The 144179-nt window shown below is 39.6% G+C and overlaps 7 protein-coding genes across 10 annotated transcripts; 5 read left to right on the forward strand and 2 right to left on the reverse strand.

Annotated features, from left to right (window-relative positions):
- The first annotated feature begins 27982 nt into the window (after positions 1-27982).
- Positions 27983-32952, forward strand: LOC121960985 (beta-1,4-galactosyltransferase 1-like). Its single transcript, XM_042510888.1, has 2 exons — positions 27983-28375; positions 32284-32952. Exons 1-2 carry the CDS (start codon positions 27983-27985, stop codon positions 32950-32952), a joined length of 1062 nt encoding a protein of 353 aa, XP_042366822.1.
- Positions 32953-33885: 933 nt separating this feature from the next.
- On the forward strand, positions 33886-37604 carry LOC121960986 (beta-1,4-galactosyltransferase 2-like). Its single transcript, XM_042510889.1, has 5 exons — positions 33886-33949; positions 34480-34564; positions 34763-34820; positions 36254-36526; positions 36936-37604. Exons 1-5 carry the CDS (start codon positions 33886-33888, stop codon positions 37602-37604), a joined length of 1149 nt encoding a protein of 382 aa, XP_042366823.1.
- A 7562-nt stretch (positions 37605-45166) lies between these two features.
- On the reverse strand, positions 45167-48098 carry amer2 (APC membrane recruitment protein 2). Its single transcript, XM_042510021.1, has one exon. It carries the CDS (start codon positions 47987-47989, stop codon positions 45911-45913), a length of 2079 nt encoding a protein of 692 aa, XP_042365955.1. The 5' UTR covers positions 47990-48098; the 3' UTR covers positions 45167-45910.
- Positions 48099-57675: 9577 nt separating this feature from the next.
- Positions 57676-72310, reverse strand: mtmr6 (myotubularin related protein 6). Its single transcript, XM_042510596.1, has 15 exons — positions 72108-72310; positions 69138-69269; positions 66638-66800; positions 66370-66527; positions 65018-65146; positions 63526-63660; positions 63268-63400; positions 63011-63120; positions 62229-62354; positions 62024-62073; positions 61797-61890; positions 61576-61682; positions 60486-60620; positions 59399-59525; positions 57676-58331 (listed from the first exon to the last, which is right to left on the reverse strand). Exons 1-15 carry the CDS (start codon positions 72129-72131, stop codon positions 57978-57980), a joined length of 1977 nt encoding a protein of 658 aa, XP_042366530.1. The 5' UTR covers positions 72132-72310; the 3' UTR covers positions 57676-57977.
- Positions 72311-73191: 881 nt separating this feature from the next.
- On the forward strand, positions 73192-87777 carry nup58 (nucleoporin 58). Of its 3 annotated transcripts, XM_042510220.1 has the most exons (14): positions 73192-73586; positions 74288-74457; positions 74558-74590; positions 74686-74964; positions 75307-75475; positions 75693-75758; positions 76165-76339; positions 77433-77512; positions 77726-77844; positions 78111-78193; positions 78379-78580; positions 84106-84189; positions 85630-85728; positions 86132-87777. In XM_042510220.1, exons 1-14 carry the CDS (start codon positions 73507-73509, stop codon positions 86296-86298), a joined length of 1806 nt encoding a protein of 601 aa, XP_042366154.1. In that variant the 5' UTR covers positions 73192-73506; the 3' UTR covers positions 86299-87777. The 3 variants fall into 3 exon arrangements, with proteins under 3 accessions (XP_042366154.1, XP_042366155.1, XP_042366156.1); XM_042510221.1 differs by lacking the exon at positions 84106-84189; XM_042510222.1 differs by lacking the exons at positions 84106-84189; positions 85630-85728.
- A 624-nt stretch (positions 87778-88401) lies between these two features.
- Positions 88402-117076, forward strand: ropn1l (rhophilin associated tail protein 1-like). Of its 2 annotated transcripts, XM_042510823.1 has the most exons (6): positions 88402-88716; positions 89752-89884; positions 90743-90866; positions 91729-91890; positions 92560-92735; positions 116805-117076. In XM_042510823.1, exons 2-6 carry the CDS (start codon positions 89754-89756, stop codon positions 116914-116916), a joined length of 705 nt encoding a protein of 234 aa, XP_042366757.1. In that variant the 5' UTR covers positions 88402-88716; positions 89752-89753; the 3' UTR covers positions 116917-117076. The 2 variants fall into 2 exon arrangements, with proteins under 2 accessions (XP_042366757.1, XP_042366755.1); XM_042510821.1 differs by lacking the exon at positions 88402-88716 and having other exon boundaries at positions 89709-89884.
- Positions 117077-122224: 5148 nt separating this feature from the next.
- Positions 122225-138480, forward strand: ankrd33ba (ankyrin repeat domain 33ba). Its single transcript, XM_042510763.1, has 6 exons — positions 122225-122950; positions 134807-134936; positions 135320-135460; positions 136098-136239; positions 136463-136661; positions 137465-138480. The coding sequence occupies exons 1-6, from the start codon at positions 122513-122515 to the stop codon at positions 138008-138010; spliced, it is 1596 nt and encodes a 531-aa protein (XP_042366697.1). The 5' UTR covers positions 122225-122512; the 3' UTR covers positions 138011-138480.
- Positions 138481-144179: the final 5699 nt, after the last annotated feature.

Genomic DNA, 144179 nt, shown 5'->3' on the forward strand with positions numbered 1-144179 from the left:
AAAACACACATACATATGCAGAGAGTTGGCATGCACTCCTGCCAACAACGGGAGTGTCTGTGTGGCCTTAACGCACACAAACACACACACGGTACTGTATGGTCCGAAATATACATGAGTGCTCTCATTTGGTTCCATCTCTCTTATTCCAACTCAGATTTTTGCGGTTTATTTTACTGTATTGCAGCAAGATGTCCCCAAACACAGTACCAATTATGTCTTTCCCCCTCACCTCATCTATTCTAGCCTGCTCTCCACCACTCGTTCCTTTTTTTAACACTCTCTTGCTTTTCCCTCCCCCAATCTCATCCCATGATTTATTACTTCTTTCTTCTGATTTTAATTCTCCCTCTCTCTGCTACGATTGTATGCTTTGTGGTAGGGCCTATTTCTATTTTCTCCTGCTGGACAGATTAAAAAGACACACCACCGCAAATCGGCCAAAGACAACACACACACAGCCGATGCCACACACATGAGCACACATGCACGTCTGCAGCTGCTCTGATTGCGCTGGAAGTGTTGTGTTTATTCCCCTCAAAGTTAACTTCATCAAAACAAGGAACAAAGAGACGGAGCCAATCAATGAAATTCATTAATGAAAACTGAAATGCATTTTATTCTTTTCTAATTACACGCATTGTAGCTCATAATTGAGCGGGGTGTATCAGACTTGAGATTACTTCACACTCGTGCGTGTGCAGCTTTCTGTGTGTGTGTATGTATACGTGTATATGTGTGTGTGTGTGTGTATGATTGTAGTGTATGTATGCGTGTACAGTATGTGTGCAGGCAAAAGGAGTCAGAGAAAGACAGGCATACAAAGAGAAAGAGATGGAGCTGTAGAAAAAAGTGATATGGAGAGAGGACTGAGGGAGAGGGTAAATGAGAGACAGAGAAATATGAAGCAACGAATTGTATCAAATCTAGTTTTCCCTGGTATTATACTGCCCCCCTCTGTTCATGAACAGAAGAACGTTTGCTGTCAGTCAGCTTTACCAGTGTCTGTGATGAGACCTTCTGTCCCACATCTTCTCAACAAACAACATTCGCACAAACTAAACCGACACACTGCATCAAGACGGCATGTATAACTTTGATTTGAGTTCATATTTTGACAGTATAAACTACATTTGGTTGAGTTTATTGACTTCCCAAGGGAGAGATCTTGGCAGAGAGCTCAACTGCGAAGACAGAGTCATCACTAAGGAAAAATGTGTGAAGCCAAAGCAAAATTGATTAGATTTTATTTTTCTCTATACTTATTTCCTTTTTATCTGTCTAGAAATGTGGTGTTTTGTCATGAATCCGTGTCAGCACAACAACCCTGCTGTTACATCTCATTGCTAAATTGTGATTGTTGTTCTTGAGATTAAAGTGGACCGTTATAAAGAGAGCATGTACTTACAGGTGTCATAGTGTTTTAATGTGTTATGACAACTGCAAGGCACTGTCATCAACACTGTGCATACGGAAAGTACAGACGCCTCGTATTCTTTTAGGCATCGTTCACCCCCAATCAAACAGACAATGATTAAAGAAAGGTTGATGCAGTGTGCCTGAGTGTGTGCGTGTGCATGTGTATGTGTGTTTGTACTGTTTGCCATCTGGCCCTAACTGCCCCACAATAACAAATGTTCCAGCTCTCTGATTGGGCAATTAAAAGCAGCAGGGGCACTGTGTTGACGGGTGAGAGTGTGACATCCATCATCTGAAACAATCGGCCCCTACCAAGTAGAGGTGTGTGTGTGTGTGTGTGTGTGTGTGTGTGTGTGTGTGTGTGTGTGTGTGTGTGTGTGTGTGTGTGTGTTTGTTTGTTTGTGTGTTCGTGTGCACACATGCTATAGGCTCCTTAAACTACCCCATGCCCCCTGTGTCTCTATAATAACTTCATGAAATCAAACACACAACTCCTTATTCCCAGGTGATGCACAGTTGCCAGTGGCATCAAAAACAAAACAAAACAAAAAAAAAAATCAATAATGGCCATGTGACCAAACCAGGAAATGCTTGGACAAAGGGGCACGAGGGGCGGAAAAGACATAGGGAAAAGTAATAGCAAAAACTGTCAAGTCTGCTGATCACTGAACATGACCCATAACTATTCTGTTTGCAAACGGGACGACATTTGGTCACCAAATATTGTTTATCAATTAGGATTTTGTACTGCAATTGGGGCTGAGAAAGAAAGAAATACTGAACTTTTTCAAGCATTTTTTTCTGAGGATCTGAGCACAAGCTGAGCATCTAGTGGCCATTAAAGGAAACACAACTTAGGACTCGCCTTTTTGAGCCTTGGAGGTTGCTGCTTCCTATAAAGCTACAACTAAAACTACTAATATGAATTATACGACTAATGTACATAAAGTGTGAATTAATGTGTCGCTTACTTGTCAAAGCAAATGAGCAGCTCGTCTCTTTTTCTCTTTTCAGAATAAGAATAAACACACACGCTTGTTTCAGTATATCCTAATTTTGTTAATCACTGTTTATCAGAGTGAATTTTAAGTCATTGAAATGTAAACTCAAAAATGCTGGGGTTATGGCTAAGAACTGCTGTTGCAAGTTTGAGTTAAACTTGGCTACAAGTTGAAACAAACACTGTATGGCAGTTTCTCCTGTAAGTGATTCTATATGTAAGGTATTAATGTGGACTACTTGGTGATGGTGTTTACTTGTTCATTTAGAGATCTGTCCCTCCACACCTGAATATTCAAGCATGCTGTCAGACTCTGTCAATAATTAAATCTGATTTCTATCAGTTGTAGTCTGAAGAGAGCGACCATCATGTGTCTCATTAAATCCCATGGGGACTCAGTGATTACCACAACCCAGCAATCTGACAAAAAGGAACTGAGTGATGTCTAACCAGTGACTGACAATCCACAGACACATACCAAACTGGCTCACTAGCATTAGGTGAAATTCACATACCGATCAAGTTAAGAAGTAGCCAACTCTTGAGTCTGGGTTTAAACTTAAAGTAACTCAACACATGGCAGTGTCTCACTGCTCTCTATTTAAAAGTTTCAAGTCTGTTTTACCTCTGACCACACCCAGCAGGAGGTGTTTTGTGGCATCTGTAATCACTGAGTAAGGACTATTTTCAGCAGTATTAAGGTACTCTTTATGTCTTGCAACTTGCCGCCCATTAAGGCCCTGATCTGACACAGGGCCTTTTGCAAGTTGCAAAATGCAAGGTGCACCACACTGCCTTTTAATGTTTAAGCCTTTTTGCAACTTGCTGCACCTTTTCTTAAAAATTGTTCTCAGGCATACACCAATTCACCTGTCCTTAGCTTAACTGCTATTTTTCTGTGAACTTTACTCATCCGTAAATTAATGTCTAGCAAGAAGGCACTTGCTCTGGCTCTGATTGAGGATGAGAAGCTGTTCCCAAATAGTGTACTGTCATAGGGAAACAGAGATCAGTGTGGGTACATGACACATCACAGGAAGTACCACTAGCTGGTGCAGGAGCCTCACCTGGATGACGGTCGGTTCGAGGCTTATCATAGGATGAGTCAGGGGCACTCTGACAATCTGCTGTCAATCATCAGGCCTAATTATGGCTGGTAGAACTCTAGAAAGTAGTTAATGCTACAATATGTTTAGATATGTCATGTAGCCTACCTTAGGCAACCATGAAAGTGAGCCTAACAAAAACCATGAACTGTTTGCTGTACTTGTTGTCATCGTCTGTCTCCCAATTCATCTGATTGGACAATGAGAAAAAAAATGCCAGTGACACCAGAGGCTTTTTCTGCTATGATTTTCAGTTTTGCCAACTTGAGGCTTTCAGGGTGCTCCCCAAAAATGTGAGGTGCACAGTGTGGAAAAATGAGAAGCATTCAGCAACACAAAAGCAGCAAGCGAAATGCTTCACTCTCATTGAAGACAATTACAAAAATTGCCCCAGGCTGCTAAAACACGCTCTGTCTGATTTGGGCCTAAATGTTGCTAAACATGCTATTTTTTACTGGCATATACGTGTTTTTGTAAACGCAATACCTTAAATCAATATTTTTATGCAAAACTTGTGGATTCTAACATTATTAACTGCAAATCTTACAAATAGGTAATCATATATATCTGATAGTTTGAGGATTTATCCTCCAAAGCTTGAGTGATCAGGAGTCACAAATTAAGTCTACTTGATTACCTTACCCACTGTGACATAAAAAAACAAACCATCACTGTCACTGAAAGCTGATGTGTACTTATTATAGAAAATTTCTGAGGGAAAGTTCTCCCAGAAAAATGAACAGAAATAAGTCATACAAGCCAATATTACTAATTTGACAAGTTTCACGTGTCTCTTTGGTATGCAAAAGATGTACTATATTTAAAAAAGAAAAAAATAAATAACACTCATGTTTCTGGTTCAGCGCATATTCAAGCAGGACTTATACTTTCTGCAGTGCAGAAATGAAGCTCAGTATCAAAGTGGAGCCTTAGTCTTAGCTGTTGATTGTCTAAGAGCATAATTAATACAGCAACTAATCCAACATGCCATCGAGCCAACCCAGAAATGTCCAATCACATTTAGTGCTTCAGCTAGGGTTTGAAGCTGCTCAAAGCCTGAGTCCACAGCTGAGGAGCTTTGAGACCACTGAGTGAGGCACTAATCATGACACCATTAACTAGGAAAACACTGGGAATTAGTCAGATGAGGGAAAGTTGTGCTTTTCTGCAGAGCTTTTGTTTAGTTAATTCCCTGTTGACAGCCAAGTGCTCCACTTGCCTGGAGAAAACTTCCTTGAGAGGGAAAGATTACTTTTTATCCCTAATTAAGGCAGCATATTTGCATAGCTCACCAAGTCATAATATATGTTAATGTGCATTTACATTGGAGAGCGCTGCGTAGGCAGTTAATGTGGCCTAAATATGTCCATAAATATTATTTTCTAATGTTATTTTAAGTCTTATCATGCATCTTTTCTATATATTTTATGTTGGTTGGTGGTTCTTCCCATGGTGTTCTTAGTGTCTTAGGTCTTGCTCAATTACACTGAAGTATAAATGGCTTACAACAAGTCACAAGGCATCTGCAATCAGAACATAACTCAAAACATGGAAGAAATCATTGATGGTTTAGGTTTGTGGTGGATGTGGTTGGGGCAAAATGTAAATGTTGAGTGTTTGGGATGAGGACAAGACAGTCAGGCCAATGTGGTGTGTGTGTGTGTGTGTGTGTGTGTGTGTGTGCGCGCGCGTGCATGTGTTTACTTTACCAGTAGACCATCCTGCAGACCAATCAACCACTGAAGAAGAAAGTCTCAAATGATACCATAAAATGAGAGGAAGAATATCAAAACTGTGTTTTCAGTGCATCTTACATAGACTGCCAGAGGGAATGAACAAATCCTAATGTTTAACAAGTGTAGCGGTAGAATAAGAGTCAGCAGCACAACTATGTGGTTTTAAAAAAAGAAAAAAACAAAAAAACGCTCAATCTCTACCAACTTAAAAGAAGAAAATAAAGCTTTATATTAATGTAAATAACTTTCTGTTATTAAAGTGAAAGAATAATGCTAGGTTTTTGATAAAGTTAGGTCCTTCCCTCTACTTACAGTACATTCAAAATGGAATGGTGAAAAACATTCCTGAACCTGATATTGAATAAATTAATTAATTAAAAGGAGACATGGTCCAAAGCAGGCCCGAGGTCAATCAGACAGGATCTGAACAGACGCAAGGAGGGTCAGACCACAGACAGTAAAAGATAATGGCTGTAGTTACCTTGACTTCACCCATTAGTTTTTTGGACTCCTGTTTTGAAGCTCCTAAATTCGACATCTCAGCTGTCAGCATGCCATGTTTTTGGAGCCTATAGAGGCCATATTTGAACAAGTGGGTCAAGCTGTAGAGATGCCTGTAACTCAAAGCAGCAACCCCACTAATCATGCATAATTTTAAGCCTTAGTTAAATCTAGGTAAATTACCCCTTGTACAGTTGTAGTGATTGTTGAAATTAGCTATAGAGACCACAACAGGCTGTAATGTTTATTCTGCAGTGAAGTTTGGTATTTTAACATGGGTGTCTTCTGAGATTAACTGGCTTCTGGAGCAAGCCTCAAGTAACTGTTCAAGAAACTGCAGTTTTTGACAGTACTGAGTTTGCTTAATTTTTCAGCCACAGTATTAATTTCGTAGTAATTCACAGCTCACACTCTATGTCTTGCAAGCTCAACCCTCTCCAACTTTAGAGATTAGTATAATTTGGACCCGGTCCTACTCGGGTCTAGGATCAGGTCTGGATTTACATTGGACCTGTGGGGACCTCTACTACTTCTAAGTACCCGCACTTTAAATCAAACTTTAAAAAGATAGATTCTTTCAAATATGTCTGAGACAGCTTGTAGCTGATCTTATTTCTGTCCTGAATGGTTCAACAGCTCAAAGTGTGTGACAACCCATGTCTTCACACTTTGTGTAGTGGTTTAAGACCATCTGGATTAAACCTATTCACACAGAATTTTCAAATGTAATTTTAAAATACATCGTGGTGTACAGACGGAATAGTGGTAAAGTTACCCAGAGACCAGTGGATTAGTTCCCAGTATCAATACAACATACTGTATACCATCAACCTTCCAGTTAGCAGTAATATGGACTGCAATACATAGCACATTGGGCAACCAAAGTGGTAGAACAAGGTGGAAAACTCTTTTTTTTTTTTAAATATATCAAATTTTAAATGAAAAGGGGGAGCACAGAATTGCGGATTTTTGATACTAATTGACTCATCCTATTGAGTCCTATGTCTCCATTCTGCTGGAGTAAAGTGGATGCAAGGTCTCTGATATTTCCCTTCTCTCTGGTCATTTGCAAGCCTCACTTATCTTCCCCTGAGTGATTTCATTTGGCATTGAGTGGTTCTGAGAGTAGAAAAACACCAGATGAGGCCAACTTAAAAACCAGGTATCGTGAAATGTCCTGTCCTCCTAATGATTATTAAGTGTAGTGATCTCAAACGAGCAAGGCTCTCCTTAGATGTTGCAAATGGTAAAAAAAAACTGGGGCATTCTGTTTTTACACAAAGAAGGAAAAAAAGAGACAGAGATGAGGAGAGCATTAAATGCGGTACATGAAAACAATAAGCACTTTCCTCTCAATCTGAGATATTGTTAGAGTGGTTTTCTGGTAATTGGCTTTGCCTAAAAGATGGGGAGATTGAAGAATGTAGCAAAGATGATGGAGAAAGACGACCAGACCATCATTTTACAGAAGATAGGGAGAGCAATACTAGAACAACAGCCTACCGTTTTCTATTCAAGTGCTCTCTCGTTTGATTACCCCTCCTGCCCTCCCCTCCACTTCTCTTCCTTCCTATGAGTGGTGATTTGTCTGCCTTCCTGTAGTATTTTGGTTTCAACACCAGGAATTCTGAGCCACAGAGGGCAATGTGCATGGATGTATATGCGCATGTCCGTATCTACAATAACAGCATATGCGTGCACCCGTGCCTGTGCATGCCTACACAGAAGCTTGACCGCGTGTCTATAAACTTTTCTGTTTTCACCCATGTGGCCGAGTTAGAGACCATATTCCATCTTCAAAACACACGGCAGCACCAACGAATGAGTCACCCCTTTCATCTGCTTCCACTGCTCTCCGTTTCTCCAGCTTCCACGCCTTGCCTAATGGATTTTCAAATGCAGGTACACGATTTCTTTCAAGACTTGACAGGCATTTTCCTTTGTGTTTAGAGATGGGGATCAGGCACTGAGTGGTTCGCTGGTGATGGTGTTGTTAAAAGATTCTGCATACAGACTAGAAACATTTTCCCTGAACTTGTTTGAAAAGGCCAAATGTGAGACTTCATGCACATTTTTCACATCTGACCAAACAAAGGTAATAAAAGCAGCCCTGAAATACTTTTTTCTCTTATGTGCAGTTTTTGTTTGTTTTGGGCTGTATTCTTGTATTGAACAGCAGATGGAACTAAAAGATGACTGTTCAGGTTCTAAGGACAGTTCAGAGGGGCCACCTCGAACTTTACTTTGTCAAAATTTAAATTGGAAAAAAACATGAAACACATTACTTATGGGTGAAAATCTCACAATTGGGCTTTTAAGCAAGATCTGCTGTGATTTCATTAAGATTTTTAAGCTGCAGTGCATGGTAAATAAGATGTTGAAAATAATCATTTTGCTTTTTACTGTTTCTTGCATCTCAATAAAAATTCTCTCTATTTTGCTTAAAATTACTCAAAGAAAACCATCTCTTTGGTCATTTGGCTGATTTGTTTCTTTCAGAATGACATCCCAAAAAAAAAATACATTTTGCACTAGTATGCAGTAGACTCTAGATGATGTGCAGACATCATTGACTGTAAATGTATAGCATGAAGCCATTATGGTCAGCATCAGATAAGCTGTGACAAGCTGACTTGCAGTGCCAAACTCATGTTATAACCTGTATGTAATTGACTGTGATTTCCAACTGCCCTCTCCGAGCCAGAACGGCAATGTCTCCTAATTAACTAGAGAGCACTGACAGCCTGGTGCCACCTCCATTTGGTCCCCACTTGAAACGAGTGCCATGTCCTGAGGGTTCCTGTCAGACCTAGTGCTCTGTGAATGGTATGACATGTCCCTTCATGTCTCCATTCATCTCTCTCTCTCTCTTACTCCATTTCTCTCTCTCTCTCTCTCTCTCTCTCTCTCTCTCTCTCTGACAACTATTTTCTTCTAATCATGCTCAGGAAGAAAATGAGCGTGTGTGTGGCTGGAAGGAAGAAACAGACTGCATCTACTGTACGTGCATGTGATGAGAAAAAGAGAGAGAAAGAGAGAGAGAGAGAGAGAGAGAGAGAGAGGAGAGAGACAGATAGAGAGACAGACAGATGGAGAGAGAGAGAGAGAGAGAGATGTTCATAAGTCTGTCGTCTTATCTGTCTGTCTCTCTGTACACTGTGCTTCATTATCTGTCTGGCCTGAAGAGTGATGTCTTCCTAAACCAGCACCAGAGCCTGCGGGCTGCCACCACCGCCTTCACACTTATTGCAGCACATCAGCTCCATCATTTATTAGACACACACACACACACACAATTAAACCCTTCAGAGCTTCTGAATTTGCACAGACAAAAAGGGGGGAAAATAGGATACATGAACAATACACATTTCGTTGAACACATTCGGACTACTTAAAGGACAAAAGCCAGGGTGCTGCCGTTCTGATGCATGGCTCATGAGGGAGATGGAAAAAGGAAATATGAAGAAAATGTATAGTGGAGCAGCCATCTAGCAGATAGGAGCATGTCACTAATGAAATAACTAGATTGGTAAAACCCCATTAATTGTACTGAAGGCGATGAGGTTTAATTGAGAACAAGGCCCAGGTCACTCAGAGAAAGGCTGCTCAACATTTTTTTGAAGCTGGAGGAGCAAAGAGATTACAGTGAGATACACAGTTGTGTCCTGGCTCATTTAAAGGGCAAGTCGGACCTTACACCTTATTGACATAGTTCAGCTGTTGGATTTATACCTTTAAAGCTTTAAAAGCCTTATAAATTTCTAATCAATAAGTAAACCAATATAGTAAATACCACAATGAAAGTGACCATGTAGCAATGATTAGCTGCACTCTGGCTAGACTGTATTCCACCTTATAAATGTTTTAAAGAGGCTCTATTATGCAAACTTTCAGGTTCATACTTGTTAAAAACCCATAATACATGTTTACATGCTTTATGGCCAAAAGTGTTGTCTGTGCTGGAGCATGTGTTTTCACCCTCTAGCTGTGAAGGCTCCCATTTAATGCCAGTGTTTTTTTTTTGTTTTTTTTTAGTTTTCTTGATGTTAGCATGTAGCTTCATGTAGGAGTGTAAGGTATATAATGTTAACACTTGGAAACAGAGTATCCAAAACAGACACAAGAAAAATCACACCAGACCCAAAATGTGGTCGACCAGAACAGACCCAACAACAAAGAGACCAGCAATACTGACAGCAGAATTAACAATCAGGAAAAAAAATTGAAAACCTACCCAACTAACAAATGGTCCAGCTCTATTCATTTCATGGTAAAATTTTGCTTGCAACAGAGCATTGTGCTCTCACTGAAAACTACTGATAGCTGAGTTTTCTATAAACTAAACAGAGCATGAACACAGCTTAATTCATTAAACATACTGTACTTGAATGCAATACCATCCAGTGCTATTCCTTATATCCCAAACCAATGGACCAACTTTGCATTGATCAAGTAACTTGTGTATTTTTGCCAAGTTTTTTTTAGAGAAGGAGTTAAGAAAATATACATAATATGATTGTGACAGAAAGCATGTGTTATGTGTTGCACTGTGTTGTTAAAAAGAAAACTACAACATAAAACCAATACGGATACAAAATGTTTGGCTTGACTGCGTTGTCAAAAAACCTGTATGAATTTAGCTGAGTGATCATCTGTAACTAAATATACTCTGTAAAAATGTCTGTCACTTCCTATTCTCTCACATCTCTTTTTGCTACTTTTTAATAAAGTCCAGAGCACCACTTTAAGTTTAGACATTTTTAAAATTGAACTCTGTTAAAAAATTAAAAAATAACTTAAACCTTGGACAACCTGTTATTCTCACCACTTCTTTGACATAGAGTAAACTGACGTTGGAACTTAAATTTAGCAGAAAGACTTTTGTCCTTTTCTGACAACTGACTCTTCAAGTCCCCTCAATTACCCTTCACTAAACCTGGATTTACAGAAAGACATTTGTCACAAAACTGCAAAAACATCCCTCTAGAGTAGAAGTATTTAGTGTGTTTTGCTAAATCTCTGTGCCACACCACAGGATCCGTCTAGTAGTTTGAGGTGCATCACAATCAGCCTAATTGGACAGGTGTTTGCAAGCCATTATGATACTAAACCGTTGTGTCAGTAGAAGAGCCCCAAAACAGCATGATACCCCCCAAAACCTGCTGAAGGATTAGCTCTGTGGTTAAGATGGGAGCGGAGGCTTTTACGTGTCAGGGCTGAGAGAAATTAAGATGGGGGAGAGAGAGAAACACAGAGAGAAATAGAGGACGGGAGATTAAAGAAGAGCAGCACTCTCAGTGTGTGGTAAGCCACAGTCATCTCTTGTCAGCCACCCCTGGTGGGAGTATGTACCCCACACAGAGAAACAGAGACAGACATTAACACTCCACTCAACCTCAAATGACTAATTTACCCAAAGAAAAAAAAACATACAGAAAACAGCAGTTAACTGACACTTGTTCCTTTTACAAGAGTATCACATCAACATACAGTATGTAATGCTAAACAGATCTTGAAACATATGTGCAATGAAAACTGACCTTTATTATGTGCCAATGTGTTGATTAATGTTAACATGAACTGTTCCATCTAGTTTGTTAAAAAGAGCCCATCACAAGTTCTAAGATATCAAATTAAAAATTATATAAAACAGACAAAAGTAGCAAATTGTCACATTTGAAAAACTGAAACCACAGAATGTTTGGCAGTTTTGCTTGATAAATGACTTTTAATGAGCAATTAATCAGTTATCAAATCAGTTTCTGTTGATCAACTAATCGATTAATTAGGCTGAGGTGCACAACTGATAATCTAAGAATCCATTATGCAGCAGAAACTTTTTAATTGACAGAATATTGAATCACTTTTGCATTTAAAAACAATATATTAGAGTGTGCAAGTGAGGGCTAAAGTCAGACAGGCGTCAACTTCAAAGGTTGAAAGGTCAAAGTGGAAGACAGAAGTTCCCCACTTGGGGTTATAAACTGATCTGTAATGCACTTATCCATCTCGAAAAAAGAGGTACACGTACTGACAGAGACAATGAATATCTCCACCTGTTATTGACAGAGGCACACGAGCCTGGAGTGAGGCACTCAATGAATAGATCCTTATTGATTTCACCTTAACGACATGTACTGTAGGGCCAATTCAGCCTCTCTACAACTCATGCCACATCTCCTATACAAGCAACTAATCCCAACCATGAACACACACACACACCGACACACCGACACACACCGACACACACACACACACACACACACACACACAGTGCAAACCCACTCCCCACCACTCCAAGCTCTCCTAAATGACCTCATGAAGTAGGGTGAGGCTCTTCACACATCTAGCAACAGTGGAGGAAACAGAGCAAAATATCCCCTCATTGATCGGTTGACGGCACCCAAAGGTCAACAAGGCAGCGTTCTCAGCAGACTGAATGGCCCACATTGGGTCCTGTTGGCGACCGATGAGCAAGTGAGAAACTCTCAGTACTTGAACGAGATGAGCTAATAGCTGGTGAGCAATTTCAAGCATCAGGGAGAGAGTCTTTTTCTTCTTTTCATTTTGTCAAACCAATGGGTCCAGTTTGTTTGCTAAACTGCTCTCTGCTTTTGCCTTTGTTAGGTTTTACTCACCTGAGGGATCTTTTAGGGCCGTGCAATTAATTACATTTCAATTTCAATTTCAGCTTCCAACAATTATGAAAAACAATGCAATTGAGAAAAAAACAACTATTTTTCAACATTCCATTTTTGTGTACCCTTATTTTGTCTTGCGCCCTGAATGCTACATGCATGTGCATTTCCCCCCCTCTTTCCCTCAGCCTAAGCTTATCACTTGCAGCCAATACTACCAGCAAGGCAAGTTGTACCAACGCAAGAAAAAGATGACAGAAAAAGAGCAACAGCGTTTAGTGAGCAAATTAGGCAGAATAAATTTCACTGTGTGGAAACACTTTGGACACGAGGCATCCGACGTGGCGCAAAAAATGAACTATTTTCTTTCTACTGATTTACTACCGCCAACCATATCATCGCACAGAACGATGCAATCATCTACTGAGCTAGCTAACATTACACCTCAGTCGAGGAGGACATTATCAATTTTTAAATCTCGCACTGTCCCAAGTAGGAGCTTCTCGTCTATTAGTATGCTTCCTTCTAAGGTGTGACACAGTTGTCGAGTGCAGTTTGGTAAAAAAGAAAATGCTTCTGCATGGAACTATCTTGAGTAACCAGGTCAGGATTTATGGCAAGAGATATTGCTGTTTTTGGGGGGTTTTTTTAGCGCTTTGAGCCCTTCAAGCCAAGTGTCATCTTTTTCTGCTGCAGGCTCACGATCTGCAGTAATATTTTCAGCATCTGGTCTATCTTTGTGTGGGTGAATCAGACAGGAAAACACACAACGATATAAAGGATATACATGGTCTTATAATGATAAATTCTGCTTCAAGTTTGAACTCAGCATTAGGATATGTCTACACAGATGGCATTTCAGCCATTTTTTACAGTCATTTATCTCTTGCATGTCTGATGGAACAGTCACACCCCTATTTTAATAAATGCAGCTGTCAGCGTAATGGCTGGCATTTGTCTCACACTGCACAGGTGTAAACCAACACATTCTCACTCCGAACTTATCACATCGAGACGTTCGGTCAGGTGACCTTTCACGCAAACTCCAGACTCCAGCACAAAAGTCAATTGTTTGTGCGACCCATTCACCTCCCCACCTGCGCACCCTGTAAGTGCACTTGTGCTCCTTAATATTATGTGATTGCATAACCCATTCTCACACTGAACTCAGAATGTCAAAGCTTGGCTTGACAGGGTTACCTAAAACGTCATAGGGTGATGTGGATGGTCACTGCCCAACCGTCACCATGTGACGACTTCGGAGTGACACTGGGTTGTGTAAACACATCCCAGAGTTTATTCTTTAAATTTATTTTCTTCCATCTAATGCTTTGTAACTATAGTGTTTGAGTATTGGACCCTAAGTGCTGCCATAACGTGGGTGACATTTGACACTGTGCCTGAATGCATTCTGTGTACACATAGAGGACTGAAGCTGCTGCTCAGCTAATACACTACTCATGTTGAGCGTCTGTATTTCTGCCCCCCAAAATCAACAATGTCTGTTACTATGCAGTACTGTCAAACCTTCAACCTGCTTTATATGCAAGTCTGTGGCAGGAAAACAAGTCATAGAATAATTTTGCATTGTTTTTGATCTGTGGACTGTTCCAATCAAAGGTCTGTTTGTGATCGAGAAATCCATCTTCTAGACAATCTGAAGCTCACAGTGGGACTCCAGACTATCTAAGTCTGAGCACACACTTCCTGCCTTTGTGTGTTTATACATGCATGTGTAGACAATGGTTGAACACACGTGTCTTCTGTGTGTGATTATAATGTTTGGAAGAATAGATAACCTCAAATATAATTTAACAACATTTACAATCTTCTTCAGTATCTAGTCAAAACCAGGACCCAAAAATAAGCAGTAATATTAGAGCAGAAGAGTTTAGAAAGTGAGTAATACTATTTGGCTCATGCTGTGGGTTTGAGTGACGTTGGAAATTATCTAGAATATTACAGTAATGATGTGTTTAGGTCTTGGCAGAGTAAGGAAGTTGCCATCATATAATTTTCTACATGGGTTGCATCACCACTTTTATATTTTGTTATTTTACTTGGAATTCAACTCAAGTTTATATTGTTATATGTCAATTATGTTTTACACATAAAACCGATGTAAACCTGATACAAACTGGAAGAAGACTGTGTATGAACACTGATCACAGACATATACCATTTCGATGACTTAAAATCCATAGTGTGTCATAAATGCTGCTATCTACCAAGAAAAGAACAACGTCATCTGTACTTAATACTAAAGGGATTCAGAGACTATGTGAGGAAAAAATGAAGGCACTGATTAAAGAGGCTACAAGCTATGGATATCTTACAGCTCTATCAGCTCATGATTTTCTGCATTGTTAGTGGAGGTAGTTGTAATATCCCCATAATTTCAGAATGAGCAATGTGTAATCACACGCCTTGCAAGCTGCTTTTGTTCAGGTTTTGGCAGATGAACATTTGACATCTAATTCACCATTTTTCACGGATTTAGATTTCATGGATTCCCAGGATGTATTCATTTTTTTGTGTGCGTGTGTGAGCACATGAGAGGGCATCTGTGCATTGTGTGTGTGTTTGCATGTATATGTGTCACTAGGGTAATTAGGAATAGGAGGAAGGGAGAGATCAAAGCAGGCACTATACACTCTCCGTTTTAGTTCTGATGTGTGTGTGTGTGTGTGTGTGTGTGTGCGCGCGCGCACATGCACGCGTGCGTGCGTGCTTGTGTGATGATCTCCTCCAAGCTTTGATGCTGTAAGCTCCGCCGGTTAATGTACTACGGATAAAAATACTACACCATGTAATCTGGCATTTATCCCTCGAGAGCAGAAGCCCAAAATGTGACACATGTCAAGAGGAAGGAGGTAGGGAAAGGGGAGAAGAACAAGCAGGGGGAGAAGAGGAGGAGTAATGGAAGCAAGAGACTGCATTTCTCCTTCTTCAGCTGTGAGATGATTCAAAGATTGACAGTGATTCTTAACTGTGCAGAACATTTTCCATTAATTATTAGAATTAATTCAGCACAGTAAAATACAAAGCTACCAGTTCCTCAGAGATGCATTGCAAGCTTGCAAGTAGAGTCTGTACAGTTATTGCAACACATCAGAAGCAGCGGAGACAGGCACCATATTGTGGGATGCTACTCCTTGCAACCCACAGGGACGTCAAAGAATCTACCTTGGACGCCCTGGTGATCAATATTATTCACTTCACCTTTCACTTTTTTTTTGTCACTGCTTACCAACTCAGCATCATCATTACCAAGGTGTACATAAAATCCTATCAGTTCCTATCCCTAGGGTTGACTACCCGCCTGAAGCACTACATTATGGTGGAGGTGAGAGCCAAAGGGTGGTAGTCATTCATGCAGAAGGAGCACGTGTTATAGTGAAACAGTTCCACTGGAAGAACAACATGTGAAGCCATAATGAAAGCAAAAAGTTGCACAACACCATGCTATAGCACCGGACGCTGAACAGATGCATACTGGCTGTGTATTGTATACTGTATGGTATCAGTGTCTATGATAAATGATGATGATTCACAGTGACGCTTCTTTTAAAGTGTTGAACAAAGTCCTACAAAACAACACACAAAACCCAAGGAAACCTTGAACAAAAAGCTATACAGCAGCTGTCAAACATATCTACACCATGTTGACCTTGCTCATTTTAATAAAGGTCTACTTAAAGACATGCTATGCAGAATTTTCTGTAAGAATGTATAAACTCGTACATAAGTAATCCCTTAATTACAATTTATGGCTCTTCTCTAGATGTGTGTGACAGTGTATTTGTCTTCAGACTCTGTCCTCTGCTTGTATGTTGTGTGTGGGCAAATACCCCCCACAGCAGGACTGGCTTGTACAAGCAAGCATTTTTACAAACATCATCTGGCAATCCTGCATGATACAGCTTTAGTTCTTGGGTAGTTCCCAACCTTTTTTCCTTAAGAGACCCCCTTTCAATCATCAAGTAAACTGACGACTCCTGACTCAGTGACATGTTTTTTGATCATCATATTCAATATACAACAATAAAAGTACAAAACGACTGACAAACCGCACAATTAACCCAAAAATTGAACGCAATAATTGTAGGAAGTGTGTGGAAAAACTAGCAATTTCTCTAAACATTTGAGCAGATTATTCCCATCCCAATTTTACACCAGAAGAGTTTTCCATTTTTTGAAACTTTTAATAAAATTCTCTGACTGTACTGACTGTTGTTGGGTTGTTTTAGTGTTTTGTTTCAACTCATATTCATATGTTTATGTATTTATTTATGGAATTAAGTATTTATTTTTAATTATTTTATGTTATAAGTACACCTTTAAAACCTTAAGGATCTCACAACCCCCTGTTAAACTTTTGTGATCCCTAGTGGTGGTCAGGACCCTTAGGTGGGGAACCAGTGAAGTAGACTACTCAACTGTTGTATTATGCAGGGCAATATAAATTTCAGAACTATTAGCATGCCTTATGGACTTCAAAATCAAAATTAGGAGACTGGTCACTAAGCAGAGAGACAGAGTAAACAATGTAACGACAACACAGAGTAGAACAGCATCTGAGATGAGGCATAAGCTCACGTTTTGCACTGAAAAGCCTTCACAGCACCACACAAGAATGCAAATGTCATCAAATGATCCTTGAGAAAGGAGAGGCTTATAGAATATGCCGAAAACTGTACTGTGATACTGTGACAGCGTGTTTACAGACAACCACAGACTGATAAAGAGGGAGTGAGTGAGAGGACCATGACAATGTGAAAAACAACTTAATACAATGCACACAACAGCAATAGCATATTGCACACGTTACTCTTTAGAGACCACGGACACCCCAGGACTATTTCAATTTTGCAACACAGCAAGTGTCCAAACGCGAGCCATAAAATAACTCAGAAAGGGAGTTCCTTACCTTTTAGAAGTGATGTAGGCCCACTCTGGACATACTTAGCGGCAGTATATTCCTTTCAGGTCAGTAAAATCCACCTTTCGAAGCTTTTCACTCAAAAGTCATATAACGTTAGCGAGCTTGGTTTTTTTTTTTTTTTTAGAAAAGTTCGTTTTACATTTCCTCCGTTTCGCTGTCCTCTCTTCGGTCCCCAAACGTTATCTCCTACGTTAGTCCTCCATTTGCGGAAGCAAGCAGCGTCCAACGTGGACTCACCTCTGACCTCCGCATGACCTTTCCCCTCGAGACAAAACTTTCTTTGCGTTCTTATTGCAGAAAAAAAACGCAGGTAAACGTTGGTATTTTTACATAAGCTCTGTCTCCGTCGCGTTTAAGGTAGTGAAAATGTGAAAGACTGGAGTGCAGCCTTGATTAACTAATTACTTACACCTGTGCTCCCTCTGCTATGACGTCAGACTCTCTGCTTTAAAATGACATCAGGACATCAAATGCACCAAAGGGATCCGGACTGAAAGAAATGACAAATTCAAACCAATATGCAGTTATGGAGGATGTATTCAGATATTTTACTGAAGTAAAAGTAATAACACCACAGTGCAGAAATACTCAAGTAAGTCCCGAATTAAAATATTTACTTAAATAAAAGTACAAAAGTACTAGCATCAAAATACTTAAAGTGCAGAATGTAGAAGTACTCCTTGTTTGATTTAGCTTATTTCATAATAATGAATATTATATGATTATAATTATTGATGCATTAATGTGTTCATCACTTTGGTATTGCAGCTGGTAAAATTGGAGCTCATTTTAATGACTATCAACTGCTGGGTAGTTTAACCTATATGAATACACCATACTGTATTAGTTGATTATAGTTTGGTTAAATAAGCAAAATCAGTAAAGTAACTAGTCGCTAACGCTATCATATACATGTAGTGAAGAATTATTAAAATATTTGCTATTAAGATGGAGTGGAGTAGTAGTACAAACCTCAAAGTTGTACTTAAGTGCAGTACTTGAGTAAATAATATAGTTACTTTCCACCACTGCCAATTTAAAAAAAAATATTCAGTTTTAAGATATATGCTGAAATTATGAACTTTAATTACTTTTTGATTATAATTTTACCCTGAGGCTAATCAATTAAAGCATCATCATTTAAACTCTACCTTTATTAAGCCCAAAAGGATTTTTTTATTATTGTAATTTAACAATTTAATGGAATAATTTGACATTTTGAAAAATTTGCTTTTTTACTGAGAGTTAGATGAAAAGTAATGTCTGTATGGTGGTAGCTAATTATGAAATGCCAGCATTACCTAATGGTCCCCACATTGTTTTGCTACAAAGCTGGTTGAACATCAGTAAAGTGTCCCTTTAAGGGAAATGCCAGGAGTATTCCTGCTATGCTGTAGCCTGCATGTCTTTTTTGCAGAGTCGGAGGAAACCTAAAGAAAGACAAGTACAAATATGAGAGCAGATCACTTGAGCTTCACCATGAACGATCCTCATAGACCTTAAAGCTAGAATCTTCTTGCTTTTTGGAAAAGATTTCAGAAAAAAACCCTCACCTGATCAGATTTGGTATTTCTATTCACAAGCATATACTTATCCTAAAACACTAATGCTTTTTTGAAAATTTGATAACTGACCTTTCACCAACACCGAGAAGAACATATCAGCGTTATTTGTACATATTGGCATAAAGTCAACTATTACCTTAAATTTCCAGTAACTGACAGTGATGCTGAATAGATATTCTGGTTCAGCAGGGTAGAATAAGGAGGACATGTTTTAAAATGGTGGCAGGCGAATAAATGAGCATGGAAGTCTATCTACCTGAGATAGAAAGGACCTGCGTTAATGAAGAGGGAAATGAGTGAATGAGAGAGCAAGTGAGCGAGACAGCTAGTGTGTGGGTGTTCGAGGTAGCAAGTGTGTGACTGGGCGAACAAGTGAGGGAGAGTGAGCCTCTACAGAGCTACCTATCAAGAATGGGAGAAAAAGATAGTTAGGCCTGAAGACCATACGTCAATGGGCCCTAATTGAGCGCTTCTCCTTCGTTCTCCACTTGCTACTGACACATCGCCCCAGGGCCTATTGGGAGAACGCCGGCTTCACGTCTCGTAGAAAACGAGAGCGATGGATGATAAGGGTAGCAGAGGATGGTGCTTGTCGTTTCTCCTTCCCTGGGTTCTCGTCCCCAGCCCTGTGACTTCAGGCTGATGATTCTTCAACTTTTGAAGAACTGAAGTTGCCAGCTCAGCTCTCTTTTAAACAGTGCAAATGGTTGTGGCCTGAAGGGTAGAGTGGCAGAGTTGTGACCACAAAACTGCTCTATCAAATACCTGGACAGGCTATGAGAACCTGGTCTGAATAGTGGAAGAATACGCTTTTTAAGCACGATACTTGACCTGAAATTTGAGTTTAGTTGGTAATGGCAAAGATATTCCAGAGGTTGTGTACACTGCGTAACTGCAGGATGTTGACTCGTGAATGATTTCAAAACCTAAACTAGACATATTAACCTCATTCACACTATATTATATGTCTTCTTTTTATATTTCAAGAGGCCATTTCAGTTGTTAGAGATGAGGTCTGGTGTCTATTTCTTTGTGAATTCTTTACTGGTCAGACCACCAGTGCATATAAATACAGCGTTTTAGCCAAGTAATTTGGTATGAATTATTTAAGGTCACCAAATAGACTTTATTTTATACTTAGAGCCATGCAGCACAAACAGTGCAGGATAACATGTTTTCATAATTGTTCAATGAATAAATTACCTTCATCAGCCAAAATACATTGGACACAGATGCGACATGTAAGTGGGGCAGAGCTGGGTTTTTTAACCTGCTACACGGACACCGTCATCATAGCATATATTGCGTATCACCTTACTATGTATGTATTAAGTTTTGCTAAGTTGGTTGTGCAGATTTGATTTGATTTATGTTTAATGCCAATGGTTAAAACACCCACAAGGTTACTCTGCTGTGTTCCATTCTCTCTGGTGCAATAAGATACCTAGAGTATTTTAATAATTTTTAAACAGATGGTACTCGTTTTTTGCACTACTTTATGTAGTTTTTACCTTTTCGACAGTCACACACATAGAAAAAGAAGACCAGTTGCATAAAAATGAAGAACAGCACAGGCAAGTCTTCCATGGTCAGTGTAGCAGCTTCAGTTGTTTCTTTATGAATGCAGTGCTGTGGAAAACTTGTTGTGCCATAGCTGTGTTCCATGTATTTGCTCCGTAAGTTTATACAAAGTAACTGTTGAGCAGAAATTGTCAGGTCAGGTGTAGGCCTAAAGGGTTTCTACGGGCAGAAATGGCATATTATATTCATAATAGTGTTTTCATTATTTTGTAATAACCTGAAAATAGCAATTGTTGTGTTAGTTTGGGTAAATAACCCAACAGTAATATGAAAAATAACTATATTCTCAACAGTGGGTCAAACAATCCATCACCTTGGGTAGGTTTCTACCTAAATATAGGCTACTGTGTAAAATTAACCTGTAACTATATTTTCCTTATATTGTGATGGAAATGATTCACATTGCAGGTGTGATGGCCTTTGAACTATGTGCCCAATTAGTTGACTAGTTGATTATACATGTCGGTCAGCACAAAAAATACTTAGCAGTTAAACTTATTAAAAAAAAAAAAAGTTAACTTTCATTTAGTGAGTTGATGTCTTGTAGGATAATGTGCACAGAGTGGGACACATTTCAGACAGTTAAAATATGATGTGTTTATTGAAAAATGTAATTAATGGTTTTAGATAATTCTAAAAACATCTGACAGTGTTTGACCTTAAATATTCCATTGTGTTCATTTTGGACTATTTTATGATTTTTTTGCTTTTGCTTTCCGGCTTGTCTATCTTTTATGATATGACAGGGAAACAATAATCCCAACCCCAAACTGAAACCCCAACACCAACTTTTCTTGTTTTTAGAGGGGGAAGGACGAAAAAGGTTGGGATAAGGAAAATGTTGAAGGCATCTCATCTTTTTCATTCAGTCAAAAATTAGTTTGTGCATGGCTGGGAGAAACAAAATTAGCTTAGCTGATCACTAATTTAGGGGGAAATATTACATTCAAACAGATCCTGGAAAGCTATGTGTTGTAAAGAGGTTTAACAAGCAGCGAGGCTTCTCAAAAAGGAGACAAAAAAGCATTTGTATTAATTTATTTGATTATTTTCTATTCAATAACTTTCATACATTTCTATCGTTTTGCTGCTAGGGAATAAAAGCTTTGGAGCACAACTGCTGAATATATCATAAAACAGATTTTGTCAGACCATTTGAGCAATGAGAAGCAGGTGGAGTGCAGAGTAAGGTTGAGAGGTGTGCACTGAACACACTCACATACACACACACACACACACACACAAACTGCTTTGTTCCCCCGGGTAGACCATGGAGCCGTCAAAACCACTCTGGTTCTGAATTAGCTCTGATTGGCTGTCATTGCAGTGTGTCCCACACAGCTGAGACCACTCAAAACCACACACACACACACACACACACACACACACACACACACACACACGGTTTTATGGTCTGGGCATCATGTTTCACTAAACTGCTGAGTTCTCTAGGCTGTAACTAGGGCTGTTTTAAGAGCTGTGGTTGAGTATACATGTGCATGTGTGTATGTGTGTGTGTGTGTGTGTGTGTGTCTCTGTGTGTGTTCACAACTGCAGTAAATGCATGTATGCAATGTATTCAAATTTTCAGATAGTGGGTGTGTGTTGTCTTGCCCATTTCAAGCTATTCTCTAAGGGTCTACACTAAACCATAAAGCACTTTTTACACTACAAAATTCCATAAACTAAAGTCACATATACAGTGCAATTGTTAAATATTGCCATGTGCCTTTTCCACAACAGATCCTGTATTGTTATTCTATTCTTGGCACCCTTGTGGTCTGGGACCAAAGAGACCAGAGCTATAAACAATCACTTCAGATTAAATAGATAGTGCGACCCATATCAAAGTACACTGAGTGTAAAAAAGCCGATGTATTTGCAGAAATGAAAAGCATCTGCATGCATGTGGTGTTCTGTGTTACTAAATCCCACTAATATGGCCTTTAAGAACTACTGTTTGACAAAAGCTTGGGAAAATATATCTGTATCACCACCACAGAATTTGTAAAAATCTTGGATCCAATGTGAGAAATTCTCAGCAGAGCATAAAGGAAAGCACTTGTTTTAACATTCTACTCATCTATTTAATTAAGAAATTATACAGGTCTTCCATAAATGTCACTCTGACACCACAGGCATGCACGCTAAGTAAAATGTGGGTCCAAAAAAAGCAGAACTGCCCACCTCCAAAGGGATGCCACAGTGCCAGCAAAGACTTATGTGGCTAAATCAGCAGGGGTTTACCAGTCTTTCTAGCTCAGTTTGGGTTGGATGTCCCTCCTACAAGCCCACTTCTCTGGTTACAAATGTGTCTCAGTAAGCATCATTTTTGTTCTGAAACTCGAGTTGGTGGGAGCAGCAAAAATAAGCAAAAGGGAAAGCAGGAGGGGGCATATTAAATTAAAAAAGAAAAGAAAGGAATGGAAAGGAAAAGAAAAGAAAAAAAAATCTATTAAAATTTCCAATGCTGGATTCCATCTATAGAGGCCTTGGGATCAGGTTTCTCTACAAACAGCAGCACAGTTATCCAAAAGTGTGTGGTTAAGAACAAAAAGCAGATAGAGACAGCATATATAGAGATATAGACGCACATGTGCAGTAACATAAGCTCACTCATTATTGCACATAGGCATACATATAATATATGTGTGTGTGTGTGTGTGTGTGTGTGTGCGCGTGTGTGCGTGCGTGCATGCATGTGTGTGTGTGTGTTGGGGGATGTACAAGATCCTATACATAGGCAAGGCAAAGTTTTGTGTGACCTCAGGAAAAAAAAAATCCCTCCTATGGCACCTCCTATCAGTGATACACGAGTACTCTCTAGTGGTGATATACAGGATTGCACTCATCATATCTCTTGGCACACTTACAGTAGAACATACAGATATTGTTCTTTTTCCTCTCTCTGTACCTCTGGTGATTTGTTCGCCAAAGTTTTCAATACCTCCCTGTTTTACACATTCTGTTTTCTCCAAATGAGTAATCTTGAAATTAAAAAATAGTTCCCCCCACAGCCCATTGTAACTATATTTGAGGGGACATCTTCCACCCGCCACCCTCAAATATTGTTTAAAGTAATAATAATAATTAATTAAATATTACTAATGTACAAAAGGCATCATGCACTGCTGCCCAAAAGAATAATTTCCAAATGTAATCATAATCAGAAACAAATTGCCATTATTATTATTACTAATGACTCTAGTATTACAGTGTACTGCAGTTCTATGTGTGGTTTGTCTAAGTGGTGTTCCCATAACCAAGCAGAGCACAGCTTGCAATTTGATTGGATAGTGCTTGTTTTCTTCGTTTGCTGGATTAGTCAGGTTTGGGCGGTGTGTCCATGCTTTTTTTTTTACTGGGGTGGCCCAAGTACAGAGTTGATGTATGCAGGGGTGGCCTGAAGTACAAGCACTGCTGCAGGCACATGCATTGGCATAATGTATAATTTTTGTCTCCACAACCCATACCTATTTTAATTTTTTAACAAAGAAGCGTCATTTTACATGTTACATTTCTGTTTATAGTTTACTAAAAAATAACCAGATCTATCAATCACAACACAACAGTGTGACACCACAAGTATAAAGTACCAACAAAATTAAAATGCCAAAAGATTAAAATGAATACGCTTATGTTTTCTAGTTCTTTGTTCTATGCCTGTGTTTATTTCATCATTATGTGTTTCCGCCTCCCCTTGTCCCCTGCTTTCTCTCTCTCTCTCTCTCTCTCTCTCTCTCTGTGTGGAGACATGGCCACCCTTCCCGCTGGACCCAGAGGAGCACACCTGTTCCGCATTCACCGCAATCACTGCTGCTACATATACCCAGTCTTCCCATTACTCCAGTGCCAGATTGTTCTGTTCACTAGTAGTAATTACTGGCTAGAGCGCTCAGCATTTGTAATGTTTAGTCTGTAGTGTTTTTTGCATTTGTGACTTTTTGCCGTGGACTCACCATTGCTTGTCTGCCTCTTCAGATCACTCCCTGTGTGCTCCCTGCTTTTCCTGCATTGTCATCTGCAGTCATCACCTCCACCTGGTTTCCTGCTGGCTCATTCTGGGACTCAAGATCCACACTTCCCCTCCGTGCCATTTTGTGTTGTAAATTAATTGTGTAACTGCTTCAACTCTGGCTCTCGGCTTTTTTGGGCCCAGCCAAAACTCACACCTTAAGATATGTGAGCAAACTTTTCAACATTTGTATCAACTCACGTGCACATAAAATTAGTCAGGTTAGACACAACTCTGGCACCTTACTGCCTCTCAGGTTTAAGACTGAATTGCGCCTTTTAATGAAAATTCAGTTCCGTACTCATCAAACAGTTCAAACCGACATGGCCAGTCATAGAGAGGTGGCAGCAGTGGCCCATGCCACCCCAGGCCACTCCCTAGATGTGCCCCTGACTACAATAGAAAAAAGCTTATTTGGGTACAAAAAAGAAAACAGGAAGTTGTTAGGTCAACAAAATCAGGCTCCAATTTGCAGCTCCAGATTTTGTACCCTATGAAAGTACAACTTTGAGACTTCCTTCTCTGAGTTCTGGATTTGGAGATAGTAGTTCATGTCCACAATCACTGACTGAACTTTCCTAGGCCATGGAAATAATGTACTGGAATTCTTAATTTTGGTGGTGTTCCCCCGATAAATCCAGTAACAGTGTTTTCCTTGGACCATGTAAATTCCACTAGAGGTCACTGTTTGTGAGGTTTAAAAATGACCTGCTGCACATGTAGTTTTATTCAGCTCGAGTATAGTGTATTATAGTTGCCAGATGAATGTTGTGGCCTTTAGGCAACTGATGGGAAGAGCTTAGGTTGGAATGTATCCTTTTTACCTGAGGTTTATGTGGGTCTGTCTGTACTGGTAACAACAGAACAATGATCTTAGCACACAGCTGTGGTTCTTGAACCTTTTCACCAACATATTAAAATAACTTAAGCGATGACAGATAACATAACTATATAGAAAATGTTGGTATAACACTTGTATGGTACATGGCCCAAATGATGCTATTTGAATTTATGCCAAAGCCGTTTTAGAGATGATTTTGTTTTTCTTGCTTCATATCTAGATATCCTCTTAATTTATATAATTGATTTATTATATTTATTATTAAATTTATAACTAATTTAATTTAATATATAATGTCTCCATGTGTTACATTAACGCACATTGGACTGGATTTGTTTAGACGGCACACATTACATTAATTTATTTAGATAAAAAATATTTGCACTGCAACTTCAACCTCTGCACAACTGCACAATCCCTCCATTGCACCTTTTGTATACACATTTTGTGTCTATTATACTCTATTTTTCAGTTTTAATATTTTCATATTGCTTCTATATTTTTTATCTTATGTCTAATTCTATTTAATTTTCCTATTTTTATTCTTTCTTTATGTAAATTGTTTGCACCAAAACACTAAGTTGAATTCCTTATATATGTAAACGTACTTAATTGTACCCAATTCTGATTCTGATTCTGAGATAAATAGATTTTCTCTGCAAATCAAAATATCAGAGGGTTCTGCAGGAATGGATGATATGATGGTGGGCTGTGAGATAGATGGGAATAAATGTAAGATATTTTAATGAAAGAATAAGGTGAAATTGCTGAAACATAACTACAGAGCAACAAAAAAGTTGAACATATAGTTTTGCAGTTATGTGTCTGACTTAATTAATATTCAAGTTGCTGCATACTTTTTTAACCATGTATACCAGACAACTATTTCCTCTCACTCATATCCTTCTCTCTGGATTAACTGTGCTCCTGACACACTCATCCAACCAATTCCAAACAGCAGCATTGAATTTAGTTATGTCTGATTATCAGTAAAACTATCTTATGCTTTGAAATCATCATTTATGGGTGACATGGTCACATGACTTTAACACAGGGTGCTTTGTTTTCAGTGAGAAGTTTGTGTACTGATGTCACATGAAGACCATGAATCTACTGCATATGCTATGTTACTTTTCTGACAATAAATATGAGTAATTAGATGAGTAATTATAAATGTAGACACCGACACCAAACCAAAATTCAATTAAGGAATAGATTTTAAACATATTTTGGAATCTTGGTACTGACATGTTATTTTATTGGTTTATAAAATGTATGGATGCAAAAACAATATTAAAGAATGTTTTTTTTCTTCAGTTCACATGTTATCAATATTATATCTGAAAAAATAACACACATTTTATCTCCCACATCAATTCTCTGTTAGGAAAGTGGCCATTTTATTCATAGTGAAACCAAAATTGTACCTCCATGTTGCACCACACCCTCCAGCTTCCTCTCACGTACTCAGTGTGTGAAACCTGCAAATTTACATGTGAAAGCTGGTTTAGGATACTGGATACTAGGATACTATCAATCAGTTTAATGGCTGTAACTACTGTTAATGTATTGCAAGCCTGATACATCCAAAAACTATAAACTTTTATATTATGTAATACAGTGCTGAACTGGAATCCTTATTCATCAGTAAAGACATATTGCCTGCTGCAAACAAAGTAAAGTTGGGCGTGATCAGTGAAACTGATACCCTTTTCATTTGCCTGCATTTACAAAGGACAAGTTGCCTTATTTGAAAAGCACTCCCTTTACACAACCTGTACTTGGTTCATGTGCACACAAATAGGAAGTCAACTGCAGTGTAGGTTTATTATCAGTGACATTTTACTGAAAAATATACTGCAAATACCCTTAAAATCTTTGTGATCAAATTTTTAGGTATTTTCTGTGCAGAGTATAGTAATAAATCACATATACATAGCCACATCTCATCGATATGTGTCAATATGATTTACAAATCTTGAAGGTTTTAAACTCCAGACAGAAAGTTAATAGTGAATGGAAGAATAATGACCTGGTCATTAAGTGCCCTCTAAGGATGTAGGTTAAGGATAAGTTTGCCATTGCACACTCAGGACATTCAGCACAATCACTCACCACCAGATAGGCCACTTTGACAATGTACAGGAACTATCATTATGGCTTGGTTATTTATACCATATTAATTACGCTGTATTTTCAAAAGTCATTGAGCCAATACTCAAGTGTTTTTTTTCCCTCTTATGTCATATTGTTTTTTGTATGGGTTATCTTTCATAAAAGTGATCATCAGTCTTAAAGTACTTGGTAGATCACACACATATTAAACAAACATATATAATAGTATTGCATACTCAAACACACAGCAATACAATTCCATTGAAGTCAGTCATTAGATTCTAGGAAACATAAGGGGAAGCAAATGAAAAACAACAACAAAAAAAAAATTAATAATTAACCACATATGTGAGGGCCAACCTGATCCGCTAAGCTGAACAAGGAAGCTTCACCCAAGTAAATAAAACCTGTATGCTTGTGCTTTTGTTTGGGACACCTTTGACTTGCAAAGTGGAATGCGGGTCACAGAGCTGTAGGAGAGTAGCTGAGTGGACTGTATTCAACATTAGACACAGCAAAAATGCTGAAAAAAGTCTTTAACATCGTTATCATTTTTGCCGTCTTCAGTTTGGCATGTTTTGTTATGCTTCTATTCTACAGCAAAGACAGCACTTTATTTCTTTTTGCAAAACCATATCGCGTGACAATTGGAAACAATACACTTTCCCAGTGGATAAAAGAACTTGTTCAGCTGAAGACTAAAGCACCAAATGGCAGTCAAGAAGAGAAACAGATGTCACCTACTACACACAAGCCTTTGGGACCTTGCCCTGACATCCCTCCAAATCTTGTGGGTCCAATCCATGTGGAGTTTAAGTCTAGCCGGACTTTGGATGAGGTGAAAAAGGAGGTCGGTTCTCCTCTTCAGGAAGGAGGATGGTTCAAACCACCACACTGTATTGCAGAACAGAAGGTAGGTGATTGAATAGAGAGACAAATATATTAGAGGACAGTCCTCAATATGAAAACTATAACCAAATAGATTTAGATATTGATTAAAATAAAACTGCATTGATCTCCAGGGGAAATTTACAACATGCTACCCAGCAGTATATAAAGTAACTACAATTATTATAATTAAAATATTTGTATGCTTGCTTGGAATTGTAACTACTAAGAATGTAATTTCAGATATCTAAAATTGCATTGATGATAAAATCCTTCCACATTTCTGCTTCTTGCTCATCCTTGGCCCTCCAAGCATAACACTTTTATTGACTGGTCTGTGGGGAGGACTGTTTGCTGGAGCAATTTCTGCCATGCTGTCTGTTTGCAGTCTGCCTTACCTCCTGCAGGGCGCACCCATACCTCATCAATCTCCAAGCCATGACTTGTATGAAGTATTTAGCAAAAGCAAGTCACTTTCTTTGACAACATATTCCTGTGCCATCAACCTCCTTCCTAGTACTCCTCTCCCTTACAGTCAACTATACAACCTGTCATGGAGACTTGCATTGAAGAGTCGATGGCTTCTCAGTAATTAGAGTGGCTGTGAGCCTTGACAGGATAAGCAGTTACGGCTAATGAATGAATGAATAATTAAAGTGGGCAAGTAAGGTCTGACCCTGAGAAGATCAAAACAAAGGCAGAGTGGCCCCAGCTACAAAAACAGGAAGGAACTTCAGGGTTTTTGGGATTTGCTAACTTTTACAAAAGGATTATCAAGGACTTTCACCATGTTGTTGCCCCTTTAAACCAATCTGACTACCTCCTTTGTGAAGTTCAGTCTCTGGAAGCTGAGACCACATTCAACAAACTTAAATCCTATTCTCTTCAGCCCCAGATCTTATGGTCCTCGAGGGGGTCCAGACACCATCCTTGAGCTTTTTTCTCTCGCTGTTTGTTCCCCGCTGAGAGGAACTTTGATGTCATCAGCCACAAGCAATTAATGGTCAACCTCGCCCTGGAGGATTGGAGGCACTGGCTGGAGGTGCCAGCGCAGCCTTTTGTGGTTGGACAACAAAAACTTGGCTTACACTTTAAGTCAGCATTGCTACTCAACTCCTGCCAGGCCTACTGGTCCTTGTTTGTTTGTTTTCTTGTCACTTTCACATCCCCCTTACCCATTGCTTGGGGTCTCGAAACATCAAGCCATATGCCCTCTCTGACCGCTTCAGTTCTCAGAAGATCCTATCAAACCAAAACTCTACTGGGAAATCAAGGTGCTCATCAAGGAGGCACAGAAGATCCAGCGTGACCCAGGAGGAGTTCTCTCTGGCTCTCTATTTGTCCCAAATTCCGTCTGCTTCCAGGTTCTCCAGCCAACCCACTCAGCCCGTTTGTCTTGTCATCTAGGAGTTAACAAAACACTGGTCAAATGCAACTTCTGGTGGCCCATTATGGACAAAGATACCAGGTCCCTTGTTCCAGCTCATCCCATCTGTGCTCAAGGTAAATCCATGCATTCTTCACCTAAAGACCTGTTCAGACCACTTCCTGTCAGCTGGTCCCACATTGCAATCTGGTTGTCCAAAGTTGCTCACTTTGGAGCAATTCCCAAACTCCCCTCTGCTAAAAAAACAGCAGATGTCTATTTCACCTATGTTTTATACCTACACCACATTCTTAAGGAAACAGTCTAGAAACACCTCTGGTTTTCATCCACTGGCTATCCCCCATTGCATCGGGGAACGGGGTCGTCAGAGTGATCTTTTGTGGTCTGTGTAATTGCCTCTGATCCCTCTGCCTGGAGTACATATCTTCCCTTGACTGAATATGCCCACAACTCCCTTGTCAGCTCAACAGCAGGCATGTCCCTATTTAAGGTTTCACACCTCAAGCCGTTTTGTTTGTGTGTTTCTCTCTTTCCGTTGTGTAAGTATTGTCTAGACGTGGGTATGGCTCCCAGTTTCACCTGCTGCCACTCAAGCCTGCAAACCTGCTGCCCATCTGTAATCAAGCCACCACTCATTCTGCTGGACAAAAGCCCAGTTCAGTCTTTCACTCATTGCCAGACTGTCCATTTACCTCATGTGAAATTCTGCTCAAGCCAACTCTAAACGGGAAACATAATCATTTTCCCTGTGCACTGTTTTTGACTCTGTTTTCTCTGTATTCAGTTCTTCAAAAAACCCAGCCTACTATTTCCCTGTCCAGTTAGACCCAGTCACCCTGCTCACCCAAAAATCTCTGTCTCTGTCAGTTCTTCTGCTCAATGCTCCTATCTGCCTCAGCCTGGAACCTCGGCCCCCAAACAACAAGTAACCCTTTACCAGATGAGGCTGCAATCATTCTCTGTCTGTCCTTAATAAACTCACTCTCTGTTTTCAACTATATTCTGCCTCTTCATTTGTGTTTGTGCCCTGGGTTCTACATGATATGGTGCCTACATATTCAAAAGGGTTTGCTATGTTAGATATATCAGAAATGCAGTTGTTTATCTGAAATGGAAAGTGGGGTCAAACCTACCAGCTTTGACCCTTCTGTGTGGAGTTTAGGTGTTCTCCCCATACCAGCATGATGGGTTTTCTCTGGCTTCCTCCCACAGTCCAACAACGTGCAGGTTAAGTTAATTGGTGACTCTGACTTACCTGTAGGTATGAATGTGAATGCAAATAGTCTGGCAGTCTGATTAGGGTGTACCCATCTCTCACCCAGTGTCATCTGGGTTAGGTTCCAGTACCCCAGCAACTCTGTACCAGGATATGTTGTTATAGTAAAAAATGAATGAATCAATATAATTGTTGTCCCAACAAGGGGAATAACTGACATCTATAATTAGTTACTGTAAATCACTTTTGACTGGTTGAAACACAATTTTCCATATGAAAATATATTTGTAACCAGTCAACCAGTCAGTTATTTTACAAATATCTTAAATTAACCTTTTACCTTGTAAAAATGACATGTTGACAGGCCATTTCCACTTGTGAAAACTAAATAGCTATTTGTCAATGGACACCCTTTTAAATGTTAAAAGGCTGCCCATTGCTACCATTTTGTTATGGGGCTTCTGAAAACCTTTTACATGTAACAGGGGTTATTATCAAGATTAAGCGCAGAGATTAAAACATTTGAAAGGGTGTAACAGTAGTCTGTAGATATTAACAGATGTAATATATTTGGACTAAATATTTTACTGGATTTGGATCATCTGGACCTTTAATGATGTATCAGGAGCTCTTTTTGTTGGTGTATTATCAATTGATAGATTATGTTAGGCTTGAAAGGTGATTTGTAACTGTTTGTGTGTTGGTGGTCTGACAGAGGCATGACCATTTACCTTCTGAGGTGGTTGTATCAATTGAATCACAAGAATCTTAGCTTTATAACATATGTTGTATGAGTAACCGCTGAAACACTGCATTTACTTACATATCATAACTGTTTACTTCACAATATGACAGATTGTTGGATTGTTGAAATACACACACTATTTAAAACACCAAAGCAATAAAGGAATAATTCAGCAGGCAGGAGTACTGCCATGGAAGCTAAGCAATGTACTGATCTGAATGGGATCAGTAGTGAAACATTTTTATCGACCTAAAAAAAAAGCTGACCTAAACAAAAATCTGGTTCGGTCTAAATCTATGCTATATGTTTACAACTTAACCTCACAACAAAAGTCACACAATAAAATAATTAAACTATATATCCAAAGAATAGTGTACACTTAAACTAATTTTGATTTTTTTGGTTGGGCCTTTTTATTGGTTGGCTAAAATTCAATTAGCTGTTGGCCCTGTCATCAGTAGTGCATTGCCTATCTTCTGTGGCGTTACTCGTACAATCCCACGTCAGAAAGTCAGAACTATCCCTTTAATGATTCTCTAGATTGTATTTTAAAGCGAACTTATTTAACTTGTTTAATTTCTGTAGGTGGCGATCATCATCCCATTCCGGAATCGGCATGAGCACCTTAAGCACTGGCTGTATTACCTCCATCCTATATTGATGCGTCAGCAGTTGGACTACAGAGTGTATGTCATCAACCAGGATGGAGATGGAGTCTTCAACCGGGCTAAACTGATGAATGCAGGATACGTTGAAGCACTGAAGGAATATGATTTTGATTGCTTTGTCTTCTCTGATGTAGATCTGGTTCCTATGGATGACCGTAACCTCTATAGATGTTTTGACAATCCCAGACACTTGGCTGTGGCTATGGACAAATTTAACTTCCACTTACCCTATAACACTTTCTTTGGTGGGGTTTCTGCATTGTCCAAGAAGCAATACTTGAAGATTAATGGCTTCTCAAATACTTACTGGGGCTGGGGTGGTGAAGACGACGATATTTATAAGCGAATTATTTATCGTGGAATGTCCATTTCTCGACCTGACTCTGTAACTGGAAAATACAAGATGGTCAAACATAAGAGAGACTTGCACAATGAACCCAATCCAGAAAATCCTGGCAAACTGAGGAAAACCCATTTGACCATGGATAACGATGGGATTAATTCCTTAAACTACACAGTCAAGGAGATTGTGAAGGATAAACTGTACACTTATATCACTGTCAATATTTGGGCTGTGACAGGCTGAATAAAGCTGGAACCTGTGGATCTGCTGTTGGATGTTGTTGCAGTTCAGACTCAAACAAAAGATCATGTCTTTGAATTCTCTGATAATCCAGTTTGTCAAGTCTGTTTTAATTAAACTAGACCTTGGTATTAAGTTATGTATGCAAATCTGTGTGTGATGAATGCAATTAAAGTAAATATTTACTGTATAAATATGAGATATAGAGTATCTTTCAACTGTTGAATGACAATCATTAACATCAAAATATAATGTAAAATATCTATCCAATTGACACAATAATTGAGACACAATAATAGTCAATTGTCTGTTTACGAGGAATGGAAAATGGGATTTGGACAGATGGATTGGGGATTGTTACATCCAGCATTAATTGTTATGTAGTGCAAGAATAAATATTACATATGAATTGTATGACACAGGTCAGATGGCGGTGTTTCTTTTAAAATATTTTTTATATTACATGATTTTGTATACAGACATTTGTCTTTACTGTACAATGCAATAACATTTTTTGTTATTTTTGTACTTGAAATTACAGTTACTGTCAATATTTACTGTAAATATAAACTGGAAAGTGTGATAACATGAGTGTGTGGGGGCATTTTGGTTATGCACTGGTTGATATTTCCTTTTCTTTTTTTAAGCTGGGTTCACTGCTTTAAGTTATTTATGGTTATTTTTGCAATCAAAGTGTTCTGCAAAACTGATGTGATACAGTGAAGACTGGAAAAAAAAATGCATGGCCGCTATGGCCTGGCACTGAACATGCCTGTGAACATCAAAACAAAACTGAATTCATTTTCTCTCTATATTCGTACGATCTTGTAGTCTTTTTTACTGGTCTAAAGCTTACGCCATCCCTCGAAAAACAGAATACTGGCCATGTCAAGTGTTTTTTTTTTTTTTTTTTTGCTTAATGCCAGACTTTTATTTATGCTACGCTACAAATGTCAGCTGCGCAACAAGGTGTCGATTTTCACTCACTCTACAGACTCAGGTGAGAATGAAGGATAATTTAACTCTCCGTCATTCTCACCATAGTAAATGAAAATAGTTTAAACAGGTAAATGGTTGGAAAAACTAATATCTCTATCAGAGTCCTGGCAAAATATTTGGGAATTTGGGGAGCATTTCTCTTTTTTTTAACCCTTCCCCCATAGCAGTGTAACAAACACTGCTTAAAATCATGGCTTGCATAAATACAATTAGCTGCTGGATAGAATCTGTAGAGCATGGGGCATACAATGTCAGCCATATATGCAGTAAACCTTAATGTGGATACAATATATCGCAATAAAAACAGCGAAGAAAAAGTGCTAACTAGTTTTGTCTTTATGATGGTGAAGAAGGAAATACTCAATATACATATGATTTGTGTGTGTATGGTTTATGTTTCATAGTAAGTCAAAAACTCAAACTTGAAAGTCAGTCAGTGACTGCCTTTCCTGACCTCAAGTCCCTGAGGTGTATTCCAGAGGGGTCCTGTCTCCTTGGTCATCTGGAAGGGTTCCTTCTCCAATCTCTCAGGTATTCTCCACAGAGGTCACTTCTGCTTCCTCCAGAGGGGCCCCATCTCAGACCCCAGCAGTGGTCCTGCTTACGTCACCAATCTGTAGGTCATCCTCCAGAATGGGTTTGCATGCTTGATTGTCTTCCTGCCCATCCCCCAGACACAGAACTCCTGCTCAACCAATTACAGAGTCAAAATCCATTTTAGAAGCAGTATGTCAAAACTAGCTCTCTACTCCTCAGCCAAGGCAGAAATCGTTCACAGACTCATCCAACCTTGTGATATCCAATTTCATATCAGCGACTGTCAGCTTCTCGAGTCCTTCGACCCATTGGCAGGGTTCAAAGTCTCCTACCTGGTCTGGATGTAAAGGTTTTTGTAGCAGAGGTAAATATTAAAGAGAGGACCTATACGTTTCTTGGGTCCAAACTGATTGCATTACCTGCCATCCGGAGAAGGATCCGATACCACTCCTTGACCCTCCTCACAGGTGTCAGTTACAAAAATCATAGTTGATGGGCAGCTGTTGTAAAGAACAGGTCTGGAGTAGGAGCCTGGCTTGATGACAGATTTATTAAATGGGATTGAATTCAGGTGTGGGCTGTTTTTGCATTACCTGCGGCTGAACCGAGTTCTACTGGCAACACTTGTTTGACCAGGTGAAAATATGACACCAGCATCAATTGAAGCCAGACACATGCCATACCACCTGAGTACATCAGCAATAATGTCTTAATGTGCCTGATCCAATGTATTAATCCAAGATCAGAATCATCATATCCCTTATACAGTCCCAACTAGAAAATATTTCTACACCTAAATTACACTACCATCATGATCATTTCTAAGCAGTAACAGCTCTCTGTTGTATCTCTATCTATCTATCTATCTATCTATCTATCTATCTATTCGACACTGGTTGTGCCAGTTGTGAGGATTTCAGAGCAGTGGACCAGTGGACAAGCTATGGAAGATCTTCAGTCATGCTTGGACTGTATGGGTATTTACAGTCTGGGATGTTTTCAGGACTGCTACCATCAGTCTGGGTGAGTACACAGAGGCTGTTACAACAATGACAAACAGTTCAGAGCTAAGCTCAGTCAAATAATGCTGCAAAAGGAAGAAGCATTTAGGAATGGGGGCAAGTAAGGGTTTAGAGCGGCTAAGTACAAGTTTAGCAAGGTGATGAGAGATGCAAAAAGACTATAATTTAAGAAACAATTTTAAATCTGAGAAAGGGGCCCCTGTCACCAGTTACAGACTTACAGCCCTTGACGTAACCAATGACTTGTGCCTGGCAAACAAACTGAATGACAATGGGACAGTCCTAACATCATTCGCCGTGACTCCATCCACCAACTTTACACCACCAGCCACCACTTTACTCCACCTACCTCACCACTTAATAATTGCCATCCCAGGGCCTCCGCCTCCACTGTGTACAACTCCTCCTTCCCCACCACATTAATGTCACTTTGTATCCTGGACGGGGACATAAACAGATGTCGAAAGAGGTGGAGCCCCCACCACCATCACCTCTACTCAACAGGGATTGGGCCCAACCTAATACATAAATAAGTAAGCTGCAACCAAGCAAATAAAACCTGTCCTATAACTCTTTTGCTTCAAACACATCTGACTTGCCAAGAGAGAGCAGAGTTATTGGAGACCTGTTGAGTGAACAATACTTAACATCAGAGGCAGCAAAAAATGCTAAAGAAATACAATAACATTCTGGCCCTGTTTTCTTTCCTCGGTGTGACATATTTTGTTTTTCATTCACAACTACAGCATAGGAAAATTAAAAACAAGCCATCTCTGTGGATAAATGACCCTGTTCAACTGAAGACTTATGCTTCAAATGCAGGTCAAGGAGAGACACAGAGGACAATGGCTGCCAGCAAGACTTTGAAACCCTGCTCTGACACCCCTCCAAATCTTGTGGGTCCAATCCATGTGGACTTTAATTCTGCACGAACTTTGGATGAGGTGAGAGAGGAATCCGGTTCTCCACTTCAGGAAGGAGGATGGTACAAACCACCCGACTGCATTGCAAAACAGAAGGTATGTGAAAAAATAGAGACAAATTAAGATTTCTTTTAAATCTGAAATAGATGAAATATTAAATTAGAGAAGATACCTAGAAAAGACTTTATTAGTTGGGCCTACTATAATAATTACCTTACAAAAAGTTGACCAACTTCTACATTCTACTGCTTACATTTTTACTCATATTATAACAGTTATAAGGATTTAAGCTGATATTGATTGTGTTAGTTGAGCCTCATTTTAGGTTGCTGACTAGGTGGCAACAGCAGCACGAGATTAGTGGTGGTACTCCTGTCTGCTTCTTCAAACTGGAGTCATGCCTACTGACACACACTGCACCTACAACGCCACGTCACAAATCTGAAGAGGTCTTGATGATTATTTACATTTATGTCAAAGCAACTTCCTTATTTCATTTCTTTAGGTGGCGATCATCATCCCATTCCGGAATCGACATGAGCACCTTAAGCACTGGCTGTATTACCTCCATCCTATATTGATGCGTCAGCAGTTGAACTACAGAGTGTATGTCATCAACCAGGATGGAGATGGAGTCTTCAACCGGGCTAAACTGATGAACGTAGGCTGCTTTGAAGCACTGAAGGAATATGATTTTGATTGTTTTGTCTTCTCTGACATAGATCTAGTTCCTATGGATGACCGTAACCTCTATAGATGTTTTAACAATCCCAGACACTTGTCTGTAGCTGTCGATAAATTTAACTTCAAGTTACCCTATGAGGAGATATTTGGTGGGGTTATTTCGTTGTCCAAGAAGCAATACTTGAAAATGAATGGTTTCCCAAACACTTTCTGGGGCTGGGGTGGCGAGGATGACGATATTTATCAGCGAATAATGAACCATGGAATGTCCATTTCTCGACCTGACATGGTGACAGGAAAGTACAAGATGATCAAACATAAGAGAGACGTGCAAAATCATTGTAATCCAAGGAATGTTGCCAAACTGAAACAAACCAAGAATACAATGGATAAAGATGGGATTAATTCCTTAAAATACACAGTCAAGGAGACTGTGAAAGATAAACTGTACACTTATATCAACGTGAATATTGGGCTCCACCTCTTTTGATTGTGAAAGGAACCTGTGCACCTGGTACTGATGATGATGATGATGATGATGATGATGATGATAATGATGATGATGATGATGATGATGATTGATTCACTGGTGTCACTGTGTCAGACTCAAAGAAAAGGAAGTGGAACTGGTGTGACGTCCTGTCTTTAAAATCTTTGGGCAGCCGGTACTTTCATTCTTTCTAATTTAAGCTGGGGCAGTTTTTTCTCTTTGTGTTGAGGTATGCAAAACTGTTTGTCTGTCTGCATCTACGTAGCTCAAATGCAGAAGCACAACCACCTTTTCAATGAATATGTGATGCTTTGAGTTACTTTTGGTGACACAACACTCAACAGCCTTGTCATGAAGAAGGAAATATGTGCTTTGGACAGGTGGACGCCAAAGATATTATTGGGGATTATTACATCCTGCATTAATTACTATGTATTGTAAGGACAAATATTACATGTGAAGTTGATGACACAGAGGTCAAACAGTGTTTGGCTGGCTGATAAGGTGGTGAAGGGGGTTACATATTTTGTTTATCATTTACACAATAATATCTGAATTTCACAATTTTGTATCAAGACATTTGTTATTACTGTACAATGCACTTTTTTTACTTGACATTACAATTATTGCTGGTGTTCACTGTAAATACCAGAGATATTAGAAAGTGTGATGAAATGAATCGGGGGAAATTAATTTGGCAGTTGGCAGTGATGCACTGGTTGATGTTTCAATTTATTTTTTGAAGATAAAATTCTGCAAAACTGATGCGATGATTGTATGTTTGCTTTGTAAAGTGTTACATTTTTTTTCTATAAAATTGAGAAGAACTGAAATAAAATGTATGGCCACTGTGGTCCAGTATTGAGCTTATCTGTGAACATCACAACTAGATAAAGTACACGAAAAGATGGACACGAAAGATAAGCATTGTGAAAGAAATGTAGCGATATGTTCAGTCCTGGCTCTAAAACACTGGTCCTACGTTGACCTGTGGTAGCCTGGCAATCGGCCCAGGGTGTACCCCACATCTCACCTGAGGTCAGCTAAGATCGGCTCCAGCCCCCCTGTGATCCTGAAACCTGGATAAGTGCTTACAGACAATGAATGAAAGGTTTGGTTTAAAAAGAGGGAGAATTTCCCCAACACAAAACAGAACATCCTTGAGTTTTTTTTTTTTTTTTGCAAACATCACAAATCTCCAAATTTGGGGACATGGTTTTCACTGGACAGGACAGGTATGACAAATTGTAATCTGAAAAGTTCCTAAACTGTCAGATAAATATAGTGGAGTTAAAATATTTGCCTCTGAGATGCAGTAGAGTATAAAGCTGCATAAAATAGAAATTCTTAATTAGTACAAGTACCTTGAATTTGTGCTTTAACACAGTAGTTGAGTAACTATATCTAGTTATATTCCATGGCTGCTGGTATTTATCACATTTTATTGGAAATGATTTCTTTAATCAGGACATCTTGAAAATTTAACAAAAGTGTCAGCACAAACTCAGTCAAGTGAAAATATTTGTGATGATTTAAGCCATTGTGCTGTGCATCAGATCATTAACTGACTTCCCTGGCCTAAAGTGAACATCAGTTGCTTTCATCCTGTAATTCATAATTCATTTCATAATCTATTTTGCTGCTCACAAGGTACAAGTCAGTTAACTTAATGAATCATTTCATTTCTGGTCTTATAATTTCCAGGTCAGAATTTATCACTGTAGAAGCATGTGCTCCTCTACAGTGATCATCATCTTTTATACCAATAAAACCAGATTTCAAGGTCTGCAAACAGATCCACCGATTCACAGAGTCAGAGGCTTGTCTGTTGACTGTTGATTATTGACAAGTGAAATAATTACACAACATTACCTTGAGAGAAAATGTGGCATCATATGAAAGAGAGGAGTGAGGGAAGATGACAGGTACAAGGCAAAATGATGGTGATAGTGGAGGTGGTGGTGGGGGCTTCCAGCCGGCTTTAACTTCTACAACATGAAGTTGTAGAAGTTAAAGCCAGCGGTACAGAGTGAAACCTTTACATGAGGAATTAATGTGTTAAGAGAATGTGTGCTAAAGGTCAGAGCACTTTTCTTGATGCTCCTGTTGATGGTTTAGGGAGACTTTGAGTGAATGTGCATCGGCAATTAAACAACTGAATTTGTGTCTACAACCAGATTATATTTGAATTTCAACATGTAGGTTCATGTGTGTGTTTTTATCAGTATGAATGTTTTACTACACCACTTCAACTCCAATCATGTCTCTCACACACTGTGTCAGCAACCAGCACCACCACCCCCCAAACACTCGCCCATCCTCCTTCCTGCCCAGCCCCCTCTTTTCATTGGTTGACCTAGTGGAGTTACTATGGGAACGACTAGAGAGGCTGCCATGAGAAATGTGGGGTTCAGCTTTTGAATGGTGCTTAGGGCTCCATCATACACACACACACACACAAACACATACACATATTTTTCTCATGGCAAGCAAGCCTACCTACCATTATGATCTTATGTTTTCTGAATATCAGTATGACCTTCATTCTACTCTTTCTATGTTAGCACTTTTCTTCACCAGCATCTTTAATTTAAAAGGTCGTTCTTTAGAGGAATCCTTGAACTGGTCCTTCTGAAAAGATAAAATGTGTTTTTTCTTCTATAATACGAATGATGTTCCACTGTACTATAGTCCAGTTTAGTAAAATATACACCCCATCCTCTTAAGCGAGATGATGATAGTGTCTTCCTCATATACTGTGTCAAAATATTAACAGATGATTGTATGTCACTTAAAAGGACATTGCATCAATTTATTGTGGGTTAGTTCCTCACCAAGAGGCTTCTTTGGCTACCTACTCTTAACCAAAAGTTTAAACTGAAGATATAATTATTTGCCTTGTGAAGATGTGGGTCCTCATAATGTTTGTGTATAAACACAGTGATAGATGATTATTAGTTTCACTAAGAGGGACATCACATTGATTGACTGTACATCTGTTCCCCAGTGACTCACCATTAACTTATGACTACCTACTCTTTACCAAAAACTAAAGTTAAAACTGATGATGGTTTGACTATTGGGGGTGTGGCTCCTCATAATGTCAGTGTGTAATCACACTAGCAGATGACTCCTTAGTTTAAGTTATCAGAATGCTGTAATTGAATATTAACAAAATATAGTTTTGTTAAAATTACTGTAGTTTTACTGACTTAAACAGCAGTAGAAGTTTGGTTGAAATAATATCATTTTCATGTTTTTAGCTCTTTAGAAAGACAACTAAAAGAGATGCTAGCTAGTAATTATCTAGTAACAACAAACCGATAATTGATTTTTAATATGTACTCACTCCTCTTTCATAAAAGACTATGTAACTTTTAAGAGAAATAAACAGCACATACTCCTACAATTACAAAGTTTGAATATTAAAGCAATGAAATTTATCCTTGTTTAGCCTACATTGGGGTTTGCCACCTCAGCCTTACTTGTCCTGGCGTGTAATCAACATTGTAGGAATTGCTGTAACTGACATTACTGAGTCGGATCTAATGATCTTCTTTTGTGACTGCTACATTTTAGCACACCATTGTTGTTGCTGCAACTTGTGGCTGCTGTTTATCAAAAGTCATTATCGGCTCGCTAAAGCTTTTTTAAGAGCACTGAAACCAGCCCTTCATTTACATTTAAAATACATCTTGTTCTCCCACTTTTCCCTTTGCATTTCTTCCTCCCTCCCTCTCTTCTCTCTTCAGTGACTCGTATAACAACTTTGTTGTTTAGCACAAACTAAATCCTCCCAGTCATGCACATCATGACAGATTCATGCACCAAAACAAACCCGCAAACAAACATGTCTCACAATGAGGACAAGTGTCCACATCCAGCACCCAAGCAGCAGCAGCGGCAGCAGATTAATGATGAGATCAGCCAACACACGCGCACAAGCACAGACTATTCTCACTGTCAGCATCATTGGCTTTGATCTGGTGGGCTGGTACAAGTGAGTGTTATGGTCTTACGTAAGGCTTTTACATAAACCTCAGCGTGCAGAAACAGAGAGAGGGAGCTGGATAGAGAGGGAGGGGGGTTTGCTGCACCATTACAAAGGGGATTCGCACTGCACCAAATCCTCCTCCCACCACACATGCATGCACACCCAGACCACAACAACATATAAGCTTTCTCTAGCAACATGTGTCTTCCTCAAAACAATGAGACCCTCCCTTTCATCAATATTCAGGACACACTGATGCACACAAACACACACACACATGCACACACACACACACACACACACACACACACACACAGACACAGACACAGAGAGGTTCCAAATCCACATGCATCAGCTGCCTTTCTTTGTCATCATATTGGCTGTCGGTCCCTGTCTCTGTAGCGTCTTTTCCCAATAGAGACCAACAGCGGACAATGACACATCCATCATGCTTCATCTCAGCAATCAATAAAATCTATTGATAACCCATTACTCCCAAGCCAAGCAGACCTCTCTTTCCAAGTGCAATGCCACAACATAAATGCCACACGCTGAACATCAACAAAAGAATGTCTGTTTCTCACCGTCTCTCCCACCCAATCCTCCTCCTTGGGGATTTAAGTCACCACAATGTGTTGGGGGAGGGACAATGGAGGAGGGTGAGTTGATGAGAGAGTGGTTCTATCTGGGTTTGCTCTAATTATACAAGCACACAAAGCCTCTTACAGTAAAGTATATGGAATCTTGTGTAAATGTAGTTAGAAAGAGTCAGGAGCTCATCTATTAGCGCAAACAGTTTTATTCATTAAATATGAAAAGTGGAAAGATTTCACACCGTGAACAGACAAACGATAACAAAAAGAAAGGAAATCATGACGTGCTTTTCATCGCAGCGAATGAGCATGGAAAGGCCCAGATTTGTAAACAGAAAGGAAGGAGAGAAGTATCTGGGAAAAAGAAATACAAAGAACTGAGCCAGGTGGCAATATGGTGGCCTCTGTGGTTGATGCCATGACTGTGTCTTGGCCAATGCAATGGATCAAGGTTAAACTTTAATTTACACTGTGACACTTGGAAGAAGTGGAGGAAAAAGCTCTGTACACACACCAAACTGTGGCATGTGGGACATCAACCGTGGAGGATGCCATATTCAGCCCTTTGAAACCTGCACAAATTGGTTTGATTTCTGTCAAAAACATGACAAGAAGGCAATGAACAACATAATAAGAAATGGCACAAAAATGTGCAAGAAATTAGTTAAGAAGTTAAAAGAATATTACCTTGAAATAATGGAAAAACAGAAATGTGAAAAAAACAACACCAACAACAACAAAAAAACCCACATAAATGACCCGAAGAAAGTGCTGAAGATTAGAAAATGTGTATGTATACATTTTCTTTTCTGAAACACAATTTTAAATAAATTATAATAATTAAATATATAGTTTTCTGGATTTTTTTTCTCATTTTTAAAAATAATTTCTAATAAACTCTCCCTTTTTTAAAACTAATTTTCATGTCTTTTTTACATCTTTTCCTAATTTCTTGCCATTTGTGGGATATTTCTTGCTTAGCTGGTCATTGCATTTTGCCCCCTGTTTTTTCCCCAAACGAAATCAAACCAATTTGCACAGGTTGTAAAGGGTTAAACTTTTTCAACTTATAATGCATAATGATCCTTCCTGGTCCAGTTCATAGCTCCCTGCTTACTCTTTATCTTAATGTTAAAACTATTTTATTGATGACACTGTCATGAAGTAAAATTATGATTTTTGGAGTCTTCAGGCAACTGTTTTGGTCAACAATCCACAAGCATTACCACTGCTCTTAAAAAAAAAACTTACTTATCATAACTTATCATTTCTTACCAGGAAATTTTAAGTCTTAGATTGTTACTCATCTCAGTCATCCAGAAGTAACCTTCAGTCACCATCCCTTTCCATCGAATCACCCTTTGGCAAACAACACTCCAAAGAAGTGACAATGACAGCGATTGCATACTGAATCAAAACCGTAGAGCACAGTGTAGGCAGAGAAAAAATAAATGATCTTTCTCTGCTCCCCAAATGACCTTTACCCTGTCCTTTTTATCAGGTGAGAAATGCACTTACTGAAGACCTGGGATCAGGTTACCCCAGGGCCTGTCCTACACTACACTGTCAGAAGATATCTGAACCTGGAGCAGTGTTGTGGATCAATCATCACATTCTAAATGAGATGGAAAGCTATCATGAACCAGAATGACCCTCACGTGTCATTTGGTACCCTTGTGATTAGAGAAAACTTGCATCATCTCAAATGTCTTTTTCTATGAAAACCCCTCTCTTTAACTGAAGGGTAGGGAACACTCTGCTCCCTGTAACTTGTCTCACTGAATCACTGACAAAGGCCTTTTAGGACTGCAATACACCCCCTCATTCTTAAAACAAGTGGTGCTTTGCAAGGCTCAACACACTGTGCAGCAGTTTGTCTTCATTTTTCAGAGCACGGGGGACTTAGAAAACAGTAAACTCCACCATTTGTCTTGACCCCACAAAAGAGGGACAAAGAGGAAAATATATGCTGACCAATGATCTACAATGACGTCAAGCTACATTCAGATTCACACACAACTGAGGCGATTCCTAGAATAAAGTTGTACAATGTTTATTTGTACTACAGCCAGGAAGGATGAAGGACTGATTTAGCATTAGTCCCCAAGTTTTGCTTTGTATTTTCAGCTGTGATTCAGATAATCATGACTCAAAAGTCTTTTTTTTTAATCTAAAACCCTGAAAGATTTCCTTGTCTTTCTTTTTTTTGGGTCACAGCCTATTTGAAAAACACTAGCAGGCATATTCTGGCTCTTTAATACTGGCTGACGCGTGGATGCCTTCCTGTCATCCGCTCACATCAGCCTGTACAGTATGTTAGTAGAGAAAAACTGAAAGAACAGAAAGCAGAGCGTTAAGAAGCTGGTGCATTCACAGTTTAAGATCCAAGCAGTATGACTTAGACAGGGGGAGCCTATAAAAACAGTATTAAATCCAGTGAAGAAGAAAGTACTAACTAGAAAAATCTGGTTGTTTGTGCACGTGTACTTAGAGAAGAAAGTCATCCAGTGTAGCTACAAAGACAAAGGTTGAACAGTGTAACTTAGGTCGTTCAGTAGCTGATGATGTTCCCTGACAGTTGTGCCTGTGTGTGTGGCACTGCATGCAGAGAGGGAGAGAAAATGTTTGTGTGCATGTCTGGTTTTGTATATGCTGTATGTGTGTGTATGTGTATTGAAGCATCAGTGCAAGGGATCCCTCCAGGTTGAGTATTGCGATAGCTTTGCAGGTTTCCATTAGTAATTCAACAGTTGTAAATCCCAGAGATTGACATCCTGTGGATGTACTTCAGATGATGCAGTCGGGTAAAAGTGAAATCCAAATGCAACAGGCTAAAACTTAGTCCATCCACAATAATAATAATCATAATATTAATAATAACCAGCCAAAACACAGGAGAGCTCCCCCTCCAAAAAACACAAGATATTGCGTGGCCTTCTGCAGGGCAGCTTTGCCACATTTGTAGTTGCGAGTAATAAAACCGGATCTCAGTGTTCCTTTGTACTTTTGTACAGTTAATAATCAGTGTGCGGTCAGGAGAAGACCATCTTCAAAAAGAAAAAAAAAAACAAAACTCATATATAATAGCCAAACAAAAAATGGTGGGTTATTCCAGGCTGTAGAAATTGGCTGTGAAATGAAGAATGGGTTTTTCTTTTCACTTTGGCTCTAAAATCAAAGGATTAGGAGGTAATTTGTTACAGATTAGACAAGAAGACAAAATCAGGAAAAAAAAAAAAAGATTTGATTAGGTCCGTATGAGCAAATTATGTTATGCCATGTGGAGTTCCATGAGAAAAATGTAAAAGATCAAAGGTGCTCTGCTTTTTTTTCTTCTTTTTTGCAGTGTGCAGTCATGAGCTGTTGAACTGTCAGCAGGTCAGGAGATTTTCCAGGAAGTTACAAGGCAAATGTGTCTATTGCAAGTCCATGGATTGTCAAGAGTCAACCTCCAAAGTTCCAGTGAGGGCTGTGAAGTGTTAACCCAGCTTTTTGGAGTCTCCTCGTGACTTTCTCAAGTGAACAAAACCACTTATTCTATTCTAGCCTGTTGTGAGCCAAAACACTTAAGGAATGAGAGCTTTTAAGATTTGAGAGGAATTTATAGGCTGTTAGCTCTACAGCTCAACATTTTTCTTGGTCTGGGAAAACTTTTGGCTCTGTATAAACAGCACTGAAGTCCATACGTTAGTAAGCGAGAACCACCTGTTTGACAGCAGCTACTTCTTGTGGGCAGATCCTCTGGTGGTGCTGCCAGGTTTGTTTCCAGAACGACGGATGGGCACCTTGGATACAGGGATTCTGGTGCGAGCCGGGGGAGGGGCCTGGGTCTTTGGCAGGGGGGATTCAACCTCTAGAACAGACGAGAGGGCTGACTGGCTTACTGAGTGGGGTGGTGTGGTTTGTCTGTTGCTTACTGGGATCTTGGATTCCCGAGGAAGGCTGGTACTGCCTTTCATAGACTGAAAAGAGGAAGAGGAAGAGGAGGAAGGTGGAGTTGTATGGGAAGTGGGGCTAAGTTTGTATTCTGTGGATGGAGAGGGAGTACTGTTGAGATCTTCATCTCTCTCCTGCTGTTCATTCCCTCCTTCCTCCTCAGGGTCATTGTAGAAGTCGTACAGGTGGTCTCCAGAGCAACTGTCGCGTGACAGGGCCATCCTCTGGTTACGCTGCAGTCCGGTCTCATCGGGTGTTGCAGTGGGTGTTGCTGATGGTGTGTCCCAGTAGCCCTCATCACTAAGTGGCTCTTTTTCTCCAGGTGATGTGGGATGACGGCCATGTGTGTGAGGAAGGGGTGGCCTAGCTGTGCGGCCACCTGCTGCGCCAACTACTGGTATCTTACTAAGCCCCAAAGCCTTCACCTGAGGTACCTTTCGGTCTGCACTCCTGTGGGCTGACGGCAGATGGCTGCTGGCAGGGTTGGAGGTGGCACGAGGGGGATAAGTGGAAGTTGGGGTAGTGGAGGGAGGTTGGTGTGATCGAGGCAAAGCGGGGGAGTTGTCACCTGTTGAGGGCAACATGTGCCAGAGCCCCTGCATGTCTGCATCGTCTACTCCTTCAGGACTTGCCATTTCTTCCCCTCCACCCATGTAGGCCACCACACCACTCCCGGGTGGGTGCTGCTGTGGTGGAGGTGGTGCCCGGGCCCGAGCTGGGAGGGAAGAAGGCACTGAGCTTGTGGAAACAGAGAACATGGGTTGGGTCAACTGCGAAGGTTTGGTTGGGGAGCCACGGGATGTGGCACTGGCAACGCCAACAGCTCGCCCAACGCCCGCTCCCACACTCCCCCCTCCTCCCCCACTGCTGCTGCTGCTGGTGCCACTACCCCCATTCCCCGCTGGCCCCTCCTCGTCTGCGTCAGCAATAATGTCACCACATCCCGTCAGTGAATCAAAGCTCTTGAGGGATGTGACATCAGTGAAGAGGAGAGAGCAGAGGCGGTCCACTGAGGGTTCAGAGGGTGGGTCACCAGTACTGCAGCGATCCAGAGGGGGTGTAGCGAGGGAGGGGGTGAGGCTGGTAATTGAGGCTTTGGCTTTTTGGATTGGAGGGCGCAGCGGCGAGTCGGTGGGTGTGTAAGGAAAGGGGGAGTCTGGCTCGCCAGATGGCCCTGGCATGGCAACACAGTGTGCGGGTGTCATGGTAACACTAGTGGTGGGAGTCTCTGGGTTAGGTTCTTCCTCTGCATTCCCACAATCCACTTGGTGATGATGCGGAGGCGGCTCAAGGGTGAGCGTTATATCCTTTACCTTTTCAGAGTGAGCGGTATCTGCATCCTTTTCCGTCTTCTGCTCCACCTCTTCCCCATCTGCCTCATTTGTTTTTTCCTTGCGTCTCCATCGCATGCTGCTAAAAAAGCCCTTTAGGCCCCTCCCTCTTCTGACAAGCCCTGCCCCTCCATTTTCACTCGACCGAAAACTCCCACGTCGGAGTAGAGAGAAGAAACTCAGTGATTTGCTGAGTGACCTCACCGGCCCCGCCTCCAGGCTAGCAAGCCCCTCCCCTCTCTGTCCATCAGCATCGTTGTTAGAGCCCGTTAGTCCATCGTGTGTTTTGCTTCTAACGAGCTCCACCGATGCTGCTGAGCTGTTTCCATTCAAAGAATTCCCATTGTCAGAATTCCCGTTATTCCCGCTGTTTGCAGCCCCTTTGTTCCTGAAGGAGAAGAAGCTGGCCATCCCGGAGCCAGTCCGCCGCTTTCCGAAGAGTTTGAAGGCAGCTTTGTTGATCTTCCCTGTGGGCTGAGGGTCACACTGAGGGGCCACAGGAGGCTCCATACACTCCGACTGCACCTCCATTATCTAGCACTCTATCGCTCCCACTCTATCGTCTCCTTCAAGCTCTCTAGCAGCCTTTCTGTCCTCTCTCTGGCCACACATACACTCACCCTCTCTATCTCTCTCTCCACCCTGCTGTCTGATGCTCTTTCACTCCCACTCTGACTTGCTGTAACGCCTGCCTGCTGGTTTTCTCTCTCTGCCTCCCTCCCCTCCCTCTTTCCCTCTCCCTCTCCCTCTCTCTCTCTCTCTCATAGAGGCACACACACACATGCTGGGAGCTGCTCCTTACTGTATCCATGGCAACTGGGTGGGCTAAGCAGCTTTCGTCAATGTTGGCGGGGCGCCAGTGTCTGTCCTCCACACCCTCCCCCATCCTCTTCCTCCTCTCTTCCTCTACCTTCCCTGTCACCAGTGCACTGTTTGCTCTTTTCTTTTAACTACTCATCAATTTATAAGCCCAACATTCAACGTGTCCTTCCCTGTAAACGTGTCTTTGAGTGTTTGTACTGTGTGTCTCAGTGTGTTGCTAAGAAGTAAAGATACAGACCCTCTGATGAATTATGACGGATTAGACATGAGCTTAATATGTGTGAGCTTTCTCAGTGGATCATGAGACAGAGTGGAATGGCTAATTATAAAGACTTCTCGCATACTTGCTTGGATTTGATGTTGTTTATACGTGTCTGTGGAACATGGGTCATGAGGGTCGCAAATATCAAAAATTAACAGCAGACTACTTCAAAGCACAAGTTTTACATGTGAATATTTTGAATTATTTCTGTGTCGATGAGTCTTGTATTGTAATGCAAGGTGGGTCTTTCTTGCAAACAGTAGACACTATAATTTGACATGTCTTACTTCACCCAACCCTGTGTGTATGGCTGTGTGTGTTTGGGTGTGCGTGTCTGAGAGCATGGAAAAGCTAAAAGGAAACAAAAATAAGCTTGAATTAAAGGACTCAAACACAAAACCTGCTGATCAACAGTATAAGTGGGCTTAAGCCAGGATGTGGATTTAGAAAAAAGTATTCCAGCGCTGTTGCACACACACAAACACAAACACACACACACACACACACACACACACACACACACACACACACACACACACACACACACACACACACACAGATCTCAGACATGCTTCCAATACAGTTTGGACATAAAGGCCATATGGCTTGAGCCCTCTTCCATATGGACACACAAGACCAGGTGTCTGAGAGCTATGACAACACATCTAACTGTCATCCTATCACTCCAAGTTTGTGTGTGTGTGTGTGTGTGTGTGTGTGTGTGTGTCCATGTGTTTGTAATTACTCATGCAGTCAACATCACAATCCCTCTTCTTACAATAGCTATACTGTTAACGTCTACCTCGGCAACCAGACTTTCTGTGGGCATTTAGATCAAATTAACTGTTTACTAACTGAATGTAAAAGCAATGTTAACTTGTTGCATGTTTGTGCCATTTCTTACCCTCTTATAATAAATTATTCTGCAAATGTGCAAAGATAAACTCTAAATGAAGTGTTTTGGTGTACACTGAAAAACAAAGAAGAGATTTTAAATGTGCACTCCCCATCTCTGGAGCCTGTTGAGCCACTATTTTGGAGGTATCTCTCCCAAAAATGTGTCATCCTCGCCTGCAGCGGATACCCCGTTTACCCCGTTTTTCTGAACATGATCCACTCTGGGTGCTCTTTTTACTGCCTATTCTATCCTCCCAACCCCCCATGAATCTCCCTGATACCCCGACCCACTTATAAACCTCGTCTCCCCTCCTTCCTTCCCTCCCCTGCTCCTTTTCTCTCTGTCTCTCCTCCTCCTCCTCAGTTGCTTTGGGTACCGGCTCTCCTCTTCCAGCCCACTGCTATCAAACAATGTCTGCATTCATCCGCCCAAGGCAACACACACACACACACCCACAGATCCACAGACATGCTCACACCCACACAAACATTTCGAGGGCTTCCCCAGAGTGAAGCGCTGAAGCATATCTTCCTTATGCTCTCCCCAAAAAGAAAGATAATCTGTCCGCTCAGCCCACAAGTCAGTCACCCTGGCTGTCTGCTTGCCAGTCAGTCAGTCAGTCAGTCGCACGGTGTGCAGGTTTTCAGGTACATCAGATACTCAAGTAGAATGTCCTACAGTCATGCTAGCAGGTCAGCCGGCTATTGGATGTACTTGAGGCTGACTCTGAGCAGCAGATGGCTGGAAAAAAGTGGAGACTGATGAGTGGGCTCAGTTATCACATGATGAAACAAAGGAGTTTGAGTTCTTTGGGAGGAGATGCCTATTGTTAGATTGTTTAATGGACCAATGTACAGGATTAAGGGAGATATATTGTCAGAAATGGAATATAATATAAGTGTGTTTGCTTTGGTCTGTAATCACCTGAAAATCACAATGACTGTTTTCTATAACATGTTGCACCGCCATGTTACTACAGTAGCCCATAAGAAACAAACCAAACACTGTTTTCCCATTTTGTCTAAGCCACCCTAGTTAGCAGACCCTTTGCACTGACCAGTCAGAAAAACAGATTTTTCTACATTAAATTGCTTTATTCAGCATTTTTCCCAAGTTTAATCAACAGGTCCATTTGTTTCATTGCCCATTGTCCATTTGTCCATTTGAGTCCTCTGCGGATAATTTGACTCCCAGTACAAACCTCCTGAACTTCTGGATCTTAAATTATCAGATTAAAAGGTGAGCATGCATTAGGAGGAGCTAGCAGTCCATCTGTGACTAGGCAAACAGCATAGGAAAAATATAGATTTATATAATGAAACTGCTTTACTCAGTCTTTTTACCAGTTTTAATAACTGGGTTAGTTTGCTTTGGAGAGGAAGAGATCTCTGCGTATAATGTGGCTCATGGTAAAAACCTCCTGAAGGTCTGAATCTTTAGTTATTTGTATCTTGAGCTGAGCAAACATTAGCAGGTGCTGGGCTAGTGGCCAGTCTGCAATGAGTCAAACAGCATTTGAGAAACACTGATTTCAACTTGAAACTGCTTTATTCAGTGTTTCTACTGGCCTTAATTACAAGGTTCTGCTTTTTTTGTTTTTGGAAAGAACAGTTGACACTGGAGGAATCCCAACCAGTATGCAATATTTGTTATTTTCCTCATAATTTAGACCATTAATTTTAAGCCCTTGCTGAACCAGGCTGGATTTGGTGGGAAAGCACCAATAAAAAAAAGCTTGCTCTGACATTAACCATAACATTTTAAGTTAAATATTAGGCTTAACTATAACAAAAGACGTTACGTGAAGACGTAACAACAACGGTGGTCCACAACCATTTTGTTAACAATTAATGTCTTATTCTTTTTTTTTCTTACAGTGAATGAGAAGCCACATGCACACAGGCAACAGAAGAAGTACACACCCTATTATCTTTACACACACACACACACACACCATCTGTCTAAATAGGGTTCCCATTTCAGCCCCTCGAGTGAAGCTCAGCGCTAAGTGGGACAGTTAGAGGACATTTTCTCTCTTTGCCTCTCTTTCTCTCACTGTGTTCTCTAACAATGTGGCTTGTCTGACAGTACATGTTCAGTGTGCGTATCCTTTGCTCTCTGCCTGCATGTGGCTGCTGAATGTGCTTTTAAACTCTCCACGCTCTGTAAGCAAAGAGCCTCTGGATGCAAATATTGATGTTATTTTAAAAGCACGTGGGCGTGTATGTGTGCATGGCAAAGTGATGCATGAAAAGCTGGATGGATGGATGGATGGACGAATCCTGAGTTTACAGAATTTGAATATCAGTGTTCCTAATATGGTGATTGAGTAGACATGAGTTGCATGTCATTGCTACTAAAATAAATGTTTTTAGCTAGAGATGCAAAACATTCTAGGTAAAGAAAATGCATTTGTCTTTTTTTTTCTTCACTGCACTACACAATAAACACAGTACTAAAAAAGAACAGTGAAGGGCTTAGGTGTGTTGCCTCATTGCTGTGTGTTGTGTTTGTGCTTTCAGTGTTCCTGGTTCCTGACTGGTGGAGCTGGAGGTTCAATCAGAGAATTGGAGGCAGCTGACCGATGTCTCCAAGTTCCTATAAAGCCTGCCCCTCCTGCTCTTCTTTTACCAGACTTCCTCTTCCTGGCACCACATCATGTTGCTTTTGCATTCTTCTGCTTTGCTTTGTTGTTACGTTTCACATTTTTCCAGTTTATCTGGCAGTTTGTTTTTCAGCCAGCTTCATTTGTTAGCTTCAAAACTGTTTCATTTGCTAAATTCTAAATTGTCCTTGATAAAAGTTCTCTTTTTGTTTGTATCAGCATGTGCTTTCTTTATTATCTCACAGCCAGACCTAAACAGGCTTTATTACAGAACTGACATAACTGACAACAAAACTGAGCGTGTAGGCTGGATGGTGAGAGGTCAAGTCAACATTATACCTCTTAAAGTTTCACCTTACTTTTATCTGCAGTTTGCACCCTAATATGTGTCACTGGTGGCCCCTTCCCATCAAAGTAGTTTATTTTTTAAAGCCTGTAAAACATCCCACAGTCTCCATAATGCCTAATTATCCTGATTTATTAAATCTTGTGTCATTATCATCCAACTTGAGTTACCTGAGCAGCATTAGATCAAGTGTTTCAACAATCATGATCTCTTCTTTGTTCAGTCCACTTTGTTATTTTTAAACATTGGTACCAAACTTCCCATCCTCAGCAAAAGCCATTACATTATTATTTTGAGATAAAAAAAATCCAAATGCAACCTCAGTGTATCAAGATAAAAACTGCAAATCAGCCACCACAGACACATTTATCCTCTCAGGGCTCCAACAAGATTCCAGTTCTCCACCACGTTGTTTGCTCTGGAGATACGACCACCAGGATACTGTGTCACCAATGTGTGCAGGATTGAAACACACTGTATGAACTCATAGGGTTTTACACGCTCAAATCAAACACTTGAGCAATAGTCTGTTGTATAATAGTCACTTGATTGTGCCCTCACTCTCACAAATGTAATAAGTTCATGGTTCATGTGACAAATTTAGTCATCTACCTTTGCTTCAGTGGGTCAGTCAACTCTAAATCACACACCCTAACCAGCCACGTTAGCGAGGCTGTTTTAGCCTTAGCACATGATGAAAAACACCCTCTGTGAGTTTACTAGCTAAGGCGTAGCCACACCTGAAATGTTTTTGACATTTCTGCCCATAGACAGCAATGCTGCATCAATTACTCTTACTAATCAGGTTTAATGAAGAGCAGCTGCATGTAAATGTGTGACTTTTGTCAAAGATTAGAACAATAAAGTCAGCAGCATCCATATTTTAGTTTTTGTGTGTCTCTGTCGATACTATGACATGTATTGGAGTATTGGGACAATTAATTAGTACACAAAATGCCTGTCAAAGACTAATAATGCAAACAAGGCACAGGTGAAACTGCCAATATATTAGTGGTGAGTAATTACTGTCCTAACAAACCCCGCCTGTGAAGATCAAACACACATTTATCATTATCATCCTCACTAGGGTTCCTGTTAGTCAGATTGTTTTTAAGGATAGGATTAAACTAAGCTAAAGTGTGTGTGTGTGTGTGTGTGTGTGTGTGTAGGCGTGCATGTCCGTGTTTGTGTATGTGTGTGTGAAGCATTAAACCCTCATGATTAACCCCCTGTGCTCTTTTGTTGCTTTAGCAATCAACAGGGAGTAGCACTAACTGTTATTAAGCTGTCTAAACACAGACTCCCCAAACACTTTTACATTCCAAAGGCTGTAAACAATGTCTCTATGAACATGTTTAAAGGCGAACACCTCCAAAATTAAAAAGTCTGATATGTTATTTCCATGGCCTATGAAAGTTCAAACAATATGAACACAAGCTACTCTCTCAAAGCCAGAAACCAGTGAAGTAAGTCTCAGACTTGTGATATTTCAAGTATGAAGCCTGGAGCTACAAATAGGAGCCGGATATTGTGGCTCCACAAAATTTTATTTTTTATACCAAAATGCTTGACGTGTTCACAGTTTTGAAACACATGTATCCCCTTGGTGCTCTCGGCATCATCTGCAACATCTTTCCTAATTTACTATCTGTCAAGCTGCTCTACAATTTGTACCCTATGACATCACAAATTGAAGTTTTAGCACCATAGTTTTTGGATTTGGGAGGAGGTTGCTGATGTTTAACAGTATTTTTGGACTGTCTTAGACCATAGAATTAACAGGTTTGAATTCTGAAACTGGGCATAATTCCCCTTTTTCTGCCCGTTACTGACTTTTTAATTTGGCTCACCATATCATGAAAAGCACATGTGAAATTGAAAATATTAATAATGGCTCTGTACCAGTTTATAGTTTCATGGTTATATGTATACTGGCTCATAGGATACATAAATGAAGCAGAGCCATCATTAATATTATTAGTTACACCTGCCTTGAAAAAAAGGACTATACTTTCTTGTTTGCGAGCTACATACTTATCATAGAAATAAAAATAAAATAAAATAAAATAAAACAACGATATGTGTCACATGATAGAAAAAGGCAGTTAAGAATGAAATGAGTGAGTAGATGGTGCATCTGCTGTTAACATTGAGTTCTGTATGTATAAGAGAGAGAACCAAACCTATTTTACACAATGTGCACCATCTGCATATAGTGTATGCATGTATGCAGCATGCATATCTATGTGTGTGTACAGTATATAGACATTTTGCATGAGTACTACTAGCATTTATGCTGAGTGTAAGTACAATATTGCCTCCTTGTCATCAGGCGTGTTCTCCCAGCATGGCGTGCAGCTCTCATCTGAATGATTCAGAGCCCTGGGAGAGCCCCAGCAGCCTGTCTCTGGAAGAGACTCCTCAATGTTTAATGCAAGGAAACATGCAAAAGTAGGCTACAGGAACAGAGAGTGATGTCATAGTGTTTGAAGTGCATTAACCCGACTTTGTCAACATTCAAAACAGAGATCATGTGTCCCATACTGTAAAAGATGCCTCTAACAAATGATTACTGTTCATGATGTTGCAACCTGAATAAACTTTAATAAAAAATGAACACCTATTGAAGCAACTCTATCAAATAAACTCAACACTATAAGCCATTTTTTAAAATCAAAATAAAGCTTAATAAAGCCCCTTTGGCACACAACATATATTAAACTAATACACATAAATGAATAAGAATCACCTTCAAAAGGGCAGTTAAGTGGAAAAGAAAGGGAAGAGGTTGGAGAAACTTGGTAGCATAGAAGAGAGTTAGAGGATGTATGAAAAGCGAATGTAAGGGTGGAAACTCTTTAATGCTGGCTAAAAACCCTGTTCTTCATTCTTGTATGTATGTGTGTTCTATGTGTGCCAATAACTGTGCTCTTTTCCTCTGAATATGGAGAGTGTGGAGCTTTGGGGAAGACTGACACTGGGCTACACACATCACACTGCACTGCCAGGCCATCTTTATTGCAAGTTGTTGAAGCTACTCATAGACATTTATTTGTCTGAGGCCAATGGTCACTTTGTCTGATTGCTGAATGTATGTGTGTACAAGTACAAAACTCCATTGATTCCTGCAGTATGTGAGAACGCAAAAGAGAGTGGTGTTTCAGGAGTAACTAGTTCACTTCCAGTGCTGCAAGCACATATTCCATAAAGTATTTAAAAGCACACAGGCTGGAGTCTCTGGTGTTATGCTTTGCCTACCTGAGTACCCATGCAAAGCACTGCACAAATAAGTATATGTAGATTATTGTGATTTTTTTTCACACACATTGCGCATTCACACTGCATGTGCTGACATCCTCCAGGTTTTGCGTCATGTCTTGTCATGCAGCAGTCTGATGGAAAAAGATGTTTGCTTGTACAGTAAATCCAGAGATGATCAAATCCTTTCTGAGCTCCGACATGAAGCAGTTACAACCTCAGTCTGGAATTAACACAGAATTATTATGGTCTTTTATAGAAGCTGAGCACAAACTCAGAATCTGGCTCAAAAACAAATGTGAACTTCAGGCTTAAATTAACATGTCACATCCGCAGGGCAGTAAACCTACCCCATAGTAAGGATGCCCATAGTAACATAGTAAGGATTTAAACATATTTAAATCTATTTAAATCTATTTAATCTATTTAAACATAGTAACGATGTTTAACAATGCCCTGTTCTAAAAAAAAAAAAAAAAAATCAAGGATTTCGCATATAATCCTTTTTTACTGATTCCTAAAATATTATTTTATTCAGTTATAAACATTGCTGCTTCAGCTTCGGTCCATTTTAGTCTAACAACCTTCAGATAATCTAACTCTTTTTTTTTTTTTTTTATAAAAATGTATTGATAAATTCTATTCAGTAATATTACACTGGCATTGTCATTTTCCATCACCATTTAGTGATGGAATTGACTTTTGTGGAAATAACATTTTATCACATTTTTTAATAAAAACATCATATGTAGGCTTGGCTTAGATATACATGAAATACACAATAATACACAAAATACACAATACAATATACACAATATAAAATCTTTCTTTTCTTATCATTTGTGCATTCAAAGGAAATATGAGCTGTTTGGAAATAACAGCCAGTAAGCATATTTTTGATTTAACAAAATAAATTCTTGATTTCTATATAATTTAATTTGCTCCACTAATGTAACTGACCTTCTATCATGTGCTTTCATATCACATCACTATTGTTGTGATGGCCAAGGATACAAACTCTAAAAAAGAAAATTTGAATTTATATTTTGTACAGTGTGGTGGGAATGACAGTAACCACTGGGTGTTCTTTAATTAAAATAGGCATTTATGTGTCATTTGTAACTTTTGTAAATATCAGGTCAACATTAACTTCAAAATTAAGCAAGGTTAAGTGTCCAAAATCTGGCTAAGGGACGAAGTTAATGTTAAAAAGAATAAAAGGCCACTTCATATATAATAACAATAATGACAGATTCATCATTACTGTTTTTGCATGTTCATTTTTAGGTCAAGTAAATGTGACAAAATAAGAAATGTCTTCTTGTGTTTCTTATTTTTGAGAGGGACAAAAAAAATCTCAATAGTTGAAGAAACATTTGGCACCTACAATAACTTCTTTCCTATGCATGCCAAAGTTTGGACAACTGAACTCACTGACCTTACACCTTGCGCTGTGTATCTGTGACCCGTGAGGGCCAGCTGTCATAAATAATCAGTGACTGGCAGGGCAGACAGAAGACCAATAGGATTTGGGGATCAATGCACATCAGTAAGTCAGATTATCTAGTCAATGTGAGATGTAAAAGAGGATTAAGTGATCAATGAGGGTGCCAGTTAACAGCTGAACCTTTTCAGGGTCTGAAACACCACAGACCACTTGTCACAGTCAAAGTTAAATCTGGTCACTTTAAAGTTAAATGACCAGTGACTACTTACATGAAAACTGGGTCAGATAGTTAGTATAGTAGTGCAGCCAAATTCTGGTTCTGCATAATTTCCAGATTATCTTTACTGATGTCGAAATTTGATGTTTTATTTTTTTTCAATCAGTCACATTGGAGCAAAATCAGGTCAGGTCACGGACAACATTCAGATTAGGCTGGATTCGGGCCTTTGGATGAGATGAAATATTTCTGGTGCCAAAAAAGTGAATTCCTGTGGATTTGCATGTGGGGAATAATGTAGAGAATGTCAAGGCTGTATGATAAAAAAAGGATTATACAAAAAGCTGAACAAACTTGAAGAATCACATTTTTTTTGATGAATTTATTCTCTTATTCTGTTCATTAATTCTCCATAGTGCTTTTCAACATTCATAAAAAAACAAGCTTTTTTCTATAGGTGCAGTATATGACATAGTAATGACGCTTTCCATTGAGATTTAGACTATACACACATACAACTTTCATTCACTCGGCCCTTTCAGGACCATTGCGTAATCATGATCACATACAGAACAACAGCTTTCTCTTGACACGCGCACACTTTCAGTAAGCCCTCTTACTCACACGCCTGTCCCTCAGTATCCCACAATCCCCCTGTTTGGTCTTAGCAGGTCATGCGTGCCACTCCAAACTCCAGGCTGACAACAGCTGGCTCTTCTTTTGCCAACTCAGTGTTGTATGTCCCTTCCAGCTCTCCGTAGCTCTGCTTCCTGCTCTCGCTGCCGCTGCTGCCCTCTACTGTCCGCTCCATGTCGGTGCTCTCTGTGGCCTCCTCGCCCACCTCCTCCTGCTCATCCTCCTCCTCCTGTTGCTGCACTTCTTTGTGGTTGATGGGCGCTCCCAGAATGAGGGAAGCGGGACGTGGCGGCAGGGTGTTGGAGTTGATCTGATCTCTGGTGGGAGGAGGTGCAGGAGGGTCAGAGGTCACAACGGGGGTCACACCGAGCTGGTGAAGCCGCTGGACAGAAAGGGAGGGGGACACAGAGAAATGTGAATGACATAAAGCAGGAGCCCACAAATCACATCTCCTCCTGTCCACATGTTGACAAGACACTGAACCCCAAAATGTTTTGTAATGCCTTTTGAATAAAGGTGCCATCTTTTAAGTCACTTCTTAAAACCCATTTTTAGAGACTTGCTTTCATGAGATGTCATCTTTTTTTTCTATTTTATCTATATTTTATTTATTTTATTCCCTTTTATTTGTGGTATTATTGCTTTTGGTCTTTTTATTTGTATTATTTTATGTTAACATTTTGCGTCCTGCACTTGCATTATTTATCATCTTGTTTTAATTTGATCTTAACTCTACCCTAATTTTGTCTTGCTTGTGTTCACTAAGAATTTTTGGCTTTCTATTGTTGTATTACCTTTTAAGGATCCCATTTCTGCTTTTGCTTTGTTTATCAAAGCACTTTGTATACTCTGTTTTTAAAAGTGCTATATAAATAAAGTTGTCCTTACAGTTATTATTATATCAATGTGACCGTTTACCTTTCACATTATAATCATGATTTGTATTGATACCAACTGTATGGCACCAATACCATTGTATTTTCTGAGATGGTACTGTAGGTCAGATTTTCATGTTCATCTAATATAAAATGTTTTTGGAAAGTAAAAGTAAGGTACATAACTAAGAACAGCAGGTTGCAATTGTTTCATCTCAAGATGAAAATATTCATCATAACAAGAAAATTACCTTGTTATTTAAAAATAATAGTGATTTATTTCCCCCACCATTTGTTCCCCAGGTGTCACGAGAAAAACAACCGTGTTATCTACACGAGATGATTATCTCAGGATAAGACAATATTATTAACTCATTATCTCAGAAAGAAATTAAAAAAAACACAAGTGAAACCATGGCTTTCAAAGAAAAGGAATTTCATTTAAAAAAAGGCAAAAGCATATTTCCACAGTAAATGGATATAATAACAGAGCACACTGGCAACTGAGTGTATCTACAGTGGCCTAAATTCAACAAATACGCACTACAGAGATAATAATTGTGCATCAACTCACATTCTCCAGTGCTTGCAGTGTGCTCTCTGCCTTGCGACTGTTCTCTGTCAGAGTCAGAATGGTCTTGAGGATAGACTGACGTGGGTGCATAGACCGATCAAACTGGTGGTACATGTTCCTCCAGAACCTTGGAAACATAAACATAAGATTCCTTCAACAGATTCTTTAAAAAACAGAAGTAATTTACTTTGGCAGCAAAGATGAGAGGCTCAGGGTTGCAGCTCATGTCGAGGCCAATGACAAGGCGCTAAAAACAAAAGAGCAGGTTAAGCACATTGGTGTTTGTGTTGGTCCGACCTCACTTATAACAGACATGTGGGAGCAATAACAAAATCAGCATTTTATCGTTTTATAAACAACATGACAAAACAAGATTTGGAAAAACTTAATTCATGCTTTTATCTCCAAAATTGATTACTGCAATGGACTTTTGACAGGATTTCCTAAAAGGATTCAGGCATCTGCAAAGTATTCAAAAATCCAGCCACAGGAGTTCTCACCAAGGCCAAAAAGAAAGCCCACATCAGCCCAGTTACTTACTGGTTGCAGTAAGCCAAAGAGTTGATTTAAAAAGTCTTATTACTTATTTATAAATCTGTACATGGAGTTGTCCCTAAACATATAACTGACATGCTCGAGCAATATATCCCTGTGAGACCTCTTAGATCACTGGGGAGTAGAATGTTAGTGGTACCGAAGGCAAAATCTGAAGGAAAAGCTTTTAGTCATTATGCAGCACAGTGATGGTCTTAGGAATACTCCAACCATTGCTTTCCTATATCCAAACAGAAACCTTTATTGCTCTCAAGCATTTTTAACTTAATATTTTAAATGCCTATATACATTTGAAATACATTCTACAATTCACCACCTAAGTATTATAAGGTTCTATCTGCGTTCTGGGCGGTTTTGTGATATTGAGCTTCAAAGTTTTTCCATTCCAAATAGCAAAAATGACATGAACCTTTTCATTTTCTAAATAAAAAGTTCAAAGTGCATTATAAATAAAACGGTCTTGTCTTGTCATATAGAATGACTGCGTAATATGTAACAACAGCAGGGACATGAGCAAGGGTTGTATACTGACTTGAAATGGTAGGGCAGAGTGGAAGGCTCCAGCACAGGGTGCGCTTCAGAGTATGCAGGGCTGTAGAACGGATTCAAGTAGTTCTGTTTTTCGCTCATTAGAAACGCCCACAGTGAGTGGGTTCGCTCTCTCAGCCTGGAAGACAAAACAGCAGACAGAGAGACACATCCATTGAAAACAAAGGTAGTTTAAGTCTTAACAAACCAGGATTGGTATTGCTTTTACACACTAAAGCTCACAGAAAATATTTCTATGTTTCCTATCAAAAATAAAGGTCACACTCGATGCTTTCTATCATGGTTTATTGACTTTATTCATGCTTCCACTGCACATAAAGATATGAGAAATACAGTCAGAGTAAGTTAATAAAAGCAGTGTTTGCAGCCAATATACTAAGAATTTAGCTATCCAAACTGCCAGACGTGGATGTTAAATTATTAATCATTAATCTTTCAACGTAGTTAAAATACACAGCATAAGAGGTAGTATGGTTAGATAGTGTGATATGTAAATAGGGTGTGTTTGCCAGACCTCTGTTTGACTCAGTTGTGTTTGCTTTAGCCTGATGCAGTACAACAATGTTTCCCCACATAGGACAACAAAGGTGTAATGAAGTTTTAATTTATTTATTCGATGTATAGGCAAATCAATGTCTGATGTTTTTTTTTCTGTGGTGGTGTCACGAGCATCTGTCAAATGACGATAAATGTTTGCTATCTTAATCAACCTGGGCTTTCTGTGCTGTGTGTTTATTTTCACAATGAAAATAGTTTCGCATAGATTTTGGCAAATGTTCACTTCTAGGTATATTTTGGAGGTGGTACCTCCACGCTGATGATAATAGGTGCAGCAGCCACCAAGGTTGATTTAGTCACGTATGTTCATGTAAATATGTTTAATTTCAGATGTTTGTCTGTTTGAGCAGTGAGGAGTGTATCTTTTTTCTTTCTATCTTTGGAGATTTGATAACGACATTGAGTCATTCAATGTGTGCTGTTGCTTTAATGCACAGAAAACCACTCTCCACAAACGTGTGTGTGTGTGTGTGTGTGTGTGTGTGTGTGTGTGTGTGTATGTGTGTTGGACTCACTGTAAGTCCTCTCTCTGTCTCTGGTTGTTGCCAAGGAAGTTCCCATATTGACAGGAGTGGACGTGTTCATGAATCTGCAGCAGGAACCACTCGCTGAACTCGAATGCCTACAGAGAGGGTTATCATTAAATTAATACAATAATTTCACTGCATACAGGACACATATAAGCCTACATAAATACAACACACATTTCATGTAGCTCACACACACTCTCACACACCTGTGGGAACTGCTCTGTCAGCTGCCACACACATTCCAGGAACTGAGTGAAGATGGGGGACACTTCCTTTGGATCCCCATCCAACTGGTCACACCTGGGGGTACATGATTCATAAATGCAACAACAGTCACATATTAAAGCACTAACTAAGTAGTATTTATGTAGGAAATATCTAATAATATAGTCATAAAACATTAATACTAGGAAATAAAGACCAGAAACCTCACCTGTCTGCAAATTTGTGGCCAAAGGAGATCCAGTCTTTCTCTATCAGTACCTAGAAAACAAGTTTGAGGAAATAGCAAGTTTAAAAAAAGACTAAGTAAAAAGACTAACTAGTTTACATTCTTATCAATTCTTATTCTTTGGTCTTTCTCTTTTACTATCGTGCCATCCTGTATGTGTGTGTGTGTGTGTATTGGTGGTAGGTACCATGAAGCCCTTGATGGTGCGGTAATAAGGGTCCATAAGCAGCGCCCCCAGTGAGCAGACCTGGGCTGTTCTGTCCCATCCATCTGAACAATGAACCAACACACTGGCTCCCTCCACTGTCACCGCCTGGGAACAAGAGTGAAGACAGACAGCGGATTATGAAAGTTGACAGTTGAGATTTAACCCTTTGAAAGCTGAGTAAATTGGCTTGATTTCTTAAAAAAAAAAAAAAAACAAGGGAAGAAGGCCATGAGTTACTGGAGAAGAAATGAGCCCAGAAAACAGCAAGAAATTCATATATAAAAAAAAAAACCCAAAACAAAAAAATTACCTTAAAATAGCAAAAAAAGGAAAGAAAAGAAAGGAAAAGTGAGCTAAAAAACAAAAAAGAAAATGAACTGAAAAGTGCTTAATAATGATATTAATTATGTAATTTTTCCCATGTTTTCAAAAGAAATCAAACCTATTTGCTCAGAGTTTAATGGTTTAATTACTTGTGAAAGGCGTCTGAATTCTGCACAAGAAAAGCGATGTTGATCCAGGTTTCAAAGGCTTAAAGACGGAGAAGATGATGTATCATAAATGTATTTTGAATGCTTAAAACTAACTTATTCAAATATTAGGGAATAATAGGCAAATTAGTTTCTAGCTAACTCTGGTGCAATTACTGTGTGCTGTCCCTGCAAAAACTACAACAATTAAATAAAAAGATATGCCACATATTACTTTTACAAAATACTCAAATATCCTCAGTATAGACAACATTACTGTGCATACATCACCTTTGTAAGAAAGATAGCTGCGTCTACAATAGCCTTGATATGCCGCAGCCAGCTGCTACTCTCCAGGCCAACCAGGTAGTCACTCATGGAAAGAGACCGAGTCCCAATCACTGAGACACATACACAGGCACAAAGTCATTTCAGATCAACCATTTACTCACTACTTTGTTTGAATAATCATAAAACTGCATTTTATGGTCCGCTAAAAAAATGCAGTGAGATTTTCATGCAGGTGTGTGTTGCAAAGTGTGTTTAACCTTCTAGCAATTTCTGCAGGCTGGCCCTCATTACATGGATGTTTTCAATGCCAACAAACTGGAAGCGGATATTGGAGTAGTTGTCTTCGTTCTCATATCCTTTACCTGCAGCTCGATTTGCCAGCGCATTTAACTGCAGGACAGAAAAAACAAAAAAAGAAAGTAATTGCAAATCTTCTGCCACTGCCACTTAATGATTTTACTCATACTGCACATCCAGAACATAGTTTCAGAAGAGTGTTTTTGTCTGGCTGTTACCTTTGGCCTAGTATCCATGACGTAGACAAAGCGGCTGTTGTGATTAGCCTTGCTGATAGCCTGCAGCATGCTCTCATCCTCTAAGCATCGCGCGCTGAACCCAGAGAGAGGCTGACTGCATCGACACACTGCCGCCTGTCAGGGTGAACAGAGTACGTTCATCAAAACGAAGACAGTTACAAAACATGCAATATACTGCTGATAAATTATCAATTAAAACTAGAACTATTGACCACATTACTCCTCTGTTACCTCCCATGCAAAAACCTAACAAAATAATTATTTAATCTTTATCAAAATGTCAAGGGGGTCAAATTTCAACAGCAATTATTAGTCATTTTACTTTAAGTTTGGATTTTGGACAGAAAACCGTAGTGTCATGTTTAATCTTTCCAATCCTTAATGGATAATTGATAATGACTAAGCTATTTTGTGGCGCAGTATACAGGCTGTGCTTACGCTCATTCTGTAGAAAGCCAAGAATGTTTTAATTTAATGAAGACAGTTTCTTTTGCCAAATCAGGGCTAAGAGTCAGGTTTAACTCAGTGACACATAAAAGACAGCGTGGGAAGGAAAGCCGTCACGGAGAGCAGGATCCCTGAAAAGACTTGTTTCAGAGTGTTGTTTTAGGCATGGTAGTGAATTCCTATCATTCCAGTTGTAAAATGCATGTTGATTATGTCTTTTTATGCACTTACGGTATTGTAATATGTGTTTTATTTACTTTGCTTAAGAGCAAATTATGTTCATCAGTCCCTATAACATTTTGAAACAAGCTATCAACTACTGTCCGGATTTCTCTAACATTTCAGGGGATCAACACAACAATTGCAAATAATTTTGTTGATTCTCTGACTTTTCATCTATGGTCAAAATTTGTACACAAATGATCAAAATCAAATGAGCAGATTTCTATGAAAACTTTTAACTGCATACAAGTACGCAAAAGACCAATCCTTTACATGTTGGACACCCAGTGAGAATTTCTTTACAGCCACCTTCATGATGCAACCAAACTAGGCGCATATCAATAATACTTCTGTAGCACATTTCATACAACCAAAGGAATACTCCATTTCACTTACATGAATCCTACGGCCTTTCCTCTAGCACCACCTTGTGGAGGAACTTTACACATTTTAACTCCCAGTAAGACTTTAAATAATTTGTTTGTTTCAAGTACAATGCAGCACCCACTAAAGACTACAAATTGGACTTGTTTACAGAACAACTTGCAAAAACAATTAGATTATTAAATGATGGAACAATACTTTCTTTTGAAAACAAATTCTCTACTACCCGCCTAATAGCAGTCTTTGATCGCTTTTTAATGTTTACCTCCTTTAATATTCTCTCTACAAACTACTGCAACATATATAAATACTAAACCAGACTTAATCAAATAAATCTACTGAAGACACTGAGGGAAAATACTTTGTATAGCTCAGTGAAACAGCTGGTATTCATACTGTGATTAAGTTAGTAAAGTACCTTCTTTTCTTGGTAGAAGTATGTAAGTACAGGAAAGCGTCCTTTGCTTCGGAACTTGGAACTCCCCACAATGATAGGCTTACTGGCTGTGATGGGAACATACAGGTCCCGTGGATATGTCTCACACACCTGGTAATGCAAACATAAAACACACACACACACACACACACACACACGATAATGATAGATGTCACTTGTTTGATCATCAACATTAGTATCACGAGGTGCTAATAACAAAATCCATAAGTCGATAGTTTAAAACAGAGGACTGTACCCTAAAAAATATTCTGTGTGTAAACATTTTAGGGCTGCAACTAAATGTTAGTTTCATTATTAACTATTTGACTTTTTTTAACGATTACATGTTTAGTCTATATAACGTAAAAAAAAAAAAGAAGTGAAAAATTCCCATCACAATTTCCCAGAACCCAAAATGACGTCTTCAGTTCGCTTCTTTTTTTCCAACCAACCATCCAAAACCCAGATAGGACTGATTTACTATCATAAATGACATAGACAAGCAACAAATCCTTGCACAAATTAAGTTAGATTGATAGATCTGGATTGTGCATTCTTCACATATGCATTATGTTTTCATAACATGAGGTAATGTCTAACTAGTGTCTCCAGTATACTAACTACTGTTCTAATAGCCAGCTAATACAACATGGGAATCCCATGCATCATGTTTGAGAAGGCAAGCCGAGACAATGTTTGCACAAAACACATTAGACTAATACTATGTGTCATGCAATATAACTATTCCTTACGCATAACTTCATTTCACTGTAATCATATGACAACAAAATGTCAATGGCTATTTTCTTGTCTTTGTAGGAGGTGGTGTTTATGGGATAGAAAGAGTGCCAAGGTTCAACAACAGTCAGCAAGTCCAGCTTTAACAAGCCAGAGCACTTGCTGACTAATGACTTCCACTTAGGAGCATTTTTTTTTACCCTTTTCCTCCAAGTTTTATATCATCATATTTCTCGGCATGGACAACATATCCTTCCAGTTACAAATTCCGTTGACAGGATCTATAGTTTTTATCCATTTTGTACTGATTGAAAAGGATGTTGAGCTTAAAGAAAAGGGTGTATTTTTAGATAAAAGTCTGGCCTACTGCAGATTTAACTATGATTTGTCATATCTTGGCTGTAAATCTTAACAAAGGACAAAACTATAAAGACTACACATGTTCTTCTTCTCAGCACACAAAAGGAGCAGTTATGGCACCAGATTTAACAAAGGAGCATGCAAAACTGCCAAAAGATCGCCCTCTTGAGGAATTCTCTTTTAATCTGGCACTTTAGATAAAGAATGCTTATAGTTCAGAAAATAAAGTCAACTACCTTATAGTCTCTGTTGACGTCTGTAAGCTGCCATTGGTCGCAGGGGACGCCCATCCTCTCAAACTCCGCCCCGAGGTCAATGATTTGCCATCCCTCCTCTCTCTGTTGGTCGTTCTGTTTAGGGTTGTAGGAGAATGCATACAGCTCCTCATAGGATACTGCAAGAAGGAGAAGAAACCACAGAAAGAGACATGACAAGACAGAAATGGTCAGAAAAAAAAAAAAAAAAAAAAAAAAACAGCTTTTAAACTGCCGTGCTGAAACCCACCTGGCCGTAGAAGACGAAGCAGCGAGCTGTAAATGTCGTGGCAATCTCTTTCTCTCTGTACCACAAAATGAACCACCCTGAAGTTGCGACACTGGATGACCAGAGGACAGCCGGTGGTGGTCAGGGAGAGCTTCTCCACAGATGCTATGTGGTGATGCAGAATCTGCAGAGGGACGAAGAGAGAGAAAGTTGATCTTTTGAGTAACTTACATTGGCTTAATCGTGTTGCAAGAAAAAAAAAAGGAATGCAATTAAATTATATAATAATTTCAATAGTATACCGCTGAAAATTCACAGTATGCAGGGTGCTGTTTTCCATGTCATGTGTACAGAGTAAGAGCAATGAACCCCTGTACGTTGTCAGTATAAAAATCTGTATGTCCCTTGGGTGCACGTAGAAACAAACACCATATAAGACAAGAGATGTTCAAAAAAGGCTCTGTGTCAGTATGACACCAACAACCTTTGTGGTTCTCATTACCCTCTGCACCTTCGGTACAGTAAAAATGCTATGCATCAAGATGAATGTGAGTGCCACTCTTCAAAGCTAACCCTGTTGCAACCTCAAATAATTCAAAATGTATCTAAGAAGAAAAATCCCTGGGTTACAGCAAAACAAGGCAAGAGTAAGAATTTTAAGTACCCTATTTAGGAAGGCACATTTATATTAGCACTTGTTCAACTGCTGCACGCCTACATCTGTCATTAGGACTAATGAGGAGAACCTGACAAATGTGCCCACAGGAAACCTCCCTGCCTGCTGCAACATTTAAAACTCCGAAAAAGATCTGTGAACTAAATACAAAGGAAGAATAAATAAGATTAAGAATGTTGAGAGATGTGCAAGGATTTCAAGCATATGCATTTTGAAAAGAGAAAAGCTTTTAATATGATTTTAATAGGTTTTTATGTAATAAAGTGTGGAGAGCAAAGAGGGCAAACACAGCACATCACCATGTTCGAGAAGGGCAGCTTAAATTCCTCAGGGATTCCAAACCACGGGAGATCATTAAGATGCACATTCATCAGCATTGGTAATGTCCAGTGAAACACTCGCACTCACACAAACACAAAGTATATGCTGATCTCACCAGCTGTTGAGACAGACAGTAACTCAACTGTTTAATATTTTATAAAGCACAATAACAGTCTGACAAACTCTCTCTCCAACCAACAGACTGATTCTAAATTGCCTCCACAACAAATGCAGTGTGCTGGATCATGCAGGCACCTATACACACATACATACACACGTGCACACACACACACACACACACACACACACACACACAGTGCACAGTTGGAGACAGCCATGCAAGCTGCATCACGACCCAAAAAAAAAGTTCCCTTTTTTCAGCAGGAAGGACTTTGGGGGGAGGTCATGGCCCAGGATCTGCTGCTCATAGCATTTTAAACCGCACTAAACCTTCCACAATGCAGACCAGAAAATGTGGCTACACCTAAATACAGAGAGTGCTACTCTCACTTCATCACATAAAAGAATACAGAAAGTATAGTATTTCTTCCACGCCTACCTTAGCACTGTAAATGTGATGCTTTTGTAACATTAAAAAAAGACGACAATCAACAAAATAGAATGCCCTATGGACTGTTGGAGTCGCACATTGATAACCCACTTCTCACGGTGCTATAACAGTAATCCTCTTTCAGATAGAGGCAAAACACACACGCATGCTTCACATGCACGAACAGAAGCTTAACCGGATACCTTGCTACGATATAATGAGGCTTTTGAACCTCTACCCTACTTCCTCTCACCACACACAAGCTTGCATATTGTCTCCTTTTTGCCCAAACACACCACCAACACACGCACACACTCAATCAGGCTGCAGACTTCCTTGTGGTGGTCAACCTGATGTGGCTTTTTTTTCTTTTTTTTTTTTAAGTGGCAAATTCAGAGAAAAAGATGACAGCTTCTGATGGTAGCAGAAATGATTTTACAAGAAGCTACAGGCAACATTACACTAGATAAGTCTTTCCTGTGTGGGAGTGCAAACATTGCATATTGCAGACTAATAAATTGTGATTAGATGCTCATGCATCCTAAATTACTCACAGTAGTTATTGTGATTGTACCATCTCATACCTGACTATTGGCTAACTGGCACAAGCAGGTGGGAATTCCTCCCATTCTGCATCTAACCCGACGCTACTGCGGTATACAACTCTCAGTGTGGTTCGCCTTACTGTATTAAGCAATGGTATTGTGTTAACACTGATGTGTAATGTTAAAAAAGGGGACTGTGAGTTCGAAGTAGGCAGGGTACTTTTCAATAACGATATTCTTGTATGATATGACAAAATACTGAAAAAAATAGAAAAGATGTTTTATTATTAATTACATGAATACACACTTGCCATTCTAACAATACTTAAGTTTTATTATGATAAAATTTATACTGGTACTATCTAAACGATATGATATGGCACCCCCCTACTGTGAGTGGCACCTGTCAACTACTGTAAAACTACTCACCCAGATCTCTTGTGCAGCTGATGCAGAATTGTTGGAGCTGCTCTCCACAAAGATGAGATGTGTAGCTGTGAGGTACAAAGTGCCATTTGTGGATTTGTTGCTGAAGCGATCCAACAGTCGCACCTGCTCCACCTGCAAAAACACACAAATCAGTACCAACACCATTAATCAGCAGTTTGAGGTTTTAGTAAACTTCTTACTATATGTATACCGAAAAGACGAAAGATAGGATCTTGCCAAGAGGAATGACACCTGTCAAAAAATAACTGTAAGCGACACACTGCACCGGCTCCAGCTGGCACACCATCTAATCCTGACCAACTGGGCCTTTCTGCTGCCAAATCCATGATAATGAGAGCCACAAAATATTTCTGGATATGGGAAGAAAGTGTAGCATTGTGGTGCCCCCAGCTCTTCCATACACACAAACAACCATACTGTGGATACTCAGAGTAAAACATTTACTCAGGTCACAAATTTTCACACAGGAAGAAAGTACTGGTCCACTAGCTATAAAAAATGGTTTTAATGCTGCTGGTGGTAAGAACGCTCATTCATAACAGCATTTAATAACATCTGTCAGAAAACCTCCAGTCCAGGATAAATGTACTTTATATATATGCATGTTTTCTATTACACATTTTCAGTAATTTGACAGTTTAAAATACATGCATTGTATTCCTCTCACAGCATTCAAGATCTATTAGAATAAGAGTTACCCTTAATGAAAGAAAAAAGTGTGCCGTTTGTTACTAGTGACGACCACTCTGTGGCCAAAGGGCTGTTTGGCAGTTAGCAGCAACAGCAGCAAACTGTCCAAATCCATGAATCATCATATTCACAGTTCTCTGGTTGACTCAGACATCCTCTCCTTTTTTCCGTTTTCCTGTCAGTCTTAGATATGATGAAATAACTGAGCCTATCTCTGTCCCAGCAGTCACTGGGACACAGCTCTAGCAGGCTTCTGAGCACATATTGGAAGTCAGGGATGTTTGTTAGTGAATGAGTGAGTTGGTGTCATAAGACAAGTTTTTATTTCTTGTCAAATAACAGTGCGATATGCTTCAAAACAGTTTAAATACAATATTCACCCCATAGCTTGAACATTGCATACTTTTTTAACAACGAATCCTTCCTTATTTCTCAAGAAAGCTGTCCACACGGGCAATACAAATAATAAACATTACCATCAAATAAATTACTCTGATAACACATAGAACCTAGAGCCATTTTTCTTGTGAAAAAACATGTGCTCGCTTTCCCTGAAAGCAATAAAGCCACCCCTGGCTGTATATTCCAAGCAAACAAACGAGAAGACTTGAGGGCCACACCCTGTCTGTACGCAGTCCAGACCCACCTGATCCCAGCATATGCTTATTTACTTGTGTTCCGCAGTTTGCGGTGAATTATGACTATCCTGGAGCTTCGCAAATTAGGCCTAAGTCGCACCACCACCTAACATGATGAAGAAAGCATCCCTTTCAACACACACACCCTCAGCAATTACACATAATGGAATAGATTGGGTGTGGGCCTAACGCATGTCCCAAACTTGTGAGCTACAGTGGCTTATGCAGGATATGCTAAACTGGTTCATGTCAAGGAAAAGCCACATTAACCGTAAATGGTGCAATCTATACACAGTTGCACAGTGACAGTTTTCTCAGTGCTCCAGCATAATAGATTTACTACTGGGTAAAAAGTACATAAACGGTAGCCCTTTTAATACACAATCCCTTAATTTATGAGCCATAAAATAGTCACTTAATATCTGGTTACAAATAATATGCAATCTGTCTGAAGCATATAACCCAGATATCAGGAGCCACCAGTGCTGGGGAGGTTAATTTTGAAATGTAATAAATTACAGATTACTAATTACCCTGTGGAAGATGTAATAAGTAACATAACTGTTTTAATTACTTCATCAAAGCAATGTAACTTATTACATTTTTCTAATAAAAAATGTTGTAAACAGGGCAATAAAGCTAAAAATACCAAAAAAACACAATTGGTCAAATCTGTCTCCACAGCATTGCCAGAGTCGTCCAAAAATATGCCAAAAGAAGGCATTCCTGCAAGGCAAAAAAAAATAATTAGAATGCAACAGAATGATTGTTTTATTCAACAAATAAACTTTTATTGATATTTTTTCATATCTAACCCCTTTGTAATAACCAACAGTTTTGATGAGTAAATGTAATGTAATTACAGATTTATTTATTTTTTTTTACCAGTAGCTGCAACTAATTGCAATTACATTTATTTTGCAATTTTATTGCTGTATTTAGTTACAGATTACTCCCCAACACTGGTAGCCACTTGGCATCTTCAGTGCTCTGCGAGGCCTGTACTGTTCTTCACTTCTTGCTTTTTTAAGGCTTTTTGCCTTGTACTGGTCTTCATTAAGTGGATTAGGAGTAAGATGATTGACTTGGCGAGTCAAAAGCATAGGTAAATCCCAGTCTTCCCAGATTGTTTGTTTGGTTGTATGTTTAAGATGACTGTCCAGATTATAAAATTGTGAGTCATATAAAACAGAACTGCATGTCCCACCATGATCACCATGGGTGTGAACAAACTGATATACAGTCAATGCTGTATGTCTGATCACTGTGCTACTATGGTAAATGCAGCTTGATTTTTTTTCCTTGTGGTGTTCTGTCACACTGGATGCACTGTGTAATGTTAACTCGATCAATAATAGGGCGTGCAGGTAGTAACATTATAAAGTGGAAGCCCAGCTTTCTGCTGTACGAGAAAAACAAACAGCTCATTGATGCTCGTCACGTCTGGCACTTGGAGCTGCTGGCGACACCTGCCAGTGATCGTGCTACTAGACCTACAAACATTTATTCTAAACATTAATATCTAGCAAACCACGCTCGATCCGTACAGAAATCTCCACAAGACAGGCCGAGTTGCTGACTGTATCCCATCCATTTGCGATTAGCTAGAAATGTTAGCTACCTTTGGCGTTCGGATATGCTCCATTTCTCCCTGTCGAAACAGCTGTCAGCGGCTGCAAAGCTTCACACGACGCCTTCTGGAGATAACTTTATCATTGATAATTCGTTGGATCAAACTGCAGCACAAATTGCCTGTACTTTGTCGGAGGCATACGATATATGTTTATTGTCAATTATTTTACTCCATCCGCGTAAAGATCCTGGCAATCACGTCAACACTTCACGTTACACGCTTTTCAAAATAAAAGCACGTCTCTGTACATTAGATGCGTCACGAATTTATTCCACTCTAACTATAAGCAATTCGTTTGTTTGGTCTCGATTAAGCACAACTTTACTAAAGTGCACCATGTATGCATAATATTAAAGGCATGTAGCGTTTTAAAACTTGTGGAAACTGGCTAAATTTCTTTCGTAAACATCGAAAGAAGGCAATTAGCAACTTAAGAGGAAATGACCCAAAAACTTACTAGTATTACCCTATAAAACACATTACAAAAGTGTATGAAATAGTAGTAAGGGTGGCGCTTAAAGAGGGATTCAAATTAAGTGGAACGAAATAAAGCGTATTGTAAAGGTATTTTAATATGAAATGTGTTGCAATGTAAATCATGTTATATTTGGATTATAAATCTAGCTACAGCTATACAATCATTTATATGCAGTATAAACCCATAGACTGCAAGTCTATGTATAAAACACAGTAGAGAGAGAAATGACTAAATAAGTAAAACCAATAGGGTAAAAAAAGAAGGAAATTAGTCACGCACCAAATGGAGCAATTGTGGATATATTGCAAAATACTTCAAAATGACCCCGAAAAAAGCATGTTAATAAGACATCATTGTGCATAAAGTCTTTAAAAACTATTTTGGAAATGCCATACCAATAGTCCAATCTACCTCTTTTAACACACAAAGTTGCGTCTTTTATTTTGAAAGCAAAGCCGGAGGAAACGTCCGCTAGTGCTAAAGTTGCCACTTTGCGCATGTGTGAGGCGTCACGCGATATGAAAAAACAGCGATAGGGACGACGGGAAATGTAGTTTATAAAAAAAATTACCCAAAATGCAATCGCTTTCGGGAAATTCCAGGCGGGGAATAGGAAAAGTAATACCATGCGAGTATTCGCTCTGCGATATTTGGCAGCGTTAACAATATAAAAACAACAGTAAGAGGAGCTAAAGCTTAACAAAACGAACATATCATTACGCATGTTTTGGATAAAGCCACATTTTCTTCGCTTTTGAGTAAAAGCACGAGCGCGGATTTGGCCCTCACGCGGGCATCTCTTAGCTAACTAGCGTGTTAGCTGGGATGCTGGGTTGCTCGCTGAGTGTCTTAATGAGTGGCCGAAGTCCAACCGCCAGTTTGTGCTAAATGTGTGCCTCTTAAGACAAAATGTCTGGCTTTAACTTTGGATCAGGGACTCTTGGTTCCACCAGCACCGGTGGGGGTTTCACATTTGGTGGCGCAGCCAGGTAACCTTAATGACATGTTTCAAATAGCCGACATAGCTAACGTTAGCATAGCCATACGTTAGCGTAGCCAGACGTTAGCAGATATCTTGCATGGCTTCATAACAATACCATAGTCTCTGTACGTTATAATTTAGAGTAAACGCTTTTGTGAAGCAAATGAATGCGTGTGGAGTTTTTTACTTGGTGTGGTGAAAGTTCAGTGTTATGTTTTGTCTGCTATGTACCTGTGGCTTGTCCTGACAAGTAAACGAAACTGTATACTGGGGTATCATAGCTTTCACTTTGAACTATAGAGTTTAATTTTTGCAAACTGCATGTTTTACTAATAATCTGTTGTCCCTGGGCTACATGTAGAAAGTTAGAAGGCATGTCCTTGAAATTGACGCCTTTCCAGTCAGTACAAGGGTTTGAAATTTTGCACCAGCTAAATACTGGGAAAATAGGCAGGTGGCTGCTAGATTTGCTTTACTCACCTACTAATAAAACAAATTTAATCTCCTGATTGGCTGGGGAAGTTGATGAAGTTTATTTCCAACACTGCTAATTACGCTGATTAAGTACTTTCTAATAAAAAAGAAAAAAAAATAGCACTACTGTGACAGTGACAAATATCTCATGTTTCTTAAACTTCTACTTGACTCTGGTACCATGGAAGAACTGTGATCATATATGACAAAATTCTTTGCATTTTGCCTCATTAGTGTGCCTGCAGCCAACACTGGTGGCTTTTCTATTGGAACTGCTCTGGGTACAGCAACCGCCACCCCTGCCGCAGCTGCCACCACCAGCATCACCCCATCTCTTGGTCTCGGGGGCAGCCTCTTTGGTCAGAAGCCCAGTGGAGGATTCTCTGTCAACACACCTGCCTCAAGTAATATTTCAATGCAGTCACAAAAATGAGTGTAACCAACATGTCTGGCAGTAGCAGCCATATATACCTTGTCTTATGCTGTCATGTTGCTCTCCTTTAGGCGCTGCCGCACCCACTACAGGCCTTACATTAGGTATGTTTGTTTTTCTTGGATATCTTTTTAAATAAGATCTTGGAAAGTTATGAAAACAGGTCATAACCTTGATTTCTGCATATGTTTTCTCCCAGGTGCCCCAGCTTCTACAGCTGCATCTACTGGCTTCAGCTTGGCCTTCAACAAGCCCACCGCCTCAGCAACACCCTTCTCCCTCACCACCACTTCCACCCCTTCATCAGCCTCTGCAGGGGCAGGTTTATCATTTGGCTCTGTCCTGACATCCACGGCTCCACAGCAGCCTGCAGCCGCAGGCTTCACCCTTGGTCTTGGTGGCACAACCACCACCACAGCAGCAGCCTCAACAGGCCCAACACTCGGCGGGAGTCTCTTTTCCAACACTTTGTCCACAGGTGAGATGCAAACATACATCCTGAGCTTGTGCACATGTATGTACACTGTGCTAAGAGCTCAGAACAATGATAAAATGTTGTTACAATATTTATATAAAAACAGGATTTGTATACAAAAGAGGCAAAGTCAATAAAGAAAGTCTTTATTGGCATAAAAAACAATAATCAAAGGGGTTTTTTTGTAGTTTTTGTCAATGGTTAAGCAGTGTAGTTTTGATCTTTTTATAGTGCTGTGATTTCTGATTTTCAATAAGGACATCAATGTTATAATTGCCCCCACTGCAGTGGTTTCTAAAAGTAGTACTGCACATTATTATGACTTATGTTTTCTTGGTGTTACAGGTTTGGGTCAGAGCACTCTTGGAGGAGGAGGCGGGTTAACGTTGGGTTCCCTTTTAGCTACCTCCACAGCAGCATCAGCGGCACCTGCCCCCAATGTTGGCCTGGGTGGAGTCGACTTCAGCACTTCCTCTGAGAATAAGAGCGACACATCATCTGGAGCCAATGCACAGTAAGTCCCATTGAACAACATACGCGTGGTTCTTTACTGCATGGAAATGATAGAAATGTCCAGAACCGTCCATGCTTAAAAGAATAATGTAAAATTGTGTAAGCAACTGTTAACTAAGAAGCATTCTGTGTCTTCCTCTCCTGGGAATGTATATCTAATCGGCAAGGACTCTTCAGCTTGCTGTACTGATGAAAAACACTCTCCTTTCCTCCCTCAGGGACAGTAAAGCTTTGAAAGATGAGAACCTGCCACCAGTTATTTGTCAAGATGTCGAAAATTTCCAGTAAGTGCTGTTGTCTGTGTATATATTGTCACAGGATAAGATCCAGTTAGTAATTGGGCACATTGCTTGCTAGATTTGTGTAGCATCTGTTTTAAGATGCAAATGGTAACCTGTTTAATCAGTAATGTTTTTGTTTTTGAGGGGAACTGACTCATTTGGGCTGTGTGCTGTGGCTAGAAGAATCATAAAGTCATAAAGCTATGAATTTAGGTGGAATGTGGGAATGTAGACTCCAAACAAGGTCAAACGTGACTCTAGGGGTTTTCCCAAGTGCAGGCTGATTGTCAATTAAAATTCCTGTTTAATTATAATAAAACACTAGTACTGCATACCAGTGCACCAATAATGTCTAACTGGAAACCATTTTGTGTTGTTGAATAACTGTCTTTCTTCCCCTGTTTTGTAGAAAATTTGTGAAAGACCAGAAACAGGTTCAGGAGGACATCAGCAGGATGTCATCAAAGGCCATTTCTAAAGTCCAAGATGACATTAAGAGCCTCAAACAGCTTCTCTCTGTCAGTGCCAGTGGTCTGCAGCGCCAGGCTTTGGCCATCGACAAGTTAAAGCTGGAGACAGCGCAGGTAAAAACAGTACATCTGCACACACAAGTCTAGGAGTAGAAAGTTATACGCAAGTCCTTTTATTTCTAATTTGCATATTTTATATAGTGATAGATAAACTTTCAGTTTGATTATACATCACAATGAATATGACTTCCTCAAATTCAGTCAAGAAATACACATGACCATTGGTCTTTTACATAGACACACTGTATGTGCATACTGTTGCCCTTTTTTTTAAGTCACTTTTTTTTTTTTACCAAGATGGATTAGAGATAATTTTTTTATAATGTAAAGCTAAATGGGACTTGATATTAATTAATTAATTGTCTAGGTTGAAGACCACATCTGTTACTCACACCAGGGCTGCAGTTAATTAAATATTAATAACAATCATTATTTTGGCTTCGCACAATTAGATGAACATGATCAACTGCAGTATTGACTTTTAAAATGCATTTGCTGCTCATCGAAAATTGCTGTAAATCAAATTAAGTGCTCCCTAAACTGACAACCAGTCTGTGGAAAAACTTAGCTGAATGTTGTGACAGTAAGCATGTGCATCACTGTACTGTGACTGCTGTAAAAACATCAAATAAAATAATAATAATTTAAATATTTTTCCACAGCAGTGGTTACATATCAATAGCACATGCACTGAATTCATGTGGGAGAAGAGAATCCTTTAAGGTCTTATTTTGATGCAAAGATTTGTTAATTAGTGGGATTGAAGCATAAGTTGAAAGTGAAGCAGTGCTCTGTGGATCTAGTTTTTGCTTAAAAGTTGTGGTGCAATATTATTTATGTTCTGCTTCCAGGATATGCAATAAATTCAATTGAAGAAACTTATTTTAAGTCTTTCTTTTGATGCAAACGAGTTGAGGAGAAAATGGGAATTAAAAGCAGTGCTCTGTTTATTTAGACATGAAAGTGCAATAATATTTTGTCTCTAAAAAACACTAGATAATTGTGATATCAAGATTCATCAAAAATATTTGTTATTAACATTTTGTCCATAATCTTGCAAACTAAAAATGTTGAAAATGCTCTCCAAGAAAGAGATGTCCTCCTTTGATGTCTCTTTTTTACCATCCTGTTTTTCTTTGTTCTCAAGGAGCTTAAAAATGCTGACATTGCACTGCGTACTCAGAAGACTCCCCCTGGACTTCAGCATGAGAACACAGCTCCATCAGAGTAAGTAAGATATCAGGTAGCAGTCCTGAAGGAAATCACGGGGGTTGTTCAGTAGTTCAGATGGCAGTAGTGTCAGCTTCTTGGCTTGTTGAGCCAACATCTCGCCACCCTCTCTAGTCTGAGATTTTTATATATATAATCTTGTATCCCTTCATTAATTCAACAAAGATGAAAAAAAACCCAACAACATATGTGTAATTTTCCTGTGTCTAGTTATTTCCGCAGCCTGGTAGAGCAGTTTGAGGTGCAGTTGCAACAGTACCGGCAGCAGATAGAAGAACTTGAGAACCACCTGACAACGCAGAGCAGTGGCTCCCACATCACTCCTCAGGGTAAGAGGACAGTTGTCTAACTTTTGAAACAATCCAGGAAAACTGATCAAATGTGTCTTGTTGTATCCAGTCCAGGCAAATAATAGGTCAGTTGGGAAATAATAAATGATAAATAAATGGATTAAAGTAGAAATATAAAGACTTTTTGTCTCTAATCTCTGACTCTTGCTGATCATCATTTCTTGCTCTCCCCCCCCCTCATCTTTTCATTAACTTGCCTAAAATGTGCAATCAGATTATGATATTATGTGTGTTTTTGTTTCCAGACCTGACCATGGCAATGCAGAAATTGTACCAGACATTTGTTGCACAGGCGGCCCAGCTCCAGTCTGTCCATGAGAATGTCAAGGTCAGTTAATTCACAAAACATTATTTTGAAAATGTGTTTAAAAATGTCCAAGGCTGTGATAAATGTTGTACCCATTGTCCAGATTCAAAGCAAATTGTAATTAAAAAGTACAAAGACTGTGTTAATTCCTGTATTTTTCAGTCCTGTTTTTTCTGTCCCTTTTGTGTTTATGTCCGATTTCATAGATCTTGAAGCACCAGTACCTCTCTTACCGGCGGGCCTTCCTGGAAGACTCAACGGATGTCTTTGAGTCCAAGCGCACGTCTAACAGGAAGTGGCAGAGTACACCGCGAGTTACAACTGGACCCGCCCCGTTCTCCAGTGTGCCCAATGCTGCAGCGGTTGCCATGGCAGCCACGTTGACCCAGCAACAGCAGCCAACTCCAGGTCTGACTGCCTACAAGTTCTAGAAAGTTCTCACCTTGAAATGAAGGAGGGGGAGGAGAGGACAGGATAAGTGTGTATTTTTAAAACTAGGGAATGGTAGAAGGGGAAAGATCAAAGGGGGACAAAGGGGGTTATTAGAAATAATTAAAAACAAGAACAACGACAACAAAAAAACGCCTTAGTTTGTGCCAAATTATTGTGTCTGTACTTTCTCTAATGAAAGAGCAGCTAAAGAAAGCGGGAGAAAGGCAGAGATAATAGGAATCTGTTGCTAAGCTCTGACAGGAAACCTTAGTGCTGCCTTATCATCTTGTCATACAGAATGTCATACAAAAACTTTTAGTAATACCAAGGCTATAATAACCTACTTCACCTAATTTCTCTCCTTCTCTCTGTGCTTTCTCTAATTGGATGTTGGAGCAGGTATACAAAAACTTTTAGTAATATCAAGGATATAATGACCTACTTCACCTAATTTCTCTCATTCTCTCTGTGCTTTCTCTAATTGGATGTTGAAGCAGGTATATGTGGTTGACATTATTTAACGGGAGAGAAAAATCCAGCTATCTTAATTTAATAACTTGAATTTTGAAGTTATAATTAGCTTCTAAATTTTTGTTCCGTGAATTCTTGCAGTGAGCTCACTCGATGGAGGTTGTTTTATGATCGAAGCATAAGATACTTGCTGTGTGATTTATATATATTTAAACATATTCTCTGAATGAGTAGTCATTCAGATGTTTGCTGTTTTGTTTTTTTTTTTAAGATCGTGTCAGAGTGATCAGTTGATGTATAATTTATTATAATGTAGCTCCTACTCTCTTCAGTCCAACTGTTGAAGTCTTTTCGATGTAGAGAAGCTCCAAAAGCATCAGCTTACTTCACTGAAAACACAGGACTCATGAACATTTCATCAACACAAATCATAGAAAGATTGTATCACCATTGTTCAGTGAAGCATGCAGCTTCTTTTGTTCAGGGTCTACCAATATTAGGCACAGTTTAGGCCAAGAGCCACATTTTGAAATAACTATACTTTAAATAATCAAACTAAAAGCCTGCATCACGTTGTATTAAAAAACCCCAATCCTATTTAGTAATACAATAAGTAAGATATATTCCTTAAGTGTCAACTATAATACCACGTGTTAAATTCTTTCCATATTCTGCCAGAAAAAAAAAAAACATTTGTGAAGATTATTCTAGACAGTATTAGTATCCAGCATAAGCAGACAATACTGATGTTTTTATTACACACACTGCTTATTCACTGATTGGCATCAGATGTGTGTTGGAAATTTTTTTAGGGCTTGGTGATACATGTATCCCTAAAATATCTAAATAAGCCTGTACACTAAAGTCGTATTGTTACACTCACGCCAGCGCTCACTATTTGGCACACAAATCCACTTTTTATTAAACATTTAAAACTATGTTAAGAGTAGTGTCCATAATGGTTGTTGTCACATCTCAGAGGTGTTAAAACAGATGTTCAGCCTTTTTTGTAGGCTTTGGTTTGTAGGCCATTTTACTGGCATATCAGGGCACTCACTTACTATGAACAAATTTAACTACTATTTATATTAGCATGTTCCTGCTGGTTTTTTTCTCGTAAAGTGTAGTAAAATGTAATTCAAAAGTTTGTAAGCAATATTTTAATTGGATGGGGTTGCTAAGGCAACATGGTTTAAAAGTTCACATGGCAAAGCTTAAGCGTGGTTTCATTAGCCTCGTTTTTACAAAAGAACCTGTAAAATATGCCTAGTTATTTTCAGGTCCGTTAATCATCAGTTGTTAACAAGACAATGAATATGGCTTTTTTTCAGCGTGATAACATCAATATACTCTTACTCTCCCAGGACGAGCGGAAACTATTCTGAATAAACGTCAAGTAGGGATGGGAATAATTTACAAACCGTTGCTTTACCTCCATTTGCTGAACTAAAGTCCTTCGCCAACAAACTGTATTACCACTGTAGTTTAAAATCCACATGTGGTAGAAGTGCACACTACCTTGGTGCCTGCTGAAGAGTTTTTGTGGGTGTTTTTTTTATTTCATGTATAGCCAAATCAATCTCCAATCATTTTTCTGAATCATCTGTTTTTAATGTAACCCTGTGTTCTCTGGGTATGCTAGCTGTCAAAAAAGGCTGCCTTGCGCTGTAATTTATTTCTAACTCATAGCTTTGCAAGTGTTAACCCCAGAGTTGGGTGCTACTTTACGAAATTGTTTTTTAAATGTTAATAATATTTAGCAAAGTTTCCATCCCTGTTGCCAAATAGTGGTTATTCACTAGTATTTGACTCAGTCATTCACAGACTTAGCCTAATCAGTCAGTATTTATTTAGCTATTTATTTTAATTTTATTTTTTGTTAATTTGTATAACTGAATCTGTAATTGGAATGGCATAGTGGCAGGTGGCCAGTATCACAGCACTTACAACACTAACCAGGAAGATTCTTGTTTGACCCATATACTTGTTGGTGCGGTGGTTGAATGTTTCGGCCAAAAGGTTGTTTAAATGTGTGCCTCGGTGACGTAATGTGAAAGGTGCCAAAAGACTCAGGACTGAAAATATAAACTCTTCAATTAACTGAACTGTCATTTAAATTAAGATATTGTTTTTTCCATGACTGCACTTACTCTGTCTTAAAGTGGAAGCGAGGCTGGTGACTTTCTGAAATAGCCCCGGTCTTCGTCACTTGAACCGGCGTGCTCAGTATGTTGGTGTACAATCAAGTGTTGTGAAAGAAGATAAAGTTGGTTGCTTATGTGGAAAGATAATTTACAATATGGAGAGTCAACAGGGGCAAAAATAGGCTGCACTGACTCACTGTTAAAGACTGCGTTTGGTTGGTTTGGTTGTTTTAGGCCATACCACTGTTACTTGATTTAAACAGTTTCACCTAAGGGCTACTGTCAGCGAAACAGGGCTGGATTATTCCACATTCACTTCAATAAAATGTAAATGTAGAGCAGAAGTGCTGTTGACAAGTTGTAATTTCAGGTATATTATACAAGGTGGTGGTACTTTGAACTTTTAAAGACAGAAATTCTTGAGAAAATCGACTTTCTCGTTCGTTCGATTTCATTGATTGAATCCAGATTGTTTGGTAGTTCATAAGAGGATGATTTTTGCTGCTTGCACTGGTGCTTTAGTACCAGTAATATTCATCGGTGCCAAACGAAACAGACAGATCATTGTGGTCAGATTGTATGTCCACAGAGTTAGGTTGATTGAGACACTGGTGAGAGCTTAGCATTTTCAGCACTCGGAAGAGTGAGGGGAAAAAGTTATATAATGTGATGTAAATTGGTCAGTTCACTCTCCAGCACATATCTGTATATTGCTGCTAGTTACAGTGGTGCTCGATAAACTCAACCTAATTGATTCTTTCTTGATGGAGCCGCTGTGTGTTTGGTAAAAAAACGCTGCTTTGGACATTCCAGTCCTCCTTTACACAACTTAAAAAAAAAATTTTGTAGGATTTAGAAACAGTTTTTGGCCGAGCTGGATGTCTGTTTTATTTAGATTCACAAGTTGTCCAGAATTTGTGTGAAATTCAGCTCACATTTTAACATTGTCTTCCACATCTCAACGTACTTGGCACAATAATGACTATTAAATTATGTAATAATTACTGGTTTGTCAAAGCTGTTTGGACCTAGAAGGTGATAGTGGATCTTTAGCCACCTTATTCCTGTATTTTGGGTATCTTCTCAATATCTGTTAGTAATACGAATGCAAACGCTGACTGCTGTATTTTCTTGAAGGCCAACAGCAGGAATGATCCCACTTACCTCTTTTTTTTTGAGTGAAGGAATTAAAATGTGAATTTTTATTTTGGGGGAGGATGTTTGGCACAGTACCCGCACCACAATTTGCCTACCGTGCTAAGCTCAACGTAAGTTATTCTGAAACTCAATAATGATTCAGAATTATGTATATGGTATCTTACTTTTTCTGTGCGATGTTGAGCCTCAGTCCAACAGTTCCCTAATATGGGCTTGATTAGTCTAAAATCAGAGTCTGATCTTCTGAGTTTTTGGCTGTCAAAGACTGTTTTGAATGTTATTCTCTCTTCATCATTTCCTTTATCCTTATTCCTCCTCCCATTATGCTGTTTTTGTAGTGGCTTTTCTATGAGTGGCTCCCAGGAGGTACTTCTGTTGCAAGTTGTGTTTCGAGGGTTTTTTTTGTGAGCTCTGGCAAGCTATACATTTGATAATGTTTATCTGAAAGCTAGACTGAATCTCTTAAAAAAATCAGTTGCCTCACTGAATTCGGACTTGATCCAACCAAGAGAAGTGTTTGTAGCCTGGAATCATGTGTAGATTTATCAAAGGTGCAGCTTTTGTGTTTAGAAAACATCCACCAAGAATTTGGCTGTTACCATGTCTAAGAATACACTGGTGAAAAATGTTGAAACACAAACCACAAAGGTCATTTAATTCCTGTTGGAAAGATGGCCCGAAACGTAACCACGTTGACTTCCACAGGCAAACTGTAACATATCACTGAGTTTCCTTTTTTTTTTTGACCAGTTTACACAGAGAGGCAGGCGTAGATGCCAAATTCACATTTCTTATCTAAATCTCGAGTGCTTTTACTTGTAGATGAATGTGTTAAAACTTATATAACCAATGCCTGTTGATACAGTATATTTAATATATAATATGGTGTGCCTTTTAAGCTATATTCAATAATTGTGTGATGCATTTTTTTGGCGTATGCTAGTTCATTCACTCTCAGAAATCTTGAAAATTTGGAAACTTGTCAAATGCAGTAGCAGTTAGAAATTAACAATCAATTCTGTTCTAAACTGTTTGTTTGTGTTTTATGTAAGTGGAATTGCATATTAAATTGACAATAAATCCATTTTTAAACAAAGAAACGTTTGTCCTTGTTTCTTTTCGACTGAAGTTGTTTTAACAATGCAGACTAATTGGAAGCCTTACAAAATTTGAATACATTAAAAAATGCATAGAGGAAAAAAAAGACAAGTTTCTGAGTGAAAGAACTAGCAGCATTTTTTTTTAATCATAGTTTGTCAGCAAAGGGATCTCTAAATGTTGTGTAACAGTATTTACTGGGTACATATATTTGTGCACTGCAGTTGTAAAAGCACAGTGCGTTTTCTGATTCTGCAGTAATTGTACTTTATTTCGAAAGCACGCTGTGAGGGTTGTATAGAGAAGTTTAACTGCTGCAATCTTGTGATGTCCCTACAAACACAACCACAATGTTACACAACATATTGCAGACATTCTGTTTTTATTGCATTTAAAAACCTTAAAAACTAGTTCATTAAAAATCTACATTTTTGAGATAAAAAAAATCTTTTTAATATAAAGGCATATTTTCAGCATGATTAATATGTTGATTTTATTTGACAGTAGTCATAATGTGTCCATATAGTGAATGTTGTCACTTTTTTTTTTCTGTCAAAGGAGATGAACATAATTTACCTCACATACGAACGCATTCAGAGGAGTAAAGCGTATGCTCTCTCTGTGCCTTAGGGACCCAGGCACCCTTGGGGGCAGGGTTTGGAAACCCCTTTGCTTCGGCAGTGGGCACTAGCTTGGGCTCGTCTACCCTTGGAGGTATTACCTCTGCGTTTTTTAAAATATGAATATTCCTTCTAGTTTTGTCCTTCCCTACCACATCATACCATATCCCTAATGCCTTCTAGCTTTTGCCAAGCAGCCTTTTTGTTTGCGGTATTTGTGTTTCCCTGTGTGAAAGTAGTAGTAGGCAGTATGTATGTGTCTGAGAGAATGGTGCAGTTAAAGCTTGGCAGTTCATTTCTTTTTTTTTCTGTTCTTCCTTGCGCGAGAGGTCAAGTGCGTTCACACCACAAGGAAACTGTGCAACACTTGCCACAGGTCACTGTGCCTTTACATGTGACAATTTTTTATTCCTTAATGAGGAGGAATGTGGCCAAGGAGATTCACCAGTATGTTATACTAAAGTGAATGCTCTGCCTTTGGATTTTAACTGGCAAATCCACTTGGCCACGACAGCCAGTTAAAAGTAACTGGGCAATGTGGGAACAAGTGGTCTGAACGCACACCAGGTTGGTGTGTTCTCTTGTAGCCGGTGTGTTTGGTAAAATCTTCCTTGTGTCATTTTTCTCCCTTTGGCCTTTGCTTTGCCATGCAGTGTACTCTGAGTCCTGCATTGTTCTGTAGGTCCCAGTCAGAAGTTCAGCTGTGCATACCACTCAATTGATTAGGTTGTGGCATTAGTTTTGCATATGGGTCATTCTGTGTCAAATCGGGTTTTTGATTAGATTTTAGTTGTTTTTTTTCCAGACTTAACATATGTGCTATTTGACACCAAAAAATAAATAGTGAGGATTGCATAATTTTTTAATTTTTTTTTTGCACCTTGGAATTTTGTCATTTTCACACCTTTAAAAACCTCCTATAGAGGAAATCTTTTTAGTGCTTCTACATTCCACGCCAGCCTGTCTTACTTCAGACTGCAGGCTGCATCACTCATTTGTGGCAGTTTGTGTTTTTCTTAGCCGATATTCTACTGTATCAGCTGATAACACACGGCAACAGTGAATGTCTCCCCCACACAAACTTTGTTGCTGATGGTTAAGGCTCCGACTTTGCTGGTCAAGGTTTACCAAAGTTGAACTCCATGCCATGCAAAGATGCAAATTTTCCTCCTCCCTTTCACTGAATGGAAGTGAAGGGGAGGCACATATTTGCCCATTTTAATTTGGTGCATGTGTGCTGTACCCCAAGAGTTTTTGACTTTTTAAAATTTTTTTAGAGCGGTGAAAATGACGACATTCCTACTAGTGAAAAATTATACAATTGTCAAAATTCACCTAAAATTTTGACAGAACTTATTATTTGATCTCAAATAGCATCTACGGATTATCAAGTACTGTGAGTCTTGCTGATTTGACACAGAATTACTGCCCACGTCTGCCTGTGTGTACTCCTGAGCCACTGCTACGTGTATTGATTCGTAGTATAGACTGTTTGCTGAGCCCAAACTGACTTCCATGTCACTCTCTCCCACAGGTTTTGGTGGTGGGCCAGGATTTGGTGGGGTGGGGACTGGGGGTTCTTCTTTTGCCTTCTCCTCCACCAGTAAGCCCACAGGAGGCAGTCTGAGTGCAGGTACATACATATATATTAAGCATATGTCATTAGAAGCAGTTGGACAAGCTTCCTGTACTGTCGAGTTACTCAGAGCAATGTGCAGCGACTGTATTATAAGTTTCTCTGGTTTCATCTCTGCTGTGAGGAGGCTTTGTTTACAGCATTATCCTTGTGTAGTCTTGTAAGCCTTTTATGCAAGTGTGATGGCAGTTTGGCCAACACATTTTGGGATATGGGGTTTTACACCAGGTGGACAAAATCTCTTTACAACTTTGCAAATGCTGGAATCTTATGTAATCTTATATTATATGGAAATTACTTATTATTTGGTCTTTTTTTTGTTTTCCCTGACAATTTTTATGTTTTTTCCTCCTTTTTTTCTTTTTTTTTCTCCCATGTCCACTGTCTTTTGCTTATCTAGGTTTTGGTAGCAGCAGCAGCTCAGGCTTCAACTTCAGTAACCCTGGAATCAACCCCTCGGCCGGCCTGACATTTGGCGTTTCTAACCCAGCAGCTGCAGGCTTCGGCGCAGCTCCCCTTCTCCAGCTCAAGAAACCCCCTGCTGGTAATAAAAGGGGCAAGAGATAGAACCAAGGAAAAACAGAGCCCTGTGACTGAGCAGCTGACTGGCTTTAGGTTTGTAGCGGGAAAGACCTGGACTCCCAAAAGCATGTAAGTGCTATAATAATCATTATCCAACCTCATAACATCAGGGAATCATCAGGGCTGGCATTGAACCAACCGTATAACAGCCAACTCGGGATTATGCATTTGAAATCTCACAGAGGTATGTACTGGATTAAGACTGAGATAAAGTAATAAAGATACTTAAGTTAGAAAACATAAAAGCATTATCTTCCTATCAAACATTGGTCTGTATTGTCTACTGTTCTACACTAATTTGATTAAATTTAATTTGGTTCCAAATTGCCTCCAATATTGCCAATATTAGTCATCTGTCAAGTTGACCAAGTTTACATATTCCTACTAGATCCGTTTAAACAATACTATTATATCACATTGGCCTTATTAATACTTTGTACCATACTCCCAACCAATGTAGTAGACATTGGAGTGTATGGGAAGGTTAAAAACTATGTATGAATGATTATAAACATTGCTGCAAAATGCTGCCTGCACACAACATCCTGTAGTGCTACAATGCTTTTGGGAATGCCAGCCATAGACAGAGCTTACAAATCCTTGAGTTATCAGTGAGTAAATGCTTTTGTCTGAAAATTGTACACGATCAATGTGTTTTTGTGCTTTGAGGTGGACAGTGCAGTCGGTTCCATTGTGTTACACAAACTCTGTCAAACGCATAACTGCACTTGAAGGCCTCTGAAATGATGACTTGGCTCAGGTTTCGTCCAGGGAATGGGAAGATGAGGTAAAGGGAAAGAAGCTTATGAGGTTGGCCTGAACAGTGTAGTATCTGCCGAAGGTGTCAGTGGGGAGTATTATCTGATCCTAGATAGTTTTATAGGCACAGGAGAGTGTCCAGGGTGGGATTTTTGGGAAGCACAGTTTTATTTTTGTATCAAGTGGAAGAAGAGATGACATTCGGGAGGGGTATAAGGGCCCCTTGGGTTGGTCCATTATCTAGTCTACAAAATCTGTGTTGTTTTTGCTAGAGTCCATCCTTATCATTGTTTAATAATTACTTTTTAGACACATTTAGTTTGTCCCAACGTAAGAACTTGGGAGAGGAAACGCTATGCTGTTTGTATTCCATTTCTCCCATTAAATGGTAATTGAATCTGAAAGGGATTTCACGAGCAGATTCTACCTACGCAACTTAGACATGTGCTAGAATAAATTTGCACTTGCCAGTGTATATGACCTGACAGTGATTGTGTGAATGTGCATGTGTGCCTATTGCACAAGTATGAAATTGTCTCTCTTGTCTGTCATAGTTGCTGACTTCTTTTGCGAGTCAGGTGTGGCTGGGGCAATATTCTGCTTTTTTTTAATTGTCCGTGTCAGTTCTGTTACCAAATACTGGTAGTTACTATTATTTTCTAATCACAGTCTGTGTAAACATTTATTTTCAAGAAGCTGTTTAATAATAAAATCTTCAATTTGATTTTTTGCCTGTTTATGGCATCATTTCAATAAATATGTACAGTATGTTGACAGAATGGTGTCAGTCATGTGTTTGTCCGATTGTGTGTCACCTGATTTGGGACACTTCTAACTTCAATCTGACAATGACAACACATTCAATTCAGTTCAGTTCAGTTCAGTTCAGCTTTATTTATAAAGCACATTTCATGCAAAATTGCAGTACATGGCGCTTGACAATAAAAAGAGAAATATAAACAACTATACACAGTGCAAGTACAAGTACAATATAATTAGTGATACAACAAATGAAAACACAGTAAAACAAGGGATAAAAAGACCAGGGAAAGAGGGTTCATGAAATTATAAAATTACATTCATAGTTGCACTGGTTTTCACCACTATTGTGCTACTGTATACAACTCAATAGCCTGTGCCAGTAACATCTCCCTGGGCATTTTACAAGCAGGCTATTTTTTAAAAAAACTTTGTGGAGTAGGTTTAAAAAATTATGTGTATTGTTCCAGGGAAAAAAATTGCAATTTTAGCTCCAGTGGCACAATTTTGACCACTTAATCCAGGAAACATGATATATTTGTATCACCTATTTCAATTACTTGACACAAGTCTATTTGTTTTAAGTTGTATGACCTATCACAACCACTTTGAAAAAGTAAAACGTTAAATTAATATGCCATTACTGTCATTTCATACTGTTGAAAAGTGTCATCCTAAACAGAAGGGGGCGGTAATGCACTTTACGCGACACTCCAGCCACCCTGGAGACATGACAGCAGAAAAACAACGCCGTTGCTGTGCGACGGTGCTGCAAGAAACAGAAACACACCAAATGCAAAGCATTCATAGTATTATTTTAACTAACCGCCAGTATTTTAGCTATTTTTCGCATTGTTTGCCCACATTTCGTCTTCAACAAGCAAGGTAGAGTTACTCTATTAATGCACAAGATATTCTGAAGGTTAAAATGAGTTAGAAAAATGTATTTGACTCAATACCAACATTTGTCAACTTTGTGGCCGCTAGTGACCAAGAGCCAATTTGACGTTAAGAAACGTCGAGCTTATGTAGCGTATTTATTTATCTAAATCAATTGAGGAGGAATGTTATAATGAAAAAAATATGCTTTCTATATCAGTAAAACAAAAAGGATCAACACAGAATAAATTGATGATAACAGAATTGATGATAATAACTGTATCCATTGCTGTATTGACGAGATCTTGCTCCTTATAGCTTATCATTTTGACAATGGTACCTTACTTGGGTATTTCCATGACATGGTACTTTATATTGCATTCCACTACATTTCAATGGAAATTTTGGACTTTTTACTCTACTATATTTGTCTGATCGTTATAGTTACTAATGACTTAAATAAAAATAATCATGTTCTGCTGGAATATGATGTTGTATTATACTACTAATCTAGCAGCCTATACAAAGTATCTAAAATTGGCTCCATGGTGACAAACTACTACATTAAATTACTCTTAACATGCAAACAGAATCATTTACCGTTAATAATCTATGAAAACCCAAGGAGCTCATGTTACAGCACTTTGAAGGAAGCCACTCTGCGTGAGTACTTTTACTTTTAATATGTTAGGTAGGTTGCAGTTTCCTAATAATATTTCTGTATTTTTACTTATGTAACATTTTGAATCCATAACGTTTATTTGTAATGGAGTATTTTAAGACTATGGTATTTATACTGTAACTTAAGTTAAAAAAAGTGTATTTCTTCTGTCACTGCTCCCATATTTCTTTTAAAATCAGTAGAGCAACATTGGATTACTAAGTCGATAGCATTAGAAATACTTGTAATGCTAATAGTGTGATTATTGTCACTGTATGGTTTGTGTATGTGTATGGTTTTTTTTTTTAATTTCTTTTAAAACTGCTATCTGCAAGATCTCATCTGCTAATTGGACTATATTACAATGTTTTATATTTCAGTCATGCCTCTTCCAGACACAATGTACTGTGCCCAGCAAATCAACATCCCTCCCGAGCTGCCAGACATCCTCAAAAACTTCACTAAGGCAGCCATCCGTACACAGCCCAAGGATGTGCTGCTGTGGTCTGCGGCGTAAGTCTTAATCTCTGTCAGTGCTGGTTCAGTAGAGGGTACAAATACATGTAACGATGTTTTATTTCAATCTTGATCTGTTAAACAATACCATAAACAATGTCTCAAGGCAGCATCACTGAATGATAGGGCTGACCCTTTTTACCTGTGCATCTCTCATCTTTGCATTGACTGGCTGTAATTGGATCCCAGGGGCTTCCTTGTTACTGCAGCGGTTAAACTATCTGACTTTCCTCAGGTAAAAAAAAGCACTTTGAAAGTACTGGCTGAAATTTAAATACATAAGTTTTTTGTGTACCCCTTAGGACTGTCATATCATCTGTTATTTTATTGGCCGATGTAGCTTGGCAGTGTTTACAGCAAAAGACAATAAAGTGAGCCATATGGTGAAACAAAAACAATTCAAATGTCTCCTGGGTTACAAGATGTTTATATGCTATTAAATTAACACCAGGCTCTGTTGCCTCTCAGAGATGCAGAAAGTCATGCTGCCTCTAAATTTACAACAAAACATTATTTAACCTGTGAAGTAAGATAAGCCACAGTATGCCCTTAAGCACAATGAGCATATCGGTAAACTTCAGAGAAAGAAAACTATAACACATGATGATTCATTCAACTGATGGTTCTCATGAGAACTCATTCAGCTGGACTAATGCCAATCCATGCTTCATTTATATAGTCTGTTTTTCTGACTTTATTTGATTGGCATGCTTAGGAAGCCGGGGAGATGAGTGACAAGCAGGGTAAAGCTAAGCTCACTGTTGAATAATGTGTGTTTGAGTGTGTTAATAATGTGTGTGTGTGTGTGTGTGTGTGTGTGTGTGTGTGTCTGTGTCTGTGTGTGTCTTCTCCCAGATATTTCAAAGCGCTGTCTGAAGGAGAGTGTCTGCCTGTCAAGGACAGGCTGGAGATGAATGTTGCCACCCAGAAGACAGACACTGGGCTGACTCCAGGTCTACTTAAGACTCTCCATAAACAGGTACATTACTTTCTCTACAGCAGGGCCATACCGCATAAAACTGATCACATAATTTACTTCGTATTGCTGCTGCTGGGAGAAAAATATTGCGTATTTTCCAGTGTGCTTAATGTGCTAAATTTGCATGTCCTGTACAGGCTCCTGTAATTGGTTACTGCACCTTGTAATTATTAGTAATATTAAGTTCAATAACCATATTGGCTTGCACTTTTATTGTTTTTTGTGTGTATCTGCATATTGCAGTGATGCCTTTTCCCCATGTTAATCATTAAACTTTAAACCTGTTTAATCTCACCTGGGGCATCTACTGGCATCTTGGTGTGGTGGATTCATTAAAAGAACTGAATAATTAATATTTCCTTAAAGGCCAATGCTTAAGCAACAGTCTTAACCTTGTTAGGATGCTGCCTTCTCTCTGTCTTTGTGCCAGTACTATTGGTATATTCATTTAAGATTGTGTTTACTTTTCAATTTTGGAAAAAAAGTCTGTTAACTTTAAGGCCACAAATCTGCCACAAATACAAAAGTGTATCATTGGTTTTGGGAATTAATGCTTAGACAAGTGGCTTACATATCAATCTACCAGCTAGAAGTGGTAGTAAACTCCTCTTCTGATGTACCGTATATATTCTGTCAATAGCTTCCTGTACATGAGTCCAGTAAGTAAAGCAAGTCTGATATGATGATAAACAGATCATTAGAATGCTTTGCCACCTGATTCCTCGGATCTAATGCTTTATTTCAACAAAAAAAAAAAAACCTGAATAATAACTTCTGATTTTTTATAACCATCTCGTAAACTTGATAAACTCATTTTTCTCCTCATCTCTTCTAACCATCGACTTCCTCCTTCTAATCTTAGCTGTCTCCCAGGCAAGCATGCAGCAAGGAGGAACTGCAGGAGAAATGGAGGGGTCTGTGTCTTCCCATGGATCAGCTGGAGACCCTGCTGTCACTGGGCAGCGCTGGCACAGACATCGACTGGATGGATTTTTTCGCCCTGGGCTGCAGCGCTCTAGGAGGGGTGAGTTGTTACATAAGGCACAGATATAAATGCTAATACCACTTTATACCACTTCGTTTGAGCCTGAAAACCCACTGTGCAGCTAGGCACAGCTGGATATCCAAGAGGAGTCCTTTTTTTCGTTCATCTCACATATAGTCTTCTGGTGTTTACACTAGATCCAGACGTGGCGTGATCCAGACTTTTCCATCAAGGTCCCCAGACTCCACAGATAAATCCCTCTCTGACTACTTGAAGCTTTGCAATGCTTTTAAGCCAACGATTTTGCTTCAAAGTTGCAGATTGAGCAGTTGAGACAGATTAAAGAGAATTTCTCAACTTTGTGGAGAACTTTGCAGATGATGACTTAGAATCTGCAAAATCAAATGCAGCTCAGCATTATCAATTTTATGTGCTAAGTGCCAGTAGTTTGGTAAGGCTGCTGCTTTGTAGGAGGATGTTAAACACTTTAACCACATGAGGGCAGTCATGCTCCACACCGATTAGGCTTTTTTTTTTGTTACTGTCCGTGAGCAAGTGTGTGTGCATGTATTTGTAGTTTGTGCTTGTGATGCTCAAACGGGACGTGATCGTCCTTGAATGCTGAAGGCATGTTTTTGTATTCATGTGTCTTTTTTTTGACAAAATCCTGCTGTCTGCTTGACTGTTCCTCTGCATACACTTTCTCAGACCCTTATGAGTTCACTGAAGATTGCCTGTGAGATCCTGACAGAGGATGAGGAGGGCGGTGCTGCCAGGATCCCGTTCAACACCTTTGTCCAACTCTACACCTACCTGGCTCACCTGGACGGGGACATGCCTCAGGACCACATTGACAGTTTCCTCCGCAGCCTGCAGGCACAAGTGTAAGTGTCGTGTGTGTGTGTGCAGTAGTGTAGTGGTAGTTGATGAGATTGGTGTACTATTAGGTGGATTTGTAAGTTACCAAGGAGGAAGTGGGTATACTCTCATATATATTCCAATGGCTTTGGCTAATAGATATTTATACTGTAACCGGCCAAAAAAAAGAGGTGGTCATACCCTGCATGCTTTTGCATTCTCTCCACTGCACCGCTGTGTGTGTGTGTGTCAGATCTCCTCAGCTTCATAGCTGACAGTATAGAAAATTAAGCCTACCTCAAAACTTGCAATAAGCAGAGTGAATGTAGGCGGTGAAAAAATTAGACTGTTTCATATGCATCACCAATAGAAATGCTACCAACTTCTCTTTTTCTCAAACAGCCTAATTATTTTTTTCTCATTTGAATCAGTTCCCCTTGGATTCAGCTCCAGTCAAATCTTATAAAAATTCCTCGCTTTAATATCTATCGATGAAGGTTGTCAGTCATCACGCGTATATGATATCTGCAAGTATTAATTCAAAGGCATCAAGACTTATTTAGACTCAACAACTTTCATGTGGCACATATCAGCAAGCAGTGTTGGGGTCTTAACATCTTTAGATTCTGACTAAGGAGAGGAAAAACAAATATAATGGCATATGAACAGCATCTAAACACACTCAAACAAACTGGCTGGAGTCGCTCACCCACCAAACCATAGCTTTATAGTAGAGTAGTCCATCTTATTTGACATGTTTATCACTAAAGCAGTGGTTATACTTGATGGGGGGGGAAATTCTCAAGTAATTTGTCTGGCAACCTGTTCCAGCCCCAGCTGAAGAACCTCTCCACGAGAGCACTGGAAGACATTGCTATCGTTGGCATTTTTGCATATTTTTTTTCTTTTCCACATTCATATGCAGATAAATGAAGAACTTGTGTATCGCGAGTAAGAATATAATTATTTTATAATTAACTGTAATGCTATCATTTAATTTAGAACAGAAACTTAAGTCACCTAAAATTGATCAGGTCAAAATTTCAGCACACACGACATTGATGCCATATTTCGCTGAATATTAGACATTACAGCCTCTGAATTTCAACACTCCCTTCATGCACACTTGATTCATAATTAGACTGCTGACTAGAACTTCATTTCAGATATGGTGTTTAATAAGGCACATTTTTAACACAAAAATTGTAAGAAATAAATTCCAAACTACTCTAATATGAAGATATGCTGCCATCATGTTTTCCACAGTGATGACTCTGTATGTGCTCAACCCTGCTTTAGCTCTGTTGGGCCCAAAATTTCTGCTAGTCAGTGTCGGCAGGCTAAGGAGCACAGACAGTTTAAGAGCTAAGCCAGGTCCCCTGGCCTCAGTTGATGTTGTGAGATAGTGATATTCACTGTTGTGAAATCCTAATGCTGCTGAGTAGAGCTGTTGCACTGATGCACTGGTTTCTCTGCCCGACAGCAACAAGCAGAATGGCATGATTCAAGTTTCCAACTTCTACATCAGCAGGAAGTGAGGGAAGGAGAGATGGAAAGCAATGGAGCACAGGAAGGAAGGGACAAAAGTAAACCAATGACAGTATTCAATTAATAAATGAGTGTGCTAATACTCCTTCAAGCACAGCTGTTGTTTCATTGCCTAGAAATTGGCCCCATTAATTGTTAGCATCATGCATAGTAGGTTATTATTCATCATTGTCCAGCTGAATGAGGCAGCTATTTTGAGTCAGGATGAAATCTTTTAATGAGCAGCAAGAGAGGCACAAAGCTGCCTTACACAAACTGTCAGGTGGATTGTGTGTATGCTTTTTATTGCCTGCTCCCTTATGTTTGGGTTAGCCAAAGTTAATTTATCATACATACAACCTATCAGCCTGCAGCTTCACCGCATTTGCCCTCTCTGCTCCTGTATTCATTTCACCCAGCAGACAAAAAAGAGGAGAGGTAAGGAGATAAGCTCTGAGGGCACAAGAGCATGATTTTCAGCTCATGTTAAAGAGCTAAAACCCCCTGTGTTTTCTTCACTCTTTCATGCAATATTGGAATTGGGCAAATACAAATGCAAACTCAGGCAGGTTTATTGCCCCAGTCAGAAAGCACATAAAATCACATGCAGGGCCAAGAAATCTCAGAGCCGCACACACGAGTAAATCTTACATGCGGTCTCTCTAAACATCAGCATGTGATTTAATTTTCATGTGTCAGCGTGAGAGCACAATCTGTGGTCACAGAAGGTTAATATACCACTATGATACTCTCTTCATATGAACATGTTTTTCTTCCTTCTTACACAGACGCATGCATGCATGCACGCATGCACACACACACACACTAGTTTGATTTTTTGGGTATTTCATCAGGAAGGACAGGAAACAGCATCAGTGGGAATTCACAGTTTGAGCACAGTAGGCAGTAGGTTCTAGGGGTGGAGGAAACATACATACTGTCTCCCATGCCCCCCAAAGCCAACCCCTTGCAGGATGGCGGCGCTGTGGCCAAGTCAGAGGGGATTGGAGGACAGATAGAATCCCCAATAACCTGATAACTGCAAGCTCTCCACCCATATGACACAGCAGAAAGGTTTCGTAAGGGCTTAAAACAGAAATCTTTATACTTCAAACTATTCTATGACTTCCGCATTCTATTTTGGACAGAATACTAAACTATGCCATTTTTATGCTATTTTGGATAAAATACTACACTATGACTTTTTTGTAGAATTTAGATGACATACTATAGTTTGACATTTTTATGCTATTTTGGATGACATACTATAGTATGACTTTTTTATGCTATTTTGGATGACATATTGTACTGTTACATTTTTATGCTATTTACACCACAGTTTTAAGTATTCCCTTCCTCAAGTGCCCGTGGTTTGAGGGACACCAGAAGCTCCTGTTGTCTTCCTTTTTCATATTATAGTATGTTGTTCAAAATAGCATTAAAAAGCCATAGTAAAGCAAGGTATCACAAACAGCACAAAAGTCATCCAAAAAAAAGCTTAAAAAAAAGTCATACTATAGCATGTTGTCTAAAATAGCATCAAAAAGTCATAGTATAGCATGTTGTCCAAAATAACATCAAAAAGTCATACTATAGTATGTTGTCTAAAATAGCATCAAAAAGTCATACTATAGTATGTTGTCTAAAATAGCATCAAAAAGTCATACTATAGTATGTTGTCTAAAATAGCATCAAAATGTTGTACTATATTGTCCTCCAAAAGAGCAGAAAAAAGCCATAGTACAGTATGTCGTCCAAAATAGCTTAAAATACTCATAATATATTATGTCATCCAAAATAGCATCAAAAAGCCAAGTCAAAGCAAGTCAAGTTAATTTTATTTACAGAGCCCATTATCACAAAACATGGTTTGCCTCAGAGGGCTTTATTGCATGTCATGGGCGGCACAGTGGTGTCGTGGTTAGCACTGTTGCCTCACAGCAAGAGGGTCTCTGGTTCGAAACCCAGTTGGAACGGGGTTCGGTCCGTGGATGGGGCCCTTCTGTGTGGAGTTTCCATGTTCTCCCTGTGTCTGCGTGGGCTTTCTCACAGGTTTCCAGCTTCCTCCCACAGTCCAAAGACATGCAGGTCAGGTTTATTGGTGACTCTAAATTGCCCTTAGGTGTGACTGTGAGTGTGAAAGGTTGTCTGTCTGTATGTGTCAGCAACAGCCCTGCGACCTGTCCAGGGTGTACCTCACCTTTGGCCCGATGACGGCTCCAGACCCCCCGTGACCCTTATGATGACAAGCGGTTACGGAAAATGAATTAATGAATAGTATTGCATGTCATCCAAAATAGCACAAGAAAGGTAAACTATAATATATCATCCAAAATAGCATATTCTTTTGCAAGGTCCACGCCAAAACAATTTGTAGTTCCAAGATTTATTGTAATTCAGAAGGTATGGTTAAGGTGGAAGAGGGACGTCGCCTGTCAGGCTGGTCTGGGAGGATGTCCTTGTGGTTGGGTAAGGGAGACTCAGGATGGGAGTACCGTCTCAGTGTATGTCCATGCGATTTGATTCCAAGCCCTAGAATGACACACTGGAGAGGCATGCACAGAGTTTAATAGGAAGAAATAGGAGGTAAAGGGGAAGAAGGGTTGAAGGGAAGAGGGTAAGGATGAGGAGAGTGGAGGATGAGAAAGGGACAAGGCAGGAGGGCAAACAGACATTTTTTTGTTGTTGTTTTTGGACGTTTTTGCAGAATTCTGTGCGATGGCGTGTCTTTGCACGCTATTTGATGCTGTTTTGAGGCGTTTTCATCTGTTTTTTGGACATGTCATATTTTGACATTTTTGCCATACTATGGCCTTGCCTTCTGGGTAATTTTTTCAAAATGCATTGTTACGGTGTTTTGGGCCGTTTTTGCAAAATTCTGTGCAATGACGTATCTTTGCACGCTATTTGATGCTGTTTTGAGGTGTTTTCAGCTGTTTTTGGGACATGTCATATTTTGACATTTTTGCCATACTATAGCCTTGCCTTTCGGGTGATTTTTTCAACATGCATTATTATTGTATTTTTGGACGCTTTTGCAAAATTCTGTGCAATGACGTATCTTTGCACGCTATTTGATGCTGTTTTGAGGTGTTTTCAGCTGTTTTTGGGACATGTCATATTTTGACACTTTTGCCATTGCCATGCTGTGTTTTTTACATACTATAGCCTTGCCTTTCGGGTGATTTTTTCAACATGCATTATTATTGTATTTTTGGCCGTTTTTGCAAAATTCTGTGCCATGGCGTGTCTTTGCACGCTATTTGATGCTGTTTTGAGGTGTTTTCAGCTGTTTTTGGGACATATCATATTTTGACATTTTTGCCATACTATGCCCCTCCCTGAGCTACCACCTCCGGAACCATGTCTTATTGAGAGGGGATGGACGTTTTCCACAATTCTGGAGTTGCCACTGGTGAGAGGCGCCGGGCAGGGGTGGCAATTTATTGCCCCCCGGCTCGGTGCCTGCACGTTGAGTTTATGCCGGTATTTTGAGAGGGTAGCCATCCCTCCGCCTTCGGGTTGGGGGACGGATCAACTGACTGTTGTTTTTGCCTATGGTCCAAACAGCAGTTCAGAGTATCCACCCTTTTTGGAGTCCTTAGAGGGGGTGCTGGAGAGTGCTCCTTCTGGGGACTCCCTCGTTTCTGCTGGGGACTTCAACGCTCACGTTGGCAACGACAGTGAGACCTGGAGGGGCGTGATCGGGAGGAATGGCCCCCCCGATCTGAACCTGAGCCATGGTGTTTTGTTATTGGACTTCTGTGCTCGCCACAGATTGTCCATAACGAACACCATGTTCAAGCATAAGGGTGTCCATATGCGCACTTGGCATCAGGACACCCTTGCCGCAGTTCAATGATCGACTTTGTAGTCGTAACGTTGGACTTGCGGCCGTATGTCTTGGACACTCGGGTGAAGAGATTCTGGGGCGGAGCTGTCAACCGATCACCATCTGTGCTGTGAGTTGGCTCCGATGGTGGGGGAGGACGCCGGTCAGACCTGGCAGACCCAAACGCATAGTGAGGGTCTGCTGGGAACGTCTGGCAGAGTCTCCCGTCAGAAGGAGCTTCAACTCCCACCTCCGGAAGAGCTTCGACCATGTCCCGGGGGAGGCTGGGGACATTGAGTCCGAGTGGGCCGTGTTCCGTGCCTCCATTGCTGAGGCGGCCGACCGGTGCTGTGGCCGTAAGGTGGTTGGTGCCTGTCAGGGCGTCGGGCAACACCCGAACCCGCTGGTGTACACCGGCGGTAAGGGGTGCCGTCAAGCTGAAGAAGGAGTCCTATCGGGCCTTCTTGGCCTGTGGGACTCCGGAGGCAGCAGACAGGTACCGACAGGCCAAGCGGAGTGCGGCGGCGGCGGTCGCCGAGGCGAAAACCCGGGCATGGGAGGAGTTCGGCGAGGCCATGGAAAACGACTTCCGGACGGCTTCGAAGAGGTTCTGGACCACCATCCGGCGTCTCAGGAGGGGGAAGCAGTGCTCCGTCAACACTGTGTATGGTGGCGACGGGGCACTGCTGACCTCGACTCGGGACGTTGTGGATCGGTGGAAGGAATACTTCGAAGACCTTCCTCAATCCCACCGACACGCCTTCCGTTGGGGAAGCAGGGCCTGGGGACCCGGGGGTGGGCTCCTCTAGGTGTTTTCAGGTGTTTTTGGGACTGTCTCTGGGGCTGAGGTTACCGAGGTGGTCAAAAAGCTCCTCGGTGGAAGGGCCCGGGGGTGGGACGAGGTCCGCCCAGAGTTCCTCAAGGCCCTGGATGTTGTGGGGCTGTCGTGGCTGACACGACTCTGCAACATTGCGTGGACATCGGGGGCAGTGCCCTTGGACTGGCAGAATGGGGTGGTGGTCCCTCTTTTTAGAAAGGGGACCGGAGGGTATTGTTCCAACTACAGGGGGATCACACTCCTCAGCCTCTCCTGGTAAGGTCTATTTCGGGGGTACTAGAGAGGAGGGTCCGCCGGATAGTCGAACCCCGGATTCAGGAGGAGCAATGCGGTTTTCGCCCGGTCGTGGAACTGTGGACCAGCTCTGGACCCTTGGCAGGATCCTTGAGGGTGCTTGGGAGTTTGCCCAACCAGTCCACATGTGCTTTGTGGACTTGGAGAAGGCATTCGACCGTGTCCCTGGGGGAGTCCTGTGGGGGGTCATTTTTTCCACATTTTTCTCCGGGAATATGGGCTATTTCCGGACTCCCTGTTTACGGACTGTCCGTTCCCTGTTGACCGGTGCCGGAGCTTGGTCCGCATTGCCGGCAGTAAGTCGAACTCGTTTCCGGTGAGGGTTGGACTCCGCCAGGGCTGCCCTTTGTCACCGATTCTGTTCATAACTTTTATGGACAGAATTTCTAGGCGCAGCCAGGGTGTTGAGGGGTCCGTTTTTGGTGACCTCAGGATTAGGTCTCTGCTCTTTGCAGATGATGTGGTCCTGTTGGCTTCATCGGGCCGCGACCTTCAGCTCTCACTGGATCGGTTCGCAGCCGAGTGTGAAGCGGCTGGAATGAAAATCAGCACCTCCAAATCCGAGACCATGGTTCTCAGCCGGAAAAGGGTGGCGTGCCCCCTCCGGATCGGGGATGAAGTCCTGCCCCAAGTGGAGGAGTTTTAAGTACCTCGGGGTCTTGTTCACGAGTGAGGGAAGGATGGAACGGGAGATCGACAGGCGGATCGGTGCGGCGTCTGCAGTAATGCGGACTCTGCACCGGTCTGTCTTGGTGAAGAGGGAGCTGAGCCGAAAGGCAAAGCTCTCGATTTACCAGTCGATCTTCGTTCCTACCCTCACCTATGGTCACGAGCTTTGGGTAGTGACCGAAAGAACTAGATCGCGGGTACAAGCGGCCGAAATGAGTTTCCTCCGTAGGGTGGCTGGGCTCTCCCTTAGAGATAGGGTGAGAAGCTCGGTCATCCGGGAGGAGCTCGGAGTTAGAGCCGCTGCTCCTCCGCATTGAGAAGAGCCAGATGAGGTGGCTCGGGCATCTAATTAGGATGCCTCCAGGACGCCTCCCTGGTGAGGTGTTCAGGGCACGTCCCACCGGTAGGAGGCCCCGGGGAAGACCCAGGACACGCTGGAGAGACTACGTCTCTCAGCTGGCCTGGGAACGCCTCGGGGTCCCCCGGGAAGAGCTGGATGAAGTGGCCGGGGAGAGGGAAGTCTGGGTTTCCCTGCTTAGGCTGCTGCCCCCGCGACCCGACCCCGGATAAGCGGAAGAAAATGGATGGATGGATGGATGCCATACTATGGCCTTGCCTTTCAGGTAATTTTTTCAACATGCATTATTATGGTGTTTTTTGGCCGTTTTTGCAAAATTCTGTGCAATGACGTGTCTTTGCATGCTTTTTGATGATGTTTTGAGGTGTTTTCAGCTGTTTTTGGGACATGTCATATTTTGACATTTTGCCATACTATAGCCTTGCCTTTCGGGTGATTATTCAACATGCATTATTATTGTAGTTTTTGCACGTTTTTTGCAAAATTCTGTGCTATGCTGTGTCTTTGCAGGGTATTTGATGCTCTTTTGTGGTGTTTTCAGCTTTTTTTGGGATATCATATCTTAACATTTTTGTCATACAATAGCCTTGCCTTTCGGGTCATGTTTTCAACATGCGTTATTATGGTGTTTTTTAGCCGTTTTTGCAAAATTCTGTGCCATGGCGTGTCTTTGCACGTTATTTTATGCTGTTTTGCGGTGTTTTCAGCTGTTTTTGGGACATGTCATATTTTGACAATTTTGCCATACTATAGCCTTGCCTTTCGGTGATTTTTTCAACATGCATTATTATTGTATTTTTGGCCGTTTTTGCAAAATTCTGTGCCATGGCGTGTCTTTGCACGCTATTTGATGCTGTTTTGAGGTGTTTTCAGCTGTTTTTGGGACATGTCATATTTTGACATTTTTGCCATACTATAGCCTTGCCTTTCGGGTCATTTTTTCAACATGTTTTTTTATGGTGTTTTTGGACGTTGTTGCACAATTCTGTGCCATGGCGTGTCTTTGCACGCTATTTGATGCTGTTTTGAGGTGTTTTCAGCTGTTTTTGGGACATGTCATATTTTGACATTTTTGCCATACTATAGCCTTGCCTCTTGGGTCATTTTTTTCAACATGCGTTATTATGGTGTTTTTGGCCGTTTTTGCACAATTCTGTGCCATGGCGTGTCTTTGCACGCTATTTGATGCTGTTTTGAGGTGTTTTCAGCTGTTTTTGGGACATGTCATATTTTGACATTTTTGCCATACTATAGCCTTGCCTTTCGGGTCATTTTTTCAACATGCGTTATTATGGTGTGTTTTTGGCCGTTTTTGCACAATTCTGTGCCATGGCGTGTCTTTGCACGCTATTTGATGCTGTTTTGAGGTGTTTTTCAGCTGTTTTTGGGACATGTCATATTTTGACATTTTTGCCATACTATAGCCTTGCCTTTCGGGTCATTTTTTCAACATGCGTTTTATGGTGTGTTTTTGGCCGTTTTTGCACAATTCTGTGCCATGGCGTGTCTTTGCACGCTATTTGATGCTGTTTTGAGGTGTTTTCAGCTGTTTTTGGGACATGTCATATTTTGACATTTTTGCCATACTATAGCCTTGCCTCTCGGGTCATTTTTTCAACATGCGTTATTATGGTGTTTTTGGCCAAAATTTTTGCACAATTCTGTGCCATGGCGTGTCTTTGCACGCTATTTGATGCTGTTTTTGAGGTGTTTTCAGCTGTTTTTGGGACATGTCATATTTTGACATTTTTGCCATACTATAGCCTTGCCTTTCGGGTCATTTTTCAACATGCGTTTATTATGGTGTTTTTGGCCGTTTTTGCACAATTCTGTGCCATGGCGTGTCTTTGCACGCTATTTGATGCTGTTTTGAGGTGTTTTCAGCTGTTTTTGGGACATGTCATATTTTGACATTTTTGCCATACTATAGCCTTGCCTCTCGGGTCATTTTTTCAACATGCGTTATTATGGTGTTTTTGGCCGTTTTTTGCAAAATTCTGTGCCATGGCGTGTCTTTGCACGCTATTTGATGCTGTTTTGAGGTGTTTTCAGCTGTTTTTGGGACATGTCATATTTTGACATTTTTGCCATACTATAGCCTTGCCTCTTCGGGTCATGCATCAAATTTTCAACATGCGTTATTATGGTGTTTTTGGCCATTTTTGCACAATTCTGTGCCATGGCGTGTCTTTGCACGCTATTTGATGCTGTTTTGAGGTGTTTTCAGCTGTTTTTGGGACATGTCATATTTTGACATTTTTTGCCATACTATAGCCTTGCCTTTCGGGTCATTTTTTCAACATGCAAAAACACCATTATTATGGTGTTTTTGGACCCGTTTTTGCAAATTCTGTGCCATGGCGTGTCTTTGCACGCTATTTGATGCTGTTTTGAGGTGTTTTCAGCTGTTTTTGGGACATGTCATATTTTGACATTTTTGCCATACTATAGCCTTGCCTTCGGGTCATTTTTTCAACATGCGTTATTATGTGTTTTTGGCCGTTTTTGCACAATTCTGTGCCATGGCGTGTCTTTTGCACGCTATTTGATGCTGTTTTGAGGTGTTTTCAGCTGTTTTTGGGACATGTCATATTTTGACATTTTTGCCATACTATAGCCTTGCCTTCGGGTCATTTTTTCAACATGCGTTATTATGGTGTTTTTGGCCGTTTTTTTGCACAATTCTGTGCCATGGCGTGTCTTTGCACGCTATTTGATGCTGTTTTGAGGTGTTTTCAGCTGTTTTTGGGACATGTCAAATTTGACATTTTTGTCCCAAACTATAGCCTTGCCTTTGAAAACACCTCCAACAGCATCATTTTTGCACAATTCTGTGCCATGGCGTGTCTTTGCACGCTATTTGATGCTGTTTTGAGGTGTTTTCAGCTGTTTTTGGGACATGTCATATTTTGACATTTTTGCCAAGGCTATAGCCTTGCCTTTCGGGTCAACATGCGTTATTATGTGTTTTTGGCCAAAAATTTTTGCAAAATTCTGTGCCATGGCGTGTCTTTGCACGCTATTTGATGCTGTTTTGAGGTGTTTTCAGCTGTTTTTGGGACATCATATTTTGACATTTTTGCCCATACTATAGCCTTGCCTTTGGGTCAAAAAACATGCGTTATTATGGTGCATTTTTGCAAAGACACGCCATGGTTTTTGCAACAATTCTGTGCCAGAGGCGGCTATTTGCATGTCTAAATTGATGTCCCTGTTTTGAGGTGTTTTCTCAAAACAGCATTTTTTGGACATGACATATTTTGGCACATTTGTGCAAAAACTATAGCCAAAAACACCATAATAACGCATGTTGAAAAAATGACCCAAGAGGCAAGGCTATAGTATGGCAAAAATGTCAAAATATGACATGTCCCAAAAACAGCTGAAAACACATTTTCAAAACAGCATCAAATAGCGTGCAAAGACACGCCATGGCACAGAATTTTTTGCAAAAACGGCCAAAAACACCATAAAATTCTGTGCATGTTGAAAAAATGACCCCAAAGAGGCAAGGCTATAGTATGGCAAAAATGTCAAAATATGACATGTCCCAAAAACAGCTGAAAACCCTCAAAACAGCATCAAATAGCGTGCAAAGACACGCCATGGCACATTTTTGCAAAAACGGCCAAAAACACCATTTGCGCATGTTGAAAAAATGACCCAAGAGGCAAGGCTATAGTATGGCAAAAATGTCAAAATATGACATGTCCCAAAAACAGCTGAAAACACCTCAAAACAGCATCAAAATAGCGTGCAAAGACACGCCATGGCACAGAATTGTGCAAAAACGTGCCAAAAACACCATAATAACGCATGTTGAAAAAATGTTTTGAGAGGCAAGGCTATAGTATGGCAAAAATGTCAAAATATGACATGTCCCAAAAACAGCTGAAAACACCTCAAAACAGCATCAAATAGCGTGCAAAGACACGCCATGGCACAGAATTTGTGCAACAACGTCCAAAAAAACACATAAAAATTGCATGTTGAAAAAATGACCCAAAGGCAAGGCTATAGTATGGCAAAAATGTCAAAATATGACATGTCCCAAAAACAGCTTGAAAACACCTCAAAACAGCATCAAATAGCGTGCAAAGACACGCCATGGCACAGAATTGTGCAAAAACGGCCAAAAACACCATAATAACGCATGTTGAAAAAATGACCCGAGAGGCAAGGCTATAGTATGGCAAAAATGTCAAAATATGACATGTCCCAAAAACAGCTGAAAACACCTCAAAACAGCATCAAATAGCGTGCAAAGACACGCCATGGCACAGAATTGTGCAAAAACGCCAAAAACACCATAAAAAATGCATGTTGAAAAAATGACCAAAAGAGGCAAGGCTATAGTATGGCAAAAATGTCAAAATATGACATGTCCCAAAAACAGCTGAAAACACCTCAAAACAGCATCAAATAGCGTGCAAAGACACGCCATGGCACAGAATTGTTGCAAAAAAAAACGGCCAAAAACACCATAATAACGCATGTTGAAAAAATGACCCGAGAGGCAAGCAAGGCTATAGTTATGGCAAAAATGTCAAAATATGACATGTCCCAAAAACAGCTGAAAACACCTCAAAACAGCATCAAATAGCGTGCAAAGACACGCCATGGCACAGAATTGTGCAAAAACGGCCAAAAACACCATAAAAACGCATGTTGAAAAAATGACCCAAAAGGCAAGGCTATAGTATGGCAAAAATGTCAAAATATGACATGTCCCAAAAAACAGCTGAAAACACCTCAAAACAGCATCAAATAGCGTGCAAAGACACGCCATGGCACAGAATTGTGCAAAAACGGCCAAAAACACCATAAATAACACATGTTGAAAAAATGACCCAAGAGGCAAGGCTATAGTATGGCAAAAATGTCAAAATATGACATGTCCCAAAAACAGCTGAAAACACCTCAAAACAGCATCAAATAGCGTGCAAAGACACGCCATGGCACAGAATTGTGCAAAAAACGGCCAAAAACACCATAATAACGCATGTTGAAAAAATACCCGAAGAGGCAAGGCTATAGTATGGCAAAAATGTCAAAATATGACATGTCCCAAAAACAGCTGAAAACACCTCAAAACAGCATCAAATAGCGTGCAAAGACACGCCATGGCACAGAATTTTTGTGCAAAAACGGCCAAAAAACACCATAAAAACGCATGTTGAAAAAATGACCCAAAAGGCAAGGCTATAGTATGGCAAAAATGTCAAAATATGACATGTCCCAAAAACAGCTGAAAACACCTCAAAACAGCATCAAATAGCGTGCAAAGACACCATGGCACAGAATTGTGCAAAAACGCCAAAAAACACCATAATAACGCATGTTGAAAAAAATGACCCAAAGGCAAGGCTATAGTATGGCAAAAATGTCAAAATATGACATGTCCCAAAAACAGCTGAAAACACCTCAAAACAGCATCAAATAGCGTGCAAAGACACGCCATGGCACAGAATTGTGCAAAAACGGCCAAAAACACCATAATAATGCATGTTGAAAAAATGACCAAAGAGGCAAGGCTATAGTATGGCAAAAATGTCAAAATATGACATGTCCCAAAAACAGCTGAAAAACACCTCAAAACAGCATCAAATAGCGTGCAAAGACACGCCATGGCACAGAATTGTGCAAAAACGGCCAAAAACACCATAAAAACACGCATGTTGAAAAAAAAATGACCAAGAGGAGGCAAGGCTATAGTATGGCAAAAATGTCAAAATATGACATGTCCCAAAAACAGCTGAAAAACACCTCAAAACAGCATCAAATAGCGTGCAAAGACACGCCATGGCACAGAATTGTGCAAAAACGCCAAAAACACCATAATAACGCATGTTGAAAAAATGACCCAAAAGGCAAGGCTATAGTATGGCAAAAATGTCAAAATATGACATGTCCCAAAAACAGCTGAAAACACACCTCAAAACAGCATCAAATAGCGTGCAAAGACACGCCATGGCACAGAATTGTGCAAAAACGGCCAAAAACACCATAATAACGCATGTTGAAAAAATGACCCGAGAGGCAAGGCTATAGTATGGCAAAAAATGTCAAAATATGACATGTCCCAAAAACAGCTGAAAACACCTCAAAACAGCATCAAATAGCGTGCAAAGACACGCCATGGCACAGAATTGTGCAAAAACTGTTTTTGGCCAAAAACACCATAAAAACGCATGTTGAAAAAATGACCCCAAAAGGCAAGGCTATAGTATGGCAAAAATGTCAAAATATGACATGTCCCAAAAACAGCTGAAAACACCTCAAAACAGCATCAAATAGCGTGCAAAGACACGCCATGGCACAGAATTGTGCAAAAACGGCCAAAAACACCATAAAAAACGCATGTTGAAAAAATGACCCAAAGAGGCAAGGCTATAGTATGGCAAAAATGTCAAAATATGACATGTCCCAAAAACAGCTGAAAACACCTCAAAACAGCATCAAATAGCGTGCAAAGACACGCCATGGCACAGAATTGTGCAAAAACGGCCAAAAACACCATAATAACGCATGTTGAAAAAATGACCCGAAAGGCAAGGCTATAGTATGGCAAAAATGTCAAAATATGACATGTCCCAAAAACAGCTGAAAACACCTCAAAACAGCATCAAATAGCGTGCAAAGACACGCCATGGCACAGAATTGTGCAAAAACGGCCAAAAACACCATAAAACGCATGTTGAAAAAATGACCCAAAAGGCAAGGCTATAGTATGGCAAAAATGTCAAAATATGACATGTCCCAAAAACAGCTGAAAACACCTCAAAACAGCATCAAATAGCGTGCAAAGACACGCCATGGCACAGAATTGTGCAAAAACGTCCCAAAAACACCATAATACGCATGTTGAAAAAATGACCCAAAAGGCAAGGCTATAGTATGGCAAAAATGTCAAAATATGACATGTCCCAAAAACAGCTGAAAACACCTCAAAACAGCATCAAATAGCGTGCAAAGACACGCATGGCATGGCACAGAATTGTGCAAAAAAACGGCCAAAAACACCATAATAACGCATGTTGAAAAAATGACCCAAGAGGCAAGGCTATAGTATGGCAAAAATGTCAAAATATGACATGTCCCAAAAACAGCTGAAAACACCTCAAAAACAGCATCAAATAGCGTGCAAAGACACGCCATGGCACAGAATTGTGCAAAAAACGGCCAAAAACACCATAATAACGCATGTTGAAAAAATGACCCAAAAGGCAAGGCTATAGTATGGCAAAAATGTCAAAATATGACATGTCCCAAAAACAGCTGAAAACACCTCAAAACAGCATCAAATAGCGTGCAAAGACACGCCATGGCACAGAATTGTGCAAAAACGTCCAAAAACACCATAATAACGCATGTTGAAAAAATGACCCAAGAGGCAAGGCTATAGTATGGCAAAAATGTCAAAATATGACATGTCCCAAAAACAGCTGAAAACACCTCAAAACAGCATCAAAATAGCGTGCAAAGACACGCCATGGCACAGAATTGTGCAAAAACGGCCAAAAACACCATAAAAAAAACGCATGTTGAAAAAATGACCCGAAAAAGGCAAGGCTATAGTATGGCAAAAATGTCAAAATATGACATGTCCCAAAAACAGCTGAAAACACCTCAAAACAGCATCAAATAGCGTGCAAAGACACGCCATGGCACAGAATTGTGCAAAAACGGCCAAAAAAACACCATAATAACGCATGTTGAAAAAATGACCCAAGAGGCAAGGCTATAGTATGGCAAAAATGTCAAAATATGACATGTCCCAAAAACAGCTGAAAACACCTCAAAACAGCATCAAATAGCGTGCAAAGACACGCCATGGCACAGAATTGTGCAAAAACGGCCAAAAAACACCATAATAACGCATGTTGAAAAAATGACCCAAAAGGCAAGGCTATAGTATGGCAAAAATGTCAAAATATGACATGTCCCAAAAACAGCTGAAAAACACCTCAAAACAGCATCAAATAGCGTGCAAAGACACGCCATGGCACAGAATTGTGCAAAAACGCCAAAAAACACCATAATAACGCATGTTGAAAAAAAATGACCCAAAGAGGCAAGGCTATAGTATGGCAAAAATGTCAAAATATGACATGTCCCAAAAAAAACAGCTGAAAAACACCTCAAAACAGCATCAAATAGCGTGCAAAGACACGCCATGGCACAGAATTGTGCAAAAACGGCCAAAAAACACCATAAAAACGCATGTTGAAAAAAATGACCCAAAGGCAAGGCTATAGTATGGCAAAAATGTCAAAATATGACATGTCCCAAAAACAGCTGAAAACACCTCAAAACAGCATCAAATAGCGTGCAAAGACACGCCATGGCACAGAATTGTGCAAAAACGGCCAAAAACACCATAATAACGCATGTTGAAAAAAATGACCCAAAGAAGGCAAGGCTATAGTATGGCAAAAAAATGTCAAAATATGACATGTCCCAAAAACAGCTGAAAACACCTCAAAACAGCATCAAATAGCGTGCAAAGACACGCCATGGCACAGAATTGTGCAAAAACGGCCAAAAAAAACACCATAATAATTAGCATGTTGAAAAAATGACCAAAAGGCAAGGCTATAGTATGGCAAAAATGTCAAAATATGACATGTCCCAAAAACAGCTGAAAAACACCTCAAAACAGCATCAAATAGCGTGCAAAGACACGCCATGGCACAGAATTGTGCAAAAACGGCCAAAAAAACACCATAATAACGCATGTTGAAAAAAAATGACCCAAGAGGCAAGGCTATAGTATGGCAAAAATGTCAAAATATGACATGTCCCAAAAACAGCTGAAAACACCTCAAAACAGCATCAAATAGCGTGCAAAGACACGCCATGGCACAGAATTGTGCAAAAACGGCCAAAAACACCATAATAACGCATGTTGAAAAAAAATGACCAAGAGGCAAGGCTATAGTATGGCAAAAATGTCAAAATATGACATGTCCCAAAAAAACAGCTGAAAACACCTCAAAACAGCATCAAATAGCGTGCAAAAAGACACGCCATGGCACAGAATTGTGCAAAAACGGCCAAAAAACACCATAATAACGCATGTTGAAAAAATGACCCAAGAGGCAAGGCTATAGTATGGCAAAAATGTCAAAATATGACATGTCCCAAAAACAGCTGAAAACACCAAAAAAAACAGCATAAAAATAGCGTGCAAAGACACGCCATGGCACAGAATTGTGCAAAAACGGCCAAAATTTGCAAAAAACAACACACCATAATAACGCATGTTGAAAAAATGACCCGAAAGGCAAGGCTATAGTATATGGCAAAAATGTCAAAATATGACATGTCCCAAAAACAGCTGAAAACACCTCAAAACAGCATCAAATAGCGTGCAAAGACACGCCATGGCACAGAATTGTGCAAAAACGGCCAAAAAACACCATAATAACGCATGTTGAAAAAATGACCCGAAAGGCAAGGCTATAGTATGGCAAAAATGTCAAAATATGACATGTCCCAAAAACAGCTGAAAACACCTCAAAACAGCATCAAATAGCGTGCAAAGACACGCCATGGCACAGAATTGTGCAAAAACGGCCAAAAACACCATAATAACGCATGTTGAAAAAATGACCCAAAAGGCAAGGCTATAGTATGGCAAAAATGTCAAAATATGACATGTCCCAAAAACAGCTGAAAACACCTCAAAACAGCATCAAATAGCGTGCAAAGACACGCCATGGCACAGAATTGTGCAAAAACGGCCAAAAAAACCATAATAACGCATGTTGAAAAAATGACCCGAGAGGCAAGGCTATAGTATGGCAAAAATGTCAAAATATGACATGTCCCAAAAACAGCTGAAAACACCTCAAAACAGCATCAAATAGCGTGCAAAGACACGCCATGGCACAGAATTGTGCAAAAACGGCCAAAAACACCATAATAATACATGTTGAAAAAATGACCCGAAAGGCAAGGCTATAGTATGGCAAAAATGTCAAAATATGACATGTCCCAAAAACAGCTGAAAACACCTCAAAACAGCATCAAAATAGCGTGCAAAGACACGCCATGGCACAGAATTGTGCAAAAACGGCCAAAAACACCATAATAACGCATGTTGAAAAAATGACCCAAAAGGCAAGGCTATAGTATGGCAAAAATGTCAAAATATGACATGTCCCAAAAACAGCTGAAAACACCTCAAAACAGCATCAAATAGCGTGCAAAGACACGCCATGGCACAGAATTGTGCAAAAACGGCAAAAAACACCATAATAACGCATGTTGAAAAAATGACCCAAGAGGCAAGGCTATAGTATGGCAAAAATGTCAAAATATGACATGTCCCAAAAACAGCTGAAAACACCTCAAAACAGCATCAAATAGCGTGCAAAGACACGCCATGGCACAGAATTGTGCAAAAAACGGCCAAAAACACCATAAAAACGCATGTGAAAAAATGACCCGAGAGGCAAGGCTATAGTATGGCAAAAATGTCAAAATATGACATGTCCCAAAAAACAGCTGAAAACACCTCAAAACAGCATCAAATAGCGTGCAAAGACACGCCATGGCACAGAATTGTGCAAAAACGGCCAAAAACACCATAATAAACGCATGTTGAAAAAATGACCCAAAGGCAAGGCTATAGTATGGCAAAAATGTCAAAATATGACATGTCCCAAAAACAGCTGAAAACACCTCAAAACAGCATCAAATAGCGTGCAAAGACACGCCATGGCACAGAATTGTGCAAAAACGGCAAAAAACACCATAATAACGCATGTTGAAAAAATGACCCCAAAAGGCAAGGCTATAGTATGGCAAAAATGTCAAAATATGACATGTCCCAAAAACAGCTGAAAACACCTCAAAACAGCATCAAATAGCGTGCAAAGACACGCCATGGCACAGAATTGTGCAAAAACGGCCAAAAACACCATAATAAACGCATGTTGAAAAAATGACCCGAGAGGCAAGGCTATAGTATGGCAAAAATGTCAAAATATGACATGTCCCCAAAAACAGCTGAAAACACCTCAAAACAGCATCAAATAGCGTGCAAAGACACGCCATGGCACAGAATTGTGCAAAAACGGCCAAAAACACCAAAAATAACGCATGTTGAAAAAATGACCAAAAAGGCAAGGCTATAGTATGGCAAAAATGTCAAAATATGACATGTCCCAAAAACAGCTGAAAACACCTCAAAACAGCATCAAATAGCGTGCAAAGACACGCCATGGCACAGAATTGTGCAAAAACGGCCAAAAAACACCATAATAACGCATGTTGAAAAACATGACCCGAAAGGCAAGGCTATAGTATGGCAAAAATGTCAAAATATGACATGTCCCAAAAACAGCTGAAAACACCTCAAAAACAGCATCAAATAGCGTGCAAAGACACGCCATGGCACAGAATTGTGCAAAAACGGCCAAACACCATAATAAACATGTTGAAAAAATGACCCGAAAGGCAAGGCTATAGTATGGCAAAAATGTCAAAATATGACATGTCCCAAAAACAGCTGAAAACACCTCAAAACAGCATCAAATAGCGTGCAAAGACACGCCATGGCACAGAATTGTGCAAAAACGGCCAAAAACACCATAATAACGCATGTTGAAAAAAATGACCCGAAAGGCAAGGCTATAGTATGGCAAAAATGTCAAAATATGACATGTCCCAAAAACAGCTGAAAACACCTCAAAACAGCATCAAATAGCGTGCAAAGACACGCCATGGCACAGAATTGTGCAAAAACGGCCAAAAACACCATAAATAATGCATGTTGAAAAAATGACCCGAAAGGCAAGGCTATAGTATGGCAAAAATGTCAAAATATGACATGTCCCAAAAACAGCTGAAAACACCTCAAAACAGCATCAAATAGCGTGCAAAGACACGCCATGGCACAGAATTGTGCAAACGGCCAAAAACACCATAAAAAAACGCATGTTGAAAAAATGACCCGAAAAGGCAAGGCTATAGTATGGCAAAAATGTCAAAATATGACATGTCCCAAAAACAGCTGAAAACACCTCAAAACAGCATCAAATAGCGTGCAAAGACACGCCATGGCACAGAATTGTGCAAAAACGGCCAAAAACACCATAATAACGCATGTTGAAAAAAATGACCCAAGAGGCAAGGCTATAGTATGGCAAAAATGTCAAAATATGACATGTCCCAAAAAAAACAGCTGAAAAACCTCAAAACAGCATCAAATAGCGTGCAAAGACACGCCATGGCACAGAATTGTGCAAAAACGGCCAAAAACACCATAATAATGCATGTTGAAAAAATGACCCAAAAGGCAAGGCTATAGTATGGCAAAAATGTCAAAATATGACATGTCCCAAAAACAGCTGAAAAAAAAACACCTCAAAACAGCATCAAAATAGCGTGCAAAGACACGCCATGGCACAGAATTGTGCAAAACGGCCCAAAAACACCATAAAAAACGCATGTTGAAAAAATGACCCGAAAGGCAAGGCTATAGTATGGCAAAAATGTCAAAATATGACATGTCCCAAAAACAGCTGAAAACACCTCAAAACAGCATCAAATAGCGTGCAAAGACACGCCATGGCACAGAATTGTGCAAAAACGGCCAAAAAAACACCATAAAAACGCATGTTGAAAAAAATGACCCGAAAGGCAAGGCTATAGTATGGCAAAAATGTCAAAATATGACATGTCCCAAAAACAGCTGAAAACACCTCAAAACAGCATCAAATAGCGTGCAAAGACACGCCATGGCACAGAATTGTGCAAAAACGGCCAAAAACACCATAATAACGCATGTTGAAAAAATGACCCGAGAGGCAAGGCTATAGTATGGCAAAAATGTCAAAATATGACATGTCCCAAAAACAGCTGAAAACACCTCAAAACAGCATCAAATAGCGTGCAAAGACACGCCATGGCACAGAATTGTGCAAAAACGGCCAAAAAAACACCATAAAAAACATGTTGAAAAAATGACCCGAAAGGCAAGGCTATAGTATGGCAAAAATGTCAAAATATGACATGTCCCAAAAACAGCTGAAAACACCTCAAAACAGCATCAAATAGCGTGCAAAGACACGCCATGGCACAGAATTGTGCAAAAACGGCCAAAAACACCATAAAAAACGCATGTTGAAAAAATGACCCAAAAGGCAAGGCTATAGTATGGCAAAAATGTCAAAATATGACATGTCCCAAAAACAGCTGAAAACACCTCAAAACAGCATCAAATAGCGTGCAAAGACACGCCATGGCACAGAATTGTGCAAAAACGGCCAAAAACACCATAATAACGCATGTTGAAAAAAAAATGACCCGAGAGGCAAGGCTATAGTATGGCAAAAATGTCAAAATATGACATGTCCCAAAAACAGCTGAAAACACCTCAAAACAGCATCAAATAGCGTGCAAAGACACGCCATGGCACAGAATTGTGCAAAAACGGCCAAAAACACCATAATAAACATGTTGAAAAAATGACCCGAAAGGCAAGGCTATAGTATGGCAAAAATGTCAAAATATGACATGTCCCAAAAAACAGCTGAAAACACCTCAAAACAGCATCAAATAGCGTGCAAAGACACGCCATGGCACAGAATTGTGCAAAAACGGCCAAAAACACCATAATAACGCATGTTGAAAAAATGACCCGAAAGGCAAGGCTATAGTATGGCAAAAATGTCAAAATATGACATGTCCCAAAAACAGCTGAAAACACTCAAAACAGCATCAAATAGCGTGCAAAGACACGCCATGGCACAGAATTGTGCAAAAACGGGGCCAAAAACACCATAATAACGCATGTTGAAAAAATGACCCGAGAGGCAAGGCTATAGTATGGCAAAAATGTCAAAATATGACATGTCCCAAAAACAGCTGAAAACACCTCAAAACAGCATCAAATAGCGTGCTGGGGCTGAGGTTACCGAGGTGGTCAAAAAGCTCCTCGGTGGCAGGGCCCCCGGGGGTGGACGAGGTCCGCCCGGAATGACACGCCATGGCACAGAATTGTGCAAAAACGGCCAAAAAAAAACACCATAATAATACATGTTGAAAAAATGACCCGAAAGGCAAGGCTATAGTATGGCAAAAATGTCAAAATATCACATGTCCAAAAAAAATCTGAAAACCCCTCAAAACAGCATCAAATAGCGTGCAAAGACACGCCATGGCACAGAATTGTCAAAAACGGCCAAAAACACCAAAATAACGCATGTTGAAAACATGACCCGAAAGGCAAGGCTATAGTTTGGCAAAAATGTCAAAATATGACATGTCCCAAAAACAGCTGAAAAACACCTCGAAACAGCATTAAATCACATTCCCAGAAGACACCATGGCACAGAATTTTGCAAAACAGCCAAAAACACCATAATGGGCATGTTAAAAAAAATGACACAAAAGGTAAGGCTACAGTACGGAAAAAATGGCAATACATGACATGTCCCAAAAACAGCTGAAACCACCTCAAAAAAAAAAATAGCAATAACATGCCGAGACATGCCATAATATAGAATGTTGCAAAAATGGCCAAATACAGCATAATAATTTTTGACATGTCATATTTTCACTTTTTTTCCACACTATATCCGTGCCTTTTCGGTCACTTTTTCAACATGCATTATTGTTCTTGCACCATTATGCAATATTATATGTTATGAGGTGTCTTGACACCTCATAACATATAATATTGCATAATGGTGCAAGAACAATAATGCATGTTGAAAAAGTGACCGAAAAGGCACGGATATAGTGTGGAAAAAAAGTGAAAATATGACATGTCAAAAATAGCTGAAAAAACAGCACAAAATGGCATGCAAACATGCCATGGCATAGAATGTAGCTAAAACGACCAAAAACACAATAATAATGCATGTTGAAAAAATTACAGAAAATGCAAGGTATGGCTAAAAATGTCAAATATGATATGTACCAAAAACAGCTGAAAACACCTCAAAACAGCATAAAATAGCATGCAAAGACACACCATAGCATAAAATGTTTCAAAAACAGCCAAAAACACCAGAATAATGAATGTTTAAAAAATGACCCAAAAGGTAAGGTATGGTTAAAAAACTTCAAAATATGACATGTTCCAAAAACAGCTGAAAACACCTGAAAACAGCATAAAATAGCATTCCAAGACACGTCATTGCATAGAATGTTGCAAAAATGGCCAAAAACACCATAATATTGTATTGTGAAAAAATTACCAAAATGCCATACTATAGTATGGCAAAAAACGTAAAAATATGGCATGGCCATAAACCTGATGAAAACAGCTGAAAACAGCATAAAATAGCTTGCCAAGACATGCCACAGCACAGAATATTGTAATAAAAGGCTGATAACATTATTAAATAAAATTCCATTCTACAGTATGGCGAAATGTGTTTAAATATGACTTGCCCAAACAAATACTGAAAGAAGCTGAAAACAGCATAAAATAGTCTCAGACAAACCATAGCCTAGAATGTTGGTCAAAGTGGCCCAAAACACCATTATATAGTATGTTGAAAAAATTACGGTAAATGCCATTCTATAGTACATGGCCAAAAAACTGTTGAAAACGACATAAAATAGCATGCTGAGCATGAAAAAACACCACAAATGGCATGACATGCTATAGTATGACTTTTTTATTGTATTTTGGACAACATAGGCTACTACACCACAAGTTTTTTAGGCCATTTTGGATGACATATTAAACTATGAATTGTTTTTGCTGTTTTTGATGACATACTATGCTATGTCTTTTTTCTTCTCATAATAATTCCTCTTTTTACTGTTTTTTTTCTGATCCAGTATTTTCACTGTACAGTGTGAACTGACTCTGACATGGTCTCCACAGAGCATTTCTCAGGCCTATCCTCAAATGCCTATGCAACTGAAACTTATTTTTAGGCTTCCTCTATAGTACAATGGTCTTACAGTACAGCTACAGAACTGTGAACTCTATTGTTGTAGGATGCTGGAACTTGGAAGAAACATGATGTCATTGCAAAGATGTCAGTGGCTTAGGAATCTCTGCTCCAGGGTGGACCTTGTTGCACAACCCTTGGTGTTTCTTCAGGCTTTGCTCATAACATCACATCTCCAGGGACATGGCGAATGTAGCAGGGCAGTGCGAAAGAGATGGGAGAAAAGAGAGTGGACACAAAGGCTCCACTTTAACATTCATCTCTGTAGCTGTTGTGCAAGAGAAGTCAGGGTAAAGAAGAGGGAAAACATGATTCATGCTGTATTCACAAGATGCAGAACATGGACATTTTATCAGTCAGCACAGCTGTACTATATTTTTGCTGACAGCATTTGTTAAGAAATCAGGTTGTTTTACATGTTGTTTTTTTTCAGTCCAGAATTCATCATTAGCCCGGCTGTTTTCATTAGTCTTCATGAGTTCATATTTCTTAATTATTAGAAAAAAATCTTTATATAATTGAACAAATATCAGTAACAAATAGAAGTGAGATACAGTAACTAGGGCATTTGTATTCAGTTGAATATGTATTGCTTACAAATAATACTGTGAAAATGTATGTCATTAATGTCTGACCTAATACTTTATGTTCCAGGGAGCTCCAGTGTGGGATGATAAAACCTCTGGACTTTATCCATTGGGATGATATGGACTCAACTCCTCCTGCTTCGTCAATCTTTTCCAGAGCTACCTCCAGAGCTGAATAAGAACTTTGAAAAACAGTGAAAAGTGAATCCAGTCCTAAAGGATCTGTTGTGAGTGCAGGGTGCAGTGCGTGTATGTTGATGTGACCAACATACGGCATCAGCTTTGCATCAGCTTCACCTCTGTGCCTCACCATTACAGTGACATTATATGCATGTAACACAGGCCTCATTCACTTTCAATATAGATTGCTTAATTCTATGTGATGTTTTTTTTTTGTATTTATCATTAATACTGATTTTGTCTTTGGGTAAACAGCATTTGTGGAATAGGCTAAGAATAAATAAAGTTGATTTGTCCAGGCTGTTTTTTGTTCTTATGCACATGAACACATATCACAAAAGGAACTTAATTAAGGGCCATTGCTGGCTGATTAAAATTAGTTAATTACCTCTTGTTGACAACTGGATTTTTCCTGTTCAACAAGCAGGAAAAGCTTTCTCTGTCCAGTGATTTAAGTGTTGTCCTCGCCTTATAAATACACAGTGTTGTTTGTCCCGGCCTTATCAACTGATTAAGCAATAATATGAAGTGTTTCTAATCAAACTATTAATCACTACATTAGGCCTTTGCTATGAGGTGGAAAAGCAACCCTTTTAGGCAAATCTATGACATAAACATCCCGGTTAAAACCCTGCCATAAACACTCACACAGTTTTGGTTTACTTTATCATCACACACACAAACCTTAAACAGTTCAGCACTTGTGTCAAGAGCAGACTCATAGCAGATCTTTGTATGGCACTCCTGCTTTAGGTATGCCATAGACGAGATCTTGGTGTGTTGGGGTGTTTTGGCTGCTTGTGGTCTTAGAGCGAATAAATGACAGACTGAATGGGGGGAGGACTGTGGGAGCTTGTCTAAACCTACCAGGCCATTATGCAGGGATATACAGCATGAGCTCTCCTGAGAAGGGTGATGTTAGATAAATGTATTTATGATCAACAACAGTCTTAAGAGCCTGCTACAGTGCAGTAATTTTCTTAGTTTAAATGAACTTTTCGCTGCTAATTTTGTGGACATGTATTCTGTGCTGATGATCAGAGGTATTTTAAACAACAACTTTGGGGACATTGTGCTCACATGCCACAGCACATTTATGTACATGCAGCCTGTACATGTGAACTTCTCAACTGGGGACATACTTAACAAGGGCAAGTTCATGATGACTTGTATAAAATATTGTCCACTAAAATGGCAACAAATATTCAGACAAGCAAGAAATAACTTATACAAATTAAATCTTGTTTGTGCAAGCCCACTCAATCTGCCACAAAATTGCTTAGGTTTTGGGTTGAAAATATTAAATATCTAAGAGCTCTGGAGTGCTGTAACTTTTGCTGAGTATAGGCGTTTAAAAAAAGCCTTGAATAAGTAATGGATCAGGGACCCGGTATAGACCTTAGGATTTACATCACACACACACTGACAGAAGGGGTCAGTGTGATTATCTGTCCGGGGGATTTAGATTTTTCTTGTGAGCCCAGCCTGAGCTAATGCAATTGAATCCACAAGTGATGGCGCTGCTCATGTTCTCATGTTGTGCTATTTACAGCATGTCTAGGTCTTATATGACTTCATATGCACATCAAAGAAGGTGAGCACAACAACACCAGCCTATCTCTCCAATATTGCAGTATATTACAAAGCAGAAACAAGTGTGGGATGTTGTACATTGGGCATATAGGAACGGGGTCTGGGATCAAGTCCTCATATCAGCAGGCATCTGCCCCCATGGAGTGTGCTTCAGTGAGCCACAAATTTCCCACCAGCTGTCTCGCAGACCCTGGCCTCAGACCTAAATGAACCCCTCGTGAAGTTAAAGAGTTGTTACCCTAAGGCAACCACCAGTCTTCTTTGACAGAATTAACCATTTCCTTACATTTTACCAGAGCTAAATGTGGCCCACTAGCTCCACTTAGAGGGTCAATAAACCACTGTGAGTTTACTAGTGGTTTATTATAATTCACAAAACATCAAAACAAACATAATTTAATACCAAAATTAAAAAAAAAATGATATGGGAAATAATATCTAAAAGGGAAACATGGATTGCCCTTTGTTTGTTTAGTTTAGTTTTGTTTATTTGTTTTGTTTTGGTTTGTTTTTACAGTAAAGTGGTTACCAGGGTTTTCAGTGCTTTCTCTTTCATATCGCAATATTAAGGCATCAAGAATTTTGATGAATTTCTGCAATTTAATTGACTCTAGTTATTCAGTTGTATCCTGTAAAATGCTGCTCTTATTACCAAGCAATTTTAGCCAATTTCATTTTTACTGGCAGCAAATGCTTTTATGGCCGCTTTATTTTTGCCGAACATTTTACTGAGCAGCCCTGGAAATGCTGCTGGGGTATAAAACTGGAACACAACTTTGATTACAGAACACATTATGGTAATGAATTGATATAATGTGAGGAACTGAAATCTTTCACAGTGAATTCTTAAAAGCCTGTAAACATTTTTTAATTACACTAAATGTTTCTTTGAGTTTTTAAACGCACTCAGCTGCCAGTTTATTTGGACCACTAAGCTAAAAGTAATGTAGCCTAATACAGCAAATGTGCAATCAAATCTCCCTTCTTGATGGATATAACGCTCAGTTGTCATTATTTTATGGTTATTTTGTGGTTTTACTGACAGGTGCTTCTTTTTTTTTTGTCTACCGCAATAACTTCAGCGACAATAGGCAAAATATAAAGAAATATTTAAGGTGAAACAAGTGAAAAGATCAAATAATGCTACACTAACTGTTTTCCAGAGTATTTACTACAATGATGTTGAAGTTACAGAATCTAAACAGTTGAGTAGAATACAAGATTCAGTGGATGAGTGAGGAAGCCATGAGTTAAAAGCCTAGTTCACTACATCTAAAATGGTGAAAACAAACCTAACTCTAACTTTACCTCAGACCATATCACTCATTTCTTTTACCAGCTATGGGAAGCATTATTTTATCATTACCTCCTCAGACTAGACAGTGAATCTGATATTTATCTGTGGAAGTGCTAACACTGACTGCCACCCACACAGCAGAGGACTGATACCATAGAGATGGAAGAGCCATGGGAGAGCAGAGCTCTCAGCTGGGGGTAGATGAAGGTAAAATAATAATGGGTACGCACAGGGACTGTTATGCACTAGTTTTTTTCCACAGCAGGTGATGTCAGCAAACTGATGTTATTAATTACTGAGAGAAAAAAGGAGCATCTCTGTAAATCTGACTGTTAACCCAAATGTAGTTGTATTTAGGCACTGCAGACTACATACAGATATGTATGTCACAACAGGCAGGGGTCGGAGCAGAGGTCAAATAATCCCTCCAGAGTAAACCTCTTAGCCCCGCTTTACCATTTGTATGATATGCATTGTGATAGCAAGGTCCTCATTCACAAGTGAACCATAAAACCAGCACATCCAGTAAAGATTCTGATGCTGCTAGTGGAGGGGTGGACCCATTTTTCATGACATTACTTTGAAATAATAATTTTTAAGTTCAATATTGACACCACCTGTTCTAGTATTCATGGATTGAGTACTGAACAGTCACACCCTGACTGCGCTGAGTGTGGTTCCCCCGGCTCCGCGTGTCTTTTCCGTGCTAAATGTCACTAAAAGAAACTCGGAGCCACAACAACCACACTCAGCACAATCAGCATCATAGGAAGCAAAACAGCCACACAGACAAAAACCAAAGAAACAGACTAAACTACGATAAGATGTGTGTCTTGATCCTACGTAGGAGAGATGGTGGACCCTTTTACATGTCTGTGCCCAGGGGCCCATTGTCTCATTATCCACCCATACCTGTTTTGAGGTTACTGTTAAGCCAAATGATTCTGAGAAAATTCTCTGCGGTTGAGCCCCCAGTCACTCTTTTTTTTTTTTTTTTTTTTTTTTTTTTTGCAAACTAGATGAAAGACATTGCTCTCCCTACAAATTAGTATGAATTTTCCATGAGATGAAACTGGTTACACACGCAAGCCCAACTCTCTCCATGAGCACCGAGTAATGAAGACCAATCTATGTCTCTATTATCTCAACTGGCCAGTGGCCAAGAAAATGAGAGAGAGAGGGACAGAGAGTGGTGGCTGAACAGAATGCACTAAGGCTGTGTGTAAAATATCTCAGAATCATACTACATGTGATGGAAAATGTAACCCATGTTCGGCAATCATTTAAATAATGCTAATCACTTCACTTGAACCTAATCTGCATTATAAGCGTGAAAATTAGCAAACTCTATTAGTTCACAGCAAAGTGATGCCATGTCGATATTCAAATCAAATGACTCATTATGGGCTGTTATTTAGTGCTGGTTTTCCCCATGTGAGTTTTCATGAATCATATTTAGAGAACCATCACTTCATACACACAGGGGATTTTTTTTTTCTAAAGGGAGAAGAACGTGGGGTTTTTATTTTGGTTTCAAAATCGCCTGAAACCACAAAATCTTGTTGGAAAAACTAAAACGAAAACATTTGTCACAACATTACAATGTAAGCTAGTATCCAGAGTAGAAACTAAGTCATTGAAATAGGGAAGGGGTCACAAAAAATAACTGCCCTCTACTTTCAATTTACAGCAAGAGCATAGAGACACTGTATGATAGGCCTATTTTGTACTGCCTTTATTTTGTTATTGTATTTTTCTGACATGTTTCAGCATCTCTTTTTCTTGTCTGGCCTTTTGGTTCTGCATTACTGTCTGGCTTCTGTTGTTAAATTGCCTCTGCATGGGGTTTCTTGCCACTGCTTTGCTTTGTTTGCCAAAGCACTTTGTTATTAAAGGTGATATATAAATAAAGCCATTATTATTATTATTATTGTTATTATTATAGATTTGCGCACCAGAGTGCAGAAAATTCCGTATTTTACGCTCAAATTTTTCTGGTCAAGGACCACCAACCCCCCCCCCCTTTTACATGGGTCCTGTTGAATATGAATATGAATATCCGAAGAATATTAATGCTTGACTATGGGCACTATGGGGTCGTCCAGCAGATAGAGTACAATCAATCTCTTGTCAGTAGACAGAGAAAGAGAGAGAGAGGGAGGAAAAGAGAAAGAACGAAAGAGAGTGAGAGAGAAAGAGAAAGAGAGAGAGAGAAAGAGAGAGAGAGAGAGAGGTCGCAGTCGCGTCTAATCGGATTAGGCGACTATAGGTTAACAGGCTGCTGTCTCTCTCCGCCCTACATGGGACGGTCGTGTGCGCAGCACTTTTACTTTGTGCTGTAGCTCCACTTCTTGCCACCTGAATCCATTCATGTGCTCTCCAGTCGATAACTGCAATTACAACTCAACGTGGTTTCATTCTGGGGCTAAATATTTCACTTCGAGGGACGTTCACGGCTCAATTGGAAATGTTTACAACAACTCGCAGAAGATGACTGATGGTTATGACTGGATGCGCAACTGATAAAAAAAAAACTACCGAGGGTCACGGAGTTTTTGTACGGTCCCCTGGATTACGTTTGAGACTTTTTAAGGTGGTATAGTTTGACTCCGTTCTTGTAAAGAGAGACAGCCAGTCCCATGCCCGCGCCCCGCGTGCCAGGCTGCACTCTACCCCACGGACAGTGCCCCAGGCTCGGGGGTTAGATGGTGCTGATCACGGACGACAGAGATGGAGGAGGCGCTTCGCCGGTTCGGGTCAAACAGCTCCAGCAGCAGCAAAAAGTCACCCAAATCCACCCGACCATAGTGGAGGAGCCGCTGTCCAACTCTGACGATGAGAACTACTTGGGCTCGTGTGAGGAGGACGATGAAGAGGACGATGGAGGAGAGGAAGAGGAGGAGGAGGATTTCGAAGAAGTTGACTTCGAGGACTTGGAGGATTGTCGGAGTATCGCGTCAGACGACTCATTTTACCCGCCGGATGATGTGTTCGCGGACTCGGAGCGCACCCCGTCTCCGGAGAGCCCGGAGCCGCTGTCTTTTTTCCAAGCGTGCTGCACCAACAACGCGGCTATCGTCCGGATAATGATACGGCATGGAGTGAAGGAGGAGGAGGTCAACGAGAAGGACAGAAATAACAGGGTATGAAGCACATAATAGGAACACTTTGAGTAACTTCACACAAGTGGCTAATGCTCATTAGTCCGTCTGACACCAGTGTTACAACATGGAAAGGGTCAAGGCTTTGGTGAAGTGTTTAGTTCATTAGCTGAATTGGCTCCAATTACATATCATTGTATTTTGGGGTATGGATCAAGTATTGAGTGGTCATGCAGGGGCAGTCAATGTGCTGTGTGTATTAGTACCAGACATCTTCAGCTAGACAGCCTCTATCACCTTCATGACTGCAGCAAGTTCACTTTAAGAGCCTCACACTCATTGAAATAATTAAACCTGAGCTGCAGTGGCTTACTTCGCTATTTCCAGGCCCATGCTGGACTGCCTCAATATAGTTATTGCACCAGAATCTAAAGTCTGTAAAACAATTAATTAATAATCAAATAGTCTAGTTAGAAAGTTGGCTTTAAAATGTCACATTAATCCTGAATTTCATAAGCTCACACCCGTATTGTGAATCATTTTTCATACCAAACTGTACTTTCTGACAGCTGGGTGTATACGTGTCTGTGTTGACAGACCTCAAGTTTTTTTGCAGGAGCGAGCAACACTGAAGTCTCTCATGGTTAACTGAACACACACTCCTCTGTGCCTATGAGAGAGAGTGTGTATGTGTGTGGTCATGCAGCAGGCACATTCATGTGAGTGTTTGTCCTACTGCATTTTCTTATTTTGGAATTAAATTTATTTGGGTTCTGTGAGTAAACACATTATCTACCAATAAGCTGATGGTATTAGGGCATCTAAGAACAATTTGAACCGTCCTAAGATGCATGTACAGCTACACATTCTGCAAGGGAAGCAACAGTTCCTGTTTGTGGAATTGCAGACTTTTACCATAATCAAACACTTTAGTCCGTTGAATTTTAATTACATCAACAGACTTATAGTTTTTCACTAAAGATAATTTGTCAAAGGAGTCACTGGAAAATTATTGGACATTTTATCTGCAGTGCAATCAAAGCATGCATCTCTTTACACCTTGTGTATCGCTTCACTCCTGCCAAAGAACTGTAGCCTGGGGCAAAGAGATAAATCCATAATGATGGAACGCGAGACTAGTTCTCATTTATCTGGACATTTTCCTAATAGAAATTGAATAAGCTGGCAAAGAGCTCTATGCTAAAGAGGAATCACATGCCTTTTATCTTGTATTGTTGTGACTCAGTGTATTTGTGTTAAAACTACAGTTGGTTACTTTTATAAAAGTAGCTTATTGTTGAAACTATCACTATATCCACATTGCTGTGTATGAGACAGATAACCTGTGAAGAAATTCATTTTCCTTCTCTTCATAGAGCTTCTAATGGCATTTGCAAGAATCCACTGCATGTGAATGAAAACAATCAATTAGAGCCAAGGAGTCTCTAATGCAGCTGTCAATCTTGTCAGTCATAGCTGGTGAACTGCGGTCAAACTTTCAATCTTGACAACGCTGATCAAATATGAACCACAGTTCTGTCACAGCATTGCCTGGCTCTCCCTTCAAGTGCTTTCAGAATCATATTTTTATAATACCATTAAGCTGTAAATTAAAAAGTTTGCCGCCAAAGTGTATTTGAGCAAATGCCATTAGAATCGCTGTGACGAGGAGGAGGAAAAAGATTTGCCTCATTTACTACTGTGTGGATGTAGTGACAGTTTGAAATATAACAAAACATTACTTAAATAAACATCAGCCTGCCTGTGGCTTTAATTGTTAACTATTTTATTCAGAAACAAAGTGATAAAGAAAACCCCTTTTCTCATTACCAGCACACTGTTTTATACTTTGACATGATAAGTGTAGTTTTCTACTATTGGCAACTAAAGAGCTCCAGTAGAGACATTTTGAGTGAAATTGTAGTTGCTGAGGGAGGAAGTGTGTTTTATTCATTTACTTAAAATTCCCAGCTGGTCTGTATTTTCGTACATCTGATCTTACATCACAGATCTGTGCCTCTAACCTTGAGGCCACCCCCATCTCTCTTTGTCCCTTCTACTATTTCACCATCTCCTCCCACCATCTCTCCCTGCTCACTTCTCTGCATGTATGTAATTACTGGTGAGATCATGGGAAGGAAGAACAGAAATGACGTCATTGGAATGTTAAGATTTTTCTTCTCAGTGACACACAAGACCCCAAAACACATGCTTGTCCATGGCATACATGACTGTATGCGGGTGTGTGTGTGTGTGTTGCAGTGAGAGACAGTTATGTTTTTGCATAGATAACCAGGATGTGAGCTCGTGCAATTGCCATTTGCCTTGTTATGCCCTGTGACCTTAGAGATGTACCCTTGCACAGTACAGGTTAGGCCACTCCTCTATTGGAAACACATGTTGATATGAATCTGTTAAGCTCATTAGTGCATGTGTGTGTGTGTGTGTGTGTGTGTGTGTGTGTGTGTGTGTGTTCAACATCCTGAAACAGATGTCAACATTCTAATATAGCAGACATCCTGATAATGTGATTGACAAAACAAAGAGGGGTGTTACATCCAGGCTTGGATTTATCCAAATGCAACATTCACACTATTTCCCCTTCCTACTCATCTTTGGGGATTTACACTATAAAAAAATGAAAAACAAACTAGTGTTAAGATTATGCCAAATTATATTTACAATATGCTGTATGGAAGTATGAAAGTATGGTGTTGTGTATCAAGTAGTATTAATACTAAAAAAAACTCATGTTTTAAAAGACCATTTTATGTTAAGTACTCATCACAGGTTACATTTTTTGAGGGAAACTTTGTATTCCTCGGCTGCCTCTGGTGAACGAAGAATCCAAAACTAGAGTTAAGTCTTTGACCTCATTTAACAACAGCAAAACTATATCAAAACTTCAATTTACAAACACCCACACAATTCGTGCAATATATTCCAAATTTAATTTTTCCAGTCGTCTGCTCAGTAGTTCCCCAACAGACAGCCTTTTCCAACAGGGAACTGAACTAAAAGTGCAATTTATCTACAGTATGTTCTCTTTAAAACCAGACACCATTGACAAAAACAGTAATTTTACCTAGCTGAACACAGAAGCTGCTGGTCTATTGCTAACTTGACCAGTTAGTTTCTGTTATTGTGTGATTCCCAACAAACCCTGTGTCAACCATAATACAAACAAAGTGATGGATTGAGGCAGTGGTAAAGTGCTAACTTTGAAACTGTCTTTTAAGGAAATACAGAGCATACGACTGAATAGAAAAGACCTCGACTATACTGTGCGAGTTGTGTGAGAGTTTGTAAACACATATATTGATATAGTTTTTCTTTTGTTAAACTGCATCACCAATTACTTAAATTTAATAGTTTTCTCCGTTTTTGGATTCTACATTCATCAGAGGAATTCGACAAAATCAAAGTTTTCTTCACAAATTCAACATAACATCGTGTGAATTACTTCTTTAATGTTCACATTGATGCATCAGGGCAGTCCGAAAAGAGTAGGTGTGGTACACTTTTAAAGGTCATGTTGGGGAACTAAAAAGGTGCTGAAAAAAAGTGTAGATTTGCCTGGGTCAGCCTATTATTTGACACAAACAAAATAATTAGGTCTGTGGTCCCCTTCAACAGGGAGGTGAGAGGTTTGGGTCAGCTACAGAATGGCAGCCCAGAAACTGGTAGGGAGCCTGTGTTTTTCATACAGGTACTTCAACAAGGTGGATATTTGCCAGCACAGGAGAGCAACCCTGAGTCTGATGTCAATGGTAGTCTGATAAGTGCATTTATTACCTGCTGTGCAATTTTTGAGGGATGAAGATAACATCAAATATAAGATGTGTGCATTTTAAAATCTCATGGCAAACAGGAAGAGTAGATTTTTGCACCCCAAGCATTGGCCTCTGTGGTTTATAGGCAACACTTAATTACATTAGATTATGATACTAATCTTTCGGCAAAAGTCCCTGAAGTATTCTCATAAGCCTCAAAACTTACTCTCAAGTTTCTATTGAACATTTACTTAAAGTTTAGGGTTGTTGTGTTGAATAAAATATAGGTCATCATTTTTTTAAAATCATCAAACCTTTTTTTTTGGAATATAATAAACAATCAGTCACAACTTTTGCTAATTTTTCTTCCAGCATGGTTCAGTTTTTCTCTCAATCCAGCCTTCAAAAAGCAATACATTCACACCATCCACTGCCCACTGCACATGTTAAAACTTGATTAATTGCAAACATGATCACAATGTAATAAGCCAGAAATATACAGCCAGTCTCCATCCTCCTGTACCCTCAGACGACAGGGAGAAACCACACACACACTGAATGCTAAATTTAGTAAGAAACTTAATGACAAGCCTTTATGTAGGTCAGAAGTATGTGTATTTAATTTTCCTTGTATATGACTACATCAAAGTAATTATATGTGCTGGCAATGTCCAAATCCTGACAGTATATTCTCAGTGTGGTGACTATGATAGCAGTTGTGTTGGATGAGTCTGTAAAAAGTAAAAGGATAAGTGTAGATCCTTAATCATCATGGTTATGAATGTTAATTTATATTAATAGATCAATATCCACCTCTGACCCTGTTTAGGGCAGCATGTGTGTTTCCATTGCAGTCAGTTGGTTAAGTTGTCATGCTCACATGAAAACTCAATAAATCACAAACACACACACACACACACACACACACACACACACACACACACACACACACAGAATTCAATAAACTTAAATGAGGGCACCCTGTCACCTCTCTTTCTGTGTCTCTCTCTTTTTCTACCATCTCTCTCTCTCTCTCTCTCTCACACACATACAAACACACACATACTCACACTCCTTTTGATCACAATCAAATTTTCCTAACAGGGTGAGATCAGTTGATGGACCAGGACAGATACAGCAGATACAGCACAACAAAGTCAACCACAGAGTCTCACACAAGCAAAAAGTACAACTGACCAACACACAGATCGACCAACAGGCAAGCGGACTGAATGAGGCACGGGGGGAGAGACAGAAATTTGGCACAGCAGATGGTAGAGAGCATGATGCTGCTAGCAAATACAGATGAGTGGAAAAATCAAAGCGACAGTCATACACATCTGATTTGATACAGCCGTGTGAACGCTCAGCTGCAGACAGATACACAGCTAACAGGGAGGCTATTGACAGAAACATGGACCAGTAGGTCTGCGTCAGTGCTTCTGGTGTGTGTGATTGAGGGCAGTCTCGAGTGTATTTGCCCGTGTGTGTGTGTGTGTGTGTGTGTGTGTGTGTGTGTGTGTGTGTGTCCCTGAACACAAAGATGTACTGTAAAATGCCAAACGAATGCAACGTTGTATTCTCGGCTCATGCAGGCCGCAAAGATACAGGTTGTCTGCTGCTCAGATGATTTTGCAGGATTTAGCTTGGACCGGTACTTATTTGGAAGTAAAAAATTTACAGTGTGGGTAAGTCCTTATTTAGGAAACAAGAAGGTAGTTAGATTAGTTTATTGAAGAAGTCACATTGGGGAACCGTAAGGGAAGCGGGCTCTTGGTTGCTCTAGGCAAGGCAGGTTCTTTTTGTATAGCACATTTCGTACAATACGGCATTACAAAAAGCTTTACAATAAAAGAGTAAAGAGATAAGATATGAAAGGTAGAATTCATTACTAGATTATTCAAAATATGTTAAATAAAAATCACTGTCAAAAACAGCAAAAATGCAGACCAAGAGGTGCCCTCGCATGGAGGGTCAATACGACACATTTTTGGGAGATTACACAAGTTTCTACTTGGCTGGGATGCTATTCCTTGTATTTGTGAATGATAAAATGCTGCTACAACTTTTGTTAGATGAAATTTACCATTTTGTCCAGCTGTAGCAGAATAATACACATCATAGGGCATAAAGACTTATTTTTCTATTTCTTCTATTTCTATTGATTATTGAGGATTAGGACATAGTCAATATCTGATCAGCCCCATCAACTTTAAAACCAATACTGGGCAAAAATTGTAAAAACCAAATATGTGAAGTTAATAATTCCAGGTCCTCTTTCATTTCAGAACCAGGTAAAGTCAATCAGTTCATCCATGCTTATCTTAAGATAGACGTGCTGTGGTCTGCTTTACATGATTTCATTAAGATGCAATTTACAACATGGTTGAACACTGGCTTGGAAATCTGTATCTATTGTGTGTTTAAGGGAACATTAAGGGTTACACTGAGTGTTGTGTCATCCCCGTCAGAGCTAATTATTACAGCTTTCTTCCCACATCAACTGTAGATGCATAGTTACATCCGTCTCCCTCCCCCCTCTGTCTCTGTGTTGCTGACTGATACGGCTAAGCCTTTCTATTCCTAGCTCTGGATATTCCCCAGATTACTTTGTGAGTGTGTTTGTGTCTTTGTCTGTGTCTTTATAATAAGTTGACCAGCATTTGTGGGTGTATCAGAACCCACTGACCTTGATCACAAATATACAGATTTTAGTTCAGCTGAAATTAAAATTCTGTTTTGTGAAGGAATCTCCTTCCCAAACACTAACCCCAAACCAAAACCATAATCATAACCATAACCATGTCAACATATGTCCTTTTTGGTCAAAATTGTCATCACCAAAAATAAATTAAAATGTTACGGCTCACCATCGTTTGGATTCATCATAATGTTGAATGTTTTGGAGGGGAACAGACTGCTTAAATTGCCAATGTTAGATAACTATGTAAGAAAGAATGCCTTGTATCGACATTTGTAGTTCATATGAATGCACACCAAAAAAAAGACCTACACGCTCAAGATTTGTGTAATTCAGAGGAACATATTTTAGATTTGATAATGCAAATATTGAGAGATCAGACCATGTGCACAGAAAAATACTACCTTACATCACAACTTCATATTTTACAAGCTAGTATAAAAAGAGGAAAAACTCCAGTTCCACCAAGGGGAAGTTTGGTGTGCATTGACTTTGGGGTAAAAACCTTAGTTTAAAAGGACGGCAACAAATTTGTGAAATGGAACAGACGAGATTACAGTCGGGGAGGGCATATGTCTACGTCCATCAGCATAAAGTAATGAAAGCTGTAAAACTGCCATAGAGTGCTTCTTCATTTGGCCTACATACAAAATACACAATCCTCCCAAAAAGCTATCGCTGAGGATTTGAATCCCTGTCATGCTCCAAGTCTCACTTTACTGTATCCCTATCTCACACACACACACACTACACACACTCATCCCTCTGTGGAAGTACCTCTCCTGATTGTTTCAGGGTTGTTGAGCTACCTGCTAGTGTTGTTATTTTTATCCCTTTAGCCTCACAGTTAGTCACTGAGTGGGTCATATTGTGTAGCCCATGATTGCCTTTTTCTCGGTTCATGCGCTGCAATTGTGTGCTGTGTGTGCATTTCCTGGTGCTCTTCTCTTCAGTCACCTAACATCGCCAGCGGCCACTGGTAGTGTGCACCAGAGTCCAATAAATGTAACAAATATTCCAAATGGGGATGTGTGAAGTGAAAAACTAGTGCCTGGGAGAAAAGGGGTAAAAAATAAGTTAAATGCTTGTGCTTGTTTGTGCGTGAGTGAAAAAGGTTCACTGAGAAAATAGGACATTGCCAGACGACTGAGATTGCTCCAGACGTGCTGCAGGGCATGCTGCTTAAGTACAACACAGCAGGGCTGGAGGCTTGCCAAGAATGTGTGTATGTGTACGTGAGAGTGAGAGAGACATAGACAAAGTCTACATGCGAGCGTCTAACCAGATAGAACAATCTGGAGCTTTGCCAGTGCATGTGAACTTCTTCCAGACAATCCCCTAGTTACTCCACAGGAAAACCCTCTTAACCTTTCCCACTTAAAACTTTAAGGTTTCAGTTGGTCTTGCAGGTGAATTAACATCGACTGTACTTTAGCTGTAAATGGATCAATCAGACCATCACGTGTTCAGGAATACTGGCGCTGTATTATCTTGAATAATGTGACTGTTAAATTGGTCAGATGATGTAACGTAATGCTTAGAGTTTAGATCCTGGTTAATTAAGGATAATTAAAAAATTATGCAACCTGATAAGAAGATTGATGCACTTGAAGGAAACGTCAGCATTTTTCAGCCTGGCCCTTTTCTCCCCTTTTTTTTTGTGAGACAACAGTTTTTGAAATAGGTCCTTTCCTGAGAGAGAGCGCTGCAGCCACAGCAGTGCACCATCAATTTACATCCATTAAAAGTGCTTGTTTTTGGCTCAAATTACCATGACTGTCTGACTACATAATATAAAAGACCACACAAAGAAATGGAACGTTATTTCTTACCTTTCGCTTGAGCCGATCTGTTTGTTAGTGTGTGTAGCCAAAATTTACCCAAGGGGATGTCTCAATCTGAAGTCTCAAAGACTTTTCCACATTGTCAAAATTATCTAAATATTCAGCCGTAACACTGAAACATTCTTAGATAAAACATGCTCTGAAAAATTGTGAGATGTGACTTGTTGTAGGAAGACAACAGTAAGATTGTTGAGAGTTGGATGAAGAGTGCCAGGAGCTGTTTTGACAATCTGGAACAGTCAGCAAGATTTCAGAAACACGACTTCTCCTTCAGTAAGACTTGGTCAAACAAAAAGACAAGACAAGCAAAAGGTAACAAAAAATTATCAATTTTTCTGATGGGATACTTTGGTATCAGAAATTTATGATAACAATCTGAGCCTATCAGTGGCAAAAAAAAAAAAAAAAAAAATTTAATGGATGTAAATTGATGGTGCACAATTGCTCATGGGGACACATTGCATCCTGTTTTGCCACTGTGGCCGCAGTATCTCTCTGATTAGTGGACAACCTTTAAAAATTGTCCACTTTAGTCACTTGGACACAAAAACAGTGTGTCCAGGTTGAAAAATAGTAAAGTTTACCTTTTAGTGTAGGAAGTTTGCATGTGGTTTTTATATTTTGATTTTGATGAGTGGCAATATTGTTTAGAATTCAGTTTGTGGAGATGTATATATATAACTATCCTTTTGTACATCCTGTCAGTATATTGTGCTTGTGTGGGTAGTAGTAGGTGGATATGCAGGGATTTGGCACAAACTTTGTAAGTTTTCTATAAACCTCCAGGCCCCTCTGTACCAATCTTCAGCCATTATTATATTTATTCATTTCAGCGAAACAGAACTTTTGATCACATATATACCAGAAATAGAATAAATAATTTGGTAAGTCACACAGTGTGCTCGGCAAACAAGACTAAAAACCTATTGTGCCATGAGTTGCAAAAAATCAAGTAGAATTTTCTGAGTGCTCTTATGAAAAGATCATCACGTAACAGAAGCAGGTTCACGAATCAAGAAATAGCAAATGTGGAACAAACTGTAACAGCTTACCTAAAATACCTAAAAACTCTTGCTAGAACAGTTGTTACGTTTGATTTTTAACTCTCTATGGTAGAGGCCTAATATTCACATGACATTAAATATGTGCAAATAGGTTAAATACATGTCATTGTACTGTGGTCTGTCCTGCAGTTGAGTGCATTTTTATTTTGTGTTTGTGTGTCATTTCTACAGCAGCTGGGAGAAGATACAGTTGGTGAATTTTACTTCTGTTTTAATCACCGTGTCTGTGCTGGCACACTTCATAAACACAGGACACGTACTTTCATCATACCATATTCTTTTATGTACAGCATGACCTGGAAAAGCCTTTAAAGTGGAAAATTAAAGAGGTGTAAGTTTATTTTGTAATTGGAAATGACATGTCTAAATAAAAATGCCTCTATTATTCTTCCTGATTACTCTCAGCAGGTACCTGTAGCAGAATACATAAATATTTGTCTTTCATCTGATGCATGCTTGTGTTTTGACACAGAGTAGTTTGGATTGGTTGATCTTTCCACCACACCTGGCTTTAATAAAGCACCAATTAAGAGTCCCTGTAGGTTCTGCTAGCTTGCCAATTAATAGATCGTTATGAACAACACATTGTTTGTTTGACTTTGTTGCAGTTGTTTCAAGCTGCGACTTCACAAGTCAGCCTGACTTGAACTGAAGCAGTATAATCATTTACTATTTTTAATGAACTCATAGTAGTCACTGTGTTGTCAGTTGCTTAGAAACTGTTTCACGGCTCTAATAAATGTCTCCAATATTGTGTATTTTACTTCTCATATTAATAAACAAACTTCTGAGCAGAGACAATAAAGTATATCATATTGTATCATTCCATTTTAAGTATTTAAATACAGTACTACAGTATAATTTTTGTGCCTGATTTGGGGGCCATTTTTACCTTTACTTGACAAAGGACAGAGTAGAAATATAGGGAGAGATGGAGATGTGTATGACATGCAACAAAGGTCTCAGGGCCAGAAATAACCCAGGATGTTGTGGTTATATGGCATGCACTGTAAACCACTTGGCTACCAAGGCGCCCCAAGTTTTATGCCTTTGATGGAACAAAACAGACACTTATGATGACAGAAACTAGACAGTATTATTGCTCTGAGGAATGAAAGATTTCTGTGCAAGAAATTCAGAAAAAATACAAGAAAAACTTAACGATAATATGTATAAAAATGTATTATTCCAAGACGGATTGACATATCAAAATTTCCTTGATAACCTTAGATATGTGATGCCTGTTGTTGATCCTGCCAAAGTTTTGGGACAATTGGACCAACAATCTGGGACGAGTTTACGAAAAATAGGATGGAGAACTGAGAAAAAAGTTCCTAAAATGTGACATTTTTAGAGCACAAGATCCCCAGAGCAAAGACATAGATGTGTTGAGAGATTAAAATGGTTAAAGAATTACGATTCTAAAACAAGTCGTTTTCGCTAGTTGCAAAAACATAAACTTGGTTGTTACAGTGCCATCTTGAGGTCATTGAGTGACATGTTTTGTGCCTAAGTAGTGGGGAGAATGTGCAATTCATCTGCCAATTTTAGTGAGTTTTCATCTTATGGTTTTTGGACATGAAAATGATGAAATGGCAGATGTATTACACTGCATGTTAGAGAAAAAAGAAGGTGCTACCCACATCATCAACTGACAAATATGCAATTAGTTGTCTCCTACAGGTGTCTAATTTGAGTTTTCAAGACCATTTTTGTTAGGTTTAGGTCATTTCCAATAAAATAACACATCTACCTTCCAATCATTTACATATATTAAATAGTGCATTAAAGTATTAAAGTAATACATTTTGACTACCTGTAGGAGAACATGCCTTATCAGCATTCATCCACCTGTGCTCTTACTCATCTACAGAAATACTTTCTACATAAATGATTCATGTACAATTGTATAAATACAGTGTGCATATGATAAGTCAACTGAGAACTCTGTGTTCCTAAATACCTCGCAGTTTCCCCCCATCTCTCCTCTGGTGGCAAACTTGTTTGTCTTGGCCTCTGCAATGTGCACCTTCCGGAAAGTACCCAACTTTTACAGGAGTTTTCCAGGACTAACACACTCCCAACTCACATAAACTCACACTGACAGACTAAAATTTACACACTGGTCCACACTCACACACATAAATGGGTCCCTACTCTAGCACACACTCACACACAAAAGTACACAACAACATCAGAGACAGCTTATTTTTCCGCTGAGTTCATGAAGGTTCAGTCCTCAATGAAAAGACAACAGATGTCACATTTATTCAAGGATATTAGTTTTGAAAGACGCACAGAGGTCTCCTGGTCTTGTGGGTTTCTACTGACACTGCCGTGATCGCATTTTTCTCCGTACAGCTTCCTATATGTCAGCACTTTACTGCAGTTTTGCTTCATCTCCTTTGGCAAGTTTTTTTTCCCCTGAACATTTTTGCTGATTCTAAACTTAGACCTCTCTATCCCGTTCCCTCGTCTTTTAACTCCTCTCCTCTCCTGTCATTTCTTTGTCTCAGATAGGGCTGTTGGTTGCATGCTACCAAGGTTACGTGGACGTCGTTATAGCGCTGTCTCAGTGTCCCTATCTGGATGTCAACTGGCAGGACAGTGAGGGAAACACAGCTCTCATCACGGCTGCTCAAGCAGGTAACACACACACACAGCAGTATATCAGACACTGGCTTAGTTACGCACACACAAGCGCCGACAGGCCGGTTCAAAACACTATTAAACACATACACACAGATACAAATATACACACACAGGCAGTTTGGCACTAATGCTGACACAGACAAACACATAGTCAAGCATAAAAAGTTTGCACTGGCTGTATTTAAGCTTTTTGAAACAGAAGTGATAAGTGTAAAAGAGAATAATGATCAGCCGTATGGAGGTGGATCTCGCCCCGTTCAAAATATGATAGACAAGTGTGATTAAGCATTTTGCAGCTCTTATCCAAGCCAATATTGGTATTGCAGATTTTGTGTGGTGACCTGCAGTAACTCCTGTTTGTCCCTCTGTTCTTCAAGGCCACATAACAATCACCAACTATCTTCTGAACTACTACTCTGGGTTGGACATTGAGAGGAGAAACTGCCACGGCTTCACCGCTCTGATGAAAGCTGCCATGCAGGGCAGGGTGGAATGTGTGCGCTCGCTCATGATGGCAGGTGGGGGAAATGTGTCCAATTAAACCAGATGTACAAAACTTTATAACAATTAGAAAGAACAAAATGTGTAGATTTCATACATAAGCACAAATGACCTGGATATTTGTTTCTTATATGTTTTTTTTTAATTACCAGGACTTTTTGGGGTTGATTTGACTGATCAGAAACAAAGAAGATGCTTGTTTATTCTGTAATTAATAAAAATTGAACAGATTTTCATTTAAAATTGGTGGACAGATGGACAATTTGAATAAGTTGTGACAGTGATCCAGATTTTAGTAATTAGATGACTATTCTCTTTGTAGCCGTAACTATGAATGTCAATCAAATTATAAAGACAAGGGGTTCAAGTCAAGATTTAATTGTAACATTAAAGGTACACTGTTTTGGATTTAGGGGAATATATTGACAGAAATGGAACATAATATAATAAGTATGTTCCCTTTTGTGTATAATCACCTAAAAATAAGAGCTGTTGTGTTTTGTTAGTTTAGAATAAACTGTTTATATCTACATAGGGAACAGGTCCTCTTCTATGGACTTTCCCTTTTTTTGCATCGGCCACTGTAGTTAGCAGCCAAACAGCATCTGAAAAACACATATTTATATTTTTAACCAGCTTTCTTGTGCCCACCAGGAGCTGCCCTGAATGCCAGGGACTCTGGCCGTCACTTCACTGCCAAGGAGTGGGCCTACTTTACAGGCCGTTATGAAACTGCCTGGGTGATGACGCGCCTGATGGAACGGCCCTGCCCCCACCAGTACTGTGATACATACAGGTAAACTCATAGCTGGTTCACATTGTTTCTCTGTATGCCTGTCTGTCACGGGAAATAGTTCATATACCGGTGTAGAGTATACCATATAGAGCGTACAATATTACAGATTCATCAAGCAACACAAAAACATGAATAAAAGGAGCCATTAGAGAGTCTATGACTTGCATTTTGATTACAAGGAGTAAACTTTACAGTGTATTTATATCAGATTTGCTCTCCCCAGTCTAGAGTGGGCCCCACTGGCATCACTGGTGGCCAAAGCCCAGGAGCCTCGTGGCTGTCTAAAGCGCCTGTCAGACACTGTACGGAACGTCTTCAACATGGCGAATGTCACCAACCCTGAGGATGAAGGCGTTATTGACCACATGGTTTCTATTACAACTGCCATGAGGAACCCTGTTATAGCAGTAGCATGCCATACAGTAAGTAATAAAGCACAAGATCGTGTTTACTCTTCAATGTCCACTTATTCATTAATCAGCATTAAACAGTATCAGATGAGACCCAAGAACACACAAACCACATGTCCCTCATTTTCTCCCTTACACCAACAAGCATTTTGCAAATGTACAGTAATCTGAGATAAGGTGAATTGGGTAACTACTCTTTGTGATAAGGAAGGATTTTGCAAAGTCTTTAAAGTTGCTTTCTCTGCATTATTCCTGCTGGTGTCTGTACATTCTCAGCATAGTTGGAGATATCAGGGCTCATTTTCTTATCTTCAGATGCAGCAAACATTCTTGTACAATGCTGAAACCACCTTCAACAGACTTGAAATTTGAACAGTCAATATTTGCGTGTTTCTGTATCAGTGTGCAAATTACTGCTGTTTTTGTGCTTATCAAGTAGTATAATAAAGTCGTTCTAACACTGCTGTTTCATAGAATCGATGCGCAAATAAGCTAATGATATGATTGTGGTAATGATGCTATTAAAGGATAAATCTGGTGCTAATTTATATTTCATTTTATCAGCAAATTCTTTGCTTTTTTATGGGATTTGCTCATAATAATTAAAGGATATAATTAACGGCAGTCTTATCTGATAAGCAGGTTATTCATGCAAGATTACCAGTATTGCTGCAAACAAAAGGGATACTGAGCACTGTTTTTTGTTAATAAAAAAAACAGAATTCTACTGTTATTACTATTATTGCGACTGCAATGTGCCTAATACTGACAATATAGACAGTAGTACCAATCAGAGACTGTTGATTTTGTTTCAGGTATGTCCTGACAGCCCCCCAAGTGTGGGCAAACGGCGTTACGCAGTTCCTGAAATCATCCGCCAGCAGCGCGCCAAAGAGCTCCGCTCCCTCAACCCTGACAGGGTGGACAGCCACCTCAAACTCTTCCAAAACTCTCGAGTCACACTGGTGGCCAAGAACTCAGCAGACCGTCGGGCCAGCCTTCAGGCCCAGAGCTTGGTGCCTCGACACAGGAGCTCCAGCCTGGGCATGGTGGCTTATAACGAAGCCCTGGAGCTGCGGAGGACCAGCCTGCTGCCCTTGCACATGGTGCTGAGGAGAAGCAGTGTCAGGCCGGGGTTCAGCATCCCCAAAGTGAGGGTGTCCAAGGCCCCCACGCCCACTTATGAACCAGAAAAGATCAGGAGGAAGAGCAGTGCCAAAGATGGAGGTGGGCACCTGCTGCAGATACCAAAGTGGCGGTACAAGGAGCTAAAAGAAGAAAGGAAGAAAGCGGAGGAGGCCGAGAGGAGGAGGCTGGAGGCTGTAACCAAGAGACACCTTGCTGCCGGGAAAAGGAAATAATATCATTGCCTCAGAAGATGCCATGTACACTACTCCAAAAAGAGACTGCACAGACTATAAAAATGACTAGATTTGGCTTTAATGTTTTTTCTACAACATATGAATTACCAGCAGTGTTCATGAAAGAGGACAGCAGACTGGAAGCTGCTTTTGTGTGTTTTGTTTTGCAAGAGGGATGCCAGTTGGCCTCTTAAAAATGGCTGCCGGAGCTTTGACAGCTTTAGAAGTGCACAGTGCTCAGTGTCCTCTATGATGTCGAACAGCGAATACCCAGGGGATTTGATACTTGAAATGTTTTTAGCTAACTTATTTTTCATATTTATTGCTTTTTGATGGATAGCCAAGTCTCTATTTTGTTACGCTTTGGGTGCTCAGTACAGCAGGGTTTTTATATTGGACAAGACGCTCATTAACATGTACACTTTCTGTAACTACAGCAGAAATATGTTCATCTTTCTACCTAAAAGACAGGAGCAATTTATTAAAGATGTTATGGAATAATGTCTGTGAAAAAATATTCAGTGAGAACACTAATGGGTGTGACTGAGAAAGCTAAACACACACTTATATACTGTAAAATGGAATGGCATTTGACAGCAATATTTTAGATGTTTTTGTGTTTTGCTTTAGAACTACAAAACCAAACCCATGAATGTATTTTGCATATATATATATTTTATATTAGCTATTTTAAGACTTCTTGATGACAAACTTTTTTATCCAAAATAGACTTTTTCACATACTTATATATAAACTACTATGTCTTAACGTCTCAGACCAAGACTTAAATGTGGAAGACTATTTTGATGTAAAACTTAAAGGGGTAACTTTGGTATTTTCCAACCTTGACTTTATTTTTCCTTGCTTTTGTGACTAAGTGACTGGTAAGAGCAATAGTTTTCAAAATTGGTCAGTACTGAGCAACAGGGCTGCAGCTGGCAGTGGAAAATAGGCTGCAATGTAACCAGTCATGGCAATTATCAGGCTCAGAGATAAACCTTTTTATTAAAGAGTAAGATTGTTTTTTCTCTAGCCAGAAACAACCCCGCTATCGGTTACATCAAACTCACCAGACTCCATTTAAATAATTCTTTTTTTTTATCATTGTAAACACAAAGTCAACAGAAACAAAATAAAACAAAAACAAAGTATTGGTTGATCTGTCCACTATTCCAACAATCAACAACTCTGGTTTGTTGAAATTAACCCTTAATTCTCCCAGGTAGACGTGAAAATATGCAGGCTCTATATAAACCAAAATTGCTGTTTATTTAAATGGAGTGTGGCGGGTTTGGGGATGGATATTTGATGGCTGTTACTGGTTAAACAAAAAGGAACGTTCTCTTTAACAAAGAGGCCTATCTCTGTAGGGATCCTTTCCATAATGTTGTCAGACACTTTGAACAATCTGTAGTACTGGACCAGTTTCAAAAATTGCTGTTTTCATTGGTCACTTAGACACAACAACATGGGAAAATAGGGTCAGAGCTGAAAAATACCAGTTACCCTTTAAATCTTACAGAGTGGGAAACAAGTTCAAACTCTTTCCAAATGTTTACATTCACTGCGATGAATGCGACTAAGACTGAATTCGGTGTATACAGGGTACAGACGATGTGAACAAAATAAACACTTCTGCTAACTGTGAATGTGATTCCTGCTGTCATAATTTCAAATGCCTTTGCCATGTTGTGTTGGGAAGTTTATCGGAAAATGATGGAATTTTTTTTTTTACCCTTTTTGATTTTCATGGCATATCTTAGCATTGGGGGCATGTGTTTAATCTATTAACGACTGCAGAAGGTTGAGCTTTGGCCAGTGTGACAACACAAGTAGAATTAAAGTGATAATCCCTAAAATATGGACCCTCTGATAAACACAGCCAACCCATTATAAAGCAGGAGGTCAGCTCCCTGTTTTAACATTAGAACAGTGAAAATAATGGGGCGAAAAATAGCCGTGAGTTTAAAACACACAGAGCCATGGGGAGAGCAGTGATATAACATTGTCGGGATTTTTCCAGAGCACAATTTCACGGTCCTAACTCCTCGTGGCGATTGCAGCTTAAGTGCCATCCAAGAGCGTGTGTCTAATATACATGGTGATGAGTTGCTAAGGGGTTACAAGGGCACTGCGCAGACGAATCATTTCTTCAAATAAACTTCATTGACTTCAGAGTGGCAATCTGCTTAGATACTGCCCAGAGGAAGTCATTTGAAGGCGACAAAAGATGAGCAAACCACAGTGAGTTCTGCACTTAGTGAACTGTGAGTGGCTGCAGGATTAACATATTTAACATCAACACATGGAAACGTTTCACATGAAAATGGCTTTTTGCTGGCAATGCAGTATAATGACAGTATCTTTTTGCAGTTTGTTATGAGGCAGCCTAAGTTTGCCTACCATTAATAAAATTACATTATTTTGCAGTGCAACTTCTCTGCTAGTGTTTTGTGAATTAGATAGGGCATTTTTGTGAGGTTTCTACCGTATCTTTTTTTTTTTTTTTTTTTTTTTTACACAGTCCTTTAGGGCATTTAAAACTTTAAATGCTTGTATTTTGTATTTATCTTAAATACCCTCTGAACTCAAATCCCTGTTTTTTTTAAAAATCGCCAAAATTACACAATTTATCATAGCCAGAACCATTGAATTATTAAAATTCCTGTTGGCCATTTAACATGATAGACTGTATAAATAATGCACATAGCTACCATGACGTCCCTTACTGGTTTATAGACTGCCATTTTGAAGTCTCGAGGTCGGCATTTTAGCTGTTGCCATCTTTTGTTTTAGAGCCATAAGTGGCCATATTTGGATGAAAGACTTGAGCTTTAGAGAAGTGAAGGGTGGATCTGACTCACAAACTACAGTGACTGGTAGGGATGACTCGCAAACAGACTGTCACTCAAACAACCCTGCCCTTAAATATGTGTGACCTTGGGTCTTATTAAAACTTAAACAGGTGAGTTACCAAAAAAAATGGAGTGATGTTGACCAGGCTGTGAACATGTTTATTTCTGCTGTAAAATTGTGCATTTTAACATGAGGGTCTCTGGGGATTTATTCTGTTTTGGAGCCAGCCTCTAGTGGCTATTAGCTGAACTGCAATTTTTGGCACTTCAGCACTAGCTTCATTTTCAGCCTCGGGGATTGGCGCTTGTGCAACACATTGCTTTTAAGGAGGTTTTAAAGAAAAAAGATCTTTGCTTTGGTGATAAATCTCACTCCTGTGCTGTTTGCTCATTGCATTGGTTTCACGACTACCCACATTTGGTTTTTTATTCATTTATGGTGAAGGAAAGGTCATGCATTTTCCCGCAGTCACTCAGGGAGGTTCAAGGGAAATATTTGCAGCTTTGTTTGTTTTTTTAATCTTCTTTTATCTTCACCCCCAAACAAAAAAATGAATATAGTCACACCCCAGCGACCCCCCTCTGCTGATAAATAAAGTACAGTCCCTTACATACATAACATGCCTGTATTTATGACAGGATACTGTATGAGTGTGTGTGTGTGTGTGTGTGTGTGTGTGTATGTGTGAGTGAGAGAGAGAGAGAGAGAGAGAGAGAGAGAGAGAAAACCTATTAGCCTTGAATGCATCAGATAATATTTAGGTCATGCTCGTAGCTCAAACAGCTGTTGGTTTAGATTGTAACCTGAGATTATGAAGCGCTACAGGCTTGGTCAGCGATTCCCCTTCTGCCCTCCTCCCACACACCGACCCACATCCCTCATAGAGAGTCAGAGGGGGGCAAATAAACAGGGCACTATCCATTGATAGTGTAGCAGCTATTATGTCATGCTGTGATGCTACGGGCTGGGATTTAGATAGGATGACCTGATTGTAGATCAGCAGTTACTGAGGGCTCCTTTCAAATCTGGGAACTTGGGGGGAATCCTTAGTTGGGTCCCTCTGCTGGTTGGGTTAGGTACAGCATTTAAGGATTTCTGTACTGAGTGTATCTACAGTAAGTGACTGATATAAAGTCAGTAGTGAAATGTAACTCAGGACTCAAGTTATGTATTTTTAGTTTAGGTACTTGAATATTTCCTTTTCATTAGACGTCATACTTTTACTCTACTACATTTCAGAGGAAATAGTTCTTTTGAATTCAATACATGTATTGAAAATCTTACGTTTCTAGTTACTTTAAAAATGTGATTTTTCATATAAAAAAATAAGAGGAGTCAAACAAATATGAGATCAAATATGACGATCAAACAATTCACAAGTACAGCTAAAATAATTTTTTGATTAACGAGTTAGCCTACTAATTAATAGGTACGTATTTTGCTAAATATTTTTCATTTTCATTTATTTTTCATTATCATTTTTCTTTTTTCAATTATTTAGGCTATTTTTTGTTTGTTTGCTTTTGGGTGTTTTGCTCTCTTTTTTGGCAGAGGGTACTTTTAAAAACTTTAAGTTAATGTTCTTGATATTTATTTACTTTTATTTAAGTAACATTTTCAATGCAATAATTGTAACAGAGTATTTTCAGTTTGTTATAATTAAAGGAACTGAATACCTCCTCCACCACTGCATAAAGTGCATTGGTTAAATATATTGCTGAATATTTAAAATGATGATATCATTATTTCCGAGGGAACAAAATATTGCATTTTTGTAACTTCTTATGATGATTGATTATATACTGCACACCTTTATTTCACAATAAACTGTGGATTTTCTTTGTGGATTTTTATATTGACACAAAGGTAAACGGATAAGTATTATAATGGGGGCATTGTTACTAAATGTAACTGTCAAATCTTAATGTGTGTTATGACTTATTGTTAAATTACTACAGTATGTAGTAATTATTGTTAAATTACTACAGTATGTGTATTATGAAATAAGCAAGAAGTAACATTAGGCAATATCTAGCTTTTATATATTGGGGGGTTAATAAAGCAAATTTAAATAAATACAATTATTGCATTTCCCTCAGACTAACTGAACACTAGTGAATCACATCTGAGACTTTATTCATAAACAATACATGCTAAAAAAATGATCCCCATGGCCACAGTGAGTTACTCCATATTTCCTTAGATTTAGAAAGAACTAAATGTAACCCATCCCAGAACTGAAGGTATGGGAGCTGTAGAATTTTCTTTTTTTTTTCAAAGTATTCAGTGAAATGATACTGTGATGCAATCAAGGATAAAGTAGGTCCATCTTAATGAATTCCATTTCTGAAAAGCTGAAAAGTATGAATAAATGAAAATGTCTCACAATTAAATCAGCATCAGAATTATCTACATGTGAACTAAAAATGAACCTCAAGTGGCAGTGCCCTCGCTGATAAAAAAAAAAAAAAAAAGTGGAAAAATCTTGGCAGAGAGCAGCACTTCTAACAGAAAGAAAAAAAAAACTTTCCACTGAGTTTTTTTTAACACCGAACTTGTACTCCTTCATCCTGTTAGATTTTCGGCAGCAACAGTAAAGAAAAAAAGGTTAGTTTCACATACAAAAAAAACTGTCAGTTCTGTTTGAGGAGTACCAGCTATAGTATGGTGTCAGGCATGGAATATATTAAAAAAAAATGGAAGTGCAAGTAGTTTGTTTCTGGTGAAACTTGAGCCAAAATGTCACTGTAAATATGTCATATTAGCCCTGATTTCTTATCAAAATGACCAGGAAAACAGCCAAAAAGGTCCCAATATAAATGACTGGAATACCTTCTCCTCCCACTGTTGCCTATTGACTGAGGCCTGTATCACAGAAATGGCCAGTCTCAACTAGCTGAAGCCAGTTTTAATGTCCCCGAGGACTACATGGCTAACAGCTGGTGGTGTATACTCAGGGCTAATAAAGGGGCTCCCAATGAGGACTTGGCTCTGAGGGTAAAGTGCCTTAAACAGTAACCTTGACTGTTTTTATGGTTTTGGAAACAAAACTAGAAAAGCATGTTTTGGGGTCAGTCTGACATGGACAGATAACCTCTTCTGCCTGCAGGAACTGGCCTCTCCTAAATATACTCACATGGAGGACAGAGCCTTGCTCATGGGGAAAATGGTTTGTCAACGGGCATCAGTCCCAACCAGAAAAAAACAGCAAGCCAGTCAATGGGTCGGTCTACAAACTTTAAGGGTAACTTCAGTATTTTTCAACCTGGACCCTGTTTTTCCTGTTTGTGCGTCTACTCGATAATGGGAACAA

The sequence above is a fragment of the Plectropomus leopardus genome, chromosome 21 (genome assembly GCF_008729295.1).
Source record: "Plectropomus leopardus isolate mb chromosome 21, YSFRI_Pleo_2.0, whole genome shotgun sequence".
Classification (NCBI taxonomy): domain Eukaryota; kingdom Metazoa; phylum Chordata; class Actinopteri; order Perciformes; family Serranidae; genus Plectropomus; species Plectropomus leopardus.

What these genes read in the sequence shown, in the direction of transcription:
- mtmr6 (XM_042510596.1), bottom strand. Translation starts at nt 72,131, where the DNA reads ATGGAGCATATCCGAACGCCAAAG. An exon ending in ACGTCAACAGAGACTATAAG is followed by an intron (nt 65,147 to 66,369) that starts GTAGTTGACTTT and finishes TTGCATTACCAG; the next exon opens with GTGTGTGAGACATATCCACG. An exon ending in CAGCTATCTTTCTTACAAAG is followed by an intron (nt 62,355 to 63,010) that starts GTGATGTATGCA and finishes TCTTGTTCCCAG; the next exon opens with GCGGTGACAGTGGAGGGAGC.
- ropn1l (XM_042510821.1), top strand. Translation starts at nt 89,736, where the DNA reads ATGTTTTATATTTCAGTCATGCCTCTTCCAGACACAATGTACTGTGCC. An exon ending in TTAAGACTCTCCATAAACAG is followed by an intron (nt 90,867 to 91,728) that starts GTACATTACTTT and finishes TTCTAATCTTAG; the next exon opens with CTGTCTCCCAGGCAAGCATG. An exon ending in GCTGCAGCGCTCTAGGAGGG is followed by an intron (nt 91,891 to 92,559) that starts GTGAGTTGTTAC and finishes ACACTTTCTCAG; the next exon opens with ACCCTTATGAGTTCACTGAA.
- nup58 (XM_042510220.1), top strand. Translation starts at nt 73,507, where the DNA reads ATGTCTGGCTTTAACTTTGGATCAGGGACTCTTGGTTCCACCAGCACC. An exon ending in CAAGATGTCGAAAATTTCCA is followed by an intron (nt 75,759 to 76,164) that starts GTAAGTGCTGTT and finishes CCTGTTTTGTAG; the next exon opens with AAAATTTGTGAAAGACCAGA. An exon ending in AGGAGGCAGTCTGAGTGCAG is followed by an intron (nt 85,729 to 86,131) that starts GTACATACATAT and finishes TTGCTTATCTAG; the next exon opens with GTTTTGGTAGCAGCAGCAGC.
- amer2 (XM_042510021.1), bottom strand. Translation starts at nt 47,989, where the DNA reads ATGGAGGTGCAGTCGGAGTGTATGGAGCCTCCTGTGGCCCCTCAGTGT.
- LOC121960985 (XM_042510888.1), top strand. Translation starts at nt 27,983, where the DNA reads ATGCTGAAAAAAGTCTTTAACATCGTTATCATTTTTGCCGTCTTCAGT. An exon ending in ACTGTATTGCAGAACAGAAG is followed by an intron (nt 28,376 to 32,283) that starts GTAGGTGATTGA and finishes TAATTTCTGTAG; the next exon opens with GTGGCGATCATCATCCCATT.
- ankrd33ba (XM_042510763.1), top strand. Translation starts at nt 122,513, where the DNA reads ATGGTGCTGATCACGGACGACAGAGATGGAGGAGGCGCTTCGCCGGTT. An exon ending in GCGCTCGCTCATGATGGCAG is followed by an intron (nt 135,461 to 136,097) that starts GTGGGGGAAATG and finishes TGTGCCCACCAG; the next exon opens with GAGCTGCCCTGAATGCCAGG. An exon ending in CAGTACTGTGATACATACAG is followed by an intron (nt 136,240 to 136,462) that starts GTAAACTCATAG and finishes TGCTCTCCCCAG; the next exon opens with TCTAGAGTGGGCCCCACTGG.
- LOC121960986 (XM_042510889.1), top strand. Translation starts at nt 33,886, where the DNA reads ATGCTACGCTACAAATGTCAGCTGCGCAACAAGGTGTCGATTTTCACT. An exon ending in GGTTCAAAGTCTCCTACCTG is followed by an intron (nt 34,821 to 36,253) that starts GTCTGGATGTAA and finishes TCACAACTACAG; the next exon opens with CATAGGAAAATTAAAAACAA. An exon ending in ACTGCATTGCAAAACAGAAG is followed by an intron (nt 36,527 to 36,935) that starts GTATGTGAAAAA and finishes TCATTTCTTTAG; the next exon opens with GTGGCGATCATCATCCCATT.